Source organism: Antechinus flavipes, chromosome 4 (genome assembly GCF_016432865.1).
Source record: "Antechinus flavipes isolate AdamAnt ecotype Samford, QLD, Australia chromosome 4, AdamAnt_v2, whole genome shotgun sequence".
Taxonomy (NCBI): domain Eukaryota; kingdom Metazoa; phylum Chordata; class Mammalia; order Dasyuromorphia; family Dasyuridae; genus Antechinus; species Antechinus flavipes.
Genome location: NC_067401.1, coordinates 383,090,759 through 383,216,796, shown reverse-complemented (window position 1 = coordinate 383,216,796; position 126,038 = coordinate 383,090,759). Strand labels below are relative to the sequence as shown.

Sequence of the window (126,038 nt, the reverse complement as noted above, 5' to 3'; positions counted from 1 at the left end):
TCAAAGGGTTGTTGGAAGGATCAAATGAGATAATATCTGTAAAACACTTAGCATAGTCCCTGGTTCGTAGTAGATACAATGTTTCTTTCCTTGCTTCTTTCCTTCCTTCCTTCCTCCCTTTCTTTCTTCCATCCTTCTTAATTGTAATGATCCCCCAAACAGGCTTTTAATCATTCATTTATTCCAAAAACATCTATTAAGCTCTTTCCCATTTGTTAATAAACTCTTTCTCATCTGATTCTTCATAACATAGTCGTGACCCTGATTTCTCAAGTCTTTGATAGTGGAGGGCAAGTTCTCTGGGGATAGGGGGGAAAAGAGGGGCAGAAGGAAAAGAGATAGAGACAAAGAGGCAGGAAAGATTCTTAGAAATTGTATTGAGTATAGAAAGATTTCAAGTGGGGAGCTGGAATCTGAGTCAGATCTTGAAGAACAGCTGAGGCTGGATAAAGAATAACTGATATTTGTGTAGCATCTTTAATGTGCTGCCAGATTTTACATATATTATCTCATTTAAGTCTCTTCACAACACTGGCAAGTAGATTCTTTAGATATTATTAACCCCACTTTAGAAATGGGGAAAATGAGGTTCAGCAAGGTCAAATAATTAGACATATCATAATTGCACACCTTCTAAGAATCAGAGGTAGTATTTGAACCCAATTCTTCCTAACTTCCTATCCAACTTTTATTTGTTACTTCCCTCACCACTCTCATTTCTTCTGACCAGATATAGAGGAAGGAGAAATACATTCCAGGCAGGTTAGTAAAAGGTATAAGATCATGAAACATGCATTTTTCATGTTTGTAGCAGCCCTTTTTATAGTGTCAGGGAACTGGAAATTATGTGGGTGCCCATCAGTTGGGAAATGGCTGAATTGGTTATGGTATATGAATGTTATGGAATATTATTGTTCTATAAGAAATGATCAGCAGGATGATTTCAGGGAGGCTTGGAGAGACTTATATGAACTGATGCTAAGTGAAGTGAGCGAAAACAGGAGATCATTGTATACAGTAACAGCAAGATTATGTGTTGATCGACTATAATAGATTTTGCTCTTCTCAGCAATAGAGTGATCCAAAATAATTTCAATAGACTTGGGATAGAAAATGCTATCCAGAAAGATAAATATGGAGACTGAATGTGGATCAAAACAGTATTTTCACCTGGTTTGTTTATTTGGTTTTTCTTTGTGTGTTTTTTCCCTTTCATCTGATTTTTTTTGAGCAATATGAAAAATATGGAAATCTGTTTTAAAGTATTGAACACGTGTAACCTATATCAGATTGCTTGCTGTCTTGGGGAGGAAGGAGCTAAGCAAGGGAGGGAGGAAAAAAATTGAAATACAAAATCTTGTAAAAATGAATGTTGAACACTATCTTTACATGCATTTGGAAAAATAAAATACTCCTGAAAAAAGTGTGTTTTTTATCCACTAAAGAAAAGCATCACTTGTTTCCCATTATAGAGAACCTCAGAGGATGAGAAAGAACAGTGAAATCCTCCCAGACCTAAAAATAAGCTGAATTCTCAACCAGTAAAGCAATATTTTATTCAAGCATCTTACACTAACTACAAAATCAAGGAAGATGGACTTAAAACAATTTATGGAATTATGCTAGACATAAGGAAGGATTTTCTGATAGTTTGGATTGTTAATCTCTAGAGTCTATGAATTATTTTCTGGAGCGCTTTAATCATAAGTGTGACAATAGAATGGATGGTGGATACGATAAATTGCATTTAAGCCCTGCCTCTGCTACTTAATGCCTGTATCACCTTGGTCAAGTCCTTTCACCTTTATAGATTTGTTTCCTTATTGGGTTTGGGGTTTGTAATGTTTGTTTTAAGGCATTAGAGTAGTGTAGGTAACTTGCCCAAGTTCACATAAGTCCTCCTGAATTCAGAGCCAGTGCTCTATCTACCTATCTACTGCCTTCTTTTTTCTCTCCTCCAATTTTGTTATTTATAAAATGAAAGGATGTGACTAGATCGAAGATTTTTAACCTACTTCACAAATTGTCTATGGATCGATTTCAGAGTTCATTTTCCATGTATTCAGATGGGAAAAATATTTTCAGAATTGTTTTCCATATAAATGTATTTCATTATAATTGAGTTCCTTTATAATCCTTTGTATTTAATTTTGTGCACACACACAAAAAAAAAAACATTATCCTGAGAAGGAATCCATTACAGGAAAACGTTAACTCCCAGATAGTGTAATGCCAGAGAAACTGAGGCAGGAGAGAGATTAGAGAATTTTTAATAGTTTATTAATGGGAGAGTATAAATTGACTGGACAGGACTCTCATCTCAAATTATCCAGTCAGACAGAGATAAAGATATACTGGGACCAAGGAATCCATGTTGATCCCAGGGCTGGAGGAGACTGTCATCTCAAAGAATCCAGCGTCCAGCATCCAGCATCCAGCCGCCAGCCTCCAGCAATGAATGGAGGAACCCCAACTTCTTAAATACCTTTTCTCTAAACAAAGGAAGGGGTGAGAAGTGTCAGAAAACTTCTGTCAGGATGGGGAGGCCATAAATCCTAAAAACCCAGAGACAGGATGTCTGAATACACAGAAATAAAAATATCAGTGAGGTATCTTGGAATATTTTAAAGGGATATTGTAAATTCTTGAGGACAGAAAAGAGTCAAGAGTTCTACTCTCTTGTTTATCTTGCTAACAATTTATAACCTTAAAGCAAATAATCCTCAGAAAGACCAAAGGGGGTGTTTTACAGCTTAGGGGATTGAGACAGAACAGTTAAGGAAACTGAGACAAGGGAAACTAGTGCAGGGAAACTGAATCAGGACAGTTAAAGAGAACTGTAGCATAACAACAGGATAGCCTTTGAAGTCCTTCCACTTTTAGGTCTATTTTCCTATTTTTCTATGGTCAAATGGCATCTAAATTTCTTGAGATCTAAATCTTTGTTCTTATGTTTTCTTCAGTCTGGATGCTTTCAATAAAAAAATTAAAAAATAAAAACAAAAACAAAACTGGCAATGTTCTTATCAGTTCTGGTATTCAAAGAGAAGACAAGTAAATACCCATTCTTACACTTATCCTCCTTTGTGTCCAACTGCATTAATGAATGATATTCATAATTTTGATTTTTTTAAATTGCATACAGATTATATTCCTGTTTCATTTGTTTTTATATTTTATGATAATTTCTATATCAAGTTTTATTAAATTGGAGGATATTTATTCACAAAACTCAGCTTTTAAATGCACTCTAGTTAATTATGCATCAAAAATCATTGCACTACTGCTGATGAATATTTCATCAGTGGCATTCTTGGCTGTCAAGATGCAAAGTAGTAGAAGAAAGCTACAATCAATTAAAGGGAATTTACAAAATTCTGTCCTGGGAAAATGCCTGGTCAGACTCAAGAGAAGAGTAGGACATTTTGAGAGACATCTATCCCAAAGGATCCATGAAAAATATTGGATGCAAAAAGATGGCACCAATTCAATTCCTTTTATACAGATCAGATACATCTGTTTCTATAGTTAGAATGTCATTTTAGCCTTTTCTGCAGTTGAGCAATACTATGATACTTAAATAGACACCCAGTTTTGTTTTGTTTAATTCTGTACTTTGAATTATTTAGTATTTGTATTTTAAATTCAAAGATTTTTGTCATTTTATATCTCTAAAAGTAAAATATTGGGTACTGGGCAACAATAGTCTGGTGAGGGATCTTGAAATTGAAGATGAGAGAGTTGCTTAGGTTTATTTCACTTAGACATAAAAAAGTTTTCCAACTACAAATTATGGAGCAGCCATTCTGACTTGTCTATCACTTTTCCGGCTTTTGTTCTTCTTTCTTTTTTATTTAATATTTTCCCTCAATTACATATCAAAACAATCTATAATATTTGTTTAAAAAAACAACTGAATTTCAAATCCTCTCTCCCTGCCCCCTCATTTATTTTGATAATAGCTTTTAATTTTCAAAATACATGCAAAAATAGTTTTCAACTTTGCAAAACCTTGTGTTCCAAGTTTTTCTCCCTCCTTTCTCCCCACTCCTTCCCCCAGATAGCAATTAATCCAATATAGGTTAAATGTGTGCAGTTCTTCTAAACATATTTTCATATTTATCATGCTGCAGAAGAAAAATCAGATCAAAAGGGGCAAAAAGAGAGAGTTGGGTAGTAGTATCTCAGAATTGTCTTAATTTGCATTTCTTTGACCAATAGTGATTTAGAGCATTTTTTCATAAGACTAGAAATGGCTTTAATTTCTTCATCTGAATATTGTCTGTTCATATCCCTTGACCATTTATCAATTGGAATATAGCTTGTGTTATCATAAATTTGAGTAAGAACCTCTGGAAGTAAACATTTTTTCCCAGTTTTATGCTTCCCTTCGAATCTTTACTGCTCCCTCATTTAGAAGACAAGCAATATACACATGTGCAATTATGCAAGATGCATTTTCATATTACTTTTGTTCCAAAAAAAAAAAAAAAAAAACAGGAAAAAAAACACATAAATACAAAAAGGTTTCCCCCAAAAGGGAAAACAATATGTTCTGATCTGCATTCATAGTCCATCAATTCTTTCTCTGGAGGTGGATAGCATTTTTCATTAAAAGTCCTTCAGAAATTGAATGGATGCCCATCAATTGGAGAATGGCTGCGTAAACTGTGGTATATGAATGTTATGGAATATTATTGTTCTGTAAGAAATGACCAGCAGGATGAATACAGAGAAGCTTGGAGAGACTTACATGAACTGTTTGTTGCTAAATGAAATGAGCAGAACCAGGAGATCATTATACACTTCAACAACAATAACTATATGAGGATCAATTCTGATGGAAATGGCTAACTTCAGCAATGAGAGGATCCAAATCTGTTCCAATTGATCAGTGATGAACAGAACCAGCTACACCCAGTGAAAGAACACTGGGAAATAAGTGTGGACCACAACATAGCATTTACACTCTTTCTGTTGTTGTTTGCTTTCATTTTGTTTTTCTTCCCAGATTATTTTTACTTTCTTTCTAAATCTGATTTTTCTTGTGCAACAAGATAAACGTATAAATATGTATACATATATTGTATTTAACATATACTTTAACATGTTTAACATGTATGGGACTGCCTGCCATCTAGGGAAGGGGTGGAGAGAAAGAGGGGGAAAGTTGGAACAGAAGTTTTTGCAAGGGTCAATGTTGAAAAATTACCCATGCATATGTTTTGTCAATAAAATACTATAAAAAAGAAAGTCCTTCAGAATTGTCTTGACACATTGTATTACAGAAAATAGCTAAGTCACTCACAGTTGGTCAATATACAATATTTCTGCTGTTGTGGACAAAGTTCTCCTGGTTCTTCTCATTTCACTTTGCATCAGTTCATGTAAGTCTTTCCAGGTTTTTTCTGAAAGTATCCTGCTTGTCTTTTCTTATATTCCATCACAATTATATTCCACAACTTGCTCAGCCATTCCCCAATTTTTAATTGGGGGCTTCCCCTTGATTTCCAATTCTACTACCACTAAAAGAGCTACTTATATATATTTTTTACATATAGGTACTTTTTTTAAAAAATCTATTTGGGATATAGACCTATTATTGCTGGGTCAAAGGGTATGCATAGTTTTATAGCCCCTTCTTTTGACCTTCTATGTAACAATGCTTAGACACAGTGTAATACCAGAGAAAGTGAGGCAAGATAGAAATTAGAGAGGGCTTTTAATATTTTATTAGTGGAAGTTTGTACTGGAGGCAAAATAGAATCCATGTTGACCCAGCTGGCTGAATTGGACTCTTGTCTCAAAGCATTCAGCAACAAGCAAGGAATTCCAGAGACTCGGAAACAAAGGCAAGGTGAATACAGCACTGGTGAGCAGGAACTCCAGGAAGGACCATAAATTCAGTTCTGACATTTGGAGGTAAAGAGGAAGCATCATAAATTCTAGTAAGTGAAGAAGCTAGAGACATTAAGTCTGACCCAGAAGGATATGCCCAAACATTTGAGATAAGCCTTCTGAAGTTTTATGACTCTTTAAAATGCTAGAGTGGCCAGAGCTCCCATCCCTAATTATCTGAGTTCTAATGGCCAAAAAGGGGGGGTTGTCACCAGGGAAACTGAGGCAGAACAATTCAGGGAATCTGAGGCATAACAATAAATCACATAAAATGAGATGAGTCACTAGACTATAAGCAAGCTTATTTTGCTCAGTGCTTCCTGTGTTCCTAGATCACAACTAGGAACTGTGTATGAATATGAGACTTTTTCCAGAAAAAAATTACATAGCCAAGTATGACACCATTCTTAGAGGGAAAGAAAATAATCATGAAATCAATTTTTATTTCATCAGAAAGCAATTTAGTGAGACACAAACTCTTCCAGTGCTAGAGTTTGTTGATAAAAATAAACTCCAGGTATAATCATAGGCCCACTTATTCAGATAATTGCACTGCATGTCCTGAATAGAAGCTATATAGCAACATCTTTTTAACAAATAATTTTTATATGTTTGATTTTAATATTGCTTAAATGTCTCTCATATCCCTCTTCTTTTCCCCTTACAGAGAAACATGTCTTATAATTAAAATGGTTTTTTTTTTTTTTTAAGAAAGAAAAAGAGAAAGAAGAGGAAAAAATTCAGTAAACACAATTAACACATCAAACACATGGAATTAAACACAATGTTTCACATTGTGACTGAACTTCTGTAGAAATTGAAGGACTGTTTTTCCCTATCTCTTCCTTGGATCTAATCTTGGTTTTTATTATTTCATAAAGTTTTTTGATTGTTTCATGGTGGTTGTTATTTTTCATTTACAGTGTTGCAGTCAATATAAAGTTTTCTTAGCTCTGCTTACTTCCATTTGTATCAATTTGTATAAATCTATGCTCTGTACTCTTTATTGCAGTTTACAACACTGTAATATTTTTATCATATTTATTACATTATTACATTTATGTACCACAATTTGTTTATTTATTCTTCACTCAGTGAAGTGAAGTGAACCAATAGCCACTAAATGAGCAACTATTTTGTTTCTAATTCTTTGTTACAATAAAAAGTGCCACTAAAAATGTTTTGATATATGTGAATCCTTTCTTTGGGAAATTGTTATGCCACAGTTCTCTTTAACTGTCCTGACTCAGTTTCCCTGTACAAGTTTCCCTTGTCTCAGTTTCTTTAACTGTTCTGTCTCAATCCCCTAAATTATAAACCCCCCTGTGGGCCACTAAGACTGAGGACCATTTGCTCTAAGGTTATAAATTGTTAGCAAGATAAACAACAGAGTAGACCTCCTGACTCTTTTCTGTCCCCAAGAATTTACAATATCCCTCTAAAATATTCCAAGATACCTCATTGATATCTTTATTTCTGTGTATTCAGACATCCTGTCTCTGGGTTTTTAGGATTTATGGCCATCCCCCATCCTGACAGAAGTTTTCCAACGCTTTTCACCCCTTCCTTTGTATAGAGAAAAGGTATTTAAGAAGTTGGGGTTCCTCCATTCATTGCTGGAGACTGGCAGCTGGATGCTGGATGCTGGATGCTGGATGCTGGATGCTGGATTCTTTGAGATGACAGTCTCCTCCAGCCCTGGGACCAACATGGATTCCTTGGTCCCAGTATATCTTTATCTCTGTCTGACTGGATAATTTGAGACGAGAGTCCTGTCCAGTCAATTATACTCTCCCATTAATAAACTATTAAAAACTCTCTAATCTCTCTCCTGCCTCAGTTTCTCCAGCATTACAAAATGACCTTTCCAGAGTATATACCTCACTGGAATCTCTAGGTCAAAGGTATGGACATTTTGGCAATGTTGAAGATGTGGAGAGATAGGCACACTAATGCATTTTTAGCTGTCATTAATAGACACACCCATTCTGTCAGTCAATGAGTCAATCAATAGTCAACAAGCAATTTATTAAGTGCCTATTGTGTACTTAACATTACACTAATAGCAATACAAAGAGAAGCAAAAGACAGTTCCAGCTCTCAAGAAGTTATAGTCTTCTTGCTTGTTATGCATGTTAATTAGCTCTAATTTATCCAAATAACTCTTGTTTAAACCAACTTATTTTCAAGTTGCTTCTTGAGAGCAGGAACTGTCTTTTGCTTCTCTTTGTATTACTATTAGTGTAATGTTAAGCAACTTGTGTTGAAAATAAGTTGATTTAAACAAGAGTTATTTGGATAAATTAGAGCTAATTAACATGCATAAGGGATAGCCAGTGTAAATGTCCATTGCTGAATTGAGGGATGAAATGCCTGGTTCAAGAAACAGAAAGAAGGCCAGTGTCACTGAACCATAGAAGATGAAAGGAAGAGGGGCAAAGTATAAGGATATTGGAAAGATAGGAGGAGACCAGATTTAAAAGAGCTTTAAAAACCAAACAGAAGATATTCTAGAGGTGATCGGAAGCCAATGAAGTTTATTGAATGGGGGACTGGGAGAAGAAGAGGGGCAGAGAACATGGTCACACCTGTACTTCCAGACAACCAATTTGATAACTGAGTAGAAAATGGACTAGAGTGGGGAGAGACTTGACTAATCAGCAACCTATATAGCAATAGTCCATGTGGGAGGTTTGCATCAGGATGGTGGCAGTGTCAGAGTAAAGAAGGAGGCAAGAGATGTTATAAAGGTAAACTCCACCAGATTTGGCAATAGATTTGATATTGGAGGTGAGGGAGAATGAGGAATCAAGACCAAAATCCTAGCATGGAAGACTGAATGACCTGGAGAAGAATAATAGGCCTGAAAGTATTCAGGAAATACAGAAATAGGGAGGATTCTCAGAGAAAAATAATGAGTTCCGTTTTGAATATATTGAGTTTAAGATGTCTACAAAACATTTAGTTTGAGATATCTGCATATTAAAAATAAATAAATGCTTTATTGATGTCTTTTTTCTTTTACACAGTTATTTCCCAATGACACCCTACTGCCACCAACAATAGTCCCCTTCCCCATAACAGTTGAGCAAAACAAATACACTGGCCACATCTGGCAGCATTTTCCTCATTTCACAACAATAATCCATCACCAATCAAATGTGTAGAAAGGAAGGAGGTCTACTGAGATCTGTCCTCTGAAGCTGAAATTAGTTTACAATACTGATCAGAATTCTAGGGTGTTTTGAAGTTCTGGAGTTCTTTCCATATAGTTTTTCTTGACATTAAGGCCACTGTGTCAATTGTTCTGCTAATTCTGCTTTGAGCTACATTCATTCAAATAAGTCAATTCTTCCCAAGTTTCTTTGAATTCTTATAATTGTTTCTGACCTCTCAATAATATTCTATTATATTCACATTCATCAATTTCTTCACATACTTTCTAGATTATGGATACTCTTCGTGTTTCCAGATTTTTGTTATCATACACACACACACACACACACACACACACACACACACACAAAAACTACTGCTCTGGGGGATCTGATACTAAAGGAATTTAGGCTGAATGCTTCAGCTAAACTCAAAGCCTTGAAAAGTATGGGTCCTGATGTGAGTTCAGCAGAAAGTGGCACTCTCGGCCTTGGACTTGAACTTAGTGTGAAAAACGATAAATAGAAACTGAGTTAAATTATGTTTTATTCCAGTCTCCTCCCCAGGAATTGAAATGGTATAAGGGGTACAGAAGGAGAGGAAGAAATATGCTCTATATATTCTTTTTTCTTTTGGGGGGAGACAATTGTTTAAAAAAATACTTGCCCAGAGACACAGAACTGGAGTCTGAGGTCATATATGAAACTTGGAGGGTGTGTCTTCTAGGCCAGTGCTATATGTACCTCACTACCTAGTTACCCCAAGAGGAATAGATTCAAAGTGTTGGAGAGAAATGTAAGTTTGTTTTTGCTATATTTTTATACTTTTGCAAGAACCAACAAAAAAGTGCTATTATAAATAATGAGTGGGACAGCAACTCTTACCCAAAATTAAAATCAGAGATTCTCAAGGTAAAAAGCAAAAAGAGATTTGTTAGAATCTCATGAGAAAGGGCAACTTCCAGCAGACAGGTTTAGTAGAGGACTGCAAAGTGCAAACTGAAAAACACAAGATTATATAGCTGCCACCATCACCATTCCCTCCCTCCCTCCCTCACCCATCCCTATCGCCTGCTTTTGACCTTTTCTGTCATTGACTGGTGAGTTTTAATTTATCCAGAAACTAAATATTGGCCCCAGAAAATGCTCTACCTATTAGGTACTTAAATGCTAATGAAAAGTTGGAGGGTGGAACAAGAGGGAATATTTGTTTATCTAAGATAATCAAACACCTGCAGCTTTTAGCTGTAGCTCAACTTGTTATTACAAAGTCTCAAGTCATAATTAGGGCATAAGTCAAGGTCAAATTCTTATAAAAGGTCTTCACTCAATTTATCCCCATTCAATCCCTCCTCTTTATTTATTACCCTTTGAACACCTCTCTCACCATTCTTGATACATTTCCTCAACCATCTTGTTCTCATTCTCCACACTCTCTGAACCTGGTTTGTCCTTTTTTCTCTACTGGGGTCTACCCTCATTCTTTTAATACTCCAAGTCTAACTGGACCGCCCCCTCCAGATCGTTCAATCCTTACTATCCTGACCAGTGATATCTGTGCTACCCTTGTGATAAGCTATATCACACAGGGAAGGCAAGACAGGGAGTAGTATGACTCCACTTATCCAAGGAGATGGGTTTTAAATTCAACATTACACAAATCATTTTACTTTAAGATGTACAATAACCAATCTATATCAAAATATGTTTAGGTATTAACCATGTTCAAAGGGAAAAAGATCTAGACCAAATTCACATAGAATATAAAATATACTATCCTAATTTCACATTAAAGAATCCTATCACAATTAACATTAATAATTTCTTCATCCTAAAACATGTTAATCCAACTTCCTCCAATCGAGAAATCGCCATAACTTTTCTGGAAACATAAATAACAGATACAACACCAATGTTGTTAAAATTCTTCTAAGCACAATTAATCTCCCTTATCATCAAAACATTCCTAATTCCAAAGTCAATTTTCGAGGTTATAAATTGTCTGTAACAATCCATTCTTGAAGTTCCTTTACAAATCCTTTCACCTGGTGTTTTCAGCCTCTAGACTGCAGTCTCATCATCTGTAATTTCTTGTAAGGTCTTTCCCACTTGGCTTCTTCCAGAATTTAGTAAGCACCCATTCTCCTGGAATGGCAAACTCCAAAGATATTGTCTGGGCCAGCAATTCTTGCTTCCTAAGGACTAAAAGGGATGAAAACACTGCCAGTATATAATTCCTTAAAAATTTATCCTTTGTTTCAATAGAGGATCTTTTCCTTTTTCCTCCTGTGTGGAAAGGTGAAGAACTTACAGATTAAGCACATATTGATCAGAGACTGTGAACTAAAGTAGATCAGGCCTATAGGCCCCAGTCCCATGATTTTAGATGAGACCTGGACTGCATTCCATTGTCCAAAGAAGGAATTAAGTGGCTGAAGCTGTATATCACCTTTTTCACTACATTCCACTGACCAAATAGGGAGATAAAGGTTTATGTAACCCATCACAGCTTGTAAAGGGTGGGATTTTGGGGGTTCTTTGTCTGAAATGTATAAAAGTTGTAAGCATCTTCAAGTGAATGACTCTCCTCCTGTGGGTATCTTTGCTGTCCTTTCGGGCCCACAGGCCAGGACGGTCCGCTTCTCGAGATTCTAATAAATTCCTTCTGTACATCATTTGGAGTGACTCCTGAGTAGTCAGTTTGGGTAGGTGCAATTGCCCCAAACACTCCCAAATAAAACAAACCAATTTCATATGGGGTAAGTTCCAGATTGCTTCTGAGAACAGTTCTAATTCTTTAACAAAGCAATAGGTAAACATTTGGTAATCAAGTTAATAATGTTTTTGAGAATCTGATTCATTCTTTTCACTTTCCCTGACAAGGACAGATGTCTAGATATATGGAATTGCCACTCAAATTTGCAATCCCTCCACATTATTTCTTATAAAACCTTAGAAGTAAAATAAATTCCTTTATTAAAATCAATAGTCTCTACTAATCCATGCTTAGGTACAATTTGTTCCAATGTTATTCCACTAACTCCTCTTAAGGCAGCAGAGCTCAAGGAAAAGCTTCTACCCATCCTCTCAAATAATCCACTATAATCAGTAAATATCTCAGTTTTTCCACTGCTGCCATTTCAGTAAAACCTAACTTGAATATTATGGAGCCAGTCCCTCTGGAGGGATACCTCCTCAATACCTTCTTATTTGTTTTTAGACATATTACACACTTTTCAGATACAATTTGTTTTGCAATTACACATATCCCTCTACGTCAAATCTTGCTTTTATTTCTTTGTTTGCAAGACAAACCTTAAGATTCAGAATGTAGGTAATATCTAAATAACTTTGGATTAGATTTCACAAAATTTATACCACATATCCAGCAGGGTTGACAAAATGGTAAAGCACAGCTCATACAACTTTTAAAAAAACTTCTACTCAAATCAAATACAGATTTAAACTTCTGGTAACAATATTTCAATATTAGTACACAATGTTTCTAAAATCTTTTACAAGAATAAACAAGTTCACAATTTTAGCATGCCCTAGTTTATAGTAATTATCTCATACAACTTTATAATCAGAATTCCAATTTAAACACATACAGCCTCAGAATTTAATGTGGCAGAAAACTGCCCTTTCAAGTCAGGGCTTTAAGAAATTATTGGACTTTAGGACCTTAGGAGAAAGGGTCAGAGAAATTTGGACCCAGATATCTGGCCCAGATCTGTGGCCCAGTGACAACCTCACCCTCCATGCCAGAAATGCTGGGGGACTATGTCGAAAATGTTGGGGCACCAACGCAAACCCTAGAAGAATCCATGCCGGCAAGGGATGCCAGCTTAGTCAGGATACATTTCATAAGCTTCTCCAAGGGAGAGAAGCTTGGAAAATCACAGAGAAGGCTTTTTTTTTCCTTTTGCAGTTTTTCTGCAAGCCTCAGAAGGCTTTTAGTCATATAAATTAGACCTACTTAAAAATACGATAGACTAACTTAGCTAATAAAGAGACAATCCCAAGCAACTTAATGATGAATCTCAAAGTCCCCAGAATCTGTTCAAATGTTTTAGCAGTTCTATAACTTTATTTCTGCAGACCCAAATTGGCCAGTTCCAGGTTCACAGAAATGTCAGGTTTTTTGTTTTTGTTTTTGTTTTTGTTTTTGTTTTTTGATATGGCAGTTAAAAACTTTCCCTATCTCAGAACTAGTCTTTCCTCTCTCTAGCTAAAAGCTATTTGCATAAGTCCAATTATGCACAAAATAAGTGCTTTTAAATCTCAAATAGCCAGATTTTTTCCTTTGTAATTAAGCTGATTGAGAGAAACAGAAGACAAGACACTGTCCACCCCCCCCTCCCACACACACACAGACACCCCTACCCTCCATAAAAACTGCTTTTCTAAATCAATTAAGCTCCAGGTTCTCAGCCCCACCTTGGGGTGGAAGCCTGGAGGAGAGTTCTACAGCCAAAACTTTAGAAGCCAGCTGGCTGGGTTCTGAAGGCTCCTTTGATGTTACACTCAGCTTTCAGGGATGCACAGTTCCTCCAAGGGAGCTGGGCACCTACCCAAATAAAACAATAGTACTTAATCTCTCTACATTTTGATACTTCATCCCAATTCTTCCTAAAGGGCTATCTTCTCAGGACATTAGATAGGTTTTTAGAGTCAGCTACCTTAGATTGTTCCTTTCCCAAGATTCAGTATCTTGTCCTCTTTGATAGAGGACTCCATCCAATCTTACCCAAGAAAAATGGGAGACCTTTACAGACTCTAAGCACTTAAAGTTTCCCAATATCAAAGGGAAATTGGAACCTTTTATGGACTTTAGCCATTTCAATTCTCCCAATCCCAAAACCAGCCACCCAAGCGGCTCACCAGTTCTTGGTAAAGGGAAAGTCCTCATATAGACTCTACTCACTATCTATCCCCCTCCCCCCAACAGTTTTTTATCCTACCTGGATTATGCATAATTTACTTAACTGATTCCAAACTTTTCTCAGCTGGATTATCTTTTGAGCCAAATTAATCGTTTATCTTTGCTACTCTCTATTTTGCTTTCTCTGAGTGTCTCTTTTTGGGAATTTATCTGATCGGAGCTGGAGTTCCTGAGCCCAGTCCAAGGACCATCAGAGAACTCTCCAGAGGGCACCTGCCCAAGGATTCAGTATGGGACAGACACTTTATGAATGGAAAATATCCCAGAATGAGCCCCCAAAACTGTATGGGACAATAACTCTTGTCCAAAATTAAAGTCAGAGACTCTCAGGGTGAAAAGCAAAAAAGAAATTTATTACGATCTCATGAGAAAAGGCAACTCCCAACAGACAAGGTGTCAGTAGAGAAGTGCACAGTGCAAATTGCAAAACACAAAATTATATAGACCCTAACCAGAAGCCCCCCCCCATCTCCCTACCCCCACCCTCGCTTTTGACCTTTTCTCTCATCAATTGGCCAGTTCTAATTTATCCAGAAATTAAATATTGACCCTAGAACATACTTTACCTATTAGATACTTAAATGTTAATGAAAAGTTGGGGGGAGGGAGCAGGAGGGAAACGTTTGTTTATCTAAGAATTGAATATCTGAAAGTTTTAGCTATAGCTCAACTTGTTATTGCAAAATCTCAAGTCACAATAGAGCACAGGTCAAGACCACATTCTTATGAGAGGTCTTCACTCAGGTTATCCCATTTAATATGTGCCCTTTTCCTTTATTTTTGAACTCTGTGGCTGTGGGGTAGATTTTTTTTTTTTTTTGTGATGTTGCTGGGTCAAAGTTATTTGACAAAATTCAGTGACTACCTACAGAGTTCCAGATTATTTTCCAGAACTGGTGGACTAGTTCACAGCTTTAATATCAGAATATGCTTTCCAACATCTTTACAATTAAAGGTTCTGATAAAGGCCTCATTTCCAAAATATATAGAGAACTGACTCAAATTTATAAAAAATCAAGCCATTCTCCAATTGATAAATGGTCAAAGGATACGAACAGACAATTTTCAGATGAAGAAATTGAAACTATTACCACTCACATGAAAGAGTGTTCCAAATCACTATTGATCAGAGAAATGCAAATTAAGACAACTCTGCGATATCACTACACACCTGTCAGATTGGCTAAGATGACAGGAAAAAATAATGATGAATGTTGGAGGGGATGCGGGAAAACGGGGACACTGATGCATTGTTGGTGGAGTTGTGAACGAATCCAGCCATTCTGGAGAGCGATCTGGAATTATGCCCAAAAAGTTATCAAACTGTGCATACCCTTTGATCCAGCAGTGTTTCTATTGGGCTTATACCCCAAAGAGATACTAAAAAAGGGAAGGGGACCTGTATGTGCCAAAATGTTTGTAGCAGCCCTGTTTGTAGTGGCTAGAAACTGGAAAATGAATGGATGCCATCAATTGGAGAATGGCTGGGTAAATTGTGGTATATGAATGTTATGGAATATTATTGCTCTGTAAGGAATGACCAGCAGGATGAATACAGAGAGGCTTGGAGAGACCTACATGGACTGATGCTAAGTGAGATGAGCAGAACCAGGAGATCATTATACACTTCGACAACGATATTGTATGAGGATGTATTCTGATGGAAGTGGATTTCTCTGACAAAGAGACTTAACTGAGTTTCATTGGAGAAATGATGGACAGAAACAGCTACACCCAAAGAAGGAATACTGGGAAATGAATGTGAACTATTTGCATTTTTGATTTTCTTCCCGAGTTATTTTTACCTTCTGAATCCAATTCTCCCTGTGCAACAAGAGAACTGTTCGGTTCTGCAAATATGTATTGTATCTAGGATATACTGCAACATATTTAACATATATAGGACTGCTTGCCATCCTGGGCGGGGGGGGGGGGGAGGGAGGGAGGGGAAAAAACGAAACATAAGTGATTGCAAGGGATAATGTCGTGTAAAAATTATCCTGGCATGGATTCTGTCAATACAAAGTTATTATTAAATAAAATAAAATTTAAAAAAAAAAAAAAGAATATGCTTTCCAGTAGCCTTTCCAAAACTTATCACTTTTACCTTCTATCATCTTTGCTCACAAGAATTTGTCTTGTATTACTATCCTTATATATAATTGTTAATATTATATAACTTCATATTGAAAGTCTTGTATCTTAGAGCACAATGTGATTAAAAAAAAAAAAAAGGATAGGATTTGGAATCAAGAGACCTGATTTGAGTTTCAGCTTTGTTACTTACTAGTTAAGGAAAATTCACTTTAACTCTCCAAGTCTCTTTTTCTTCTGTAAAATAGAAATAAAAATACTTGTAGAACCTATTTCACAGAGTTGCTATGAAAATCAAATAATATAATATATGTAAGCAAGATAGAAATTTGCTGCAGCATGTTGGAAGTACTGTATAAGACAAGTATATGTTGATTTTTTTTTTTTAATGAAAACAGCCCTTTGTCTTATCATCACTCTGAGTAGGATTCCCTTGTGCCCTTTGGCTATGTGATAATCCCTAAAAATGATTTCTGATGGAAGCATTCATACTCTAGAAGGAGATCTCACATGTGATGGTATGATTCTGTTTTCCCAGGAGAGGCTGTTTGATATTATTGTTTTTCCTCTCTCTTTTAAATCACAAGATCAGCAGTGCCTTTTGTTGTTGTTGATTTTTTTTAATTGACATATTTTTTCTAGTATATAGGGTAGTTTTCCATTCTCTTACTAGGAATAAAATTAGGAGGAGCCAGGCTGGAAGACATAAGGAGAGCCATGGAAATTCTATGTTGGTTGATAAATGAGATTTAGGATCCAATTTTCCATCTATTCAGCAAATTGTATACATAGCAGGATATAGTTCATTAAAAAAGGAAAGCTATCAGGGCAGCTAGGTGGTGCAGTAGATAGAGCACCAGTCCTGAAGTCCGGAGGACCTGAGCTCAAATCTGGCCTCAGACATTTAACATTTTTCTAGCTGTGTGACCCTGAGCAAGCAATTTAATTTGAACTGCTTATGGGGGGGAGGGGAAAGGAAGCTGTAACCAGAAGACCTAGAAACTGTTTTTATTTTTGGAATGACCCTTAGCTGATAGGAAGATGGAGTGAAAGGGCAGAAAAGTCATACTAGAAGACTGACCCAGTAATAGTCTGAAGAGAGGTATTAGTGGAATTGGGAAAGGGAGGAAAAAGAGAAATTTGTAGCTTAAGGATTCAGAGGTTCATCTTTATGCTACTATAGAAATGCTTTTGATATGGCTTAGTAGATAAATAGTAAAAAAAAAAAAAAAATTTAGGAAATTCAAGGAAAAATGTTCTTCATTGCAGATAAAAGATAAATCCTCATAATGTGATAAAATTATTTTGTTTTAATCCAGACCTCTTCATATATCTAGAGAGCTGTGTTCAGTTTAAGGCACTATATTTTGAAAAGATATTTATTGAAGGCAATCCCAATAGACTTTGGATAGAAAATGCCATCTGCATCCAGAAACAGAACTATGGAGATTGAATGTAAATCAACACATGTTATGTTCACTTCTTTTTTCTGTTTGTTTGTTTGGTTTTTTTCTCCCATGGTTTTTCCCTTTGTTGTGATTTTTCTCTCCCAATATGGTTCAGAAAGCAAGGTGTACTAAAAATTTTTTTAAAAGAATATTTATACAGTGGAGAATATCCAGAAGAAAGTGACCACAATTGTGAAGGAAATTTAGAAATCATGACCTTACAAGGATTGGTTGAAGAAATTGGTGACAGAGAAGATATTGGGGGGGGGGGGGAGGAAGGGAGACCATAATAACTGCCTTTCAATATTTGAAAGGTTATCATAGGGAGGAAATACCATTTTTGATGGGCCCTAGAAGGCAGAACTAGGGGTAACAGCAGAAGTTGCAAGAACAAATTTGACTTGTTAAAAGGAGAATTAACAATTAGAGTTATCTAAAAACTCTAATTGCCTGTCTTAGGAAGTAGTAGATTTCCCCTGCCATTAGCCATCTTCAAACAAAAGCTAGATAGAAGACCACTTTAATCCACCCTTTTGTTGAGAATATTAAAGAATAGATTTTTATTCAAATGGGGGTTAGGCTAGGTGGTCTGGGAAGAATTTTCCAACTCTACAGAATCTATGATTATTAGAAATATGCAAATGCCTCCTACCTGAATAAAACTAATAGTTCACATTTCCATTGTGCTTTCAGATTTACAAAGCTCTCTCTTCATAACTCTTTTTTGCAGATTAGTTAGCTAACTTATTAAGATGACATACCTTGTAAGTCAGGCTTTGCCACCAGGGCTCCTGAGTCCAAAACACTTTTCACTCTAACAAAGTCTCTTAAATTGTGAGTCAAGACCCCCCATATGGCAGAGGTGGGGAACTTTTTTTCTGCCAGGGACCATTTGGATGTTTAAAGTATCATTCAAAGGCCATACAAAATTATCAACTTAAAAAATCAGCCTACTGTATTTAACCAAACATTTAAATAACTCACCTCAACGGGATGGCTGGAATTGCGATTGCTTTGGCAGGGCCAGACTAAATGATTTCACAGGCCTAATAAACTGGACGTTCCTCATTCCTGTCATATGGGGTCTCATAACTGAATGTGTGAGTTGTGAAATTGTGATTTATTATCAGCAAATGTTTGGTTTTATATATCTATCTTATATACCTATATATCCAGAGTCATGTAAAAATTTCTCAGCTTAAAAGGGGTCACAAATGGAAAAAATTTAGGAAGCCCTGCACTATAACCACACAGTTTAATAATGAAAACTTTCATAACTATTTCATTCCAGATGAAGGTCTTTCCCTCCTCTGGACTGAAAGAAATATACACACATATACTAATATACATATGTATATACATTTAACTATGTATATAAAGTTATCCTTTCCACGTTGTCGGTTAGGGCTTAAATTATAGCTTTTTATTTACAAGATATATGCATGGGTAATTGGAAGACCTTTTGTTCCAATTTTTCCCCTCCTTCCTCCCACCCTCTCCCCCAGGTGGCTGATTGACCAATACATATTAAATATGTTAAAGTATAAGTTAAATACAATATATGTATACATATCCATACAATTACTTTGCTGTACAAAAAGAATCAGACTTTGAAATAATGCAAATTAGCCTGTGAAGGAAATCAAAAATGCAGGTGGACAAAAATAGAGAGATTGGGAATTCTATGAAGTGGTTCATACTCATTTCCCAGAGTTCTTTCGCTGGGTGTAGCTGGTTCAATTCATTACTGCTCTATTGGAACTGATTTGGTTCATCTCATTGTTGAAGAGGGCCACATCCATCAGAATTGATCATCATGTAGTCTTGTTGTTGAAGTATATAATCATCTCCTGGTCCTACTCATTTCATTCAGCATCAGTTCATGTAAGTGGTATAGTACCATCTTAATCTGGAAAATCACATAAAATTTTTTGGCCTTCCCTTTGTACTTAAGAAGTTTGAATTTGGTATTAAAACATAAAATATATTGATATTATGCACTACTATACATATATTTTATGTATTTCTGAGTACCTAATTTTTTCTATATCATCTGCTGCTTCTGCAAAACTCCAAAATTCACATTTAATATTTTATTCTCATCCATGATGGGGAAAGTCACTATGGAGAAAGTTGCAATATGAAATATGCAATAACTATACATATATCTTATTCATTTGAAACATTGTGTACCATTTTGTGGGGTTTCTCAGACAAAAATCATAGGATTTAGATAGAACTAAAAAGGACATTAGAAATATAGCCTTAAATTGTAAAAGAAGAAGAAGAAGAAGAAGAAGAAGAAACATAGCCCTACTTACTTATTTTGTAGAAGAGGAAATTGAGCCCTAGAGAAATTCAGTGATTTGCCCAACATCCAATGGATTGTAAGCCACGAAGAGTAGTTAAAACTCTGATCATCAGATGTCAAATACACTGTTCCTTCCATATACCAACTTTTCAAACAACTATATATAATAAAGACATTGAAAGGATCTGTAATTTTGTTTACATGGGAAATTCTCTCTTTTTTGGTCTTTTAAATTTTTAATTTATTTTTATTTTTTTTAACACATGTTGCTTTATGAATCATGTTGGGAGAGCAGATAAAAGGGAAAAACCATGGAAGAGATTAAAAAAAAAAAAAAACAACAACAACAATACTGCATGTGTTGATTTACATTCAGGATCCTCAGTTCTTTTTCTAGATCTAGACAGATGGCATTTTCTATCCAAAAATCTATTGGGATTGCTTTGAATTACTGAATCACTGAGAACCAAGTCTTTCATGTTGATTACAGCACATTCTTGTTGTCATTGTGTACAATGTACTTCTGGTTCTGCTTATTTCACTCAGCATCAATTCATATAAATCTTTCCAGGTCTTTCTAAAACCAGCTTGTTCATTATTTTTTTTTACAGAACAATTGTATTCCATTACTTTCATATCCCACAACTTGTTCGGCCATTCCCCACTTGACGGGATCTATTCGTTTTCCAATTCTTTGATAATGGGAAATTCTCAGTGTGGGAACTCTACCCAAAACAGATTGCAAGCCATTTATGACTAAGTAGCAGATAGAAGGAAATTGGTTTTATTCAGAGAGGGATACCATAAAACCTGCTGAAACTAAAGGAAGAAAGAATGGATTAAGACAAGAAGAGGTTTTGAGATTTAGAGTAGAGGAGATAAAGAAAGCATGACTTTAGTCCATGAAATAGCCCAGGCAATAAAATTCAAGACAGCTATAGTAATTCATAATTTAGAAATCATGTATTTCTAACCAGCCTAGCCTAGATGGTCTGCATGGCCGGGATGGACCTCCAGTAAAATCCTGTCATGGTTCCATGCCCAACTGAAGTAGGGACAGCCTTACAAGCATTCTTGTTCAGCCTTGTAGGCACATTTTGACATTAAAGAGTGACTAAACTTTATAGGACAAAAGATACAATGGCAGATGTTTAACACAGTTTATAGGTCAGGGTAATGGAACAGATTCCCCTCATTGTTGAGCAAGCACTTTGAAGTGCAAAACACCTCTTTTAATCTAGCTGAGCAGACCTTTCTCTGTGGAGCCCCAGGCCCTTTAACCAAAAACTGAGGGAGAGGAGGGGAGGCCAGTCCTTTGTCCATATCTGTGAGTTGACTGCTATAGAAGCAAGCGCTTGATGAAACTCCTTCTACCAATGCAGCTAGGCAGTTTAGAATTTTAAAGATTTGCCAAAGATATTGAAATGTTTGATGACTTGCCCGTAGTCACATAAGTAATATGTATCAGAAACAAAAGATGAATCTAGGTTTTCCTGATTTCTGGACCAGCCCACTATTATACTATTATTGTTACAATATTTTTATTATGCTCTGCTCCTTCTCCTCCTCTTCTTCCTCCTTCTCCCCGTTCTTATTATACTAGCCATTCCGATTATTATTTCTCAAAATACTATCTAAATATAAGCTATTATTGAGCATCAGGCTAATTTTCCATGTATTTTTATATAAATTTTTCAATGTATAGATCTAAAAATACCAGGGAGAGCTAATTGGTAGAACCAGTCACAGATTAGTCAGATATAAAATGCCAAAGATAAACAAGTTATGTCTTCCTCTGAAGAGGAATGATCCTTGGTTGTTTTTTTTTTTTTTTTAAGTAGCATTTTCATCTTTAAGTAACTAGATTGTCTAAAGGTTTGTATGGATTCCTATAACAACGCATGAAGATACAATATAGCCATTTTACCAGGCCTGGGGATGATTCTAGGCATCACAGTACAATCAGAGTTTAAGTTTATGTTACACAGAACCCTTCTGTTCTTTGAGTTTGCTTGTTTCTGTGCCTTTGCTGCCATTGCTGGGAGAGAAGAAAAGTTTCCAGCACCAAGAATATATGTCAGCTACCTGCCTGTAAAACAGAAATTTTCTGCTAACTTGATCTTTTGTAGCTCATTCCAAAAGCTGAGCTTCAATCAGTAAGTAACATTGGAACCATCTGGGTTGGCTGTGATAATAGGTCGTACAGTGTGGAAACAGACATTCCTCTGAATAGCCACTCTGTCTTTAAGTCCTTGTTAAATAGAACATGGTGTATTGACTTTGGTAGATCTTTGATCGATAAATTTAGATGTAAAGATAAGGAGAACAAAGAATGAAGGAAAATATCCCCATTTAAAGACTTATTCAGGTTCAGGGCTGCTTAGTGACCCTGGAGACAAAAGTTTCAGCTGAGTTGGGGAGTTCAAAGCTAGATTACAAGAGGCTGAGTGGAAAGGGAGGAAAATGGAAGCAGTAGGGAGGAAAGGTGACTCTTTCTAGATGTTTGGCTGTGAAAAGAAAGACAGAAGTGAAGAGCAGTATGAGGAGACAGCAGGGTCACTCTCAGAAAAGGAAAATGATGAAAAAATATAGTCTACATTGGAAAACACACAATTCCACTTTTGACTTCCACTCATTACTGACAAAAGTTTCTTTCTATTCATCTGAAGAAGTCGTTACACTTAAAGGAAATACAATTTTTAAATGAGGATAATATTTTGAATATTGTTTGGGAGTGGGAGGTGATAAAAAGAAATAATACCATTCAAGCTTATTAGTTATCCCACACAGCTATCTATGACAGTGGGAAACAGAAGTAACAGAATGATGCAAACAGTTCTATGAATTCTTCTCCCTCCTTTTTCCCCTCTATGTTGCCTCTTCTTTCCTAGTAGCCTATGAAAAGCTTATAATTAGGTGGTGGGATTATGACATCAGCAAGGATTCGGCCAATCTGCCAGAAGGTAATTTGCATGAGACACTCCTTCTAGTTCAAATGTAACCCAGTTACCTTGAGGAGAGCTGAGAGTGGAAATAAAATTCTCCCAATGAAAAAATGGAGAGGGAGGAGAATCACATAACAGAAGCTATTAGCATTGATACTGTTTTCAGTGATGGCATGATCAAAGTGTTATAATCCAGGTCTTTTAAAGTGTTTTCTACCTTCAAAGCACTCTAGCAAGTTAACTTATGTAATAACTACTTAACCATTTGATCTTTGAAAAAAAAAATTTAATGTTAATTATTGCATATGGGGTAGCAAGGTAGAGTGATGGATAGTGCCAAGCCTGGAGCCAGAAAGACTCATTTTTCCAAGTTCAAATTTGAATTCAGATACTAACTATGTGATCCTGGACAAGTCACTTAAACCTTCCTCATCAGAAAATGATGAACTGGAGAAGAAAATGACAAACCAATCCAGTATCTTTGCTGAGAAAATCCCAGACAGCCTCACGAAGAATCAGACACAAACGAAAAATGACTAAACAACAATAACTGCAGAGTACAAAACTGAATCCTACTTAGATAATCTTTAAGTCCCTCATGACTTTCTCTTAATTTTCAGGTTAAAAAGAAAGGAGACTTTTTATTCCTAAGACTTGAATAATCCTTTTAGGAAAATATTTTTATTTTGCATTTATTTATTTGTAGACTATAGGACAGAATCAGCTATAATTAAAATTGGGTATTTATCAAAGCGAATTAATTAGTGCCTTCCCTACTATGGGACTCTAAAACTGATTTTTTTTTCTTATTTAAGAGCTTGCTCATTTACCAAATTTAATAAATTCCAGGAGGATCCTCTTGCATTACACTAAATTCACTGGAACCCATCACAAAGAATAAAGCAACTCATCCCAGTGGGATAATTCTGCCATTCTCTTGTATCCAATAGGGTGCTCCGGTTTCTCTGCTGGAGACCTGGACTGAAGTATCTTAATTATACAAGTTTCATTCACCCATGCACCAGAATTATCTAAGATAAAAATAGATGTGATAAAAGAGAAAGGAGAATATTGTTGTGTAGAGGTAGTCATATTCCTATCAGTTTGAGAATGGAAATTTCTATCAATGTCAACAAGAATTTTAAAGGTGTTAAGTACATAATATATATCGAGTGTTGTGCTGCTCCTGGATAAATAAGAAAAATTTGATAAGATGTGATTCTTGGGCTGGTCGAATTTAAAGTACAGCCAGAGTATAGACACATATACAAATAAATATAATGCACAGTGATACATGAAAAGTAAAAAAAGCAGTAATAAAATCAAATTCCACTTGAGGGTCAGATGAAGAGCTGGATAAGATTTCCACAGACTGGGGTGGGGGTGAGGGGCGCTTTGTGAGTATAGACAAGGGATTGAGCAAAATCATGGAGACAGAGGGCATACCATGGGATTATGTATGTGAGAGAACAAGTAGTCCAATTTGATTGAAGTGTAAACTGTGTGAAGTGAAGTAGTATAAGCTAAAGCTTTAAATGTTGGCTCTTGCCACTTTTTTTCAGCAAGCAATATGGTTTGGTTTTGAACAGAGGAGTGACATGATCAGATGTATGCAAAAAAAGAAGGTTAAATTTGCAGTATATGAAGGAGATATAATAATACAGTGAGAGCTTGAATTTTTTTCAGTAGTCAAAAAGGAATCATTAAAAGGTTCTGAAAAGATTGATATGATTTATATGTGCAAAAAAAAGATTTGTCTGACAACATATGAAAGGAGGTATTATAATATTTCAGAAATTATTAAGTGATATTGTTTTAGGGCAGTGAAAGGGATGACACATATAAGAGATTTGGAAATGACAGAATCAAGAGGACTTGACCATTGGAGATTAGGAGATTAAGAAATCTCCAGTCAGAAGCTATAAGAAACAGAACAATGTTGGGGCAGGGGAAGTGAATATTTTTGTTCTGTTTTTATCTTAAATATCAAATCAGAACCTATACTTACTTTTACCCCAAGAAAATTAGAACAAAATAGAAATATCAAATTTTTGATTATCTAAGGTAAGCTCGGTCCCATTTACCAGGGATACTCAAAAGTCTACTCTGAATAAAAATTTACCATCAGCTTCAAATAGATGGCTATAGGTCACATATGTCTTTACAGACTTTCTATCCAAACGTCTCTGACTGTAGATGACCTTGACCACTAGACTGAAATGTGCAGGCCATTTGATAGTAGGTGACAACGCTTTATGCCATAAGGTTGAGTATCATTCATTATTTTGAATTACCAACCCATACTGACCTAGAGTGGTTGATGTTGTTGTTACTGTTTTTCACTGACTTGAATCTTGAGTCAGGCTAAGATAGACAGTAAATTGAAAATTTAATTGTTCCTCTGAGTAGGAAAGATTAATTTGAGTACATACAAAAAAGTACCAAAAATGATATCTTTTCTTTGTATGGATTTGAATCCATATGCAAACATCTTTTCTGTGTATGTGATCATTCTAGAATCAATGCACTCAGTTGTGATTTCTGCAGGAACTTGATGTTTATCTAACTGATTTGACATTTGTACTTTTTGCACTCTTCCAGAGGAAATGGCTTGTCTAGCAACCTGACAACAAGGAATTTCTCTCACTGGTTTTGTGAGTTATCCAAGTTTGCTACTAGTCTATGTGGCACATGCTGTCATGGTGGCTGACTCTAATTTTGTATTTACTCATCTGTCCTATGCACACATTGTTTCCTCCAAGCAGAGTGGAGACAAGACAGTTTTCTTTTATTTCCTCTCCCCTTTCCTTCCTTCTTTTTTTTTTTTTTCATTCCTTTAATATCCCTATCACAATGCCAGGTGTTGAACAATAGCCAGCATGATTAATAAATATTTGATGATTTGAATTGAATCCACATGTTGCTGTACAGGGTACTCCCTCCAGTTATTATCATCTTCTGAGAGGAAGATGATTCCATACTCACCACTGCAACAGAATCACTCTCTGTATGACCCTAGAGGACTCCAGTTTGGATAACCCATTGGGTTTGGCAGAGACAAATTTCTTCTTCCAGCTTACAAAGGTGGAGTGACATGACAGATCAGATATATGCATAAAAGGAAGATTAATTTTGTAGTATATGAAGATGTGTTGTAATAATATAGTGAGAGCTTGAATTTTTTTCAGTAAGCAAGAAGGAATCATTGAAAGGTTTTGAAAAGATTGACATGATATATATGCGCAGTAAAAAGGTTTATCTGACAACATATGAAGGGAAATATTGCAATAATTCAGAGATTATTAGGTGAAAATCCAGAATCTGTTTTAGGGCAGTAGCAGTAGGAACTGAGAGGGATGACATGTACAAGAGATTTGGGGAAGACAGAACCAATAGGACTTGGCCACTGGAAATTAGGAAGAAGGGGGAAAAAAACATAATGTCAACATTTCAGATAAGGAATACTATCAGAAGCAGGACAATGATATAGGTTGAGGCAGGAAAAGTAAATAACTTTGGTTTTGTTTTATCTTAAATATCAAATCAGAACCTGCACTTGCTTTTTTCCCAAAGAAAATTAGAACAAAATAGTAATGTGAAATTTTCTATTCTCTAAAGTATTCTCACATTACAAATAGGCATTAGCCATTTGTCAGGTCGTCTCGATTTTAAATGACTGAAACCTCGATAAATTTCGGGACAAGTTAAGGGTTCACCCACAGGTGAGTGGCTGTTCTCAAAGCCAGGAATTCACTCGACTTTGAACGGTTCTGTTTGGGTTGCCGGGATGCCTCCCAGGACTCCCCATCCAGCATGAGGCAGAGGATGTAGATAGTGCTGGCCTTCAACCCTCTCCAGGTCTCCAGCCTAAAGCTTGGTATCAGTGGCTTAAGTGGTCTAATTTGCAAAGTGGTGATAGTGAGGGGCGGAGGGAAGGGGGGCAGATGTAGCAAACACAAGTGTATGAATGGGAGAAGGTCCCAAGTGATTTCCTCGCTGCGGGGTGGGAGAAGTAGGGTCGCTCTCCTGAGGAGATGAGGGGCACACACAGTCGCTCCCCGCCACCTTCCCTTCCGAGCTCCCCGCATTGCTATAACCCAGCAGCATCGCCCTCCGGCCCACTCCGGGGGGAAATGCACAGTGCAACCAACCCTCCAACGTGCCTGGGAGACGCCCCCTCGCCCTGCCGCCCGGTTATTGGCCGCGCGTCTATGTCACTCGACGTCCTAGTTTGCCATCCCTTCCTGGGCAGAGGAAGACGGGCGGGGTAGGTTGTGCGCGCCTCTCTCCAGCTCTGGCAGCTGTGCCTTTGCAGCAGGCTCGGGGAGGGTAGTGAGAGAGAGGGCGGGGGAAGAGGGAAAGGAAGCGGGAGCTGGGCACTCTGCGGGCGAGGCGCTGGCCGCTCCATGCGGGGAGGGACGCAGCCGGGCAGGCCAGGGCTGGGGGGCTGCGGCCGGCGCCGAGGGCAGCCAAGGAGGACCTGCCCGGCTGGCTGCCCCACGCCATGCCCCACCTCGCCCAGGCGAGGCAGCGGGCGGGGAAGGATGCGCCGCCGTCCACTGCAGTTTGCAGCCCAGCTTTCCCTCTTGCAGCCCATACCCTGAAGCAGAAAGTTTGGGGACTGGGGTCTTCCATCCTTCTTCCCCTCCAATGACTTTGCCCAAGGACTTCTGCTGCCCAGTCCTTACCGTGACCTGGCATCTGGTACCCAGATCAGAATGAATTGTTCCAGGCAGTTACCAAGGTTCCCCTACTCTTTCAGCACCCCCTTCTTTTTCCTTTAAATTTCAATTTTTCATCTTTTGGTTTTTTTTTTTTAATTCGCTGCTCCTTTTCTGGGTGGGAAGGAAAGAGAACAGTTCTCCCTTAAGAAGGCAGCGCTGAAAGGGATAGATCCCCAAACCGACCCATATTCACCATGAAGAGGTGCAAGTCTGATGAACTGCAGCAACAGCGGGAGGAGGATGGAGCCGGGCTGGAAGATGCTGCTTGCCACCTGCCGGGCCCGGACTTGAAACCTGGAGAGGTCATGAGTGCAAATCCTGCCGTGGCTCCAGCGACTCCAGATGTGGGTGTTGCCATGGCCCCCAACCCTGGTCCTCGAAGCAAGCCTCCGGATTTAAAGGTGAGCCTAACATCTCCTTCGTGCCCTCAGGTCAACTAGTAACTGGAGCCAAAGGTGCAAGGAAAATTGAGATTAGGGGTCAGAGAGTTTGCGCTTCTTATTTGGAATCATAAATCATTACATATTAAGAGTTGGAAGGGGCTTTTTGGGAATCATGTAATACGACTTCATTTTACAGATGAGGAAACTGAGGCCTGGAAAAGGAAAATTATTTGCCTAAGGGCCCTACCATACAGCTTAGGCATCAAGCCTCAGCTTTGTTTCCCTGGCTAAATATCAGACATTCTAGTGACTCACCCAGAGAGGAGGATTCCTGACATCATGTGTGAAATACTTTTAGCTCCTTAGCAGCAAATGATCTGGAGAAATTAAAACTGTTAACATTGTCAAATTATCTCTTTGGGGGCTGAGAGAAGAGGGGAGAGGAAAAGAGATATGATTTGGGAATTGTAATTAAAGATCAGCAGTCTAGCCTTTGAGCTCTTCTTCTTCTTTTTTGAATGACTTTGGTGGGGAAGAGAATCCCTGGAGCTCAGTTTGCCCACCTGTGAAATGGGAAAAAGGAATATGTTGCCATTAGGTGGAGCCAGAGGCTAAGCTGGTGCTTGGAGATCCCTGGATGGGAATGGGCAACAGACAGGTGGCGCAAGTAATACTTGGGCTGTTTCAGGGACTCGTTTCAATTTGAACACATGCTGAGTGAGGAGCCCAGAATTGGAACTAAAGGGAAGCTATGTATACAACTAGCTTTAGGCCTGAAGTCCTCGAGACTGTTCTTCTAGTACTGAGTATTTATAATACTGTGGGTAACAGCAATGATCAGTAATAACGTACCTTTATGAAAGAGTGCCCTCAGCGATTACAGGCACTGTCTTGTTCTCATCTTACTGAGGGATGTTGGGTCCTGGAAGAACTTCAGCATTGTGGAGACTGATGCATCAGGGAGATAGCTTCTCTCACGGGGGTGCAGGGCCTGGGCTAGGAAAGAAGAGAGGAATCAGTTACTTTAAATAAAGCCTGTAACCTATGGCAGCAGCCACTAAGGAGCTCTCCAGCAAAACCCAATGACACTCCTTATCTTGTGTGAGCCGACTCAAGTCAGGAGTAGAGGTGAGTATGTTTAGAAGTCAGTTATCTTCCTGTATGTTACCTGTTTGCTTTTCTTTGGGGGGCCAGAAAGGGGGAACAAAAAGGCTACTTAATTCCATGTTGAATTAACTATTAAAAAAAAAAAAAAGAAAAACCTGATTGTTGTCAGCAGGAGGAATGGAGGGCAAACTGCAGACAAGACCCCCTTAGGATTTGGGGTATGTTTTTTGGAACATGTTTGATCCATCTTTCATCTTAGTGATCTGAGAACAGCTATATCCCAAAGTAGGATAGGTTTTAAATGGGAATGCTAGGATAATGTCACGATCCAAGGGAAGTTAGAACCCTTCCTGTATATCCCAGTAACCTTTTGCTCTTTTAATCCTAGTAAATAAATAGCATTCTAAAATGTCATTTTATTGACAGTATGAGTAAGGTAAATACCATCTCACAACTCCAGCCAAAAGAACCTTGCCCACTCTGCTTTCACAGACTTCCTTTCCCCAATGTTTACAGAGAACCCTGTTTCATTGCTGACAGTAAGAAAGCTTCTTATATCCCTGAGACAGTTTGGAAATATCCACTGGCCTACAGGCACATAGTAAAGACTGCTAATTTCATTCATTTTATTCTGGGGGGTTATCTTCCTGACAAAGAGTGAACTGGTAACAGTGTGTGGGCAGTCTAATATTTTGTACTCATCAACAAGGCAGTCTTATGGCGACTTGTACCTCTTCTATCCACCCACATCTTCTCTAGCTCTCTGGCTATTACTTTGCCATCCTCTCTAGTGGCAGATGCAGCAGCAGCTCTCTTCTTAGTATTAGCTGCAGTACTCCCTAGAACAAGAATTTGTTTTGGGTGTAGAATAGAGGATGGGGAGAGGGGGTGGGAATCACTCAGGAAAAATACTACTGAGGTTGGACCCAGCAGCTCGGATTTGAGCTGTGAACAAGCGAGATAAGACTCAAGCACTGCTTGCCCAGTGGAATCAAGAGAGGCAAATAGATGATGCCTTTTCCTGTTTATCTCTGACCCTGTCATCACAACATGTTTACAGTTCTGTGCAATGACTGGACTTGGAAGTGGAGCTGCTGATTTCTTACCTAACTCTATTTTTATTTACTGTGTGGCATCTTGGGCATGTTACAACTTTTCTGGTCCTTTTGGCCCTGGGAAAAAGGGGCAAGGAATCCTGATGAACTAGATTAAATCATTGGAAGCATTGTGCCCAAATTTGTTTCCCTGAAATAAGGCTGAAGTGGTAAGACAGGGCTGGGAGGTGTTTCAGACCCAATGATGAGAATTTCTTTTTTTTTTTAATCTTCTCATGTGCTTTTTGTAAATCCAGACCAACAGTTTGAGCTTTCTTCAAACTTTTTTGATGAGCATCTATGCCTCTACTTCATTTTTCTCCCAGTGACACAGCTCTGAATTGTGATCAGTTTGCAAATATCTTCCAAAAGATGCTAAAAAGTCACGGCTAAGGCTTTTGTCAAAGGGATTTGGATAATGTTCCACTTGAGTTTTCTCCTAACTCTAAGCTCTGCAGACATTTGGTGGCCTAGCAGAAGGTTTCTTCAATTAGTGACAGGATGATGAAGTGGAATGATGCTCTGGACTTAAATTCAGCTTTGGGCTCCTTGATGTGTAATCTAAATTAAATCACTTAATTCTTCTGACTCTCAGTTTCCTTCTCTGTCAAATGAGGATAGTAAAACCTGCCCTGTATCCCCCATATTTGTTTTAAGAGTCAAATGTACCCTATGCAGAGTTTTTTTTTTGCAAGCCTTAAAACACTCTATAAATGTTAGCTGCTGTTATTTTCTTTTGGTTCTGTTATTTTGCATCCCTAAATTTCTCATTCTGTTATCATTCAATTCTGATGGGAAAGACTCCAATCTGTGATTGTGGGTGAGGGAAAAAGTCAAGCAACAATTTTAAGAGTACTGATATGAAGGGAAAGGAATAAACACTTATATCTCACAAATCTTACAAATATTATCTTATTTGATCCTCATAACAATCATGAGAAATAGACATTATAATTATTCCCAATTTAAATTTGAGAGAACTGAGGCAAACAGGCTAAATGAACTGTCCAGGATCACACAGCTTGAACGTGTCTGAGGCCAGATTTGAAAGTAGGAATTAATGACTTTAGGTCCAGTCCCTATTTCCTCTAATACCTAGATCTTCAATACCATCTGATGATGTAAATGGATACCTCACTGATGTGGAACTTATATGCAAATATTTCAGGGTTTTTGGTAGTTATTTCATGCTCAGGGTGTCCCAGAATTCTTAGTGCAGTTTTAAGCCTAAAACTAAACTAACTGGAACTGTATTAAAATGTAATTGGGAAATGTTCCATAAAACATATATCTATACCTACTCATATATAAAAATATGTGTGTATGTGTGTGTATATTTTTCTATATACATACACACATATCTCTATCTATATATATTGTGATTAATGTGAATTTCTGGTTTGGTCCCCATATCTATTTGACATTACTGGTCTAGGACATCACAGGGAGGTTTGGCAGAGCCCAAAATACACCTGCAAACTCCGGCAGAAAAGAAAGCTTTGTCCCAGTGAGATCAAAGTTTGGCTCTTTTTTTTTCCTTTCTATCTCCTCCCCCCGCCCCCATCCTTAGCAGTCTAAGTGATGAGAAACAGAAACACACTTGGGGCACATGGGCCTGTTTAAAAATACAGTTGTGATAGACGTTTCTGAAGTTTGTGGCAGAGTGACTAATGCCACAGTGGATGCAAGAGAGAGAGCTTGTTCTTTTCTGAAACATTTTAGAGGTGCTCGGCTAGGGTCCCACAAAGTAAATACCACATTTTCCCAAAGGAGAGAAAGAGAGAGAGTCAACTGTATTCTGGGCTGTACTATCCAAAAGCCATCCCTCTGGCAGGAATACAGAATGTCCCAAAAGTTTTGATGTGATTATAATCTTTAATAGCTTAAAAGTTCACTAAGATTTTTGGAACTAAGATTTGTGATATTCTTCCCAGAAAAAGAAAGCTTTTTGAAATATATTCCTGTTTATGGATGAAAATTTTTTCAATGGCAAATTTTCATGTTTTTTGTTCAATTACTTGTAAAAAAATTTTTAAACCTTTGTTTTTTAAAATTTTGAGTTCCAAATTCTCTCTGTCTCTCCCCTCCCCGCTCCTTGAGAAGACAAACAATTTGATATAGATTATACATGTGCAGTCGTGCAAAACATATTTTATGGATGAATTTAAACTCCAGTCTCAGCCTACCCACTGAGCCTGTGTTTCAATATGTTGTCTTTTTTTCCTTCCATCCATATTAATATTGTCTTCATTGGAGTTTTTCCTTGGCTCAGAGTAGAGAACAGAAAATATGATAAGGAGCAGCAAATTTCGGGGAATTCCTAATGAGATCTTGTAGGCTCTTTATCCTTGCTTGATCACAAGCCCTGTCCACGAGCCTAAGTGTTTTAGCACTCGTTACGTTGTCTAGTGAAGACATCCTTAAAGAACTTTGGGCCCAGATTATATTTCTAGCTTTGTTCCTGATTTATTTTGTGATTTTGAATATATCTTTTAATCTCTGTGGCTTTCAGTTGCTTCATCTATAAAATGGGAAAGATACTGCTATACAATTCAGATGGTTAGAGTAGAAAACAGAGAGAATGATTTTGGGGTCTCAAGAAAAAGTTTATGGAAATCTGAGGTTTGGGACTTAATGATCATAAGAGTTCAGAAATGAAACTTTAGATATTATGTACTCTAGTTCCTTCAGTCTATAAATGAGGAAACTGAGGCACAGTGATAAAGTGACTTTCCCATTGTCATGCCACTAATTCTTGGGAAGATCCAGGACTATAAATCAGGTTTCCTGATGCTTTCCTTCTTTATTATGCATCAATTCTGTCTCTGTTCATTATTCATTCTGACAGGTACAAGTAGATGATACCAAATAAAGTTGTGTGTGTGTGTGTGTGTGTATGCACGCGTGCATGCACCGGGCTTCTTTGTGGCAACAAAATATGGATCTGTGTGAGATTATGTGGTAGAAAAGCATTTTGCAATTGTAAAGTGATACATAAATGTAAGTAGCTATTGTTATTATGATTATTATTATTAGCATCTTCATGTCCTGGAAAAACCTTTGATACTAGTCTTGTTGCAGGACTTAAGACAAAAATTTTATTGGCTTTAGTCATTCGGAAACTCAGAGCTCCTGAACTCAAACAGTCCACCTGTCTCAGCCCCCCAACATCAGGAACTGCTTGAGTTGAGACACTGAGTCCTGAGGAGCAAAGGGCCAGCAGACTGCCTGGGAATCTGACAGATCTGATAGAAACAGGATCCATTAGTATTGGGATAGGGCTTGTGAGGTATTGCAGCATTTCCACCCTGGGCAAGATAGAAAAACCCAGTCTCAAAATCAGAACAAAAGAAAAACAAAAACACAAGAGAAAGAGAAAGGGAGAAAATGGCTGAGGGGAAAGGAAAGATAGAAGATTGGGGAAGAAAGAGAGAAAAAGGAGGGGAGAGAGAGAGAGAGAGAGAGAGAGAGAGAGAGAGAGAAAGAGAGAGAGAGACAGGGACACAGAGACACAGAGACACAGAGACAGACAGAGACACAGAGACAGACAGAGAGAAAAGAGAGGAGAGCCAGAGACAGGAATAGACAGAAACAGAGTGAAAGAGAGAGAGACACACAGAAAGAGGAATTATCTTTCTAAAAAATTGGGGAAGGGGGTGGTGGTGGTCATTATTCCCAAACAAGTGAATTTTATCATGCTTGGCCAAAATCGTGATTCTGGCATTCTTTTAACAGTCTTGCAAATATCTAGTTGCCAGAGGCTAGTTACATGACAGCATTTGTGGGCAGCTAGATGGTGCAGTGGATAGAGCACTAGCCCTGAATCCAGGAGGACCTGAGTTAAAATCCAGTCCCAGACACTTAACACTCCCTAGTTGTGTGGCCCTGGGCAAAATTTCTTAACCCAGTTGCCTCAAAACCAAACAAAAAGATAACTACATTAGTGCTGCCAGAGCCAAGTGGACTTGTAGTTAAGTGAATAGAGTCCTGGAAATCTGGGCTCAGATATTTACTAGCTATGTGACTCTCAGTAAGTCTAAGTTTTCTCATCTGCTAAATGAAAAAAATTGATATAAGAATCAAATGAGTAACATTTGTATAGTGCTTAGCATAGTACTAGTCATATATTAGCTATGTTCTTAATTAAAATACCTCTCAATCTAATTCTAATCCTGGAAACTAGATATCTGTAAGACTGCTAAAGAAAATACAGAAATACCATTCTGGCCAAGCACACCTGTTTGCTGCATCCTAAAAATGACTTGTGAGGGACATCCAACTCCCCGTGTTGTCAGTTCATGTCCCCTTTTCTGTGTGGTAAAAATTGTCAAGATTATGTATTTCATTCTGTCTAGATCTTCTAGGCAGGCTAGTCAAGCAATTCAGTTATCTATTCAATTTAAGGGGACCATTCTTCATAGTCAAGGTGTGCTTACTCATTCACAGGAAGACCACAAGGAACATAATATGTCATAGAAGAGGGCACTGGACTTGGAGTTAAAAGATCTGAGTTTGGGTCATAGTTCTACTATTTAATAGCTGTTTGATCAAGGACAAAATATCTTATCTCTCAATTTCTTCATCAGTAAAATGGGGAAAGGGGTAGGAAGTTGACTTGAATTGCCCCCCTCATGAGGTAATTATGAGGAAAGCATTTTACAAGTTGCTGTATAAAATGCGATCTATTAGTACGAGCAGCAACAAGAAGAATCAGGTTGAATGAGTTAATGTTGGGAAAGCCTATTTAAAATGAAGTGTTCTATGCTAATGCTGTGTGCATTTGGGTTCTGAATTAATTGGTTTGATGGCATGTTGCCTTCCAGTGTGCTCAGTATTTACAGAATTACCATCTCTTAGTTTGTTCCTAATTGCGTTTTAACTGTCAGCCCCATTGATGGGAATATCTTTCTTAGTGAGAAATTGAAATAGCCAGTTTGGTCTCAATTTTGGATTGGAATTTAAAAGAAGAATTGGCACAGCAGTTTTTCCGTGGCCTTAGAAGCCAGCTCAGAAACATCTCTATTTTCCTCTCTCCACTTAAGAATGGCATTTCTCCTTTTGAAATCCCCGAAGTTTAAGGAGGAGAATTTTTGGAATATTGCCATTGACCCCATTGGACTTGTTCTTACAGCATCTGAGTGATCCAGGCCCTCACGAGGCTGAAGTTTTTGAAACAAGATTGGTGAATGATGACAGGTGGTTTTTGTTGTTGTCATTTGGGTATTTTGTTTAGGAAAAAAATATTTGTAACTTGGCTGGATCAAAACTTTCTTCGGTCATTTGGTTTGAAACAAAACTAGAGAGGAGGTTGTGTCCTATACTCTGGAGAACAGCACTGGGTTTAAAGAACATGACCTCCCTCACCTTTTTCTCTTAGCCAGTTTACAAAAACAGTAAACAAGACTTAGCTCTTTCCTCTGTGAGCTCTCCTTCCAAACCAACTCCATCTCATTAATTTGCTGCTAGAAGAGAATTGTTACCGAGAAGCACAAGTGACTTCTCAGTCTCCAGATGAGAAAGGCTGAGTTGGGGCAAGAGAAGAAGGAGCTCCTTTGCTCAATGATGGATTTAGTTGAGGACATAAAAAAGGGCTTTCCTGGTTGAGAGCTATTGAGAACTGGAAGGGGAAGTTAAATAAATGATATAGATTGAAATAGGTAAAAACGCAAATGAATGATGAAATGTAACAAGATATGACAGAGGAGGAGCATGGTACTCTTTATGTAGTAGGAGCACAGAGAAGGGAAAGAGTAATTTAGGTTGAGGTAGTCAAGGAAGGGGGCAACCAGGTGGTGCAGTGGATAGAACACCTGTATAGAGTGTCTAGCCTGGAGTCAGGCAGACCCGAATTCAAAACTATTAAGATACTTAATAGCTATGTCACCCTAGATAACCCTTTTTGCCTCAGTTTCCTCATATGTAAAGTGAGTGGGAAAAGGAAATGACAAACCACTCCAGTATGTTGGCCCAGAAAACTCCAAATCAAGAAAAGCCAAGAACAATCTGAATGAACAAATCAAAGAAGGCTTCACAGAAGGTGAGATTTGAGTAGGATCTTGAAGTCTGGATTTCAGTCTGACTGGTATATACCAATGGCAATTTGGCTCTCGAAACTAGACAACACTTTGGAGATTAACAACTTAAGGGCCATGAACCTATTTTAAATGTGTGTGTGTGTATATACACATACATACATGCACACACATGTATATGTGTATATGTGTGTATGTGTATATATACATATATGTAACTTGATTCATGAACTTGTTTTAAATGTGTGTGTGTGATATATACTTTGATAACTATATTTCAATATAATTGGCTTTCTTTTTAATCCTCTGCATTTTACACATTTAAGAACATGATTCTGAAAAGGGTCCATAGAGTTTACCAAACTGCCAAAGAGGGATCCATAATACACACAGAAAGGTTCAGAAGTCTTCATTTAGTTCAGCCCTTTCATTTTACAGATTAGGAAACAGAGAAAGAGCCACAATATTCGAGTTGGATTTTAGTCTTCTGACTTTCAGGCTGCCCAAAATTCTTTCCTTGACAACATTGGGGAAAAATCACATGCCCTTCCTTGAGCTGAGATTTATTTGTTAATATCAACTTGAAAACGAGAACAATAAAGAGTCTGGAAACCTTGCATGATGCTATTTCCAGTAAAGACCATGAGATCCCAAACTCCCATGCTTCTTTTCCCTTCCCTTCATTGTCCTCATCATGAGTTCTAAACCTGGGATAATGGCTCCCCTTACACCTCCTTTGTGGGAAGCTTCTTCAAGTCAAACCCAGGCTTTCTCAATTCACTTTGTACCCTGAGAGTGGGTTTTTACGATGAATAGCTCTGTTTCCATAGAGACCCTATAAATAGAGGAAAATTTCAATCCTTATTTCTCCAAATGAAGATTCACTGTATAATGTGGGGACTTCGGCTTTATGTGACTCAAGATGACCTAGTCACCCCATCTTACCCCCTCAGGAATGAATGACAAGGTTAAGCCCACTTGGGGGAAAAGGGTCAATGACAATGGAGAGGGTAAATGCGCATTAACTAAGGGATTAAAAAAATTCTTCTAGTTTCTCTTAAAAATATCAAAACCATAGGAACTTTTAGGAATGAGCTGCTGTGTCTGAGTATTTCTGAGGCCAATGGAACAAAAGGCTGAGATTTTTATTTTTGGCATGGGGCAGTCTGGTTTCCAAAAGGAAGATAGCCCCCGTGGCTCTGTCTGTAAGTTTCTCTTTCCCAATCCCTCTTTTTCCCAATTGCTAATACTTTCCTACTCTTAGTTTATTTTGTATCTATTTTACATATGTATAAATAATAAATATTTAGTAAGTATCTGCCAAACACCAGGTTTTGCATATAGTGCTTTTTTTTACTAATATTATTTCATTTGATCCTCACAATAATCCTAAGAAGTGTTATTATTATAGTAGTCATTTCACAAATAGGATAAATGACTTGTACAGGATCACACAGCTGCTAAGTATCTTTGCCCAAATTTGAATTCAGGTCTTTCTGACTCCAGATCTGGTGCTCTATCCATGCTATCAGCTGCCTCAATAGGAAGGACATTGGGATTTGTTATCAGAGGACCTGGTTTCTGACCTTGGTGCTGGCTGTCTAGGTCACTTCAAGCAGAAAAACATTTTTCCACTAAACCTCGTTTTCTCATCTGTAAAGTAAAAGCATGGAATAATTTGTCATTTAGATACCTTTGAATCTAAATCTGTGATGCTATGACATGATATACTGTATCTCCTAGCAAAATATAAACTTTTTATGGACAGAAATTGATTTTACTTTCACCTTTTTGTTCCCAGCATTGAGTTCTGTGCTGAGAATACAATAGATTTTCCCCCCTGAGGCAATTGGGGTTAAGTGACTTGCCCAGGGTCACACAACCATGAACTATTTAGTATCTGAGATAAGATTTGAACTCAGGTCCTCCTGACTTAAGGGCTGGTGCTCTATCTACTGTCTCACCTAGCTGCCCTCTACAATAGATTCTTAATAAATGCATGTTGATTCAGTAAGAAAAACACTTGCATTATAAAAACCCAGAGACCTCAGAATCTTCTTTCAGAGAATTCCAGAAATCATTTGGCCTATCTTACCTTTTCTTACTCCAGGGAGTGACAACTCCAGACAGATAGAAATCTGGGGTGAAACAGGTTAAATTTTAGGGGAAGGAAATAGTTAGCTTATTTCCTATATTATACCATAATAATTCTATATTATATTGCTGTATACAACAACTTCTTTAACAGGAAGTTCCACTTTCTTCCTGGTTTCGTTTAAAGAAGTAAGCACTTTTACTCTTCTGTTCTCAGGGTGTAGTCTCTATGACCTCCCTGGGCCTGTATTTTCAGGGACCATCTGCTCTACTTTCCCAACATGTGCTGTCACTTGGCCATTTCAAAGTTTGAAGTTGGTTTTTTTTTTCACCTGTAAAAGAAGGTTGTTTTTTTTTTTTTTTTTTAAGACTTTATGGAAAAGCAAGTGACATTTCTTTTCTGGAGTGTTCTAGTTAGAACAGATGTTGCTTTGTCATGCGTTGGTTGCTGAGTTCCCCAGAACAAGTCACCATGGTTTTTCTTACTTTTAAAACTTGTAGCTGGATTGAGGTAGATATGTATATATGCTTTTCTTCAAAAAAAACAAAACTCTATTTGAATTTGTCCAGTTCTCCGATCTAGTAGGAAGTGCTGCAGTCATTCCAAAAAACACCAACATATTACCCCAGCACCAGTGACCATTAGCTCAAGGTAAAACTACCACCAACAATCAATTCTTCCAAAAATCAGTTCTTCTGAGGGACCATGTTCTTCTTGTTGTTCAGTCATGTCTGACTCTTTGTGACCCTATTTGGGATTTTCTTGGTAAAGATACTAAAGTGTTTTGTTAATTCTTTCTCCAGCTCATTTTACAAATGAAGAACTGAGGCAAACTGGGTGATGCGACTTGTACAGGGTCACACAGATGAGGGTTTCTGACTATCTAGTGCATTGTATCTCTGTACTATGATGCCACCAAGGGCCTAGCTTAGACCAAAGTTAGTTCTTGCTTAAGGCATCCTAACGATTTCTTTATTAATGCATTAATCTTTGTCACTTTCTATTTAATCATCTTGTACTCTTTACCCTCAACCTTTTCTTGAAACAAATAGGCAAGTAATATAAATCAATATATAAATGAATTTGAATATCAGTCATGTTTGAATCCATAACCTCTGTGCTAAAAAGTGAGAGACATGTTTTGCTGTCATCAGCCTTTTGAAGTCTTTAGGGGTTTTTCCTTTATATATCTTTATCATATATCATATAAGTTATTCTTCTGGTTCTGCTTACCTTGCTCTGTGTCAGTTCAAATGCTTCTGAATTCTCCATAGTCATAATTTTTACCATACCATAATATTCCATTCCATTCACATGCCATAATCCATTTGGTCATTCTGCAATTGACAGCCTGTTGCTTTGTTTCCAGTCCTTTAGGCTATAAAAAGTGTTGCTATAAATATTTTTTAATATATGAGACTGTTCCTTCTGCTATTAACCTTGTTGGGATATATGACTAAGTAGTGGTTTTTCTGGGTCATAGAACAAGTATATTTCAGTGGCTTTTTTGTTTTTTTAGTATAAATCCACATTTTTTTCTGGAACAGTTAAACCAATTTTTAACCCCATTAAAAGTACATTTTGGTGCCTATTTTCCTACAGTCCCTCCTTAATATATTCACTAGGCCTCTATTAAACACTAGTTATATACAGAATCGATATTTGAGGTTGGGGTGCAGAGCATTATATAATGATAAACATGACCCTTGATATCAAGGACCTAAGAACCTATTTGGGGAATAAAACATAATAATAACTGAAATTTACATGGCAATATAAAAATTTTCAATCTCTTTATATATATATTTTTTCTCATCTGAACCTCATAGACATTCTGGGGCTTTAAATATTATTATCCCCATTTTATAGATGAAACTGAGGTCCACAGATATGGAAAACTTTGACCACAATTACACATTTAGTAAGTGTCAGAGGGCAGCAAGGTAATAGAGTGGATTGAATGCTAGGATTGGAGTCAGGAAGTTAGAATGTGCTAAGAACCTACTTATCTAATGAAAAGCAAAGAGGGGTGCTCAGGGTCACATAGATAGGAAGAAACATGGTTTCATTTCGTATCCCCAGCTCATGACTGCCCCTTGATTTTTCTTACTCGTTTCAAGTGGGTTTCCACAAACCCCTCAGAGTGTGAGTAGTGGAAGAAGCTTTGGGGGTCCTGCTTGCTAAAATGGCTGTAATCTAGAGTACTTAGTATAGGAAAACTTGAACTGAGAGAACCAAGGGGAATGCTTAAAGTTATAGTGTGGGACAGTCAGGACTCCTGTACTCTGACCTTGATTCCATTCCCTGAGAGACTACCAAATGACCATTGCTATCAATAGTCAGAATAGAATTGTACTTATCTGCTCTTGGTTATATTGTGATCAGTAGAAAAGAAATTGGACTGGGAATTAGATAACCTAGGAGGTGCTATGTATCTTTGGACAAGTTGTTTAATTTAGATCTTTTTTTTTTTTCTGCCAGGCAACTAGAGTTGTGACTTGCTCAGGGTCACGCAGCTATTAAGTGTTAAGTGTATGAGGCTGGGTTTGAACTCAGGTCCTCCTGATTCCAGGGCTGATGCTCTGTCCACTGCACCATCTGGCTGCCCCCAAGCTGTTAACTTCTCTTTGTCTCAGTTTCTTCATCAAGAGAATGAAGAGAATATCTCCTGCATCCTAATCCTTGGGGAGTAAAGGCAATAGGATACATTGCACCACAAACTATCCTTTTTATTATTATTGATATTGTCATTTGGTGGCTATGAATTTTAGACTCCAAAGCATTATGCAGGTAATGGTGGGTAATGTTTTCCACTCATCAGAATTGGGAGGAAAAGATTGAGGATTTTCTTGTGAGAAAAGTGTGGACAACATTGATCTGGTAATATCCATGTATGAAATGGCTGCCTTTTTTTTAGCTGAGAGCATGTTTCAGAAGAACCATAGTGTTTAAAAAAAAAAAAAGGTAGTGGCAGGTTTGGAACCTAGAGGTAAGGAGGGAAATCGATGAGAATGGAACAAGGAAGTAACTGCTACAAACTTTAAAAGTCGTATGACTATCTTACAGAAGCAACAAGTCAAATTCTATAACCAGATATCTTTGGGAACAGGTCTTCTATCACAAAACTTCTTAACTAAGTTGTGGTTGTAACCTCATATGAGTTCTTATAACCAAATGTGGAAGTTGTGAGATTATGATTTTTAATCAATAAATGATCTGTATATCTACATACCCAAAATTGCATAAAAATTTCTCAGATGAAATCCTGCTCTTTTAGGGTGAACCTAAAGAAAGAGGTTAATAGAATTATAGACTTAAGAGTTTGAGGAGGTCTTATAGGTCAAAGGTGAATTAGAAGATTCTTCTTTGCTCCAGATTGCCTACTTGTATAAAAATCTTTGTAAATATTTGCTTTCCTTCTGTAGAGTTGTAGAAAATAACAAGTCTAGAAAGTTAAAAAAAATCCATCAATAAATACTTATTGAGTGTCTGTGGCACAGTGGAAAGAATCCTAGGTCAAGAGTTAAAAGATCTGGCCTGAACTCAACATGTGCAAAAATGTTTGTAGCAACCCTTTTTGTAATGTCAGGGAATTGGAAATTGAGTGGATGCCTCTCCGTTGGGAAATGGCTGAATAAGATGTGGGATATCAAGATAATGGAATATTATTATTCTATAAGAAATATTGAGCATGATAATTTCAGAAAAGCCTGGAAAGACTTAAATGAACTGATGCTAAATGAAATGAGTAGAACCAAGAGAACATTGTACACAGCAACAAGATTGTACGATGATCATTTGTGATAGACTTGGTTCATTTTCATCTTTTTTGGTGGTGGTGTGTGCTTGTTTTTTCCTTCTCATGTTTTTTCCTGTTTTGATCTGATTTTTTGCACAGTATAATGAATATTGAAATATCTTTAGAAGACTTGCACATGTTTAATTTCAAGTGGATTGCTTGTTGTCTGGGGGAGGAAAGAGGGTAAAGGGAGGGAGAAAAACTTGGAGCATGAGGTTTTATAAAGATGAATGTTGAAAACTATCTTTGCATGATTTGGAAAAATAAAAAGCTATCATGAAAAAAAAAATCTGACCTGAGTCACATTCTACTACTCAGAACATTTGGTCACTCTGAGACATTGAGCAATTGTTTATCTTCTTGGAGTCTCAGTTTTCTGATCAATAAAATGTGAATAATAATGCTTAGGCTATGTCCTTGGAAGTTTTGGTGTGAAATACTTAATAAATGCTTTTGAGTTCAGGGTCAAATGAGATAATATAGGTGAAAGTGTTATGCTCTTGCATAAGAGTTCCAAGAGAGAGATGCTAGAGAAAAAGAAATCAGAGATCTTTAGAGTTCACTGTCTAGTCTGAGGAAAGTGGGACTCACATATAGGAAAATATTTAGATATTAGAAAAAGCAACATGCAAATTATTAGACCACATAGTAAATGTACAAGTATGAGAGGCAGGATGGCTTGATATAATAAGTAGAAAGCTGGTCTCATAGCAGGAAGACCTGACTTCCAATCCTCTTCTCTGATATACAGATATACTTGGTTCAGGACCCTGGACAAATTGTCCAAGATTAGAAACATCTAATTTGCATTGGGAGAGGAAGTTCCTCATCTGGTATTTCCTATTACAAAGAAATCATGAGTCTCATCCAAAACATCAACAGCTAGCACACTGTCCTAGGTAACCTCTTATTGATCCCAAGCTACTTCCAGCAATTCACTGGTGATCTCAGAATGTTTTCAGTAATTCCACATCGTAAGTATTCAGTGATCTTAGACTTCTCATTGGTACAGCTCCCCTTCTCTTTAGATACCAATTCTACTCCCTTGATATGACATAGCTGCAAACCATGACACATGATTTCTGAAAAAAGAAAATGATAGATACTTCAGAAGGATGAAGGAAAGATGATGCTTGGGGATTCTTGGCCAAAATGCCATCCTGAACAGAGACAAGCCAATTAGATTCTCCTCACTTTCTCCAATAACCTGAAAATCACACCAGGCCAAATAATGATCAAAAAATTCAATGAAAAACTACAATAAGTGATTTCTTCCATCTCAGGATTGCTTAAGAGGGCAGCCAGAAGCCACTGGCCCATTGGCTGTAGGAAAGAGGGCCACCAGCTCAGGCAAATCAACTTCTCAGGGCTACAGAGGTGAACTACACATGGACCCTAAGAGGCTTTATGGGTCTTGACAAGAGTGGAGAAAACACCAGGGTGGTGGGAAACTCACAATGGAGTAGCTTGTATCAATCAGGGAGGCATATTATCACTCAGGATAGGTTGCCCCAGGGTCAGGGTTTTTGAGATCCTTAACTGACTTGAGATGTCATAAAAGTCTTTATAGATCCAGAGCTCTGAACTTCAAAAATCCAAGGATCCCTCAAGGATGTGAGGGGAGATAAGGGATTCAGAACAAAACCAAGCACTGAGACTACCTCACCCACTCAAAACCACAGAATGGGGAAGAGCCTGCACCTATTACAAAGTCCCAATTCATAAACCAAGGCTGGAGAGATAAAGAAACTCATGAGTACACCAACCACTATGAAGAATGATTATAGATCCAAACATGGCCAGAATCCAATTTATAAGGACAGAGTAATGCCATAGTAACTGTGAGCGGAGGCTCAAAAGCAAAATAGATTTTCTACAAGCATTACATAAATACCTGCAAGAAATTAATTAAAAAGTAGGAGGGAGGGTTCCCATCAGATGAGGAATATGCTGAACAAATTGTGTTATGTAAATGTAAGGGAATATTATGATTCCATGATAAGAAATGATGAAAGAGAGTATTTCAGAGAATCCTGGAAAGTATGAACTGATGTAGAGTGAGATGAGCAGAATCAGGAGAGCAATGTATACAATAATAACATTGTAAAGAAAAACAACTCTAAAAGGCTTAAGAATTTTGATCAAAGCAATTACCAACTAGAGGACCTATGATGAAGCAAATTACTATCCTTCTATTAGAAAGCTGATAGGTTCAAGATGCAGAAAGAGATATACATTTTTTGGACCTGGATACTATGTGGATTTGTTTTGTTTAGTTACTCTTATCTGTTCAAAGAAGTGGGTTTTTTCTCCTATTTTTAATTGAAGAGGAGATTGAAAATTATTCTTTGCCCTTTGTTTTCATTGAAGCCCATGACATCAGGGAGGTGATGCCATGACATGCAATTGAATTGGGTTTAAATGAAGAGCTGTGCAAAATCACCAACCTCACTCTCTCCTGCAGAGCCATTTCCAGAGCCATCTTGGTCCAGTGGCCAGATATAGATTGAGATGACTGAAAATGGTTCTGGATTCAGTGGAAGATCTTGACCTTATTAAGCTAAGGTCTTTAAAAGCTCTCAGTTTGAGGCAACATTACACACACACACACACACACACACGGGCAACGAGAGAGAGAGAGAGAGAGAGAGAGAGAGAGAGAGAGAGAGAGAACCATTGAAATGTTTTTTTTTTTTATAATGCATAGAAGAGAGCAGAAGGTTGTCCAGAAGGAAGCTCAGATAAGTAGAACAGTTTTAAAAGTTATGTATGAAATTTGTTATATAGTTTTAAAAAGTAGTATAAAATGGAAACTCATGGTTTGGTATACAATTCTTTTTTGTGTGTTGAACTAAAATATGGAATAATATGGAAATACTCATGGAGGGTTGAGTTCAGAATTTAAAAAAATGCATAAGCAGGCTACATCTTACTACAATGGATGGATTATAGCTAACAAATCACATAATATAGGTAATGAGGGATAACAGCTGGACAACCTGAGTGATACATTGGTACTCTTGAAATTTCAAAAACAAGAGGAAGAGCTCAAACACAATGAGTGAATCCTCTATGGAGGTTTGCATAAATGAGAAATGTGGCTATAGTTCTGATCATTGTCAATGAAAGTAATAAGCAAACAAGCAGAGTAGTAGCATATAAACTCAGTAGCAGTTCATCTTTCTAAAATACTTGAAGATTTCAAAGTGCAAACTAAGCATGATTTTTCTGGATTTCTCATAATAGTCCTATGATCTATTTTACAGAGAAAGAAAGTGAGTCTCACAAGTTAAATAGCATTAATAATATGAAAATACATTTCTGAGATGAGCTTTGAATGTAGGCCTTCCTGACTCCAAGATTAAAACTCTATCTACTATATACTAAAGCACAATAATTCAAAGAATAAATGCTAAGAAATGAGGAAAGGAATGGAATCAATTGAGAGTATATGAGGCTACTATTGGACATGACTTACTGTTTCTTATAGCCAGCAGCAAACTTGGTTCAAGATATGTTATAGTTCCTTGGTTAAGATTATTCAGAGGGGATAAGAGCACATTCTTTCCCTACTTAGTATTAAATTCTTTTCCAGTTCCTCTTTCTGCTAATCATTCCAGACCATGTGGAAACCATACATTAATTCTTATTTCAGCCTCTATAACGTATCTTGCACCATACTTTACTCCCCACTCATATGGTCTTCACTCTAATTCAGGTCTTTACCTCTCCCTTGGGCTACTGGAGTAGCCTCCCAACAGGTTTGTCTGCCTAAAGTCTCTATACTTCAGTCTATTTTCCACACAGCTGCAAATGTGCTTTTTTTTTTTTGGAGGCAATTGGGGTTGTGACTTGCCGAGGGTCAAACAGTAGGTTTTTTTCTAAGTGTAGATCTAACTGTCACTCCTCTGTTCACTGAACCACAGTGGCTCCCATATAAGATAAGATAAGGTAAAAGATAATATGATATAATATATAATTTTATATTTTATTATATCCATGTAACACATTATATGGATATAATAAAAGATAAAATTGCAAAAGATAAAATTATATTATTTATTTATTGTTATATATTTATATATAATATATGTATTATATATTATATAATATATTATTTTAAAATATAACATAAATAAATCATGTTATACTTTGTTATATTATGTTATCAGATATAAATTCTCTTCAGCACTTAAAAACTCTTTATACCTGGCCCTATATTACTTAGTCTTTTAATCTCTTCATGTATCTTGAAGTCCAAAGCTTCTTAAACTGTAAGTCACAGCCCCATATGGGGAGGAGGGTTCATGAAAAATTTGGCAACAATAAAAGGCTTCTGAATGTTCTACTTCTTTCAATATCAAATATTCCACTAAAATAATTTATGTAAAAATAAACAAGCACATTCATCTCCTTAGTATGCAAATTTGCTTTAATCTTTAATAAATGGTAAATTATGTGTACCAAGCAGTCATTTTAAAATAAATTTCTTTATGATTTATTATAAGCAAATGTTTGATTTGTTTTTTTATTTTGTATTTTATATACCTATATGCTTATACACCTACATACTTAGGGTCATGTAAAAATTTCTTCTACAGAAAGGGGTTTTGAGTGGAAAAAGTTTAAGAAGCTCTACTATACCCCAACCAAACTACCTTTCTCTTATCTCTACTTTTGTACTGGGTATCCCCTGTCAAAATACATTCCTTCTTCAGTAATGCCTCTAAGAACATTCAACTTCTTTCCAGGCTTAACTCTTTTTACAGGAAGTTTTTCCATATTACTCCCTCCCCCTCAATACTCCTTACCCAGCTACTGGTTGTCTTTCCTGTAAAATTATCTTGACACTTGTCTTGTATCTTCCTCTCTATGCATATGTTATTTCCTGTTGCAGGGACTTATTTGTCTATCCCTAGACCTCAGTACAATGTTTAGTCTCTAATTTTGTGCTTAATAAATATTTACTTGTAGATTGGCTGATTAAGCTCTGAGTCTACATTCTATTTCTTTGAAGGAGGGGCTCTTTTTTAGATTCCCCTCCTATGCCTTTACTGCCAGAGTCATGCAATTGTATGATGAAGGATCAACTGAGCTATTGTTTCACTGCATTCTTGGCTTCAAGATAGATTTGTTTCAATGATACCTTTTGTTTAGTATTCCTTCAAATATCATTTTCTGATAAACTGTGCTACCCTGGCCCAAAACATTCTTTTGGAACAAAAACCATCGACTAAAACTGACTCATATAATGACTATGTTTGACAATGTATACAATATTTTGTACTTTTAGTTTCTCACCTTCTGCTGAGGAAAAGGAGTATAATTCATCTGTTTCCTGGGACCAAGATTGTTCATTGCATGAAATCTGAAGTCATCTATATGAGTGATTTTTAAAATTTTTTTATTTTCCCCAGTTACATATAAAAACAACTTTGGGGTGGCTATTATACATATACATTCGTTTTTTTACATATTTCCATATGAATCATGTTGGGAGAGAAAAATCAGAACAAAAGGGAAAAACCATGAGAGAAAAAATAGGAGAAAAAGAAAAAAAAAGTGAACACAGCATGTATTGATTTATATAGTTCTCTTTCTGGATGTGGATGGCATTTTCTATCCAAAATTTATTGGGATTGTATGGCTGATTTTTTTTTACAAGACAGAATTTATATGTCCACATTCATTCAAGATCTAAATATGGTAGCTACTGTGGGCATTGTGAAGATGATTAAGGAATAATCATTCTTTTTCCAGGAACTTTTAATTTCATAAGCAAGATCAGATGTGTGTAATAAAACTTCTGTTTTAAGGCATAAGGTGATAAGGGCCATAAGATGCTATTGGAGAATAAATTTGAGTTGAAAGAGGCCTTGGAGATTATTTAGTTTAACTCCCTCATTTATAGAACAGAAACGTGAGACTTAGAAATGCTAAGTGGTTTGCCAAAGATCATACAGGTGGCAATGGCAGGACTGGGATTGGAAAGAGAATCTTTTAACTCCAAATCTCACATTCTTTCTGTTGTGCCATACTCCTAAAAAGTGCTTTGTGAGTGCAAAATAGGGAGAGAACAGGTCAGAGAGAGATAGGAGGCTGGTCAGGGAAGTCAGAGAGAAGGGAGAACCTGCTATTTAAAACCATCAGCAAGCATCATATGTAATGAGGATAAACTAGAACCATTCCCAAGATTAGGGGTGAAACAAGGTTGCCCACTATCAGCATTGCTATTCAGTATTGTATTAGAAATGCTAGCCTTGACAATAAGGGAAGAAAAAGAGATTAAAGGAGTAGGGGAAATCTGGATCTAACCATGAAGGCTAGATAGAATTTGAGTTTGGTTGTAATGGGGATCCAAGGAACTAAAGGAAGAAGTTATCCAGGCAGAAAAAATATTTTAAGCAAAAGCAGGAAAATGCAGTATATTTGGGGGATGGTATATAGTCCTACTTGAAGAATATCTAAAGAGGAATAACATGGAAAGCTCATTTGGGGCTAAAGAAAGTCTTTGAATAGAGTATGGACTATGGAATATCAGTCTTCAGAGTAGTCCCCTTGGAAGACTGTAACAGTTAACAGTTAGTGTATGTACACACAGATACCCACACCCACACCCACTTTAAAGATATGTGCTTAGATAGATACATATTTGCATGTATATGTATATGTGTGTATAATGTATCTACCAATGCATATATATGTAGCCATGAAATGAAGGGTCACTGAGTTTTTTTTTGTGTCTTGCTACATTTCTGATTTCAAGACTGATTAATTTTCTTTGCATATATTTTGAAAATAAAAAAACTATTTATAAGAAATTCTGATTAATTTCATTGCTTTTTTTTGCTTTGTATACCTTCATATATAATTTTCTAACATACATACATATGCATGTGTACATTATACATACATGCATATATGTATATATAGATGTATGTATACATCTATCTATCTGCCTTTAAAGGGATGGAGTGGATAGAGGGCCAGGCCTGAAGTCAGGAAGACTCATCTCCCTGAATTAAAATCTGGCCTCATAAGCTTACTATAGTTATATGACCCTGGGCAAGTCACTTGACCATGTTTGCCTCACTTTCCTCATCTGCAAAAGAAGCTGGAGAAGGAATTGACAAACTACTCCAGTATCTTTGCCAAGAAAACCCAAATGGCTGAAGATGACTGAATAACAACAACAAATGTCTTTAAAGTTTATAGAGTACTTCATGCATATATATTATCCCCCCCCCTTTTACAAATGAGAAAACAGAGGATCAGAGTAAATAAATTATTTGTGCAGAGTCATAGTTATAAAGTGTCTGAATTGAGATTTGAACCCAGAGTTTTCTAACATTTAAATTCAGCCCTAGCCACTAATCCACAGCAAAAATACGAAACTTTCCAGTTTGGCACCATTGCCCCAAACATTCAGTTTCCTTAGAATCATACTGAGCGACATGAGAAAAGAAGTCCTGTACCATATTCTGCTCACAAAGTCCCTATTTTCCAGGTTGGTTCTATGTCTTGCTCACTAGAATTGGCTATGAATGACTTTGGGTTGTTTCCCAAAACTAAAACCATTCTCAAAGAATGACTATCACCACTGAAGATATATTTGGGGGAAAGGGTTAGGGGAGAAGAATCAAATCCCCTACCCCCACTAAATTAAGAAAAGATCATGGAAGTGTTTTAAAATGCCCAGAAGAGAACAGAAACACTAGAAATAATCACAGAGAAGCAGAGCAGCTCTGACACTTACATGGTGAATTATAATTATAAAGCAGGATCTTCAAAGTTGAGATTCAAAGTTTCATATATGATCTGCTCAACTGGGGATATGGAAATACTTATTTAATTTGTTGTTTATTTCATGAACATAAAGAAATAATCCCTCACAAAAGAACTAAAATAATGAAGCATAGTCTCACTAAATTGCTATTATTAATAATAGAGAGAAAGGGGATAATTTTGTACCTTTAATAAATACAATTTTAAAATCTTCTTAAGGGATAGGGGTAGGAATATCCTTGCTTTATCTCTTTACTTATTACTTTACATATATTATAATGATTCTTCTTTGCAAATATGTTGGGTCTTGGCTTCAAATACATGTTTCTAGTCATAGTTATGCCCATTCTTTTACATATGTATTTTTCCTTTCTTTTTAATAATAGCTTTTTACTTTCAAAATGTATGCAAAGATAATTTTCAATATTCATCCTTGCAAAACCTTTGTGTCCTGGGACAGCTAGATGGCACAGTGGATAGAGAACCAGCCTACTATCCTTTGAACCACATTCAGTCTTCATAATTCTCTCTCTGGATGCATATAGTTCTTTCTCTCACAAGTCAATTGGAATTGCCTTGAATCATCTTGTTGATAAGATTGAAGTCCATCACAACTGATCATCACACAGTTTTGCTAATTACTGTATACAATGTTCTAATTCTGCTCACTTTATTGTACATTGGTTTATCTAAATCTATCTGAGCTTTTCTGAAATCGGCCTATTCATCATGTCTTATAGATAGAACATTAATATTCTATTGCCTTCATACCATAACTTATTTAGCTATTCCCCAATAGGGTATCCACTCATTTTCCATTGAACCCTAATTCTGCCATTTGTTGTGTGACCTTGAGCAAGTCAGTTACTCTCTCTGATCCCCACTTTCCTTATTTGTTCAATTTGTTAAATGAGGGAGTTAGACTACACGACTTCCACTTCTAATTCTGTAATCCTTTATTCAGAAAAATGTGCTACAGGCAGACCTAAAAGCTTTTCCAAAAAATGTTTGAAGTATTGTAAGCACAGTTGGGATGACCAAAATAGTTTTCTAAGGGTATAGTTTAAAAGAAAGAACATTTTCCTGGATGAGTGCTGGATTGTGTTTATTATTTTATGGTCATACTCAGCTTAGTGTGTTTGAAGTACTTGAAAGTTTGCAAAGTACTTTATGATAAATAGTACACAAAACACATTTTATAACAATGTTAATACTTGAAATTTTTCAAAGAACTTGATATACATCTCATTTTAGCCTTTTAACAACTCCATGGGATAAAAACTGCAGAGATTATTATTCCTATTTTTATAGAGGAGGGAACCAAGGATCAGAAGTTAAAGGATTTGCCCATGGTTATAGTGCTAGTAAGCATCAGAGGAGACATTTAAACATAGATTTTACTGATATCGTATCCATTACACCTGCTGCCTCTTTATTCATTCTGCAACCATAATCCGTTTGACAAAAAGAGTTGGAATTGCCAAGTGTCTCTGGTTTTAAATAAAACTATTCTGAAAGCACCAGGGATTTGATTTTTAATCTGGCAGCTGTTTCTCAAGATGGAAAAGGTCCTATTATCCTTCTACCCTGAAAGGGCTAATGCTGCTTCTAAAAGTGTCAAATTTAGAACTTCATAACAATAGTTTCAATCAAATGTTAGAAATTGAAGGAATCTATAAGGTCATATAGCTCAATGCCTTCATTTTACAGGTTCAGATCCAGTCTCGGATTCTGAGCAAATCCCTTCCCCTGTCTGCCTCAGTTTCCTCTTCTGTAAGATGTGGATAATACATTGAAGAGTTGTTGCAAGGATCAAGTGATACATTTATGAAGCATTTTGAAGACCTTAAGACACTATTAAATGTTGGCTATTGTAAATATTATTACAAGTAAGACAACTGAATCCTGGAAAAAATGAAATACCTTGCTTAGAGCAACACAGGTAGTACATAGCATAAGTAGGGTTCAAATTCAGTTCTTTTGGTTAAAAATCCAGCTCATACTCTTCTCTTTTCTATTATCCTGTACTGTTAATGGTTTTGAAAGTAGTTTCACTTTATGTGTTTTTCAGTATCTAAGTTGATTCACTCCCAGTGAGGAGGCAAAAATTATTGTTTCACTGGAAATTGAGTGGATGCCTGTCAACTAGGGAATGACTGAGTAAGTTATAGTACATGAATGAATGGAATGGAATATTATTGTTATCTAAGAAATAATTAGGGGGGCAGCTAGGTGGCACAGTGGATAGAGCAGCAGCTCTGAAGTCAGGAGGACCTGAGTTCAAATCTGCTGACCTCAGACACTTAACACTTCTAGCTGTGTGACCCTGGGCAAGTCACTTAACCCCAATTGCCTCAGCAAAAATAATAATAATAATGAGAAGGCTGCTTTCAGAAAAGCCTAGAAAGACTTACATGAACTGATGCTGAATGAAGCAAGCAGAACCAAGAGAACACTGTTCATAGTAACCAGATTATGTTATGATCAACTATGATGTTCTTGGCTCTCAGTAATACACTTAATCAAGGCAGTTTCAATAGACTTGGGATGAAAATGCCATCTGAATCCAGAGAGAGAACTATGGAGACTGAATATGGACTGAAGTACAATATTTTCACCCCTTTTTTTGTTTGTTTGTTTTCTCTCTCATGCTTTTTTCCCTTTTGATCTGATTTTTTTCCTGCACAACTTGATAACTACGGGAATATGTTTAAAGGAATTGCACATATTTAACCTTAGAGGAAAAAAAGAATTGTTGTTTCAGTTTATGGAGGAAATAGAATTATACAGAGGTTAAATGTCTCAGCTCACACAAATAATAGAGTAACTGGAATTAGAATCTAGACTGTCTGATTCTTGATACTATGCTTCATGCTGGTGAGGCTAGGAAGAACCTGGCTGAGCAAATAAAACTTGCTAATAAAAGTCATATATTCCATGGGAAATAGTGAGCCATCCTATATAATTAAAGTAGCATGATGTTCAGTATCCCTGAACCTGTCATTTCCCTCTACACTCTCTTAGTATGCCATGTGGTAGCCATGGGAGTGAATCTCGGGGGCATGCAGTGGGTAGTGCATGACATCTTTCCAAATAGTGATGTTTGTAAATAGAAACTTATCCATGGGGACCTTTGAATTTGGAGATGTTGTTAGTGACTGGGATCTCACATGGATCCAAAAGACCTGTTAAGTCATGGTGGGAAGATGTATTCTGATGGCTTTTGTCTTTTGTCTTTTCTCCTTAAGAAAATCCAGCAGCTTTCTGAGGGATCCATGTTTGGCCACGGTCTGAAGCATCTGTTCCACAGTCGAAGGCGGTCCCGGGAACGGGAGCAGCAGCAGCAGCAGCAGCAAACATCTCAGGACTCCCAGCAGCAGCAGCACGGCATGTCAGACCATGACTCCCCGGACGAGAAAGAGCGCTCCCCAGAGATGCACCGTGTCTCCTACGCCATGTCCCTGCACGACCTGCCTGCTCGGCCCACTGCCTTCAACCGTGTATTGCAGCAGATCCGCTCCCGCCCCTCCATTAAGAGGGGGGCCAGTCTACACAGCAGCAGCGGGGGCAGTGGAGGGGGTGGTGGTGGCAGTAGCAGCAGCCGCAGAACCAAGAGCAGCTCCCTGGAGCCCCAGCGGGGCAGTCCTCACCTGCTGCGCAAGGCCCCCCAAGACAGCAGCCTGACAGCCATCTTGCACCAACACCAGTGTCGACCCCGGTCTTCTTCCACCACTGACACTGCTCTGCTGTTGGCAGAAAGCAGCAATACCTATTTCTTGGCTGAAGAGTCCGAGGGCCTTTCTGATAAGGTGAGATACGGATTGGGTGGGAGGTAAGAAGCAGTGGAGGAAGGGAGTCAAGAAGGTTCTATAAGAGAGGAGATGGAAAGAGCCTGTCCTGAGCTAAGGAACCTCTCTGCTTCAGTTCATAACAAAGCTGCTATTGAGAGACAAGTATCATCTGCATTGATGGAAGGAATCAGTGGAATAAATGATCCCAAACAGGGGATAATAAAAAGTAATAATTTATATATGTTGATGATTTTGCATTGATCTGTCTTCCTATTTACATTTTGCCTTGGTTGATGACAAAGTTGCTTTGCTGTCCTTGAATGACTAGCTGATGAGGAGGAGGAAATAGCTGTGAAGGGTGCTGATTGGCAGTGTTGCGCATTTGAAGGAGTCCCAGATTGAGAGTTAGGATATCTGGACTCTAGTCTCGACTCTACCATTTATAACCCTGACCTTGTACACACTATTTGATTGATTTAGTTCAATTCAATAGGCATTCGTTAAATGCTTACTAGCTGCTGTTAGGCACTAAAGATATAGAGATGAAAAATGATACGCTTCCTGGTCTCGGGATGTTTACAAACCAATAGTGGGGATATGACCTGAACACAAGTAAGTGTGATACAAAGTTCAAAATGCTAGGCAAAGAATAAATCCAGACAGAATACTGTAAGAAAATTTGAGGAGGGAGAGATCATTTTCAGCTGATCAAGAAAGGCTTTGTGGATCAAGTGGCATCTGAACTGGACCATGACGAAAGAAAAGGAATTCAGCCACGGAGGAAGTGGATTCTAGACATGAAGGATAGTCTGTGTGAATGCACAAAGACTGGAGAAAAGGCAAGTTTAGAGAAAAGCTAGTAATTCTAATTGATTGGTTTGTAGAATGTGAGAAGGGGAATAATGTGAAATAAGGATAGCTAGATGACAGCTATCTTGTGGAAAGTTTTAAATACCATGCTAAAAAGTTATTTGATCCTAGAGGTCATAGGGAACCAGTGAAGAGTTTGGAGCAGGAATGACATGGTCAGATCTGTGTCTCAGGAACATTATTTTGGCAGCTGTTTAGTGGAGGAAGACACTGAAGGAGGCAGAGAGACCTGTTATGCAGGAAGCTTTTTCATTAATCTAGGTCAGAGGTGATGAGGACATAAAAAAAAAGGTGTTAGTGCCATGAATGAGAAGGAAGATAGAGATGTAAAATGCTTTTGAATCTCAATTTTCCCTTCTACCAAAGGGGGTTGTTTGTATCTGAACTGACTACATCACAGTACTGTGGTAAGACCTCATGGATATATTATACTTTAGTATAATCTTGTTTTGCAAATTGTAGAACCTACTCTTTATTGACTCGAGCTTTTCTAGAAACTCCAAGAATTATCCTGGTCCTGGGTTCCTCAGATCAAGGCTCTCTGATAGATAGATCACTATCTGCCAGTAGATCTCAAAGCCTAGTGTGGGCAACTACCAAGCCCGCTACTCTTTAGCTTGTGGGGAAGAGAACATATCTGGCAGTCAGCCCCATCCTCCAAAATGGCACTTGGAAACCACTATTCTGTGCTCTTCCGTTGGGAGAAAATCAAAAGTAGTTGTCTCAGAAAAAGTTAATGCCAAAAAGAAAAAAAAAGAAGAAGAAAAAGTTAATGCCAGCTAAAACTGGCACAAGATAATAGAATCATAATGTTTCAACACAAATACAGTTCTATTTTCTAGGCTGCCATAATTTCTATCCTTTATGATACTTTGGTTCAATCCTATTTTGCAGACTATAGAACTCATCACTATAGGCTCCTGAGCTGTTCTAAAAACTCCATGGATGATTCTGGCTCTTGATACTTCAGATCAGGGCTCTCTAATTGGTAAATGCCTATCGGCTAGTAGATCTCAAAGCACATTCGGGTAACCACCAATCCCACTACTCTTTAGCTTGTCAGGAAGAGAGTATATCTGACAGTCAACCCCATCCTCCAAAACTTTGAGTTCATGTCACTTGGATACCACAGTTCTCTGCTCTCCCCTTGGGGGGTGGGGAATTAAAAGTAGGTCTCTCAGAAAAAGTTAATGATCTTTATTCAAAACGATAGGAGGTGAATGAATCCACTGAAATTGTTATGATCCAGAGCAGGTAAGGTAGTGAATGCTAAAATATCAGAGCTTAATGAATGTCTGGGCCTGTTTATATGTATTGGTTGCTGTTGTTTTTTAAGTACAAATAAGAAACTCTATCATTACTTCTATTTTGTAATAAAAGATTTTGTACCTCATCATTCTTGAAAGTGACAGAATTTGGAAAAATTGCCAGACAAGCAAAGGTCAATGGAAGGCAGAGGGTAAGGGGAGAATGGGAGTTGTTGATTCTGGCAATACAAGGATGGGATGATAGGGTTCTTCGTGACAGGTTGGACATACTAGTTGTTTGGTAAGCTGACCCGCCAGGCTCCTCCATCTGTGGTCTCATTTTATCTGCACATTATTCCTGAGAGATCGAGACAGGGAGGGAGGATTCAAATGAAGGCTCAGTGGCATCCAGTGACTTGTTGATCAGATCACATAGCCTGTCCTTATAGCTTGGACTCTTGAATTTTTAAGGTCTTATTTAAGATAGTAACAGTTATTTTTATTTTGCATCTGTGAGTCACTTTTAGTTTTTAACATATATGACCTGAATTGATTTTCATGGTAGCCATGAAAAGTAGATAGGTTAGGAATTATTATCACTGATTAGTTTTAAAAACATTAAGTAATAACAAGAGCCAGCATTTTGAAATTTGCCAAGTGCTTTATATATGTTATTTTATTTTATCTTCATAATAGCTCTGAGAGGTAGGTGCTTATCTTACTTATAGATGAGGAAGCTGAGACAGAGAGATTAAACATAAAAAATGTTTTTTATTGAATTAAGTAACTTATTCAGGGGTCACGCAGTTGGTTCGTAACTAGGAAGAATTTGAACCCATATAATGAAAGTGTTGAATAGAATGTTCTTCCAGATCACTTCAATTTCTAGTATTTGGTTGAAATAACTATTATGAGGTTCACGAGTTATTTTTACCTTCTGAATCCAATTCTCCCTGTGCAACAGGAGAACTGTTCGGTTCTGCAAATATATATTGTATCTAGGATATACTGCAACATATCTAACATATATAGGACTGCTTGCCATCTTGGGGAGGGGGTGGAGGGAGGGAGGGGAAAAATCGAAACATAAGCGAGTGCAAGGGATAATGTTGTAAAAAATTACCCTGGCATGGGTTCTGTCAATATAAAGTTATTATTAAATAAAATAAAATTATTATGAGGTTCTAAGTTTGACCTTTGTGGATATAGCATTAATCTTTTCAAGGTAGTAGGGCCCTGGGATATTTTGCACCTTGAGAGCTAGAAACAGTTACCAGCTTAAAAGTCCCTGAAGCTTTCAGAGTGGCGAGCTCTGTGTAGTGTGCCACTGAGTCAGCAACTTCACTGTTTATCTAAGATCACCCATCTAGAGGGACAGCCAGGACTAGGACCTAACTTTGTGGTCTTTTCATTAGACCTGACTGTGATTTGAGTTGCTTTTTTAGTCAATGAGAATTTACTATGTGCCAGACAGCATGCTAAAAGTTAAGGATACAAAGAAAGGCAAAAATTCTGCCCCAACCCTCAAGGACCTTGAGTTCCAGTGGTAAAGACAACATGCAAACAAGTACGTACATAAGAGATAGCTACAGTGTAAACTGGAAGTAATCTCAGAGGGAGGGGACACTGAGGAAGGTTTCCAACAGAAGGCAGGATATAAGGGGAGTCATGAAGAAAGCCAGAGAAGCCAAGAGGCAGGGATGAGTTGGTAGAGCCTTCTGGGTGTGGGAGACACCCAGAGAAAAGAAATAGCTAAAAGATGGAGGGTCTTGGCTGAGGAAGGGCATGGAGGCTAGGGTCGCTGGACCCTAGAATAAAGCATCCATCCATTTCCTCATCATAGATACTAATGACTGATCCTCTTGGCTCCTCTTTCCTTAAGCTTTTCCAGCCTTTGGAGCTTTTCCTTCAGGAGTGAGAAGTAGGAATTTCAAGGAGTTAAGACTGAATTTGAAGTCAGAAAACCTGGGTTCAAATCCTGTTATTTTAACTACCTTTAACTAGGAAGTCACTTGCATCTTCTGGGCCTCATATACAATGAGGAAGTTAGACTAGATGATCGTGGTGGTACTCTGATCCTGTATTCCCACCTAGAATAACGACTAGAAGATGGGACCAGGGAGGAGAGGAAACATGGTTTGCTGTGAGCAGCTGGTTTCCCTCAGGCACAGAGGACACTTGGTTAATGTGAGAAGCCATGGTGGTGGTGGTTTAATCCCTGTAGTCTCTATGCCTGAATAGAAAGTATTCTTCTCTCTCGTAAATAGAGAGCTGCACATGCTCTCTCCAGTCTCCAGGCTATTACTAGCATCTATTTTTAATTCATAAGCTTCCCCCGCTCCCTACACCCTTTGCCATTGTTTCAAGCTCACCAGCTGGCTTCCTGACCAGAGACGGCCCAGCTGGAATGCTACATTGCCAAGTGCCGCCATGACAGCTAACATTTGCTCCTTGGCTACACCCAACCTCCATTCCCCACCCCAAAAAGGCAAGAGACCCTGAGCCAGAAAAAGATAAGTCAGAATTTGAGAGACAAGTTCCATAGAGTCTCCTAGATTCTCCATGGGCTAAGAAGTCTAGATAAAACATAGATTCTCCTCAATCTACGTCTACTTTAATGGCACCAAAAAGGCCTTTAAAAGGCCAAACTAACCTCACATACCCATCCAAGAGACTTCTTAAAAATCCTGGTAGGAATGAATGGTTTGGAAAATGGAGCTTATTTCTACCTCCATCTCAGATGTAGACAAATAAGTACATTCCCAGTTGTTGCTAAATAGCTGTATTCTTGGGAGAAATATAGGCTCTGACTCATCCTAACCTGGCCACCACTCTTCCCCTGGGAAACATTTGTAAGGCCCATTGTAAAGCTCTTCTTCATTCCTCTTCTGTCCTTCTGTAGTTGAAATATACTCTCACTCCCTTTCTTCCCTTCTTCCTGGTCTTTGCCTGTTGTTGAGTCAGAGCTTTTCACTGGTAGGTGGTGGTGGTTGTGGGGGGGGGGGGGTTATTGGCTGTTGCTATATCTCATGCTGAGGGCTTCTCTGCTTGAGCCTCAGAAGGCTCACACAGCAGGATCCAAGTTCAGAAGCTTGAGTTTGTGTCCTGTCTTTCTCTTGTCTATCAAGTGTAACCTCGAACTACCCTCTAACCCTTGGTTTGCCCCTCTGTGAAATATGAACTACTCCATCCTGGGACTGGAGTGAAGATGAATGAAATTCCATGGGTAGAATGCTGGTAGCTTGGGGGGGAGGGGGAGAGAAATTCCTGGTAGTTTTAGGGAATACAAATCCAAGGCATTCTGGAAAACCTCGTGGGCAGAATTGATGCTGTGGGGCTGACCGACCAGCACACAAATTGCACCATCTCCTTTGAAGCCCTAGTGTTGAAAAGGAATGGAGATCACTGTCGGTCTTAAGGGACTAGGCAGGAGAGGGTGGAGCTTGCCTAGGATACTCTGACTGGGCTTTTTCTAACATCCACACCAGAGTGTTATCTCCAGGACCCATACCGGAGGCTGTAGGGAGTCAATAAATCAGTAAATAGAGGGAAGACCTCAAATTCCCTGGTCTCTTAATTTCCTCTTCCGATTTTAGCAACTGATTGAGATTTTCTCACTGCATAAACAAACACCCGTGTTAACCACGAGGGACAGCTAGTGAGGGACAGGCCCCCAGTTGAAGGCCCTTGCCAAGAAAAAGGCTAAGATCTTGGCAAGGGCTGAGGGATTCCTGCTTGTTTATGTGTCTAGAGCTCAATGAATGGGGGAAGGGTGAAATTGCCTTTTCTGAGAGTTGTTTTTGAACATCTCCCTCCTCTGTTTGGGATGAAGAGGAAGGGAATTGGGGAAAAATCAGTGGTTACAGTGCCACCAACCAGGCCATATTGTCATCTGAAGCATCCAATGCTAAAAAGCCGAGTTACTTATTAAGTAACTTAAGTAGGCACCTGCCTATTTAGCCTACTGAGAACTGAGAGAACAAAGGAATTTGGGCTATAATCAGGACCTCCTGGCCTAGGTCCATATGGGAACCGAGCTGTTCCCTTACAGTACACATGTTCACATATACACATGCACTATACTGTAGTATAACCGTGTAATTACTTTTGTGTTCATCACAAATACACACATACATATCCACACCTCCTCTTCGATATGCTAGAGGACAAGTTCCTTCCTCCTTCCTGTCCTATGCTTAATGGATAATCTGCTTTTGCACTCTGGAACCCTTTGGTTTCTTCAGGCAGAACCAGGAGAGCAACATCCAGCATCGCCCAGTAGGCAACCTTCCTTGGCAGGGCCTGCTCCTACTAGTGAGGGAGGAGCAGTTTCTTTGATCTGCCAGGAATCCTTATTCATTAGTGATTAAAAGCTCCTCGGAATCCCAGAGGCCTTTAGGCTCCAACACAGCATTCTGCCCTTTGGAGAATCAAATGGTGATCACAGTCAAGAGATTCCTTAAATCTAAATAGTACTCTTCATTCTTCAGTTGAAGATTGTATCAGAAGAGGTCTTAGAAAGTGGGAAGCTGCCCCTTCCCCAAATAGATAAGTTTGAGGATCATAAATAGCTCTTCTGGCTTTCTTGAAGTTATTCTTGCCTTATAAGGATAACCTGTTTTTAATTCACTTCCAGACCTGGATTCAATTCCTGCATCTGACATCCTAACAAGTACTCAGTTCTTTAGGCAACTCATTAAGGCTATGAAAACTATGAAGATGTCATGAATAGACAGAGTTTCATTGTCCAGGAAGTTCTCTATATTAGTGAAATCACACGTCCATTTTCTATTCCTACTGTCCAGTCTCGTGCGGATGCAGGCTTCCTGTGAATAAGGCTGCATTCCTCTCTTCCCATGCCATTCCTGATTCTGCCCCCTATCATTCTGGATTCTTTTTAGAAGACTTCTTTCCTGTCACCCATTCCAATATCCTGTCAAATGAGATTTGTGAAGTACTTAGCACAATACCTAGCACATAGTACACATAGTAGCATATAATAGGTGCTTAAATGCTCTTTCTTTCTCATTTCTCTCCTACTTTCCTTTGTTCCTTCTTTTCCTTTGTTATTTTCTTCATTTTTTATTTCCTTCCTTCCTCCTTATTTCATCCCCGCCTTCCTTATTTCCTTCCCTCTTCCTTATTTTCTAGTCTTTTCCTTCCTTCTTTGTTTCCTTCCTTCCTTCTTCATTCCTCCTTTCTTCCTTCTTTTGTTCCTTTTTTCTTTCCTGACTTCCTCCTTTCTTTCTTTTTCCTTTCTTCTTATCCCTTCTTCAAGTATGGTTCAGAGGAGGTATAGAGGGAGAAACTTGGGGCACAGTGAATCTCTAAGTAAATTTTTCCTAGGGATCTGGCCTGGATGAGTTTTGATCCAGGGCTCTTCCTTCCTGATTTTTAGCTCGAGTCAATGATTCTTCAAAGAGACTATTTTGGCAGTAGAGATTTGGAGGTGAAGCTAGTTCAAACACAAAGGAAAGCTGCTGAATTAATTCTTTAGTCTCCTCTCCAGGGTTCCATCCAATTCAGCTCTGGCTCCCTCACTCTCCCCCTAACTCTTGCCTGGGAGGAAGGCTTACTGGAGGCTCAGGTGTCAAACCTCTCTGTGCCAGAGCCAATAGCAGACAGAAATGAAGGAGCTCTGTGGCATTGGGTTTCAGACCGAGAGGAGCCTCATCTGGCAGGGTAGGTGGGGGCTGAGGGAGTTAGCTCCGTACTCCTAGTCACCGAGGCAAATTATTCCTCTCTGGATCCAGCCACATCCCTGAGAAGTGAAATGTGATCCTGGATCTTTCTGTAGCCTGATGAGGCAATGGAAATACAGTACTATGAACCTGATCCCTGATCCACCTCCACCCCAATTTGTATAAACTATGTTTGAACTTTTTCTATTTATACTTGGAGGGGAAAAGCGACTTGAAACAGAAACAAAGATGGACATAATATACATAAGTCCTTCTAGTCCCCTGGGAAATGAAAGAATCCCCTAAGCTTCATTGAAGGGTGGTGAGCTAAGCTTCCAAGGATAGTAGGCCCTCAGAAAATCCACAGTAGAGAGATGGGGACTTGGCAAGGAGTGAGTGATTTCTAGGGGGTTGCTGCCATTAGTTTTGCAGTTGTTAGAGTTTTTAGCATCCTTGACAACCTGACCAAGACACTCCTTGTTTCTTCAGTCCCCTTTGACCTCCCTGTCAATCTATCCATTAGAGGGATGTGAATGAGGGTACATTGAGTCTCCACCCTCCTCTCTGTATAACCCACAGCCTGGACCCCCTCCCCCAAATCAAGGGCTGCTTTCATTCACATCTGGTGAATAATTTAGTGAGTCTCATAGCTGAAAGTAAAATCAGATCCAAGGCGATATTGTGATGAGGAGGCCTCCTTAGGGCTGCTGGAAAGGTGAACCCTGTCCTAGAAAGAATTGTCTGTAACATTAACTCCATTACATAAGGTTTCTCTATAGCCTGAGAAAGACGGTTTCAGTCCTGCACATAATCTGGGCTCTGTGCCTTTCTGTTAACCCCTTGGGGGATGGATGGCATTGTGACTATATCCCCTGCCCAGACTCTCAGACTTGCCAGACAAGCCCCATTGATAGTGTTCCCAGCACAAAGATAGCATGTGATAAAAAAGCAAAGATGCTGGATTGTAAAGGTCATCTTGTTCAGCCCCCTGTCTCCAGACAGGAGTGTTCTACATAATCCCAAGAAAAGGATATTGAGAGAAAGATTTTTCTCTTTTCTTAAAGATCTCCAGGGAAAGAAAGCTGGCTTCCTCCCCAAATCCTTGGCTTTTTACCAGCCCATCTTTTGCTGTGGCAGTTGCCATGAATGCGAAGTACGTGAAACCAAGGATCTTTTCCCCTTGCCTGGCACAAATTTTGCTTTGCCTCTGCTAACTCAAGTGAGTGACTGTTTCTATGGAACAGTCTCTGGTACCGTGTCAGTGTTACACCCACCCACCTTCCACCTACATACTTACTCGAGAAGGACTTCCACACACAGAATTCTGCCCAAGGCACATTAGTATATACAATTCTCCCTGTATGCCTGTAGTCAGAAGCTGCACAGTATAGAGCTTCCCTACCACCTTATGCTTTGAGCCTGTCTGTGTTGGGTCATTTTTGAAAAGGGCTCCCTGTCTATTCTCAGGAAACCTTGGTACCCTTGTTGTCCTAATTTACTCTGAAGGAAATATGATTCCACGCTGGATCTCCTTTGGGGGTGGAGGGGAAAGAGAGGTTCAAATTTACTAATCTGTATACATGTTAAATTCTCTTGGGCCCCTATTTTGTTCCTTCAGAATAAAAACCATTTTGTTTCTCTTTGTGTCTTTCGTGCCTAGCATAGAGCCATGTATATAGCGAATGTTTGCTAAGTTAAATGGCACAGAGAAAACACAATGGCTCTAGAGTCAGAGTACTTCATTCAAATTCTGCCTCAGCATTCCTGCTTGTCATATCATATCTCTGGACCTCAGTTTTCTCCTCTGTAGAATGAGGATGAGGGCCTTTGAGATCTCTTTCAGCTAGGTCTTCTCTGAGTTTCCACATAGGCAGATCTGGCTGGAGCCAGATGTAGGAAAGAGAGATGGTAATGAATAGTGACTTATGTGGACCAGCCAGATAGAGAGAGAAGAGAGTTAAAGGCAAACCATTAAAAAAAAAAAAAAGATTAATCTCTTTGTCATATGTAAACACAGAAAACACAAACTCCTCACAAAATTGTTTCCCTGAAACAATTATGCAAAAATCACCTGAGAAGAGTTACTTGCCATTGATACTACCTATCATTTTCCACTTTTCTTTGTTACATTTGTCCATAGAAAGAAAGGATGTTCACTTTCACTTTTATTATCTGAATCCCCAGCTTTTGAAGGAGGAATCTTGGGTGGCAGATTTCTCTGCTATAGTCCAGACTCCCGGAGCTCCAGGCTGTCCTGTTCTCAACCACTAAATTTAGCATCTTTGGATGCCATTTGCTCCTACAGCCTGTGTTTCCTTCTTTCCCCTCCCCCCTCCTGACAAAGACTTGGGTGTTGCTATATTGTTGAAAACAAGAAAGAAAAAGGAAGGGAAAAACAGACAAGAAATGGGAGGATGAAGGGAGGGAGAGAAGAGAGGAAAGGATGAAAAGGACACCAAAGTCAAAATGGAAGAAAATGAGGCAGATAATATGCTCGTACTGCTGGAGCTGTTAGGAACCTCAGCCATCTAGTCCAGCCCTTTCATTTTATAGATGAGGAAACTGAGACCCAAAGAGGGATCTGCCTCAAATCATACAGAGGTGGAGGGAAGGCTTAAAGAGAAGCGCAGGATGAGTGCAGGATTAACAAAATAAGGAAAAATGGAAAAGCAACAAAGATGATAGAAACCAGGAAATTCTTGTGGAGAATGACAATATTGCTAGGAAGATACAATCAAATATATATGAATATGAATATATATAGAATATATGTATTATATGTGTATGGTATGTATACATACATATGTGTACATATATGTATGTATATAAACATTTTGTAAGACTTTTATTAAATGCCTTCTATGTGCAAAATACTATACTAAGGAAGGTTATAATTTCTTTTTTTATTATAACTTTTTATTGACAGAACCCATGCCAGGGTAATTTTTTACATTATTCCTTGCACTCACTTCTGTTCTGACTTTTCCCCTCCCTCCTTCCACCCCTCCCCTATGGTAGGCAGTCTTATGCATGTTAAGTATGTTATAGTATATCCTACATACAATATATGTGTGCAGAACTGTACAGTTCTCCTGTTGCACAGGAAGAATTGGATTCAGAAGGTAAAAATAACCTGGGAAGAAAAACAAAAATGCAAGTAGTCCACATTCATTTCCCAGTGTTCCTTCTCTGGGTGTAGCTGATTCTGTCCATCATTGATCAATTGGAACTGAATTAAATAGGAAGGTTATAATTTCATACAGTTTAGAGCTGAGGAACCAATAGAATATCACCATCTTGGATAATTGTTTTGATTTACTTTCTCCTCAATATCCAGAGCCTAACAATTTTTTGAATAAAGCAGGTAGGCTTTTAAAGACTGAATTAAATCTATTCCAGCCCCCTCATTTTCTAGATAGGAAACTGCAACTAATACAAGATGAAATAATATGTCCAGGGTCATATATGCACTAAAGTAGCAGAAATGAAACTCAAATCCAAGTCTTCTGAATCAGTTTCTCTGTGCCACTGCTTCATCTCAGGGATATCTCAGATCTCAGAATCTCTCCAAGGTCTAATCTGAGGTTTATTTTATTTATTATAACCCGTATATTTTGTTAGTTCTAATTTTCAGGTGAGATGTGTGGAAACTGCAGTTCCTTCCCACAGTCAGTGTAAAAGAAAGAAGACCTAATTTATTAAAATTCAGTTACATCAGGCATTTAGGTGATGCAGTGGATAACCAGCCCTGAAATCAGGAGAATCTGAGTTCAAATCTGGTCTCAGCACTTAACACTTCCTAGCTGTGTGATCCTGGGCAAGTCACCCCAATTGCCTCAGCAAAAACAACAACAACAACAACAACAAAAACAGTTTCTCTTAGATACTGCAATGTTGTGGAGATCATGTGCTTTACCTGAGCCATTCCAAAGGAGAGGCAGATTTCCTTTCCAGGTTCAGACCTCCCCCCCCCAAATTGGGATTTGCAGGATTGTTAGAATTTCTGGTAAACAGCATGCAGAACTACATTTATTCTATACCTCATCTTTCCCAAACCAGCTCCTTGGATTTTTGTTTCTGTCATTTTTTTCCCCTTTCATTGCTGTTAAAATCACATTTCTGACTCCTCTGACTCATCCAGCTAGAATCTAGGTGGATGCCTATTGTATCCTTCCCCTCTCCCAGCAAAAGAAAAAGTTCTGTAGATGGAGTCTAAGGACAGCTTAAACTTAACTTGTTATCAACCAGCAAACATTTATATCTTTTTTTAGTGGTTGGAGAATCCCATGACTTACAGAGAGTGTATCACTTAATCGAGTCACCAGACCTTCTCTTCGAGGTGCTGTCTCACCTACTTTCCTATCAGCCTCCAGGGAAAAATGTTTATCTTATGTAGACTTGTGTTTTTTCTTTTCAATTTTTCTTCTTTTAATTTTTTTTCAATTAACAAACGTTCTCCCACAGGAAAAAAGAAAAAGAAAATTTTTATATGAATATACATTGTCAAAACAAATTCTCACATTGGCTATATCTGAAAATGTGTGCCTCTTCCAGCATCTTGAGTTCATTAATGCTCTGTCAAGAGATGGGCAGATGGCTTCATTATTAGTCCTCTGGGATTTATAGTTGGTCATTGCATTGATCAGAATTCTCAAGACTCAGAGTTATTCATTTTACTATTGCCTTTGAGTCTACAGGGAAGAAACTGATGGGAATGGCTTTGTTCTACCGGCTTTGAACCTTTGATATTTCTTTCGTTCTTCATTTATCCATCCATTCAACAGAGGTTTATTGAAGACCTGTTGTATGGCATCAGTATCCAGGCACTAGGTTCAGAAAGTAGAACTTCCCTGTTCCGCATTTCTCTACCCAACATATACAGAATCCCCAACTTATTCAGGAGCCAGAAATTCTGACGCCTTGTATTTTAGATCTTTCTCTGCATCTGAAAAAAATAATTACTTTAAAGCTTGTAAAATTCTTTAACATACATGACCTTATTTAATACTTAAAACAGTCTTGCGAGGTAGGCTCTATAATTATCCATGAAGGATGAAGGAATGGAATTCAGAGAAGTTAAGTGACTTTCCCCCATAGCTAGTTGGCTATCTATCAGTCAGAGGAAGAAGCTGGGTCTCAGTTTCTCCTGATTCCAAGTCCAAAAACAGAGGGGAGAAATATCAGGCTAGGAAAGCTTTTCTCTCTTCTATCAGACTGTCTGCCAGTCATTACCCTTTCTCTTCCTTTTTAGCAGATGGTGATTTTTCTCTCCCACCTGCTGCTGGGTAAATGTGCTGAGCAGAAAGTCTTCCCTAGGCTGGAAATGAGACCTCCAAACAGGACTGATGGCAAGACCCTAGGAGTGGCTGGAAAAAAATCCACAGGACATTTATGACTAATGTGCTGTAGGCTAGACTTGATGCTTAAGAAGCCTAAAGATCAAAGAACAGCTAGATGCTAGATGGCTAGTGGATAAGAGTACCAGCCCTGAAATCAGGAGGACCTGAGTTCGGTCTCAAACATTAGCTGTGTGATCGTAGGCAAATCATTTGACTCCACTTACCTTAGGGGGGAAAAAAAGAATCCTAGTCCTTGTCATAATCTTAAAGATCTCTGACTACAGAGATTTCTTGGGCTCATTCAGCTCTTCTATCATTTTCCAAAGCAGTTGGCTCCTTTTATTTACAAAGAAAGGTTAAAGGTAGCAATTGTGCAGGGTCTGAAAAAACAGGATGTAGGGGTTGGGGGCTGGGGAGGATGTTGTTCCTCTCTGACTTCCCTTTTAATCAGGAAGTTAGGTAGTACGATGGGCAGCCCATTGGACTGAGAGTCAGGGGGATCTGAGGTTAAATCCAGTTTCAGACACTTACTAGCTGTGTCGTCCTGAATAGACACTGGATGTGACTCCGAGTAAGTCTGCCTTCATTTCCTTAATTGTAAAATGGGGATAATAACAGCACCGATTTCTCAGTAAGAATCAAATGAGATGTTATTTATAAAGAGTTTAGCACAATATCTGGCAGATAGTAGGTGCTACCTAGTGCTTATTCCCTTCTCCTTACCCCAAGACCTCTTTGAAGTCTTCCCTGGTCCCTACTATTTGTAATGATCCCTTTCTTTCTGACCTTCACATAGCACTTTTTTAGGACCGATCTAATTTTCATGTTACTGTTTATCACAGTGATCTGTATATTTCACATACACACACACACGCACACACACACACACACACACACACACACACACACACACACTAAACTATAAGCTCCCGAAGGCCCAGCATCTTTGTCTTACCTAAACTTTGCCGTCTTCAGCACTTCACACTTAATAAATATTGATTAAATTGAATTTATGGCATGTCAAGGAAACATTTCCTAACATGTATATAGAAAATCCAAAAGCAGAACTTTTAGCTAAAGGTTCCTAATCTGAGACCCTAGCTTGGGAGTTCATATATAGATTTCACGGGGGGTCTCTGAATTTGGATGGGAAAAAATATATTTTATTATAATATAATTGATTTTTTGATAATCTTATATAGTTTATTTTATGCATTTAAAAACATCACTCTTGGACTTGGTTCTTTTCAACAATGATCTTTTCGGATCAATTCCAATAGACTTGTGATAGAGAAAGCCATCCATTTCCAAAGAGAGGATTATGGGGACCGAATGGGAATCACAACATAGTATTTTCACCTTTTGTTGTTGTTGATTTCTTGATTTTTTATTTTTTCTCATTTTTTTCCTTTTTTTGTGCAGCATGATAAATGTAGAAATATGTTTAGAAGAATTACATTTTTAACCTATATCAGATTACTTATTATCTAGGGGAGGAGGGAGATGGAGAGGCAGGAAGAAAAAAATAGAACACAAGATTTTGAAGGTTGAATATTGAAAACTATCTTTGCATGTATTTTGAAAGTAAAAAGCTATTATTAAAAATTAAAAAGAAAAAATCATCACTTTGAGAAGGGAATCCACAAGCTCACCAAAACCGTAACATCAAAAAGGTTAAGAACCCCTGGATTAGATGAGCTCTAAAGTTCTAAGATCATCTCCAAATCGCATGAAGATATAGTCTACTACATAATAGATCCTGAATAAGTGCTTTTTGATTACCATCGTAGACTGCCTTCTGGACATTTCTTTTGTCATCTTTCCTGCAATTGATGTCTTCCATTACGTATTTCTTTTTCTATATTTATTTCTTTTCTTTCTAATTCATTTGTGAAGGTAGGGACCATGTGTTTTTTTTTTTTTTTTTTTGTAGCTCCCACAGCATTCTGGCTCAGGGCATGGCACACAGGAAATGTTCAGTTAGTGAACCAGTTGATTTAAGTTAACTTACTGTAGTCATTGCTTTTCTTGAGTATTTCCATATAAATAACTATTTTGTAAATGAATTTGGAGCATACATCTAACCTAGGGATCCTTAATCCTTTTTGGAACCCTTTTTCAGATTCATGTTTTAATAGTAAAATATAATAATAAAATAAAACATGTAATAATACAAAGGAAATCAGTTATAGTGAAATAAAGATGGATTTTTTTTCTCATTCAACTTTACACACGTCTTGAAATTCATCTGCAGCCTCTGGGTTAAGATGCAAGACATTTTTCTGAGATCTGGGAATTCTTTTCTCCTCTATCCCTTATTTCTGCTCTCCCCCTGCTGCCTAGCTCTAGCCTCTGCTTCTTCTTTATAAATTCAGGGTGTACAAACTAACTTTAACCCAGCTCCTTGACCTCAGATACCCCCAGTCATCATCAATGACAAATATTTATTAGTTTTTTTTTTAGAGCTTATGACTCATATGTCCAGGTCATCATGGGCTCAGGGTGATCTCTTTGGGTTTTCCCATGCACTCTATATCCCCACCCTATTTTTTTTTTTTTTTTGCATCAGGGAACCCAGAGATACCAACCAGCAGCTCTTATCTCCCTTCTCCTTCTTGAGCTGCCGGATACTGACAGTCAACGTGATCTTGTGACTCTCTGTATTTAAGGCCTGAGTCCCTGTCCGGGACCTCAAGTGCAGAATTGGATGACGGTGTGACCTGGTGGATCTGTTGTGGGAAGTTCATTACAGAGGCCTGGAAACCCCAGCTTACCAACCCCCCTGCTACTTTCTTCCTTTGACTGGCTTCACTCCATTCTGTGGACTCCTGGCCCCCTCTACTGGCTACTTAGAGACTCTTCTGCTGACTGGAAACGTCCCCATGAAGTCCCAGGAGGCAAAGAAAATTGTATGTTGGCCTTCTTTGATTTTTCTCTGAAGCTGCTTTTTGGGACAGATAGGGCCTGGTACAGGTTAGGGAAAGCTAATCTCTTAAGAGAAGGTAAAGGGAAGCTGTGATTCCAGCCTCAACCTAGTATGAAGTCAGTGTCTATCAGGAGACCTGAGTTCTACTTCATTAATTGTGTGAACTTGTGCAAATAGATCGACTTCTCTGGAACTTGGTTAATCTAGTTGTAAGAGAAGGAGTTTAGGCTAGCTGCTCTCTGAAGTTTCAGCTTTCACATTCTCTAATTAAGAGAAATCTTGGGGTCTAAAAAATTGGGTAGACCAGGTGGCCAGCTGTCTTCCCAAAGTCTTGATTTTAGTTGGACACTTTGGGGCCAAACTGATTTATTTGCTGGAGGCAGTTGGAAGTCACTTAAGTGCCTCAGATTCCTCTCCTATAAAAGGTAGGGATTAGACTAAAAGACTTTTTTTCAGTTTTAAACTGATGATCCTGTGATTTGAAAATTATCCCATGGCTCCTAAGCATAATACAAAGTATGTTTATATTCAGTATGGCTAAGAAACAATCCGTAACTTCAAAGACTTGACAGTTGAGTCAGAATAAGACATAGAAAATGAGGTCAGAAAAAAGATTTCAGTTCATTTCCTACTTCTGATGCTTATAATCGGGTAAAGCTAGATGTCATGACTTCTCGGTGTTCCAGAACTTTTATTTCCTTCATCTGTCCTGCTGATTTTTTTATGTTCCCACTGTCATCATCTTAGGACAGGTCCTTATAACCTAGATTAGCGGCTCTTAAAAGTATAGTCTAGAGAGTTTTGGGAGTCCCTGAGATCCCTACAAGATCAAAACTATTTCTATAATAATAAGCCAGATATAATAAATAATAAATAACCAGAAGAAGATTATATAGTTTGAAGGGCAGGTGAGGTCTGCCTCGGTAAGAAAATTTCTTCACTAAGAGTTCTCTATGAAATCACATATATGGTCCAAAAAAGATATCCCACAATAGGTAGCTATAACATACAAGATTATGGGAGTTAACCAAAAAAAGGGGGAGGGTGGAGAGAGAAGGAGGAAGAGAGGGAGAATAGGTGATGGGAAGAAAGGTCTTTGCCAGAATGAGGAAAGGCTTTCTTTAGGAGATAGCATATGAGCTGAGCTTTAAAAGACAGAGAGGAATTTAGCAGGTAAAGAGGGAGAAGTCACAGGAAACATCTAGAAAAGAAGGAGAGAGACAGGAGAAATGAATTTGCCGTGAAGTTGAGGGAGGAAGAAGGAGAGAGTGATTCTGGGTAACTGGAGCATAAAGTGCTTGGAGGAGAATAATGTGAAGTGAGACTAGAAAGGTAAGAGGGTCTTATATTGTGGGGGAGCAGATCTGTGATCTCAGAGTGAGAAAGATGTGTCTGACAGCAGTGGCGAAGGCAGATCCAGAGCTGGTGGAGAGTGGGAGCAGGAATAATTCTTACAAAATTATTTCAATAGTCTCGGTCAGCATTTCTCAAGCTTTTTAGTTTTAGGAGCCTCTTTATTCTTAAAAATTATTGAAGACTACCTATGGATAGTTTTATTTAAACGGCTCATCAATGATCAGCTAATAATTTGGAAATAAAAATGTGTTAATATTATTATAAAAATAGTTTTGATTTTATAAAAATCTCAGGGACTCACAGGGCTCCTTGGACTACACTTTTAAGAGCTGCTGATCTGGGATATAAAGCCTGTGCTAGGATGATAGCAGTGGGATTATAAACGAGCCAGGAGGACAACTGTAGGAGATAAAACTGTAGACAGCCTTTAAAGTCTTGAGGCCATGTGATATATAGTAGGAAGAATACTAGTTTAGTCAGAAAACCTGAATGCAAATCTAGCCTCTAATGCTCACTACTTGTATTACCTTAGGGAAGTCCCATAACCTCCTGAGACCTGTTTCCTCCAAAAAGTAATTTCCTATAAAATGAAAGGCTTATGCAGAGGTTCTTAACTTGGGGACTATGTACTTGCTTTTAAAAATATTTTGATAATTTTATTTTAGTGTAATTGGTTTCTTTCACAATCCTCTGAACTTATTTTATGTATTGAAAAACATCCTGAGAAAGGGTTCCTAAGTTCCACTAGTCTGCCAGAGGAGTTCATTGCACAGAACAGGATAAAAACTCAGAGCCCAGATGATCCAGCCCAGGGTCTATTCCATCTTCTTATATGGAGTAATCTCTTTGAGGGTAGGGAGTGTTCCTTCTTTTGTATTGGTGTTCCTAGCCTCTAACAGTGGTCAGGATATAATAAATGCTTCTGGGTTGATTGATGTTGTGCTTTGTGCAGAGGAAATCACAGGTGTGTGAATATATGTCAGTCAGGTTATGTAGGGGTTTGGGTGCAAATATACACATGTTCCTGTAACTAACAGTGTGCTACTGTATCATAAATAATGAGTATATATATATATATACTCATATATATGTATGTATGTGGAGATATATAGGGCTGGTTTTACATGTGTGTATATGTGTGTGCATGTATGTAGAAGTATATAGGGCTGGTTTTCCGTGTGTGCGCGCATGTGTGTGGAGATATATAGGGCTGGTTTTACATGTGTGTATTGTGCATGTATGTAGAAGGATATTGGACTGGTTTTACATGTATGTGTGCACATATGTGGAGATATAGGGCTGGTTTTACATGTGTGTATGTGTGTGCATGTATGTAGAAGTATATAGGGCTGGTTTTTTACGTGTGTGTGTGTGCTGTTAATTGGAAGAGAGAATTGTGTCTGTGAGGGGAATCTATACAAGGCAATAGCTTTACTGCTCCCACCTGAGTCAGAAGTGGCTGATTGTCATATCTGCTGTGCTGGCTGAGTCCCAAGGCTAACTAGCTGGGAGTAGGGATCGGGACAACCCTCCTAGGAGGATCCCCTCCACAGAGCTAGGTCCAACTCCCGATGATCCCTCCTTGGTGACCTGCCAGGAGGCTGCCAGATGGGAATACACAGTACTACCAGTGCTGGGGGAGGGGTTGGGGGAGGGATGGGAAGGCTTTCAGAGCAATCCGTCCCTAATCCCCCAGGGCTGGTACTCAGATGAGACAACCACAGGACGTATCAGAACGCCCTGCTGTGCTTGCTAGAAGACCCCTTTTTCTCAAGGCAAGGCTGGCGCTTCCCAGGGACATTGATATCGTGAGCCTGACCCAGTCCACAGAGAGCTGGGGGGTCACAGAGCCTGAGATCCCATCACCAGTGTGGCTTTGGGAGATGGTACATGGGCAGGTGAGGTCCTCGGTATGTTGGAGGAGAGAGGCATTCTTAGCCCATGTAAATAGGGAGGCGGGAGGGGTATGTGGAGAGGAGGCAACTCAGATTCTCTGTGGACTAATCCATCTTAGGGATGCGTGTGTGTGTGTGTGTGTGTGTGTGTGTGTGTGTGTGTGTGTGTGTGTAAAAAGGGAGTCAACAGGTTTTTTTTTTATCCTGTTGCCCCAGGAGAATCTCAGTTGTAGCCCCATTTTCTCTCCTTGAAGGTGATAGGAGATAATGGAAATAAGAAGGGTGTTTGACCTGCCTAAATATTTCCTGGATGTGAGGTCCAGATGGACTAGGAGAGAACTAGAGAGGTAAGATCAGAAACTTAGGCTGAGAAGGCTAAAAATGGAGTCCAAGAGGAGATCTGAAAAAGGACGTAGTGTAGGGACTAGGCGAATAGGAAAAAATGGATAAGAATCTTGACTTAGAGGAAATATGAGGGTTAAAAAATATGCTGGCAGGATTGATGAAGGAAGTAGTTTGGTACATGTAGTATGAGCTTAATAAATATTGATTGACTATTAACTATCTTGAAATGACCAGATTCTCCCGGTGAGGGCTGAGGTTCTGTAAAGTACACAGAGATCCCTTGCTTGGATGAGTTATGGTGTGGGAGCCTTGTGGAAAGACTAGGTAATCCTCTCCCCGTCTATGAGATTATGTGACCAACAACACAAAAGATTTTCCCAGAATATATCCAATATGTCTTGGGCTGGAGAAATGAATGATTATAATATTTATTAGAGAAGATGCCTTGTCAGTCAGATAGATAGGGGCTGGAGATGTGACTCCCTCGCGGAGGGTGAGGTGTTTATCCGTTGCGAGGCTGGATAAACTTCACAGTCAGTCAGTCAGCCAACAAGCATTTATGAAATACCTACTGTGTTCCAGGAACTGTGAGCACAAAAGACAGAACCTACACTCAAGGGGCTCATGGTTCTTAACTTCATGCTTTTAAAGGATAAGGGAATGGAGAATGGAAGAGTCCCACGATGGACTGATGGAGATTGGTGGGGGCATTTCAGGACAGCCGAACAGAGCCTTGTTCAGAAGAGAGATTAGTTCAGCAAATTCCTGGGGTGGGGAGAGGAAGTGGAGTCCACACGGCAGCAGCTGAGTTGGGGTTCAGGTGACTATTAAGAGAGCAGATTCTTCTTGAAGCTGATGATTGGACTTGGAGCTCAGACAGAAAAGAGCCCTGCTCTTTCTTGAATCAAATAAATGGAGAGAAGTAAGCCTGGCCATGGCCTAGAATTAGCAAGAAATGACGAGAGATTATCAGAGCCAAGGGGAAGCCATGGGAAGAAGGGCGAAACAGAGAGTGCCCAGAAAAGACTAATTCATGCTTGAAATATGGGCCAAATTCGTTAAATAATGTGAACCTGAACCTTTCACGGTGCTTTACACAGACAGGCATGGAATGATTTCATTTGTTGCTTTGCCTCTGATGCAGGTTGTCTTTTGGTCTTCGTGTACCTGAACAGAAAGAAACTTAACAAAGCTAATTCATATATATTTTGCTTTAAAATGTTGAGGCACTTTAGCCAACTCCCACGGGTGCATTAGATGTTTTGGGGGGTAGATATGGGGCCAGATAAATAAAAGGAAAAAAAGCTCTGAGTCTTAGGTTGGGGCTCTCCTCATTTTCCAAGGACTTGGAGATACTTGGACTCCAAAATATTTGAACTCAGGGAGATGCCCTAGTGAAGCAGCCTGCTCCGAGGCACAGACTTTGGAGGGGAAATCTTGGGAATTTGTAATGGTAAAAATAACTAGGACCCAAGACACAGAATAAAACATGCATTTTTAGACAGCTTTTGTGGGAATTAATTTTGCTTGACTATGCATATTTGTTAAAAGGCTTTGTTTTTCTCTACCACCGCCTTGCAACTCCCACCCTCAACCCAATGCAGGATGGTGGGAAGGCAAAGATAGGATAGGGCAGCTAGAAAAAGAAATAAAATGGTCTTTGAGGAATCTTTTTTTTTTTTTAATGTAGGATTGTCCAAAGGAAGCACAGTCAAGAAGGAGAGTTTTGAAATCTATTGTTTGGATAGATTGTTTATACTGAAAGGTTGTATAGATGGTTGTATAGACTTTATGTGTTGAAAGCTATTGTAATGGAGGTTGAAATTATTATTAATTACTTAAAAAAGAAAAACAAGCTATGCAGAAAAATGAAATGCGCTGTTTCCTGTACAGATCTTTTTATCTTCTACTATGTATAGGAAGATGCCCATTTTATTTAGGGTAAAGTTCAGAATAAAAATAAATTTTCAAAAAGAAAGCATCCTAGGGCTTCAGCCAGCTGCAAGTCTTTTCCTTGAGGGCTCCATTCATCTAACATTTTGCTGTAGGAAGGGAGTGTCTTGCCTTAAGCCTGTCTAAACAGCTGATTCCTAAATGCAACTCTGGGAGGAAAGCTTCTTAAGCTTCTACTACTGCCTAGCTGGGTGGGTCAGTTCCTGCCTTCTAATCCCAGCAGTCTGCAGTAAAGGGTCTGGGAACACTTTTGAGTCAAGGTTTCAGAAGTATCGGGCTGTGGGGTTTAGTACTGTACAGCAAACTAGCAGGTATGCCGAGATTGGATGTCTGTTCCCTCTTCCCTCGACTAGGAGAAGGCTGGGAGCCTGGGTCCTCTTCTGACTTCAGAACCAGGTCCCAGAAAATATTTGCCCAGTGTCGATCAGCAAAGATGTCAGTTGGTACTGGAATTAACAGACTACTTCTTCCCCTTTCTCCCAGCTCTTCCTATGGAGCCATCATTCGGGATTATTAAGGGATGAATGATTTCTAAGGTCTCTACCTTTTTTTTTTTCCTTTCAGTCCTTGGTATGATGCAGAAATAATCAGATTTTGAAGTCACTTCATGTGGAATTGGGTCCATGCTCCAGGTCTCTTACTAGCTATGTGATTGATCTGAGTCTTAGTTTCCCCCATGAGAAAATTTCTTTACACTTCCTTACAGGATTATTTTGAAAGGATGTTAAAATTATCATTGTAGACTGCTATGATTGTTTATTTTGCTAACCTTCATCTCCCTATGAAAAGAGGAATAATAGAGAAATAGCATCTTTCAAAGTGCTTTCATAGCTCATAAAATTTTCCTATCACCCTGTAAAGGAAGCAGGGGAGTTAGTATTCCCATTTTAAAGAAGAGGAAATAGTTTTGGAAATGTTATGACTTTCCTAAGGTCACACAGTGAGCAAAATGTTGGGTTTAGGGAGGATGGCAGTTAACAGTAGAGGTTTTTAATCTTCTTTGAGCCACAGACCTCATGGGCAATCTGATGAAGTTTATGAAACTCTTCTCAAAACCATATATTTAAATGCATAAAGTAGAATTTTGTGGTTGAGTCATTTTTCCATTATATCCATCACTTTGTGACCCCATTTAGGGTTTCCTTCACAAAGATACTAAAGTGGTTTGCTATTTCCTTCTTAAGATCATTTTACAGATAAAGTAACTGAGGTAATCAGGGTAAAGTGACTTACAGCTAGTAAGTGTCTGAAGTCAGATTTGAACTCAGGATAATGAGTCTTCCTGACTCCAAGTCCTAAACAGGATTCTAAAATAGACTCATAGGAGTACTGAAATATAGTTATCCAAAGATATTTTAAAATTTTTTATTTTTATAATCGTTTAAAAAATTTTTCCAAATTTATGCAAAGATAGTTTGCAGTGTTCACCTTTGCAAAACCTTGTATTCCAAATTGTTCTCCCTCTATACATCCTTCCTTGCACTAGACAGCAAGCAATCCAATTTAGGCTAAACACATGCAATTCTTCTAAACATTTCCATTATTCATTTCCATATTCATTATTCAATGAAAAAAAAAATCAGATCAAAAGAAAAAAAAAAGAGAAAGAAAAAACCAAGCAAACAAACAACAGCAATAACAACAAAAAGGTAAAAATCCTATGTCCAAAGATTTTATATAACACAAACAAGTTTATAGACACTTACTTAAGAAATTATGATGATGATGAGCTCCACTGAGACATGGGTACTAATAATAATTAGAATTTTATAGCACCTTAAAGTCTACAAAGCACTTTATATATGTTGTCACATTTAGTCAGGGTCACAACAATCCTGTGAGGTAGGTGTCATTAGTATTCCCATTTTACAGATGAATAAACTGAGATTGAGGGAGATTACATGATTTGCACAGCTAGAAAGTGTCTGAGGCAGGATTTGAACTCATGTCTCATCTTGCCTCTAAGTCTAGCACCCCAGCCTAATTTTTTTTCAGGTGAGATCAGTTAAGTTGTCAGGTGACTGGCACTGAGAGGGTGAAAGCTTTGCTTTGCCAGTATTTGCCCTTTCTACCAGACCTCAGGATCATAAAAGATGAGCTGAGAAGTTCCTTTTGATCTGAATCTCCCAGAATAATTCCAGCTGGAACCCTGGACCTTGAAAGAAGTCTCTGGCTTGGACCTGTCTTTCTTGGCCCATCCCCAGCTCTCCAGGAATATCCTGCAGACTCAGAGCAGCAGAGTCTACAGCAGACTCCAAGCCCTGGGAGACACAGCTGGGGGGGGGGGGTGCAAAGTCAGTCTTAGCAGGACAAAAGAACGCCCCAAGGTTTTTCTTCTTGGTCTCAGAGTTGCTTTGGAGGGAAGCTGTTCAGTTCCTATTAATACTCAAGGTGCTGTCTGCCCAGCCTTCGGTGCAGGTGGTTAAGGCTTCCTGATATACAGCCTCATAGCAAGAATTCTGACTCTGGGTTCAGATCTCAGGTCTGCGACTTGCCAATTGTGTGATCTGAAGGAAATCATTTCCCCTTTCTGATCCTGTTTCCCCATCTCTAAGATCAGGGCAGGGTCAAACTGGATGATCTTTAAGATCCTTCCTGATCAGTAGGAGAGCTGCCATCCGTGAGGTTTCATTGTCAGGAGGACAATAGTCCAGGTAGTGTCCATTGTCTGCCATTGTATAGCTGCTTTGCTCTGAGCATGTGAAATCTTTTTTCTTAATTATTTTTTCAATTGTGAACTAGAAAACTTAAACAAAAATCAGGTGTTTTCATATACAAAGAAGTCTGATTTTTCATGACCTCATGGATCTATTCCATGTAGCTTGTTTTCAAAATATTAACAAGAAATGAGAAAGGAATAAGACTTTTAGATTATACAGAAGCCTCACATCTCTATCCTCCTTTGATACCTTCTTTGAAAATTTATAAAAGGAACCAGGAAGTGATGAATATGACAAATACTGAATAACATCACAAAAAATAAAATTATTATATCTGAAAATACATGTATTATGTATATGTATATATTAAATTTATTTTTATATTATGTATTTATATAAAAAGTTATATATTATATAAACATATAAATTTATTAAATTTAATGGTGGTAACAACATTGCTCTGCTTCTGTTTTCCCTTCTTTCCTCTGTGTATTTTTTTTTTGTTTTTGTGTTGTTTTTTTGTAGGCATTTGGGATTAAGTGACTTGCCCAGGGTCACACAACTAGTAAATGTTAAGTGTCTGAGGCTGGATTTGCTCTTGGGTCCTCCTGACTTCAGAGCTTAGATACTCTATCTACTATGTACTAGCTGCCTCTCCTCTTTGTATTTTAAAAAAAATTTCAATGATGTTCTTTTCTTCTTCTTTTTTTGATGTCATTAAGTGATCCTACCAATTGTCACCCCAAATAAAAGTTCTACCTTGTAATAACTAAACATAGTCAAGTCAAACAAATTGCATTATATTGACTGTATCTGAGAATGGCTCATCCTTCACTACTCTCTAGCAAGGGATAGGAGGCTTGCTTCAAAAAGTCTCCTGGAGCTGTGGTTGGTCATTACATTGGTCAGAATTTATTTTCATTATTTTTGTTTCAATCAATGTTCTTGAGTGTTTCAAAGTTGTCATCCTTCAAAATGTTGGGTCATTGTAAAAATGGTTCTGCTGGTTCTGCAACCATCATCTCTCATCAGTTCATACAAGCTTGATGGGCATCTTAGTGTCTAGAATGCGCTACAAAGGATGGCTTGTCAACTGGATGGGGCTAGGTTAATGTCAGAAAATAGACCACAGCTTAGGAGGCAGGGGCTGGAGGAGCAGGAGTGAGCTTCTGAAAGGGCTGGGTATGCAGATCTAACTGTTCCTAACAGGCAGAGTGCCTCCTCTGTTTTCTTAGTGCTTCTGGGAAGGAACCCTATCCTTAAAAGGAGTCAGGGGGTACAGTGGATAGAATCTGGGCTTAAACTCAGGAAGATCTGAGTTCAAAATCTATCTCCTAGTAGAATAAACCAGGGCACATTATTTAACCTCTTAGACTTAGTTTCCTCGTCTTAAAAACAAGAGGGTTGGATTCTGTGGTATCTTAGGTTCTTTTCAGCACTGAATGTATTGGATAGTCACCTATTTTCATAGATGATCTGCACTGGGAAGATCACAGCCCCCCTTAGAAAAGAGCATGTAGAAGAAGGCTGCTCCACCTTGTGATGTTAGAGAATTTCTTGAGCCTCAGATGGATTATTATTAATTTATTTAATTTCAAGCAAATATTGGTTGAATTCCTACTGTGTGCAAGGCTTGGTCCTAGAGCACTATGACTAGACACCACTCAAATCATGTTCATTCCTCCAATAGCTCAGTCCTTCACCTTTATGGAGACCATCAGTCCAAAGGATACCATTAAGCTTCCCAGAAGCCCGCTTCAGGTGTCATGGTTAGAGGAAGGCACAGGGGCTGGGAGAAGAGCCTTGTCAGATTTATAAATTAGGAACACTTGAAAGGAACATTTTCTCTCTAAACAAAGACCGTAAGCAGGAGTGTGGTGGTAAATAAGTTCTCATGGTGGATAGGAAGTAGGATAAAAAAAAAAATGATCTGTCATCCAGATGGCTTTCTTCTGTCAGCAGCCAGACATTGGATTGAGGTACCCAAGAGTTTGGCTCTAGGACTTTCCTGGGTTAGCAGGTGGGAGTTGTCCAACAAGGGCATTGCTTATTCTGCGTCTCCCAGGGGCCTGATCATTATCACTTGTGCAATAGCACTTGGATTGGACTGGGGAAGAGGGAAGGAGTGCTGATCAAGGGGAGTGCACAGTATCAATAGAGACAATTCCAGATATGGGGGCTGACAGCTGGGTACAGGCATTTGGTGGGATTTATTTCCAAGATTCATGCAGAGAGCTGAGCTGCCTATTGGGTGTATGTGTGCTAATTAGAGGAGGTAGAAGAGGATGATTTTGCAAATGTGTGTGCCCAGGTGTCTGTGGCAATAGGGGAGGTGGGGAGGTTCACTTCCAAAATCCCGGTGGTCATTTATAAAGCATCAGAGGGGCCTGGGAGCTCCTAATCTTGAACGTATATTAGGGATTTGAATTGGAAAATGTTTGTTGCTCATGTTTCTTCCAGCTCCTGTATGATAGAATCTCTAATTTATAATTATTATCATTATTACTTGAGCACTTTGCTCAGCTAGTGAAAATATTATTATCCTCATTTTACAGATGAGGAGACTGAACTTAGAAAAGTGGTGTGACTTGTCCAAGATCACATAGATGATGAATAGTGTCTGGTCCAGAACTCAGTTCTCTCAATTCTTTCCCAATCTTGTATACTTGGCTCCTGCCCAGTCTAGTGACCTTTTCTCTGTATCACATTGGCTTTGGGGAGAGGGCTGCTCAAAACCATCAGCCATCAAAGTGCAGTTTTTATTTCTCTAGAGTTGTCTTTATTATGGAAGCTCTTCCTCTCCCCACCCCCCAACAAGGTTTCAGCTTTGCCAAATACTTGTCTTTCTCCTCTCACTGCCTCACTGACTTATTTCGTCACCCTTTCCATCTGTCTCTTTTCCTCTTCGTATTTTCTCAACTCTTGCTTTGTCTTAGTGTGGAGCTCATTGCTTTCCTCTACATCTTTCTTTGTTTCCCTCTGTCTCCTCCCTTCGTTTTTCTATTCTCCTTCTTTGTTTTCTTCCTTTCTTTCCTTATCCTTTCCTCTCCCTCTTTTTTCTTTTTTTTCTTTTCCTTTCCTTCTACTCTTTCCTTATCATCCTCTACAGTTCTTTTCCCTTCCTCCCCTTCTTTCTTCTCCCCACTTTTCCTTCGCCCTATTCCTTGTGTCTTTTCCCTTCCTCATTCCCTCCCCCTTTCCCTTGTTTTTTTCCTCCCTACCCCCACTCTTTCCCTTCTCATTCCTCTCTCCCTCTCCTCCATCTCCCCCCTTCCTGTGTCTGCGACTGAAAAGTTTAGAAACAATTGCCTAGTGCTGTCCTCAGCCCAGCCTCCCTCCCTCTTGCCCATCCTGGGAGAGGAGCTGTTGGCAGTGCTACAAGGCTTGCAGCTGAACACTGGCTTGTTCACATTCTCTTCGAGCTTAGCCAGGCACAGCCAGTGGTTCTCTGGACTCCCTCTGGGATGGAGGTAGGAGACCCTGAGCAGAGGGGTGGGCTTCTGGTTAGAGTATCAGCAATCTTCCTCGTTCCCTAGAACCCTAAAATGTTCCCTCTTCCAGATTCTTAAGTTCAGGTAGTCCTTTTGCCTTGAGTATGGAAGAGAGATCAATGCCTGGGTCTGTGGAAGACTGGAACCCTTGAGCTTCGAGAATAACTTAGCCCTGGGTAAGGAAGCTAGGACAGGCTCTGTATCTGTGTTTCTAAAGCTTCTTTCCCTGCTTCCTGCTCACCAGTGTGCTCAGTATAGCAGTGACTAATGGAATTAGTGACATATTGCCTCAGAGCTCCTGATGGGCATGGGTGGAACTGTGTGCACCTGGGAAGGGTTGGAGTGGATGGTGGGGGAGGATCTGTCAGCTTCTGTGATTTTTTTTTAATTTAGGACTCTCCCCTCCTACTCACCAAAGGTACGGCTGTCACCCCATATGCCTAGGCCACCAGGCAGTGAATAGAGGGCTGAACTTGGAATCAGGCAGACCAGAGTTCCAATCATGCCTCAGATACTAGATGAGTGACTCTGAGCGAGTCACTTAAATCTCTCTTTCCTTAGTTTCCCCATCTGTAAAATGGAGTTGATAATAACAGTACTCACTTCCCAGAGTTCAAATGAGGTAACTATATAAAGCCCTTTGCAAACCCTAAAAGCTAAAAAATGTTAGCTATTGTTGTTGTTGTTATATTACTAATGGTTATCTTCTAACTGGGAGACCCTCCCTTTAGCAGGGATGGAGGAGTTGCTCAGCTGTCACTCTCCCCTTTTTGCAGTTGCTGTGTCACCTAACATATTGGCAGGATACAGTTCTTCTGGCTTCTATAGAACGTTTCCCCTCCCCTATCTCTCCCTCATGAAAGCCCAATATGGTTGTGTCCTAGAACACCCCAAAGATGGCTACAGGATGGCATCTAGGGAGGCAGCCAGGGAGAGGGCCACTGAGGGATCCTTCTGGACCAGTCACTTCGCTGCTTACAGGCCAGTTTAGGATCGGATGATTGGGGATTTCTGATGCTACTAAGAGTTACAGGAAGGTTTTAAAGAAAGAAACAGGAGAATTGAGTTCTTATTCTGTATTGACTACTTTTATCAATTGATGAATCAAGTAATAAGCACTTATTAAGCATCTGTTATGTGCTGGGCTGTGTGCCAAGCTTGGGGTGCAAAAAAGAGGCAAAAGAGTCCTTGCCCTAATGATACTGCTTTAATGATTACTCATTAATTAGCAATGCTTCTAATAGCTATTGGATTTTAAGCAAGCTCTTTAATCTTTTTGAGATTCAGTTTTTATGTCTATAAAATTAGGTTGGATTGAACTCCAAGGTCAGTCACAATCATAACATTCTATAATTCTAGTAAGGGAGGAAAGATGATAGGGAAGGACATTAGCTCAGAAGACAAAAGACCTATGTCCAAATCCCGTCTCTAACACTTAATTCCCAGTATGACTGTAAACAAATCTCTTACCCCACCTCCAGCCTCAGTTTTCTCCTTTGTAAGATGAGTGGTAGTGGACAAAACCAGAATAGTTTACATAGTAGCACAATATTGATAAAGACAACCAACTGTGGAAAAACTTAGGAACTCTTGAAGCATTTTTTCCTCTTTTTTTTTTTTTAAATATGGCTGATATGGATTTTCATTTTGCATGCCTTCATATTTGCAATGTCTTTTGTATTTCTTGCCTTTTCAGTGGTTGGGGAAGGGAGGGAAATGGAAATAAAATCTTTTTTTTTTTTTTTTTTTGAGGGAGAGAGAAGAGAGTTGATAGAGACCTTCTGAGATCTTGCTCTAGATCTTTGGTCTTAGTATAAATACTCTTCCCTAATGAGAGCAAAAGGAAGAAGGTTAGAAAGTGAAGGTGGAGTTGAATGCCTTTATTTTTTCTTGTTTTATATCAGATGTGTAAAAGGAAATTGCAGAAGAAGGCTAAACCCATTACATAACTTGGAAAATGGAAAGAGTATTGAGTGTGAATTCCGGCTTTGCCATTTATTAACCTTGGACAACGCCCTGATATTTACATCTCTAAGTATCTGTTTTCTCCTCTTTAAAGTCAGGAAATTGGGACTAATTGACTTTTAGGGACCCTTCCAGCCTTCCATTCTCAGATAAATAAGCTCATAAGAGCTAAGAAGCCCAACAGATAGAACCAGGTTCAGAAGTCAAAGGCTCCAGCCAGCAATAATAGTCTAGTTCCTGGAGCAGATGGGGATAATTTTTTTCCACCTTTGGGGTTTTTGGATCAAGGATAGTTTTGGGTCTCCCCCCTCCCAGCTCCCAGGCCAGCTGTTCCTTCCTCTGCTTCCAGGGCACTTAGAATAGCAACTCAAGAACAAAATGCTGACTATGGCAGTGGGCAATCATGATGCTTGTAGGAGTTTTTCATGCCACTTTCTATGTCCACATTGAAATCCTCCCCCAAGGGAAATAGCTGCATGAGTAGGGGCTCTTTTGTGAATGAAGACCTTAAGGGCACCAGGCACAGCAGCAGCAGTCGCAAATCAGTGCTGGGGAGGAGGTGAGGTTTTAGCTTTGTCCTAAAATACAGTTGGTTGCCTGAATCAGAGTTGGTGGCATTGACTGTGGTTTGGGGGCAATCTCCTTTTTTTTGTACCCATCCTGGGTCCGATTGCTAACCTTCCTGGGGCTTGGTTGTCCCCCTGGGAAAGAAAAGGCTGCACAGAAAATCAGATTGGTGACTCAAGGCTTTCCTTTGAGTTCCAGTCATCTACCAATCAATCAGATCAATCAATAAATATATATTAAGCCCATCTACTATGTGCTAGGAATTCTGCTAATTGCTGGGGATACAAAAAAGAGGCAAAAGAACCCCTGCCCCCAAGGAGCTTACCATCTCATTACTGTGGCTTGTATAGCTTTTAACCCTTCTGTTCCTTCAGCCTAGCTGCTGAGAGCAGCTTCTGTCTGACCCATAAATAGGAAAGGAAGACACTGCATTGTTAGGGTGGACATGGGCCAAACTTGGAGCCCTGTTTTTTGTTAATGAACATACTCTCATTGCAATTATCAGGCACTAGCGCAAGACAGATTGTCACTTGGTCTTCACAGCAACCCTGTGAGCTCTGAAGGACTTCTCCCCCATTTTCAAGACAATGAAAACTGAGGACCTGACATTATTAAGTGGCTTGCTCAAGGTTAGTTACTTGGCAAGGCCAGGTCTCCTAATTATAGGACGAGGGAAAGAACACAGAACTAGGTGTTGGAAAACACCAACTCTACCAAGCGCAAGATGCTTTGCCCTCAAGAACCTATGCTTCCTTATTAGTGAAATAGGGAGTTAACCCAAGGTTCCTTTCAGCTCTAAAATTCAGTGATTAAAATGGATTAGTGAATGAAAGGAAACAAGTATTTATATATCACCTACTATGTGCTTTACAAATGTTATCTCATACTGTATGTGGATGACAGCATGGTATTTTTACCTTTTTTTTTGTCTTTTTCTTTCTCATTTTCCCCCTTTTTGATCTGATTTTTCTTTCACAGCATGATAAATATGGAAATATGTTTAGAAGAATTGCACATGTTTAACCTATATTGGATTACTTGCTGTCTAGGGGATGGGAGGGAAGGAGGGAGAAAAATTTGGAACATAAGGTTTTGCAAGGGTTAATGTTGAAAACTATCTTTGCATGTATTTAGAAAAATAAAAAAAGCTATTATTAAAAAAAATATCAAAAAAACAAATGTTATCTCATTTGATCCTCACAACAAACCAGGGAGTTAGGTGCTATTATCATATCCATTTTACAGATGAGGAAACTGAGGCAGACAGCAGTCCATGATCATACAACTACTAAGTACCTGAGCTCAAATCTTCCAAACTCCAGCTCCACTGTATTACTTATCTGCTCACTAGAAAGGGAAAAGAGTTATTGTTGAGAATATTAAGAGCTGACATTTATATAGCATTGTGTATGGCTTTAAATAATGGATATGATATGGATAAGATCTAATTTATTTTCTTGTTTTTCACTTGTAAATATATATGTATATACATATGTGTGTCTATGTATACATGTATCTTTATATGTATATGTTGTTTCCTCAGAAACAATGTAAGCAGCTAGGTGACAGAGTAAGCAGTTAGGGCTCTGGGCTTACAGTGAGGAAGATCTGATTCTGCCGAAAATCCTTTCTGTGTGATTCTAGGCAAGTCATTTAACATCTGTTAGCAAAAAAATGGGGTACTAATAACATTTCACAGGGTGATGGTGAGGATCAAATGGAATAATATTTGTAAAGTACTTTGGAATCTAATAATGCTACATAAATGCTAGCTATTGATTTATTCTTGTTATGTGGATTTATTAATGCCAAAGATTATATGTTTCCCAACCTAAATAAAAGACTTAAAAAAAAAAAAAAAGAACATAAGCTCTTAACACAGTGCCTGGCACATAACAGCTGTTTAGCAAATACTTATCCATTAATGACCAGTCTCAAAACAGCCATGTGAGAAAGGTAGGATAAATTGGTATTAACCCCATTTTATAGAGGTGAAAGACAGCTAGCATAAATAGCTAGACTTGGAGTCAGGAAGACTTCTCTTTCTATGTTCAAATTTGACCTCAGATACTTACAGGCTGTGTGACATAACTCTCCTGTAAATTGAATTGGAGAAGGAAATGGCAAAAAACAGTCTCTTGTTTCAAATGGAATCACAAAGAGTTGGACACAGTTGAAAATGACTGAATGACAACATAGAGGTGAAGCTTTTCCAAAGCCACTATTTGAACTCAGATCTTTTCATTTGAAATTAAAGGGACTAAGGAAAAATTCTGTCTCCTGCTAATGAGCAACCTGAGATTCTGAGGAGCAAAGATTATAATATATATAAAGAGAGAGAGACTTTCATATATATACATATATATTTATGAATAAATGTACAAAAGTATGAATGTATATGCATGAAAATATACATAGAAGAGAGTATGAGAAAGAGCAAAGACCAAAAGAAATAGTTTGAAAGAAAAGGCTTGGACTTAGGGTCTTTTTAGAGAGAATTAGTGACCTGAACAAGGTAGAGCAGAAAGTTAATGGCAAATTCATCAAAGGCTAAAGGGATCAGGACTAGAAAAGCCCATTGATTTCCAGCCTTGGAATTTCTGAGGTCTTTCATCTCAGGACATTGACAAAGCCAAGCTGTCCAATAATTTACACCTTGGTGGAAATCAGGTCTAGTGGCTTCTGCATTTAATTGGAATGGATCTATTTCCTGTCACAGGGTGTGAAATGGGGCTTTTCTTAGCTTTCACCCCATTATCTCGTTCACTTTATTCCCTCCCCCCAACACAAACACAAAGAAGAACGCAGCTGACATGGCAATATACGTAGGGTGTGCTGTGCATAAAAATACCCAAGTTGAGCCATTTCCTTCTGCTTCCGTTGTTGCTTGTGATAAGATACACCGGATCCTCCTAACAGGCTGAGCCTAGAAGTTTGGTATCATTCTGAAAAGTCTCCTGGTTTTTCTGTTCTTTGTGTCTTTTGGGTGGTGGTATTTTTTTCCTCCTTTTCTTGCGTTCTTTTTTTTTCTATGCTTTTTCCATCTGCCTGTGATTTTCCCCCGTCTCTTTTTCTTGCCTTTTTCTTTGTTCTCTTGCCTTGTGGCTGAGTGACACTGGTGTTCTGTGTAGAACTCTGCTGTTTCTGGGAGGGGAGAGGAACAGTGTCTGTCATTTCTCCTCAATTCAACTGCCTCCCTTGGGAAGCTGACTCCTTCAGGTCCTCAGAATGGTCAGGAACCTCTCACCTGGCTTATCCTACTTGACCTGTGAGTCACTCCTTTCAGCTTTGGTTCTTGGTGGGTTTTAGCCAACTGGCTAGGTGTCTGTCTGAAGTCTTCCCAAAGCCTAGGGGAAAGAGGGAGGGGTTTGGATACTCCCACCACCATGAAGCGGAAGATATTGGTGACTCCCCATGAAAGATGGAAGGTAACATCATCCATACTCCAGAGTGCTTCAGGGGTCACATACAGAGCCAGCAGCTGGGAGCCTGGTAGGGACAGAAGGAGGCTGAGTCTGGGGAGGGCAGGACTTTCCTGTGGATATTGGAGTGGAGGATTGGATTAAGTTCGACATCATCTTTATAATTCTCCAACAAAGAACTTATTTAATATAAGTACCAAGATGAAGGATGTTTGTCTTTCCCCCAGAAGTTTCAGTGCATATTTTATTTAAAGGTGGGGAAATCAAGGTCCCAAAAGACCATGTGTCGTTTGTTTTGCTTGATTATGCATTGTTGATGAACGAGTTAGGTGTTTTTTCCCCCTTTTCCTTATGTGAGATGTGGGTTGGAAAGTGAGGGAGGAATAGAGATTTGATAACAAAAGGAAGGAAGGAAAAAGGAAGAAAGAAAAAAGAGAAAGGAAGAAAAGAAAGAAAAAAGAAAGAGAAAAGAAAGAAAGAAAAAAGAGAAAGAGGGGGGGAAGGGTGGGAGGAAGGAAGAAAGGAAGGAAGAAAAAGAAAGAAGGAAAGAAGAAAAAAAAGGGCATTTTAAAAAACATAGCGAAGAGAATAAAAGGAAACCAGGAAGAAGGAATAAGTAGGACAGCTTTGAAAACTATAGGCTAAACTTGTTATGTCGTTTAAAAGTATATACTTTGAAAAAATGGAGTCTTTGTTATAAGAGATGGATTTCTGGAGAGGAGAGGAAGAAGGATATAAGGGGAAATTGTAAGAACAATAACAACAAAAAATCAGTAAAAAGTTTATTGTAGGATGGCAAAGTGAGAAGCAGCCAAATGGTACAATGGATGGAACATCAGCCCTAGAATTCAAGAGAACCTGAGTTCAAATGTGGCCTCAGATATTTGACATTTACTAGCTGTGTGATCCTGGACAAGTCATTTAACCCCAATTGCCTCGCATCATAGTGATCTGCAGTTTTAGATACAATCTATTTTCCTGCCACATATTTTCACATGGAAATGTCTATTTTATTTGTTGTTTGGTAAATTCAGAATAAAAATAAAATTAAAGGAGCAGCTAGGTGTGCAGTGGATAGAGCACCAGCCCTCAAGTCAGGAGGACCTGAGTTCAAATATAATCTCAGACACTTAATGCTTCCTAACTGTGTGACCCTGGGCAAGTCACTTAGCCCCAATTGCCTTGGGGGAAAAAAACCAAAATAATAATAATTAATAAGTTAAATTAAAAAGACAAAAACACAAAAGGACCAATTAAGTGAAAGTCACATAGTTTTCTTAAGAAACAGAACCAAGAATCAATCCCATCATCCCCAGTCTATTTCACTACTCTCTTTCCTTTTTTTTCCTGTCATCTCCAGGCAGAAAAGGGTGACCTCATCACTCTTCCCGGGGGCCCCGGCCATGGTGAGTCAGACGGCCCCATCAGCCTGGATGTCCCTGAAGGGACCCCAGATCCCCACCGGACCAAGGCCGCCATTGAACACCTGCACCAGAAGATTCTCAAGATCACCGAGCAGATCAAGATCGAGCAGGAGGCCCGGGATGACAATGTGGCCGAGTATCTGAAGCTGGCCAACAATGCAGACAAGCAGCAGGTGTCTCGCATCAAGCAGGTGTTCGAGAAGAAGAACCAGAAGTCAGCCCAGACCATCGCCCAGCTGCACAAGAAGCTCGAGCACTACCACCGGAGGCTGAAGGAGATCGAGCAGAACGGACCCTCGCGGCAGCCCAAAGATGTGCTCAGGGACATGCAGCAGGGCCTGAAAGATGTGGGCGCCAACATGCGGGCGGGCATCAGCGGCTTTGGGGGCGGCGTGGTGGAGGGCGTGAAGGGAAGCCTCTCGGGGCTCTCCCAGGTGACCCACACGGCCGTGGTGTCCAAGCCCCGGGAGTTCGCGAGCCTCATCCGCAACAAGTTTGGCAGCGCGGACAACATCGCCCACCTGAAGGACCCGCTCGAGGACGGGCACCCAGAGGAGGCAGCCAGGGCTTTGAGCGGCAGTGCGACCCTGGTGTCCAGTCCCAAGTACGGAAGTGACGATGAGTGTTCCAGCGCCAGTGCCAGCTCAGCTGGAGCGGGCAGTAACTCCGGGGCTGGGGCTGGTGGGGGGCTGGGGAGCCCCAAGTCCAACACCCTGTACAGTCACCCCAACAACCTGGATACTCTTCTGGAAGAGCTGCGGGAGATCAAGGAGGGCCAGTCCCACATGGAGGACTCCATGGAGGACCTGAAAGCTCAGCTGCAGCGAGACTACACTTACATGACCCAGTGCCTACAGGAGGAGCGCTATAGGTGAGAGACTCCAAGATCACTCTGGTTCTTCCTGCAAACTTGGATTCTTTCTTCTCTCTTCATACTTAACCCTTAACTCTCCCTCTGTGAGGTGAGAATGGAAGAGGGATCTAGGAAGATCGTGGAATGCTTTAGGGCTACCTAAAAGCATAAGGGTATATTAGGATGATCCTAGGTGATTTTATACACACATAGATATCCTAATATACCCTTATGCTTTTATATATATATATATAGTGTGTGTGTGTTTATGTATATATGTATATGATGTGTGTCTTTGTGTACATACATACACATATATCACACACGCATACATACATACATATACACATATCTATATATGTGTACAAACACTGTGTGTACACATGTGTGTATATATGTAGGAAGGAAGGAAGTGGATTAGCAGACAGAGCTCTGGGCCTGGAGTCAGGAAGACCTGAGTTCAAATATGCCTTCAAGTATTTATTAGCTGTGTGGCTCTGGACGGGTCATAGAACCCTGTTTGCCTTAAATCACTGGAGAAGGACAGGGCAACTCACTCCATACTGGAGTCTGCCAAGAAAATCCTATGGATATTGTTCCACAGAATCATGAAGAATCAGCTATAACTGAACAACAATATGTGGGTATACATGCACTTATATACCATATGTATACATACAAACATACATAAAATATCTACATTTTTATCATAGTCTACATACCTGCATATTTTATGTATGTCTGTGTACAGCAAGATAAAGCAGTAAGATTGTGAGCCTAAGAATCAGGAGGCCTTAGTTCTATCCCCAGGTCTACCACTAAATAGCTATAGGACATAAGTAAATGACATCATCTCCCTGAACCTCAGTTTACCCATCTGTATAACAAGGAGACTGGATTTGATGGTCTTTGGGCTTCCTTCCAGCTTTGACCTTTTCCGATTTTATGAGCTGGAGGGATGAGGAAAGGTAGCGGCAGTATCGTGGAAAAAATAGTGGATTGGAAGTCAGGAGTTCAGGGTTCTAGTCCCAGCTGGACCTTTAAACAGCTGAGTAACCTTAGACAAATTACTTTCCCTCCATGGGCCTCACTTTCCTACTCTGTAAACCAAGGGGATGGATTTGTTGACCTCTAAAGGATCTGGGGGCTCTTAAATTCTACAAGTCTATGACTATCCTTAAAATAACAAGCACAGCTTGGCCAAGCAAGCAAAAGGCCCTTGGACATTACAGGGAGAGGAAAATGAAGAATAGAACCAGTCTAAGTTAGCATTTCTGATACCAAGCCAAAGCCAACTGGGGCTTCTTTTTCTCCCCTAAATAGGAGGAGGGGTGATAAAGTTAGTAGTGGAGATGGCGTCATTGTTGTTGTCATAGTGATAATTCATGTTTCATTTGGCATTCGATGCTTTTCAAAGCCATTTCCTCTCAACCAGTCAATCAAGAAATATTTATTAAGTTCTTACTGTGTGTTCAGAACCCTGGGTTAAGTGCCGAAGTTACAAAGGAAGGCAGAAAGTCAGCAGAGACAATGTGTAAGCGGCTAGAGACAAACAAGCTATTGACAGGATGCATTAGTGATGAGTAGCAAAAGGGAGGCAATAGAATTATGAATTTAAACAAGTCTTCTATGAACATTGCACTATTAATACATGCTGTATGATAGTTGTATGATATATAGTAGAGATAAGAACTCACTAGTTCATAGAGCTCTCAACCAGGAATCAGAAAAACCTGAGTTTGAATCCTGCCTCAGACAATTATGTCATCCTGGGCAAGTCCTTGGACCTCTGAATGCCTCAGTTTCCCCATATAAAATGAGAATAATCATAGTACCTACTTCCCAGGGTCGCAGTGAGGATAAAATGAGATATTTGTAAATTGCTTTTTATTGTTAGCTATTGTTATCACTATTATTAGTTGTGAGAACCAAATGAGTTACTATAGGTAAAGTACTTTGCAAACCTTAAAGCCATGATAAAAGCTAGCTATTAGTATTATGTAAATATGTTGTTATTATTCTATAAGGTCTGTGCCTGCCTCTCAGATCCTGTTGTCCCTAACACTCTCCTGATTAGCATGCATACCAGTTTAAAAAAATATATATTTCCATATTAGTCATGTTGTAAAAGAAAAGTCAGGACAAAAGGGAAAAGCAATGAGAGGAAAAAAAAGCAACCAAAAAAAAAAAAAAAAAAGGTAAATACAGTATTACCATTTGTTGCCTTTCTCGTTGGTTATCTTTTTATATAAGTTATCTTGTCTCCTCAGCTAGATTATAATCTTCCATAGATTTCCCCTTTGTGTTTATATTCTTCCCTTTCCCTCCCCTTTTGTTGCTCATGGAATGTTTTGTTAAACATGAATGAATGAATGAATGAATGAATGAATGAAAAACTAGACAGGGAAAGAGGGGGAGGCATTGGATGGATCTCTAGTAGCAGTTGGACTGTCACTCCCTTCCTCCACCAGGTATGAGCGCCTAGAGGAGCAGTTGAACGACCTGACAGAGCTACACCAGAACGAGATGACCAATCTGAAGCAGGAGCTGGCCAGCATGGAGGAAAAAGTGGCTTACCAGTCCTATGAGAGGGCTCGAGACATCCAGGTATGTAGGGGTTGGACTGTGTCAAGCCAAGTCAGGCCAGGGATGGTCCTGAGAATGGCTTTTTCCTCCTGTCAGGACTCGTGATAACAGCAGGGTAGACCTATTTTCTTTGTTGAGTTGGGGAAGACAGGAGAATAGAAAGAAATAAAAGAAAGAAAATGCAAGAAAGAAAAAAAGAAAAAACCCCACCAATATTGGTGAGCTAGAATGAGGGATAGACCCCTGGACACAGTAAGAGCTAGACAAGTGCATCATCTCCGGGCAGTCTGTATCATTGCCTTGCAAATAGATACTGGCCCTTGCCAAGCCGCATCCTCAGCCTTGCCACAAGGAGCTTCTGGGGTGATTGTAGAGCTCTTCTGATTAGCACTGGATCAATTTACTCCCTTCACAAGCCCTCATTTCTTAGACTCTTATGCTCACATTCATAACTGGAACAGCCCAGATCAAAGTTGTAAGCACAGTATTAATAGTCAGGAGACATAGTCCCAGCTCTGCCATTAACTTGCTGTGTGATCCTCACCAAGCTATTTCTCCTCACTGGGCAGGTGTTTTCTCATCTCTCAAATGAATGAATTCTCTCTAAAATCCCTTGCAGCTCTTGGTTAATGTTAATCTCCATGTTTTGAGACCTTATACATTTTAATCTTTCCAATGTGGGGCTCCAGCCACGATCTGTCCCCTTCCCCATATGTTACAAGTGGGCTTAGAATGGTAGAGCAGGCTTCCCGGGCAGATGGGTCTCCTTCCTCACCCTGGTCCTCTTGCCCACTCCAGGAGGCTGTGGAGTCCTGCTTGACGAGGGTCACCAAGCTGGAGCTCCAGCAGCAGCAGCAGCAGGTGGTCCAGCTGGAGGGCGTTGAGAACGCCAACGCGCGGGCGCTGCTGGGCAAATTCATCAACGTGATCCTGGCGCTGATGGCCGTGCTGCTGGTGTTCGTCTCCACCATCGCCAACTTCATCACGCCTCTCATGAAGACGCGTCTCCGTATCGCCAGCACTGCCCTCCTCGTCCTCGTCCTCTTCCTCCTCTGGAAACACTGGGACTCCCTCAGCTACCTGCTAGAGCACGTCCTACTGCCCAGTTGAATCACCAGCCGGAGCACTTCCCCAACTCCCAGGCAGCTTCTGTTCTAGTGGGGAGACCTGGCCCCCCTGGACTTTTTCGTGTGTTTGGTTCAGGCTCTCCCCCCAGATTCCTGCACTCTGTTTTCCTTCCTTTTCCTTGTGTTTCATTCATATCTGATGATGTTTCCTCCCTCCCAAGGGAAAACGGGTAGTTCGGAAGCTGACCGCTTCCCTCCCTCAGCACAGATATGGGAACCATAACAGAGTGGAGAAGAAAACCAGGGGTTATATTTATTTGATTACTTAAAAGACATTCGAGGTCTTCCTGCTGACCTACAGATGGCCCTTTGGGGCTCAAGAGTCATGGAAAGAGGGAGGAAGGAGAGGTCTCTGCTCTGAGCCCCTTGGGAGAGAATTCACCCTGCAGACCTCTCTCCAGTTTGAGCTCAGGACAGAGATGGACAAGCAGACCAAATGGGAGAGAGGAAGAAGTTCACAGACCCCTGAGGTCTAGGAGAGGCCATTGGAGGAGAGAGGTCTTTGAAGGGCCAGAAAGTGGTCCCTGGGGCCCCAGATGTGTGCAGGGCAAAAGGGGACTGAGAGGAGCTGGTTCCCAAGCCTGGCTCAGCCCTGTCTGCTGCAGAGCTGAACCCTGTGATGCACAGGATACGGACCGCACTTGGGAATTGTGTGTGGTTGGGTTTTGTTTGTTTGTTTTTTGTTTGTCCTTTTCATGCTGTCATCAACATTTTCAGAAAAATACAGCATTCCCATCCACTTACCCGGGGGCCCCAACCCTCAGATCTGGGGTTCCTGCAAGTATTGTCGATTTATTTATTTATTTATTTATGGCTGAATTTCCTCTTTCCATCCTGAATTCCAGGGACTCCTCCCCCAAGTATCTTTTCCTCCTCTTCTTTCCCTGGAACCGGGGTCTTACCCTGGGAATTTCCATCTGGGTAGCAGTAGCACTTTCATACAATTTGCCTTCTGGATCACTGAGTCCAAATTGGGAGCAAAGTTACCAACACCTACCCCCTTTCTTCTGTGGGAGCAGCTCCCTAGATGGGGCAGAAAGAGTCACGTCTCGGCCTCCATTTTTTATGTCTATTTATTATTTGTATATGTGTGTATGCGTGTGTGTGTACTTTTTTTTAAATCACCGGAGTGTTGTGTATGGTTGCTGTTCACAGTTCATGCCTTCCCATTGGCGCTTCCAGGAGAAAAGGGGGTTCCTGGGAGAATGAGCAATAGAATCTCCCAGTGTCGGGTGAACCCTGTCCACTTGGAACTTAACTGGGGATTTCAAGAGAAATAAAGAACCTCCCTGAATTCTCAAACCCATATTGTGTTGTCTGAGTTGATTGTAAAGGAGGTGTCTATGAAAGCCACTGTCCTATGTTCCCTTGCACCCTTCCCTGCCAATAGCTCTAGTAAAATGGATGGAATCCTCAGGAAAATATGACTATACTATCACTACTGATAAAGATGAAGATGAGAAGAACAGTTAATCTTTGCAAAGTGCTTTTCCTCCCAATAACCCAGTGAGATCAGTAGTCTGAATAGAATTATCTCCATTTTACAGATAAGGAACTGAGGGTCAGACAAGTTAGTGGCGAGCCCCTCATCACACTGGCAAATATCAGAACTGGTGATTCGAATTCGAGTCTAACTCAAAATCATGTATTCCTTCCACAATTTAACATTGTCTCTATGCAGACAGCTGCCAGTAATTTTCCTGGGCCTCGATTTCCTCATCTAAAAAATGGGAATAATGATACTTTTACTACCTATCTCACAAGGTAATAAGAAAATTGCTTTGAGAATATTAATAGTTGAAAGTTTCTGAGGCTATATTTGTCTCAGTACTTCATGAGCTGAAGCCTAGGGCTACATTCACTGTGTCATCAGTTTCCATGAACAGTTGAATATAATCTTAAGCTCTATTAAATTTAAAACAGAAGAAATTATAAATACATATAGAGTAGGAATTCTTTGCCTTCAGGGCAAATGACTTTAGCCCATGGTATTAAACTATTAGACATTCAAAAGATGTCCTATCAGCAAGTTTTGGGCAGATGGTACTTTAAATATCATAAACACTTATAATTTATTGCCTGCTTCTAGGTGACAATCTGGTATTAAGAACTATGACACAGCCAGACAATGTTTTCCAAATCCAGTAGGAGAAATCAGTAAAGAGATCAGTAAAGAGATTATCCTACATACCAAAAAGAAAAAAAGGAATGACAAGTAAATGTTTTATCAAACTTTGCTAACATGGATTAAGTGACATTCACTCAAATTGAACTTAGTAAAGTCCTTTCTACCCTTCACCTTTCCCTTTAAGATAAATTTTCTCCAGAGGATTCTCATCACAGAGGGGACTGACTATTGTCTTTAAAATTAAAAATTGGAAGATGCATTGGGAAGGTGTAAAATCACAATCACTTGAGAAACTTTAAAAAAATAACAACCCAATAAAAATTGGGCCTTTGTTCTGGAATAAAAAAGGAGAATATTAATTGTGAGTTACTGTCATTGCTATTATTCAAGTGATTAATTATTATTTTCTCAAGAATTCAACTTATTTACTAACTGGGGTTAGATTGACGGTCCCCAAGTCCCCTTCTGTCCCTAGATCTAAGTATGACCTGTGCACAAAGTATCTATCTGGTGATATCATCTGGAATCATAGGGCTTCCAGAAATTAGTGTTATCAAAGAAATAGTCTATCCCATATATATATATATTTTTTTTCTATCCTTTTCCATCCTCTTCCATCTGGGAAAATATTTTTGGAATAAGAGAATTTGAGAAAAGGGAGCAATCAGTTGATGAAAGGGGAAAGGCCCTCACAGTCATACCCAGATGTGGCCACAAGAGGGAAACAAAGTCCCAACTTTTCCTGGGGATACTGAAAGTCTTCCTTCTCAGTCTTCCTTACATATATCTCAGCTCTGCCTAAAGAGGGAGCATTTCTTTGGCTCCATTAGCCCCACTTGTTCATTGCCTTCATTGCTTTGTGGACCAGTTGGTCAGAGCCCTTTCCTTTTAGGAGTCTGAGCCTTGAACAGGGAGGCCCTGCTATCTGCTAATGATATTTCAGCTCCTGCTCCTCTCTACACCTTAACATGCCTCTGTACCCAGAAAAGCCATCTTTGCATTCCACCAGGAAACCCACAACAGACTCGGAGCTCTCTTCTGGAAGATGGGACTGTTTGCTGTGGGAGAAGGGGAAAATGGAACCTGCCTGCCCCATTGTGGCAAAAAATAATGGCATATAGTAGTCAAACTCAAATAGAAACAGATTCCTGCATATTGACACAGAAAACCATAAATTAACATTATCTATGTTTATTGTATTTTTATTTATTTTGTTAAACATTTCCCAACTACATGTTAAAGTTCAAAGAGTTTTGTGGGCCATTTGTGACCAGAAGGTGGGGAATCTGACACCTTTGAGGAAAGGTAGGTTTCTTAACTTGGGGTCCACAATTTTTTAATGTTGCTAATTATAGTTCAATAACATAGGTTCTTTTATAATTTCTATATTTTATTTTAATAATAGTTTTTTATTTTCAAAATATATGCAAAGATAGTTTTCAACATTCACCTTTGCAAAACCTTGTGTTCTAGATTTTTTCCCCTTCCCTTCCCCCAGACAGCAAGTAATATGCTAATATTATGTTAAATATAAATGTTATATAAAATATATGTTAAACTTGTGTATTTCTATACATATTTTCACAAAATCATGCTGCACAAGAGAAATCAGTCAAAAAGAAAAAAAATGAGAAAGAAAAGAAAATGCAAGCAAACAACAACCAAAAAGTGAAAATAAAATGTTGTGATCCACAATCAGTTCCTATAGTCTCCTTTCTGGATGCAGATGGCTTTCTCCATGACAAATCTATTGGAATTAGTTTGAATCACCTCCATTGTTGAAAAGAGCCATCTCCATCATTATCACATATCCTTGTTACTGGGTGCAGCATTTTCCTAGTTCTATTCATTTCACTTAGTATCAGTTCATGCAAGTCTCTGCAGGCCTTTCTGATATATTTTATTATATGCATTTAAAAACATCACTTTGAAAAGGGGTCCTAGGTATACTGCAACATATCCAACATTTAAAGGACTGCTTGCCATCTAGGGGAGGGGGCGGAGGGAGGGAAGGAGGGGAAAAAAATCGGAACAAAAACGAGTGTCAATATAAAGTAATTATTAAATAAAAATTAAATTAAAAAAAAAAAAGAAAAGAAAAGGGGTCCTAGGCTTCTCTAGATTTCCTGAGGTCTCCAACATATAGACATACAAAAGATTAAACACTTTGTTCTATGGGAAAGGATATTGAATTAGGAAGTTGGGAAACCTGACTCTCAGATTCACTTAGTTCTAGTCTCATTATTAGTATAATATAAAATAAATTTTTTTTCTAGCCTTTTGATCTTGAAGTCAGGGAATCTAGATTTGAATGGAAAGGATGGGATATAGAGAGAATGAGAACAATCTCATTGAACTGTGATAATTTCACACTGAATGATCCTGGATAAATCCCAGGTACCAGTTTCTCCTCCATGGAAGGAAGCTACTACTGTTTGCCCTACAAACTATAACAACAAATATTTATTCTGTGTGCTATGCACAGTGCTAGTTAGAGAGAGAGAGAGAGAGAGAGAGAGAGAGAGACATTTAGATTAAAAACTGCCCAAAATTTAGATTAAAATTTTCCTCAGAATCAAGGAGTTTACCCTTTAGGAAAGGAATTAAGTAATTGTTAATGCTCAGTAATATGGTAACATGTCCAAATTGTTTTCTTAGATGAAATGTCAGCTCCCTGAGGAAAGGGCAGTTTTATTTCTTTCTGATTTTGTATCCTCAGTATCTGTCACAGTATGTAGCACATAGTAGGTTCTTTAAAGATGCTTGTTGAACTAATTAAAGTACCCCCAGTGTAGGCTTTTTTAAAATGCTTGTTGGGGAAGCTAGTTGGTGCAGTGGATAAAGCATCAGCCCTGAAGTCAGGAGGACCTGAGTTCAAATGTGACCTTAGATACCTTCCTTGCTGTATGACCCTGGGCAAGTCATTTAATCCCAATTGCCTCAGCATAAAAAAAAAAAAAATAATGCTTGTTGATTGATTGATTGAAGTATCTCAGAGAGATACAAAACCAAATGCTGAGAGAGTCCTGAAGGAAAAGATTGTTACTAATTAGGGAAAATCACTACCTGTCTTGAAGCTTTTGAGGGAATTGCCTAAACTTTGGAGTGCTCTATCATTATAATAACTCATATTTCCATGGTTTCTTAAGGTCTATAAAAGTTCTCTTCGAAAAAGACACCTCTGTATTAGGGGTATTAGGCACCCCTAATATTCCCATTAAATAGTTGAAGCAATAGAGGCTGAGAAGGGAGGAACCTTGCTTGAGTCCCTTGCTCAGTAAATGAGGGTCAAAGCTTATTTTGGGCTATCCAATTATTTAAATGCTGGAGTTCTGATCTTCTGGCTCCAAGCTTTGTGTTCTATTGCACTGCCTCTTTCAAATGAGAGTGTTGGATTTTAGATGGTCCCTCTCCCCTTTTTGATACTGGATGATTCTTGTCTGCCTCAGCAGTGCACCTCCTCCGCCTCTCTCCCCTCCCCTAAGGAGACAGGAGTAAGCAGGGAGCCCACATTCTTGGACCCTGGTGGGGGGTGGCTGTTTTTCTGCCACAGACATTTTACACATTCCTCTTCAAGATCAGGAGGTTTTTGCTCATTGACTCTCAAAAACAATTCCCTTGCTGCTGTCCCAGCTACTGGGGAGGAAGGGAAGGAGGAAAGGACAGGGGGTCAGTGTCTCCTCAGCAAATCTGGAATTAACCGAGCATACACCTAGCACAGGGGAAATCTCCAGACTGGGCCAGGCTTCAGAGCTACTGACCACTTTGGGCCTGGAATTGTCCATTTCTAGTCAACTAATGCCTGAGCTGGGAGTTGGGACTCCTTGGTTCAGCCTGCTACATATTGGTTTGAAAGAAATTCCTGCCTTATTTCTTATTACCTCGGTGACATTAAGCAAATCTCTTTCTTTAGCTGGGCCTCAGTTTACTCTTTTGTAAAATGAGAAGACTGATCTACAGCAGAGACTCAACCCTTCTTGTGGTACAGACCCCTTTTGGCAGTCTGATGAACTAGTGTGAGACACCCATAATTGAGGAAATACATTTCACTCAGAGGTTAATGAAAATAAATTTTTCCCATCCAAGTTCATGAACCTTCTCAAATATATCCACGGACCTCAGAATAAGAACCAGTGTTCTAGATAAACTCTAAAGTATTTTTTACTCTAAGTCATACTCTTTTCTTTTCTTTTCTTTTTTTGACCATATTCTCTCTTGTGTTATTTCAATTCAGTTATTTGCCTAGTTTGGGCCTTGCTGAACTTTTATAAAATAGCTTGGATGGCCCCATGCCTATCTTCTTTCCACCTTTAAAGTGGGGAAGGTTGAATTTGGGTCATTAGGGCTTGGGGATGCCTCCATTAGGGCGAAGAGAAAGCTGACCACTCAGTAAGATCTGGCTCCTCCCTGGAGCTTCTGTCCCTTCAAGCCTCTGACCCTTGCACGTAGCAGAGATACAACCTCTCTTGGGAGGGGCCATGGCACTGATCCAGGCTGGCACACAATAGGCCTTAGTCCATCTCTGGGGTGGGGATGGGTGAGAGAGCTTTTTGCCCAGGGCCATCTCTTCATCTTACTGTTGGGCATTAAATAGGCAGGTGTCCAAAGCCTAGGGCAGACTCCTGTGGCACGAAGGGCCTGTTAGAGCATGGTTATGATGCCTATGGGGAATTAGGGTACTCCCCCACCCTCTTGTTTGGAGAAAGTGAATTCCAGCGTGTGGGGCTTTTACAATTAGTGTAACCCAGTAGTGTCACACTCAAACAGAAACTGGGCCATTAAACTATACATATGGATCTCTGCCAATAGCATATTGACTTAGAAAACCAGGTGATCATCTATGTTTTATTACATTTTTTTTACTTACTTTGTTAAATATTTCCCACTTGCATTTTGGTTTGGTTCAGAAATGGTGTGGGAAAGAGCAGCTAGGTGGCTCAGTGGATAGAGCACCAGCCCTGAAGTCAGGAGGAGCCGAGTTCAAATTTGGTCTCAGACACTTAACACTTCCTAACTGTGTGACTCTGGGCAAGTCACTTAACCCCAATTGCCTCCGCAAAAAAGAAAAGAAGAAGAAGAAGAAATGATGTGGGACCTATATGATGTGTTTCACATCTATGACAAGTGAAAGATCAAATGACTAAGGAAAGGTTTGAGCTTCTGAGCATATTGATTTATTAAGCATTGTATACTAATTGTTTAACAAACTGACAGACACCCTCAGCTTATGGCTGAATCCCAAATACAAGGCGAGAGAGACTTTCATGCATTAAAAACAACTCATCAAATAAGACCAATTACTTAAAAGGAAACAATGCAACATTAGGCAATTTGACTTCTAATTGGAGGAAAGATTAGGAACTTTCCAAATTGGGAGGAGGAAAGAGAATAGACACTATTCCCTGAATTCAGAAAATGAAGGGTCCCTCCAAGTCTTTGTAAATAATCAAAGGAACATGGAAACAATACTGGTTGATTAGTTTAGGGTCAGATTTCAGGGGAGCTTGAGAAGTAAACTTGTAAGAAATTGCTTCGGCTTTTGGATCGGATTGGTTTTCTGGTCAGCATAGTCTAGGTCTTTGGTTAAGGCATCTCTGAGCAGCAGGTAGAGGTGATTCAGCTTCCCAGCCCCACAGAGCTAGATTCAAACAAAATAATTAGGTTTTCTTCCAATTCTCAGAATTAAATAAAGTTTTCTCACAGGATAGAAATTGAAGACCCATAATTGAATAGAAAAGAAACTGAGCTAGCTCCAGACTGAGTCAGAAGATGGAGTCAGTGTGACTTACCCAATTCCCATTAACCATTTGCTATTCCAATTCCCCTCAGTTCCCTCACACCTCTGCAGTATAACCCATAACAGTTTAGGAAAAGGAGAGATTAGGGGCACCATGGATGTAATTTAGATGTCTAATGTACAAAGCATTGAGGATTCAACCAGGACACCCAGGCTTGAATCCAGGCTCTCAAAATCCCAGGAGATTGAGATTTGGAAGGGACATCAGTGACCATCTAGTCCAACCTGTACTTGAATGGATTCTTACTAGCTGTGTAGCTTTTTACAGATTATTTCATCTCTGAGACTCAGTTTTTTTAGTCAGTGAAATGGTGATAACACAATGTAATTCAACAACCATTGAAAAATTGCTTTGTTAGGTAGTGCTGTGGACAGAATGCTGGTCCTGAGTTAGAAAAATTCATCTTTTTGAGTTCAAATCTAGGCATTTACTAGGTGTGTGATTCTGGGCAAGTCACTTATTCCAGTTTGCCTCCGTTTCCTCATCTGTAAAATGAACTTAAGAAAGAAATGGTAAACCATTCCAATTTTTTTGTCAAGAAAGGTCACAAAAATGAGGTTCATAATTGAACCAACTAGACCCCAACAATGGATTAGACTAGGAATACACAGAGGGGAAATACTTTTTACTCTTAAGGAACTTGCATTTCTTTTGGGATACTTTTACATGTATCCATACAAATGGATACATACATAATCACTTGAGGAGAAAGCACTGACAACTGGTGGGATCAGGGTTGGCTGGTGAAGGAGGCAGCTCCAAATTGAGCACTCTGAGAGGCAGAAGTGAGGAGGGAGGGAATGTATTCCAGTCAGCTATGTAGGGTGAAAAGGGAAGGAGACAGCCTGTGTGAAGGTACAAAGGTGGAGGTGGAATGCTGAGTTCAGAGAAGCAAGTAGTCCTGCTTGACTGGAAAGTTGAGTATGAGAAGGAAATAGTGTGAAATAAGGCTACAAGTATAGAAATGGAACGGATTTCAGAGGCCATCTAGTCCAATTCACCCAGTTGTAGATGAGTAAACTGAAGCCCAGGGACTTATCCAAGGTAGTAGGATTTGAATGAGAGCCTCCAATTCCAGAGCCAGACTTCTTTAAATGACAAGCTATTGAGTTTATATTTTATTTCAGAGGGGAAGAGTTTATATTTTATTTCAAAAGCACTCAAGGCTTTTGGGCAAAGGAATTGCATAGTTAGACCCACATCTCAGCAATGTAATGCTTTTATTACCCACCTAACAAGACTGTTGTGAAGAAAGTCAGAGAAATAACTATGGTTAATATCTTCTCCACCCTCAGATTTCTCAGGACCATGAGAGAGTATTGAAGAATAATGGGATTAGAGAATGGAAAGCTAAGGAGACCACTTGAAGGAATCTTCCAGCTACAGCTTCATCACTTTACAGTAAAAACATCACTGACTCGGGGATCTTAGTGAGTTGTTGGGGACAATAAGAAATCAATTGACTTGCCCAAAATCATACAACCAGTATGGGTCAGAGACAAGACTCATTATAAGGCCTTAAGCCACGTTACCTCTAGCACTTCAAGGTTTACAAAGTGCTTTCCTCCTGACAAACAATTCTCTAGGTACAAGTATTATTTATTATTCCTATTTTACAAATGAAGAAACTGAGACCCAGGGAAAGAAAGAAAGGATTTGCCCATAATCATACTCCTAATGTATCAGAGCCTAAGACCTGCCAAGTACAATGAGATATTTCCCCTCTGAGCCACCAGTGAATCCTGGGGTAAAGAAGAGGCTGTTCTAGTTCATTCATCTTATATAAGATAGCATTTCATCTTCCTTTCCACCATCCTTTCCCAAAGGAATAGGGAAAGCCCTGATACTTAGTGTGCTGTCTGCCCTCCTAAACACACAGTGGAAGAAGCTGTTTCAGTTCTGATCCAGCCTCACCTGGTCCCTGGTCTAGAGAAGACCTCAGTAGCACTGCTTGGTATCAGGTTGATACCAGAGCCACTAGTAGTGAAAATTAGGATAGGATGAAGTTTCTGGGTATTCTTTGGCAATGTTCAGGGCCCTTAATAACTCACATTTATCTGAAATTTTAGCATTTACAAACCTCTTTATTTACAGAATCATAGAATCTGAGAGTTGGAAGGGACCTCCATGACCATCTACTTCAGTCCATACAAGGTGGAACCTCTGTGAACTGATCCAATCATTCTGGAGAGCAATTTGGAATTATGCCCAGAAGGCTATAGAACTATGCATACTCTTTGACCCAGCAGTGCCATTACTGAGTCTACATCCCAAGGAAATTATAAAAGAAAGAAAAGGACCCACATGTGCAAAAATGTTTGTGTGGTTCTTTTTGTGGTAGCAAAGAATGGAAAATAAGTAGATGCCCATCAACTGGGGAATGGCTGAATAAGTTATGGATAATGGAATATTATTGTTCTGTAAAAAATGATGAACAAGGTGATTATAGAAAGGCCTGGAAAGATTTACATGAACTGATGCTGAGTGAAAACAAGCAGAAGTAGAAATACATTGTACACAACAACAACAAGAATGTGCTATGATCAACTGTGAAAACTTGGTTCTTCTCAGTGGTTCAGTGATCTAAAACAATCCCAATAGACTTTGGACAGGAAATGCCATCTGCATACAGAAAAAGAATTAAGGAGACTAAATGTAAATCAACATATGCTGTATTTACTTCTTTTTTCTGTTTTTTGGATTTTTTTTTTTTATCTCTCCCTTTGTTTTTCCCTTTTGCTCTGATTTTTCTCTTCCAACATGATTCATAAAGCTATGTGTGTTCAAAGTAAACAGATTTAAAAAACAAAAAAGAGGAATCTCCAGTATATGATGAATGAGTTTTCATTCTCTGTGTTTGAAGATCTTCAAGGAAGGGAGGCCCCTTATTTTCTGAGTCATCTCATTCCAGTTTTGGACTTAAAATATCTGAGGTAAGGAGTAAAAATGTCACCCCTATTTGACATATGAAGAAAATGAGGTTCCAAATGGAGAAGTGATTTTGTCTTACTAGTACTAGTTGGGTGTCCTTATATTGGACTCGGCCCCAGCCCTGATTGGGGAGTGGGGAGCCCTTGAGGATGCTCTCAGATTCTCCTGAGAGCAAAGAGAAAGTGTCCTTACTTACAATAGGAGAAACAGGTCCTGTCAAACATTAACTAGATCCACCAGGAAAGGAGTACAAGATGAGGGAGGAGGGGAAAGGAGGGCAGCTTTGATGTCAATATGAAGAAAGAACCCACTTGGCCTGTTTGAAGTGGTACTTGGGGTGTGAGAGGATAAGAGAAGGAATGGAAGCTACAAACTTGTCCCAGCACATCCTGAGGCTGATAGGAGGGTCTGAGTCATAAGGTTACAGGGCCACAGATATAGGATGAGGAGCTGCAATTATCAGTAACCTTCCCACATCCTGGGCCCACAAAAATGGCCTTGCTCCTGGCAAACTTCAGAATTTCTTAGTTGGGAGGGGATTTGAATCACTTAATCCAACTTGAACCAGCATGTCCTCCATGGAACCCTCCAGTAAATGGGTATCCAACTTCTGCAGAAAGACCTTTAATGATAGGTAGAATTCTATTTCATTTTGGGGAAGCTGGGATTTCCAGCTTTTTCGTGGATATGTTTTGCTTTTATTTATTTATTTATTTTTTGTTTAGTTGTTTAGTCACGTCTAGCTCTTTGTGACCCCATTTGGGATTTTTTTGGGCAAAGGTTCTAGAGTAGTTTGCCATTTCATTCTCTTGCTCATTTTACAGATGAGGAAACTGAGGCAAACAGGGTTAGGTGACTTGTCCACAGTCTCACAGATAGTAAATGACCAGATTTAAATTCAGATCCTCCTGATTTAAGGGCTAATACTCAAGGGCCTAAGGAGTGTCACTGCACCGCCTATCACCATCATTTCCAAATATAAATCTTCCTCCTGTTCTCTCCAGAGAGGCATCCTTTGGAACAAAGATAAAAAAGAAAGAGAGATCAGTCAGATTGACAGTACAAGCACTATTCTACAATCATAGATTCCCGCCTCTGCAAAGAAGAGGGAGAAGGTGGGATAGCTCCATTGTTAATATTTCCGTGGAACAAAGACAAAAAAAGAAAAGCAAAGGCACCCAATATATCATTTGAGTATATGAAGTATTCCACAACCACAGATTCTCAGCTCTGCAAAGCGAGAAAGGTGGATAACTCTATTTGTTTAGATTTTCCTGAACAGAAACTCAATCTGCCTCTTTGCCACTTAAACCCATTTCTCTGAGTTCTGCCTTAGGTGAACAGGCTGAACAAATATATTTGAAGATCACTATCATGTTCCCCCTGAAACTTGTTTCCTTTAGAGTTAAACATCTCCAGTTCTTTCAATGGGTTCTTGAAAATCATGAGCTTTATTCCCCTCTCTACTCCGGCCATCCTCCTCCAGGGGTCCTCTGGTTTGGCAACATCCTTCCTAAAAAGTGGCACATGCTACTCCTGATGTCTTCCGACCTGGGCAGAGTGCAATAGGATTGTCTCCTCTCTGATTCTTGGTAGCATTCCTGACCTCTGACTCTGAGCATCTCCTAGTTGCATGAAGTACTTTGAGACAGAGTACAGCAGGATTATCTCTTCTCTGATCCAGTTCCTTAGTAGTATCCCTAATCTCTGGCTTTCAAATGTTTAGTTGTTTTCAGTCACGTCCTATCTTCATGACCCCGTTTGGAATTTTCTTGGCAGAAATGGTTTGCCATTTCCTTCTTCAGTTCATTTTACAGATGAGGAAACTGAGGCCAGCAGAGTTAGGTGACTTGCCCAGGATCACACAGTTATTAAGTGTTTAAGGCCAGATTTAAACTCAGGAAGAGGAGTCTCCTTGATTCCAGGACAAGTACTCTAACCAATATTTACTGTTCAAATAAAGTACTCTAGAACTGGAAGGAAACTTAAGAGCTCATCTGATTGATTATCTTGTCCAATTCTCCCATTTCACAGATGAGCCAATCTAGGTTCAGAGAGGTTCTGTGATGTGCTCAGCATAAACAGGTAGCAAGTAGCACAACAGGAATCTGAATCAGGATCCTCTGCTCTTTCTCCTACCACACAATCCTCATCTTGGACATTCCCTTTCCCTTAGCCCTAGCCTCATTCAACCCAGCTCAGACATCATTTTTCTTTGTTGTTAGACTCAGAAAAGAAGAAATCCCACAATTCTGATCCCTAGGTCACAAGAGCCCTAGCTGCTTTAGCTGCCACTCTCATACAAATGGAAAAGACTGCAAGGTCACTTTTTGCCTCCAGCAAAGCTATTAATTGAGGCATGTGAACTTTAAAAAAAAAAAAAAAAGTTTTGATAAACTCCATATATTTTATTATGTGCATTTAAAAAGACATTAATTTGAAAATAAGTCCTTACTTTTTTGTTTTTTACCACACTGCCAAAGGGGATGATAGAACAATAAACATTTATTAGCCTCTTACTATGGAACAGCTAGATGGCACAGTGGATAAAGCACATGTAGTTAGGAGGATCTGAGTTCAAATCCAGCTACAGAGAGTTATTAGCTGTGTGATCTTGAGCAAGTCATTTGACCCCAATTGCCTCCCCCCCAAAACAAAACAAAACAAAACAAAACAACAACAACAACAACCAAAAAAAAAAAAACCTTACTATCTATCTGACACTGTGCTAAGAGCTGGGGATACAAAAAAAGGCAAAAGCAGTCATGTCTTCAAGAATCATGTTCTAATCAAGAGACAATATGCAAGTAACTATGCACACAACAGTTAAAGATGGTGTACATGGAAGGAAATCTTGAAAGGAAGGTACAGCAGGGAGAGAGGATGTGAAATAGGAAAGGGCTTCTTAAAGGTGATGGATTTGAGCTGAATTTTAGAGAAAGCCAGGGTGGAAGCCAAAAGGCAGAGGGGAGGAGGAAGAGCATTTCTGGTCCAGAGCAGAAACCAATGAAATAGCAGCGTTGAGAGATAGTATCGAGTCCAAGAAAGAGCAAGGGAAGCCAGTGTCTCTGGATGGTGGAGTATATGGAAGTACTAAAGTGTAAGAGATTTGGATGGGTAGGAAGGGGCCGGATTGTGAAGGACTTTAAAGTACAAACAAAGGATTTTACATTTGACCTTGGAGGTGATCGGTGGATGTAGGGATCCACTAGAATTTTGAGTAGGGGTATGAGGGTGAGTGACATGATCAGATCTTGAAAGGGTGAAAATTGCTGCCCTAGAGAATTAAATGACCCAAGTTTTAATCTCTCCTCACATACTCCAAAATTTCTATCCCTTTTCATTCCTGTTTCATAGGTTTAGAGCTGGGAAATCCTCAGGGGCCAGCTAGTCTCCCTTCCATTTTGGAGATGAGATAATTGAGGACTATTGAAGTTAAAGCACCTTAGCTAAGGTCACTCTGGTAGGGAATAGAAGAGCCAGCCCTTTACCTGTGACTCCTTACCTAGAATTTTAAGCATGTGGGCAGTAACTAAGAATCAGAAATAAGTCTTTTCTTTTCTGCTATATCAGAGCCATTTCCAAGGAGCAACAGCAAACATGAAGCTAATCTGCTCAGGACTCAGGGTGCTTCTTCCTACTATCTGGACCTATAATCTTCTCTCTCCACTAATCATCTGGGATCCTCCAAGAGCCTCCAGGGCCTCTTCCTCATTAGTTAGGACCTTGGACCTCTGATCCTTGGTTCTTCTAGAACTCTCTCCCAGAGACCTCAATATGGTCATTTTTTCCCCAAGAAGCAAAAAAAAAAAACCAAAAACATGTATTCAGAATTAGGAGACCTGCATTTAAGTCGTGGTTCTTCTAATGTCCCTTTGGGTGAGAGAAGTATTAGACAAACTATCTTCTCTCTGAATATGATTTCTAAAGTGAAGACATTAGATCAGATGGCCTCTCTTAGGTGCTTTCTAGAGCTCAGACACTCCATTATTGCACAGATATTTGTACAGGGGATTAGCTTTTGGAACTAGTATATGCATTTTTTAAAAAGTGATCTTGAAGGTTGTCATCAGAGAAATATATGATGATAAAGCAATGTGGATCTGTCATATGGAAAGCAAAAAGGATGGATATCCTGTGTACTCTACTGGTATCCATATAATGTCAGGAAATTTAATAATATCCGATATTTTATATGGCACTTCAGCCACTATAACAAGTAGATGTCTTAAAATCAGCAAGTGGGCCATGATCTTGCCTTAGATACTTAAGATAAGAATTAATTAACCATTCTTAGTTTTTTCCCCCCCATCTGTAAAATGAGAATGATATTAGTACCTACCTCCAACAGTTGCCATGAGGACCAAATAAGAATATATGTATGTATATGTATAAATATGTGTAAAATATTACTTTATAGCACCATATAAATTCTAGTTACTATTACCATTCTTAAGAACTCTAGAAGAAGAACCTACTCGTTTGGGTAGACCCTTCTCTTGTGGAAAATCTATGGGAAGAGAGAGGCAAGAGTCCTTCAGAATGTTATAACAATAAAGACATTTCCAATTCACTTTGTCGTTTTTTTTCTTCTCTGGATGCAAACGTTAATGAAACTTCAATAAACATTGAGTAATCTTTGCACAGCTCTGTGTCAGCCAGCAGGGGATGCAGATGTGAGGAGCATCAGGGTGGTATGGTGGGAAGATCATTGGATCCACAGGAGTCAGGTGATATAGATTAGAATTTCACTTCTTCTAGTTATTTTGTGTGTGACTCTGGGCAAGCCACAAGCTCTGTAGTTCTCAGGGTCCTCAGCTGTAAAATGAAAAGGTTGGACTAGATGGTCTAGGAGCCCCTTTCCAGAAGCCTGTGACATGACACAAGATTCTACCCTCAAGATGTCACCATCAGAGAAGGGTCTGCTTTCAGGAATTAATGTCCTTATCTGAACCCTCTCCTCACTGCACTATCCAATTGTCTCTGCTCTGAAGACACTGGGAAACACAGCTGTGATGGAAGAGAGGGGAGGTTCACTAAGGGGCTAGGAGAAGGCTGTGTCATAGGCCAAAGAGTCAGAAATGGGGCACTTTCCTGGGCTCAAAGAAACTTGATGGGTATGTGTGTATTAGGGCTGTGGTGCCAGAGAAATGAGAGGTGGGAAGAATTCAGGGACCCAGACCATTTTAGATTTTGAATTGGAAAAGATCTTAGAAATCACCTTTTCTAGCTTTCTCATTTTATAAATGAGGAAACTGAGTCTGTTTTATTAGACAGCACCTTCCCTGGCAATTTGGCAACGTTAACTTTCATTAATGATTTCTCATCTCTGAGAAGCAATTTTCTCTGCTGAAAACATAAACAGTGACCCTGAGTTCCTGAGAGCCTCGGATTCTAGAATTATTTCTTTTGGGTCTGTAGAGAGAAGGAATTCTGCAGGCACACTAAGGGTGGAGCAAGTAAGGGCATTAACTTGAAATTGCTAACAAACCCACATCAGCAATTAGTACCCATTTTGAGGCTGGGATTTTAATGAATCCATTAAAGTCAGGGTGTCCATTTAAGGTTCAGGATGAGAATTCTTCTCCACTCTACCCACCTCCACATATTCCCAGCTGGCTATCGGCCAAGATGCCCTCCCAGCCATGTCCTACCAGTATAGGTCTGGGAGCCAGCCGTGATTGTTTCCCTGCATCCCAGGCTGAAAGGCTGCTCCTGGGAATGCTTAGCCCTCTTTAGGAAGGGGGGCTCACCTGGCCTCAGCCCGGAGCAGAGGGGAGACTAGTGTGCGCGTGACCCTGAGTTACCCCACGTTCCTTCCCTATAAGGAAGCAAGGTTGGAGACTTGGCTCTCTTGCTGGGCAAGAGCTCCTTTCTAAAAGGAAGGGTGGGGTGTGGGGAATGGGGGGGGGGGAGATCCTGGGGAGGTGTGTTCCTGCATGCTCATAGTCTCATCATCACTTTTGCAAGGGAGCCTGTCAGAACAATTTATGGTGCCAGATAGTACAGGGTGGAGCAAAGCCCTCAACAAAGACAGCAAATCGTCGAGATGCTGGGCCACCAGACTGGGTTCTGTTATTGCTGCTTTTCTCGCTAACCTCCTTAGAAAAGTGCAAACACGGCCGCCCCTGCCCCTTCTGTGAGCTCTCCCAGGGAGCTGCATCCCGCTGTCGACAAGGGAGCGCCTTGGCCGGCCCCTGGGGCTTTGAGGACCAGGATGGAGAACCTGCTTCCACTCGCCTAGCTGACCACAGGCTCCAACACTTGCCAAATGAGAGCCAGGGAGTAGACAGTAGCCCTGACTGAGTCACGGCTGAGACAGACATCCCCACCCCCAGCTCCTGCCAGCGGGCTGGGTGGGGAGGATGGCTGTGGCTCTTGCCCTTCCTCTCAGGCAGGTAATTCATCTTCCATTGCTGTTGGCTTTCTCCCTCGCTCCTCCAGGGCTCCATATGTTGTTAAGTGCGGACTTTGGGGATCACAGACTTAGAACTGGAAGAGACCTTTAGAAACTATCTAATAAACCCCCCTTCTATATCAGAGAAGCAAACTGAGGCCCAGAAAGATGAAATGATTTAAAACAAGTATTAAGTAGTAAAGAGCACCCAAGTCAATACTGGTTCAGTAGCCTTTCCACTGGCCCATGCTACCTGCTGTTTCCAGCATAAGATCACAGAACTTAATAAGCTTAATCTATTTCAAGATGGCATGTGCTGACATGGCCTAGCCTGGTGGCAGGTCTGGGCAGGGAATGAGATCTAGGTGGGGCACCTAGGGAGGCTTTGTTAGAAAGGGCTAGAAGAAAGTCAGGGGAGCCAGGAGTGGATTGGACCTCAGCAGATCCTTCCAACGGCTTCCTTTACTTAGTCATCTCCTGTGGGGAAACCAACCCAGAAAGGGGCCACTGAGACATCACTGAGCATAATTTCTTCATTTTTTTTTTTACAAAATAAATTTTATTTATAGGCAAGATTTATTTTCAAATATATTTCTCCTCTCTCTCTTACCTTACTCAAAAGGCCATACCTTACAACAATAAAGCTTTAAAAAATAAAGAAAAATTTTAAAAGGGGGGAGGAGAAGCAGTCTAGCAAAACTAACCAGTACATTAATGGCAGTTGTAAGTATAGGCCAGGATAGTCTTTTACCGTGGAAAAGAAAAAAGGGAGGAACATTTATTTCTTTTCTTCCTTTTGGTCCTTATAATTACAAAATGTTGAGGTTTAGGCATTTTCATTTCTATAGATAGGTGATTGCAATTATTGTAAATACTGTTTTCCCGGCTTGGCTTGCTTTACATCAATTCATAAGAGCCTATCCATGTTATTTTTCATATTCATTTATTCTTCACATTCATTCTTTTTTTGGGCGGCTTGATGGTACAGTAGATAGAACACTGGGCTTCTAATTAGGAAGATTCCTCTTTCCAAGCTCAAATCCAGCCTCAGATACTTATTAGCTATGGGAACCCAAGCAAGTCACTTAACCCTGTTTGCCTCAGTTCCTCATCTGTAAAATGAGCTGAAGAAGAACATGGCAAATCACACAGTAATTTTATCAAGAAAACCCCAAATCAGATCATAAAGAGTCAGACATGATTGAACAACAACAATCTTTGCTTAACAATATTCCATTACATTCTCATGCTACAGAGCCCGATTGATGGGCACCTACTTTATTTTCAGCCAACCCCCTTTCCTTATTTTAAAGATGAGAAAACAGACCTGGAGAGGTTCTATGACCTGCCAATAAGTAATAGAGCCAAGAGTCACCAGACTCTTGCTAATTCAACCCATTTTTCCATTATTCTAACTTTGCCCTCCCAGCCATATCCTAACAGTATAAATGTCTGGGAGCCAGCCATGGTTGTTTCCCTGCATCCCAGGCTGTTCCTGCCTTTAAGAAGAGGGACTCATCTGCCCTCAGGCCAGGGGCACAGGGGAGCCTATTATCTCTTCCACAATGTTCCCATTTCTCTTAGGTGAGTAGTTTTTGAATGATTGGAGAGCTAAAGCCCTTTCATTCAGAACCACAGATTTGAAAAGTTTCTAAAAATTAGATATTATGTCTAATCTTCAATATCCTTCTCTCCAACTCACTTAGCCAGAAGGGCCAGACAAAAGGAAGGCGTCCTACCCAACTATGCCAGGCTAGATGGACTGTTGTCTAGTTGGACCAGACATCATCCTGCCCGGCTCGTCTCCAGAGCATGAATCTCCTCTACAGCATCCTGATTTTGTTTAAATGTCTCCAGTGACAAAGCAGTGAGTCACAGACATTTTTCTCATCTTCTCCGAGGCCACCAGGGACAGGCTGAAAGCTGTTGATCTGGTCCTAATAATAACAGCTGACATTTATATACTACTGTTCTGTACTCGATCTCATTTGGGTTTCACAATCACATCATGAGGTGGGAGCTGTAGGTATTATCCTGTTACTATGGATGAGGAAAGAGATGAAGTGATTTGTCTTTGATCTTATAATCAGGAAGTGTCACAGACAAGATTCCAATACATTTCTTCTGACTCAGTTGTGATCTATCCACTATGCTACACCTTGATTCTGGCATAGTGGAAAGAATACTGGATCTGGAGACAGAAGACTTAAAAAGACTCCATTCTACTATTTTTTATTTGTGTAACCTTGGACAAGTCACTTAAATTATCTGAGCCTTCTTCTTCTGGAAAAATAAAGGTTTGGGACTATATAATCCCAATCCTAAATCTCTGTGGTCCCTTCCAGCTCAAAATCTAGAAAATTATGAAACTTCATTTACTATCCCAGCTCAAGACTCCTCATCATCATCCAAGTACAATGGGCAACATACCCAAGGAGTTGGAAGGGAGTAATGGAGACTGAAGCCTTGGATACTCTGCTCAGCACCCTGGTCTTCCTGAGCTCTCACGAACTCCTCAAACGAGGAATTTCAGACTTGACCCCTATGAAGAGAGAAGTGACCTTGAGAATGGGTAGCTTTTCAGGAGAATAATCCTTAGACTGAGGATTCCCTCACTTAAATTAAACAGTCAATAGAGACTGAAAAGGAGGAAAATCCAGGAGAAACGAGAATGGATCATTCCAATAGCCTGCCTTTCCCTTGGGCTCATGGCTACTAGGTCTCAGCCTGGACCCTTACTCCTTGCTTAAATTTACTGAACTATGATTTGCTGGTTGTGCTTTAACTTTAAAATTCCTTATTCTGTTGGAATTGTCCTGGCAGACTCAGTTTTTGGGATTATTTTTTAGAAACAACCAGAAATTGGATACTTGTCTTGCAACTGGTGGTCTCTGATCTGTTTCTCCACTCCTGTTACCCCAGGTCCTTAATTAGTATTTTAGCATACTTAAAAGGATCTTGTAGTTGATGTCAGGCCTCTAAAAGTTTGGGGTTTCCCTGTGCTTCCCAACTGCAGAGGGCCTGACATGATTGAAATAAGGAACTTTATGTATGGCAGATTAACTCTGGGATTATTAGGGAGAGACTTGACCTTGCCATAAGTTCTTGCATTATTGTAGCTTTATTTTGATTTTTATTTGGTCTATTTACTTCTATTTACTTATCCCACTGTGCCCAAAGGATAGTGAGTGAGAAGCTGTGGTTCTTCTAACAGATTGCTTCCTGTTTTGGGGAGGAGGGAGGGAGAAAAATCTGGAAGTCAAAATCTTACAAAAATGAAGGTTGAAAACTATCTTTATGTGTCTTTGGGGAAAAAATAAAATACTATTAAATGAGAAGCTGTGGTTCTTTCTGAGATACTCAGTTTGGTGAGGGAAAAGGCCGGACTGCTTTCTGAGGCTTTGGGGAGGGGTTAGCAACTGTACCATAGCCTATATCCTGATCATGATGGGTGTAGATGGGTGCAGAGGAGGGGTCTTAGGACCAATGGAGCAGAGACAAGATGGGGAGAACAGGTGTTTCCTCTATAGAATGTGACCTACAGAAAACAAACCAAAAAAAAAATCGTTTATTTGCATGTAATTCACTCATTTCTTCATATAAATGCTTCAGTTTCCTTTTTTCTATTGTTAAATTACCACTGTATTTTTGCCCTCCTGAATATTATCTTTTCTCATGCTTTCCTTCTTTTCTTCTCCTTTCTCTATCTTCCTCCCATCACAGTCAGAGGAGCAGAGATCAAATCTCAGCTCTTCCACTTTTAATCTGCGTGACCTCAGGCAAATCAGACAACTTCTGTAAAATGAAAAGCTTGGTCTAGATGATCTTTATGGCCCCTTCCGTGCTAAATCTATAATTCTAAGAGCCTCACACTGAAATATAGAACAGAGGCTATGAGAAGGGAAAGGAAACATAGATCCAGCTTCCAAAGATAGGCAAATGGGACCATCTGTGTCACTTGGTCCATATGAAGTGGCTCCTGAAATAACTCATTATGATAAGCATGAGCAGCCTGAGATAGGTATTGCAGTTAAGACATCTGCCCCTGTCTGGCCCTTCTGGGTCAATTAAATTGTAGAGAAAGATACCGAGGGTTAGGTGCCTTAGTCCTTTTTATCTGGCATTTTCTCTCTGACTTAAGGACTATAAACTTAAAAGCTTCAATGTCTCCGTTAAACAAGTAATTTTATATGATTGTGATGGAATGCTACAAGAAATGATGAGGGGGAAGGTTTCAGAAAAACCCAGAAGACTTAAATGAACTGGTGCATATTAGAAAGAGTAAAACCAAGAGATAATATACATAGTAACAGAAATATTATAAAGATGATCACTTATGAAAGACTTAGCTAGTGACTCTGATCAATACAATGATCTAAGACAATTCCAAAGGACCCATGATGAAAAAGTCTATCTTATATCCAGAGAGAGAACTGTGAACTCTGAGTACAAAGTGAATATATATATATATATATATTTTTTTTTTACTTTATAAAATTTACATATGTAATAGATAACAGTGCTTGCTTTTTCAATGGGTGAGTGGGAGTTGAGGGAGAGAATTTGAAACTCAGCAAACGCTGATTGCCTCACTCCCCCATCCAAAAAAAGAGTAAGTTATTTACCTCTCTGAACCTGTTTTCTCATCTCTAAAATGAGTATAAAAAGGACATTTCCTCCTTCCTAGGGTTGCTGTGAGGCAGGGGCTCAAATGAAATTTGATTAACATTTAAAAAATATTAAAAACAATAAATTTGAAGAAAAGGCCTCTAGGAAGAGTCCCAAACCTCTTATGGCTAATCTGTCCACTGTTCAATACCTCACTGCTTTCTTTTGGTTTTATTTTAGGGTCAATAGCGTTAAAAAGGCAAATTTTTTAAGCCTGGGCTCCAGTAACAAGCAAATTGGCAGATAGATTCAGGAATCAAGTATCATGCCACCAATGGCATCATTTCCCCCAAGCCTGGGCCCTAATCTTACTTTATAATAATGTCTAAACTTCTGCCATGGAGTGCTAGGTGATACAGTAGATAGAATGTCTGGCCTGGATATAGAAAGATCTGAAAGATCTGAGTTCAAATGTGGCCCCAGACATTTGACATTTAGAATCTGTATGTCACTTAATCCAATTTACCTGTTTTCTCATCTGTGAAAATAAGTTGTAGAAGAAAATGGCAAGCTACTCCAATATCTTTACCAAGAAAAGTCCAAATGGGGTCCTGAAGAGGGACGAGATCAAAAAATGACTGAACACAGACTTCTGCCCATTTTACTCCACTTCTACAGGAGCTTTATCTCTATTAGCAAGCATCAAACTATGTAATGTAGGCTGTCAAGGAATAATCAAAGATAGAGATTATCTTCTCTCAAACAAGTATAAGCTCCTTGGGGACAGGACTTTTGTAATCAGAGATGGTGGCCTAAAATTTGAAGAATTTTTTGTTCTCTGTCCTTAGCCTTCTTCTATTAGTTTCCCACTTCTAGAATGGAAGCTCCTTGGGGACAGGGACTGGCTATTAATGAGGAGTGGAGATTCTTGTCATGAAACTTCTGTATCATCCAATTGATGGGGAATCAGGGGAGGGACTTGTGCTTCAGGATAGGAATATAAATAGATAAAATGCTGTCTTTGGAGTTTCAAAGGTGTGTCTATTAAATTAGGCACCCATACTTGCAAGAATGTAAAATAAATCTTTCCTGCATTCATCAGTGAGTCTGTTCTCAGTTAGTTCTTAGTAAGATATTTTGTTTCTTACTGGAGACACAATATAGTGCAGTGGAAAAAGTACTGGACCTGGGAGTCCTGGATTCAAATCCTGCCTCAGACAATAACTGCAAAACTAAGTCTTTTAGGGGCAGCTAGATGGTACAGTGGATAGAGCCCTAGCCCTAGAATTAGGAGGACCTGAGTTCAGTCTTAACAGTTCCTAGCTGTGTGACTTTGTGCAAGCCATTTAACGTTGATTGCCTCACTCCCCCATCCAAAAAAAGAGTAAGTTATTTACCTCTCTGAACCTGAGTATAATAAGGACACTTCCTCCTTCCTAGGGTTGCTGTGAGGCAGGGACTCAAATGAAATTTGATTTATTTCAAAAAGCTTTTATTAAGGGTACTATGTGTGAGGTGCTGGAAGTTTCTGTTCTTAGGCAAAAGAACTAGAGAAAAAAAACTTTCCTTAATAGAGGAAAACATATACAGAGATAAAAATAAATACAAAATATAGATAGCCAACAAGCATTTATTAATCCCTTACAAAGGGCCAGGAATTACAAGAATAAAAATACAAGCAAATTAGTCAATTCCTGCCCTCAATGAGTTTATATTCTAATGGAGAAATGCCATACATTACATTCTAAAAGGGAAAGTTGAATGGGGAAGATGGAGAGGGCCAGTTCCTGTCCTGGGGCATGATGAAGGGATTCAAAGTATGACCAGGCAAGAAATAAAGGGATTGCAACCCTGAGAACCTATTTTAAATGCAGGTTCTGGGAGGAGCCCCAAGATAGAGAATAAGCATTTTTGGACCTCCCAGGGTATGCAAGATTGTGTTAAGTGTTCTATTTTTTGTTTTTAACAAATATTATATCATTTGACCCTAGCGTACTTCTGAGGTATGAATTCCTTGGTTTAAGTGATTTACCAGGATTAAGTTTTCTGGTATATGATGGAGGAAATGCAAAGTAATTTTAAAGGTGGGTGGGTGGAAGTGGAGACTGACAATTGGGAAACAGGAAAGGCCTCTTAATTGGAACTGTTACTTGAGGTAATATATGTAAAGGGATTTGCAAATCGGAAATAGTTGTTTTTTTTTTTTTAATAAATGTGAGCTATTATTACAATAATCCTTAATTTACAAGGTAAGAAAATTAGGCCCCACTGAAATTATGACTTGCATGAGATCAGTCACAAGGCTAGTAGAGCTCAGTTTCAGAACCCAGGGCTTCTGACTTCCTAAATTTGTTTTCTCTCCATAAAATCACATTGTTCCTTAAAAGTGCAATATCAGAGCAGTTAGGTGGTGCAGTGGATAGAGCACCAGCCCTGAAGTCAGGAGGATCTGAGTTCAAATGTGACCTCAGTCACTTAACACTTCCTAGCTGTGTGACCCTGGGCAAGTTACTTAACCCCAGTTTCCTCGAGTGGGGGGGGGGGGGGGAGTGCAACATCCCTCTTCCCTAGAAATCTAACCTATTGTCACACCCACATTTGCTGTAACCTTCATGTGACTTTATCCAGAGCCCTCTCACTTCTCTGTTCTGTCCTATACTATGCTTATCCTCTCTAGCCCCTGCAAGGACCGAGTCAGACAAATTATTTTTAGTTGATATATGGGGAAGGAGGGCCATATGACTTCATTCTGCTGAGAATTTGACGTTCTCCAGGGACCACAAGTTCAAGCCTGCCTCCCCTGCTCCCAGTCATCCACCAGACCATATTTCCTGTTTTAAATAATCATAACATGGTTTGACATGACTCTTGACATGACTCTTCATTCTTAGGTCCTTGTTTCCCTTCCTGGGTGCTTAGAGGCTACCCTTTTCCTATAGGAGGGAACTAAAACTCAAACAGGGGAAGAGATCCAATTAACAGCTCTTAGAATCACAGACTCTTAGAGGTGGAAGGGACAGTGATGGTCTTCTCATTTAACCTTTTCCCTCACACATAAATTCCTCTATAGATAACTAGATAAAACTTAGTTTAGACAGAGATTCTCAATCTTGGGTCTGATGGATTTGGAAAGCATTATAAAAATCACCCAAGCCTTGAATGTAGAAAACACTAATGTGATGGTAGGATTATACACACTGAACTAGAAGACGTTATTGAATCCATTTGTCCCATTTTATAGGTTAAAAAAAAAAAACTGAGAACCAGAGAAATTAAAGTCATAGGGAGGAAGAGCAGAGAGCAGGGATGAAAACAGAGCTCTTTTCATTATACTATACTGTGATTTTTCTAATAAAATTAGAATGTCAGAGTTTAAAGGTCAACTAGGACAATTTGTATGTAACCAGACATCCCTGCCACCTGAAGATCCAGACGCAGACTCACTACCCCCTAAAACAATTGTGATTCAAGGGGGACCCCACAAGATTGGGTTTCCAGTCCAGGTTGCCTTAAGGTTATTGCTACATTCTCCCTAGAAGCTATAACATATCAATTTCACTCTAATTTCTGGATGTTCTTCTTAATTTACTAGAAATTAGCCTCTCTGTAACTGCTACCCATCACTCTTAATTGTGCCCTGTGGGGCCACAGAAAAAGTCAAGGTCCTTTTCTACCTGTTTGTTGTTTAGTTGTTTCATTTGTCCGAGTCATTTCATGTGGTTTGCTATTTGCTTTTCAGTAGATTAAGGCAAGTAGAGGTTAAATGAGGTCACATAGCTGGTAAGGGAATAAGGTCAGGATTTGAATTTAGGTCTTCCTGACTCCAGCAATTGGAGCAGGTTTGAAATTGTGGGCCTATGTATACATATATTGGATTTAACATATTTTAACATATTTAACATGTATGGGACTACCTGCCATTTGGGGGAGGGGGTGGAGGGAAGGAGGGGAAAAGTTGGAACAGAAGGTTTTGCAAGGGTCAGTGTTGAAAAATTACCATGCATATGTTTTATAAATAAAAAGCTATAATAAAATAAAATAAAAAAAAATTGTGAGTCCTGGAAAATTCGAGATATGGTCCCTTTTTCCTGTACACTAGACTAAAAATTATCTGATTCAGTTCTTGGAAGGGCTAAAGAGCAGAGGCTTATCTTGGGATAAAGCAGAGAAAAGTGAAAGAGCTCTGGGTGACTTCCTGCTTTCCAATCCACTGTACTACCAAGCTGTGCCAATCCTTCTTAAGAGGTCCTGAATGGTGGGTGTGGTAGGCAGGGAGAAACTGAAGTATTGATAAAAATTAAATTGTTCCCTGGGACAGGGAGGAAGAAGGCTTTGCTAGAGATAAGTTTTGATACAGATAAGTTTAGTTTCTTGTTCCCACCCTCTGTGGAGATAATCTAGTTATGTCAAGTTCCTGAGGTTAAATTTTCCCTTAAGACAATTTAGGACCCGGTTTTGGTTCTGCCCTCCTTTTGCTCAGTCAGCTTCCCAACTCCATGGTGTTTTTCCCCCTTACCCTTTCCCATGTCATGTGGTATCTCTCCCAACTCCTCTATGTTTCTTGACTCCATTTCTCCTTATAAGCTAACTCTTCTGGGGTACTAAGTCCTTTTCAGGATTTAGCCTGCCAGCTAAATATGTTCCCCAAACTCATGGGGTGCTTCCTTTCTACTGGGGAATTGTGAGTTCCACTAAGGAACTTGTTTTTCATATGCTCTCCCACTCTATTTCATGTTTATCATTCCTGATGTCTACTGTATCCGATCATTTTGTCTGTAACCTCTTCCCTAAATAAACCTGCTTTTTGCCAAAGACAATGACCATTGTGAATTCTTCACATGATCTGACCCCAACACTTAGTGCCCACTATCGTCTGGTATCTACATCAGCCACACCATTTCTACCTGGAAATCCTTCAGATTGTTAAAGACAGTTGCTCCCATATCCCCCCATTCTCATCTCCAAGCTAAACACTCCCAGGTCCTTTAATTTTTCTGCACCATCCCAGTGGCCCTTTTGGGTCCATACCATGCCTAAAATGTGGGGCACAAAACAACCTAATACTTCCATGCAGTCTAAATAAGTCAAAGTAAATCTCTACTATGACCTTTTTTTTCCTGATCACTGTGCTTCTTATGTTAATGGAGCTTAGGATCCTATTAATTTTGAGAGTTGCTATGTTGTGCCACAATTCCCTTTTGATATCCTAACCTAGTTTCCCCATTGTCCTATCTGCCTTAGGTTATATAACCTTTCCCTCTTAATGTTTGATGAGATAAAGATCTACCCAGTTGCAATGCCCCAAAACCCCAGGCTATAATCATTCCCTCTTAAATGATTGATGAGATAAAGGTTTTATATCTTTAGGTTATAGTCATTCCTTTTTAATGCTTGACAGGATAAAGGTTTATCCATTTTAGATGTCATTAGAATACCTCTCCAGTACCTGCCTCCATTGTGGCATCCTAGGTGACATTAGGTTATCCCCATCCAGGTACCTCCCCCATTATGTCATTGTTCTTGTTATCCTATAAAAAAGCTTGCTGTCTGATACTTAGGGCTGGATTCTTTGAGATGATAGTCTCGTCCAGCCCTGGGACCAAGATCCATTTGGTCCCAGTATCTCTCCATTTAATAAACTATTAAATTAGTCTCTAACCTCTGTTTTGCTCAGTTTCTCTGGCATTACATTTTGGAGCTCCCCCAGCGAGATATCGGGAAATGAGAATGGGATTAGGAGTTAGAGACATTTCAAGTCTCCATTTTGGGCCTGGAAGACAGTTGGGGATCTGGGTTTTCTCTTTCTTGGAAAGGCTAGCCCTCTGGATTCTTCCAGAGGCTCCAGGAAGAGAGCAATTCACTAACTGAGGCCACTCCCAATAGTGGACACTTCTGATTCGGCCAGGAGAAAGTAAGTCCAATCTGATTTGTTTTTGTTTGTCTGTGTTAGCACTTGGATTCTCTTATTCAGGACGCTGGATACCCTCTGGTTTTGTGTCTCCTAGACACCTGGTCTGATACTTGCTTGTGCTAACATCTGGGTTCTCAGAATAACAGGACACCGACAGGTGTTAAAATTCTGAGAAGTAGTGTCATAATGGATGTGGTTGATTCTACCTGAGTGTCTCCTAAGACACATCTGGTTCAGTGTGCCAGTTGGCACAACTCTGGGCATTCCAGAGTATAAACCTGGGTGTTTTTTAAAGATGTCTTTTAAGTCTTTTAAAGATGGCTTAGCCTTGATTAAGTGTTGAACCGGACGAAGTTGTCATTACTGGGGTGTCTTTAAGACACCATTTGGCTTGATTCTTGATTAGTGTTGAACAGGACGCAGTTGTTACTATTGGGGTGTCCTTTCAAGACGCCACTGACTTGGTTTTATGTCAGTGTCCTACTGAATGTTGTAATTGTGCAATCTAAGTGTGATCAGGGTTCTGTATGTCTTGTATGTTATTGCCTGTTTTGTGGCTTAAGATTTAAAAAAAAAAACTGTTAAAAAGATATTAGGAGTTCTAGTGGTATACGGTATAAGGTCACTTTATCATGGGAAAATCTGTCTCAAAATCAAAAATTCCACTAGATCATCTCCTTAAACATTTTTCTGAGACATTTAAACACCATGATTATGGGATTATGGGATATATTATGGGGAAAGGGATAAATTAAAACTGTTTTGCCAAAAAGTGTGGCCTTCCTTTGGGTAGAATGGTATGATAAAGAAATAGCGCGAGCAGTGCACCAGATAGTTACTGGTGAACCTGGCCCTCCAGATCAGTATCCCTATATTGACATCTGGCTACAAGTTATTTCTTACCCTCCTTCCTGGCTAAGGGCAGTTTTTAAATTGTGGGAAATAAATTTTACTGTTGCCTATGCAGGCTAGAATTGATTATCTTTAAGTATAAGATTGTAAAAGAACAATAGCTTGTTAAAGAAGTTCTGTTAACTTGCCTGAAAGGGGTCATGTGCCTCTAATTAGGTAAAGTATGTAGCAAAAAGAATCTGACTTTTCTGAAAGCTTCAACTTTGGCCAAGTTGGAACTTAGGAGGAGTCCATTTGGAATAATGGCCACATGGGGCCAGAAGGAGAGAAAGAAACTATGCTGTTTTATTATTTGAAATGAGATAGGAAAAGCAGTTTTATATTATTGGGAATTTAAAGCTGTTTGTTACCGATATTATAACATTGTAAATTATGCTTTAAATTTAGCTCTGCTGGACATGTGGGTTTTATGGAATTCCTCTTCCCCCCCCACCTCCATCCACTGATTTCTGCTACTTTAAATGTTGGGTGGGGTAGGGATCTTTTGTAAAGATTTAAACTCACCCTCCACTGCTATTACTTCAGTTATTAGAGCATTTAGTTAGCCTGGAGTTTGACTCTCCCCTTTCCCCCCACCCCATCTCTTTGGAGGTGGAGTGGGGGGAAGGGCAGTCACATGGAATCCTCTCCTGTTCCCCCCCCCTAAACTGTTCCAGACATTTTTTTTTTATCAAGTTATAGCTACCTGGTTCTTGGCTAAAAGCAGCAAACCAATTTGTATAAATACGAGGTTATGGCAAATATCTATTTAGGATTTGTTATTGAAGGTAAAATTTCTTGAGTTTGTAGTTAATATGTCACTGCATTTTTTTTTTCCTCCTGTAACTGATTTCTATAATCAGAGCAATGGTCAATAAGAAATTGTTAATGCAATTTAATTATGTCATACTGTTTCCAATCTGGTTATCTGTAATCGTTATATCCTAAATACTTGAGCAAATAAGTATTTAGTCTGGTCATCTATTGGTTACTAGATATTGTGTCTGGATATTCAAGTTTTTTTAAGGTTTATAACTAATGAGAGGTCACATCTTGTGTGTTCTAACTTTCCTTTGTTAGATTTGTTTTTATTTCTAGATTTGATCAAATTACAGATATATTGGCTTGCTTCTGGGACCTAGATCAAGCTTTGATTGTCAGCATGCCACACTACACCCATCCCCTTCCCTGGACTGAGCATCTCTGCCCATTTTCAGCAGGAATCAGCTTTTGAGAATCATCGCCCCTTTTTCTGATGTAATTTGGACTGATATGGTGGAGTGGGAAAGTGGTTGAATTATTAGAATTTTAACTGTATTACTGTGTGTTTTAAGACTTGGGATGGAAATTGTTAAATTTGTGTAACTATTGCTGTTATGTTTGAGGGATTTTTAGTCTGTTGTGCATATGCATATGTATATGATTTATATGTGGGATGGTTATTTGATAATTCCTTTCTGGAAAATAAAAAAAAGGGAGGAAGAAATAGGAAATTGGGGAAACTGGTATATTTTCTTAGGTACTTCTGTCCTACCCCCTACCTTATTAGTTAAGATTTAATTGGAAGTCCTTTAAACAGTCCTTTTCATTTTTTACTCCTTGCTTAAATTTACTGAACTATGATTTGCTGGTTGTGCTTTAACTTTAAAATTCCTTATTCTGTTGGAATTGTCCTGGCAGACTCAGTTTTTGGGATTATTTTTTAGAAACAACCAGAAATTGGATACCTGTCTTGCTACTGGTGGTCTCTGATCTGTTTCTCCACTCCTGTTACCCCAGGTCCTTAATTAGTATTTTAGCATACTTAAAAGGATCTTGTAGTTGATGTCAGGCCTCTAAAAGTTTGGGGTTTCCCTGTGCTTCCCAACTGCAGAGGGCCTGACATGATTGAAATAAGGAACTTTATGTATGGCAGATTAACTCTGGGATTATCAGGGAGAGACTTGACCTTGCCATAAGTTCTTGCATTATTGTAGCTTTATTTTGATTTTTATTTGGTCTATTTACTTCACATAGAGTTGTTCAAAATTATGGTGCTAAGACCTTTTAGAGGAGGGTAATTCAAAGATTTGAATAGTTAGAGGAGAGAGAGTGTGGAATGTTGTGCCATAGTTCCCTTTTGATGTCCTGACCTAGTTTCTCCATTGTCCTATCTGCCTCAGGTTATAACCTTTCCCTCTTAATGTTTGATGAGATAAAGATCTACCTCAGTTGTTTTGCCCCAAAACCCCAGGCTATAATCATTCCCTCTTAAATGATTGATGAGATAAAGGTTTTATACCTTTAGGTTATAGTCATTCCTTCTTAATGCTTGACAAGATAAAGGTTTATGCATTTTAGACATCATTAGAATATCAGTAACCTCTCCAGTACCTCCCTCCAGTGTGTCATCCTAGGTGCCTCCCCCCCATTAGGTTATCCCCATCCAGGTACCTCCCCCATTATGTCATTGTTCTTGTTATCCTATAAAAAAGCTTGCTGTCTGATACTTAGGGCTGGATTCTTTGAGATGATAGTCTCCTCCAGCCCTGGGACCAAAATCCATTTGGTCCCAGTATTATCTCTCCGTTTAATAAACTATTAAATTGGTGTCTAACCTCTGTCTGGCTCAGTTTCTCCGGCATTACAGCTATTATTTAAATATGGATTGCAACTGAAGTCTTCAATTCATGAAAATTGCCAGATTTTTTTTCTTATAGGAATTGATGTCTTATTTTATCTCTCTGTCCTCTAACCCAGGGGGTAAATTTTTTGGACCTCTATGTGGAACTTTGCATTTATATTTATTAAATTTCATCTCATTGGTTAGTTTGTTGATTATCTACCAAGACAATCCCAGTTCCATTAGACAGTATATTTACTGTCATTTGCAAATTTGACAAGCACAAAGTCCATATGTTCATCCATATCACTGATTTGAACAGAACAGAATCCTGAGGCATTACATTAGTGATGGCATCCATTTCTATTTATTTATGCATCAAAAAATCTGGAATTAGAGCCATGTGAGTATTCCCTTCGCTAGTACAGATAATTATTTATTCATATATATATACCATATAATTTGAATTTTACTCAGGTTCTCCTAGATCAATCAGTTAATTAGCATTTATTAAGCCCCATCTATGTACTAGAAGCAGGTCAGTGGCACAATAAATAGAGTTCTGGAATTAGGAAGACTCATCTTTCTGAGTTCAAATATGGCCCCCAAAATTTAGAACATATGTAACTAGGCAAATCATTTAACCTCGTTTGCCTCAGTTTTATATCTGTAAAATGAGCTGGAAAAGGAAATGTCAAGTCATTCCAGTATCTTTGCCAAGAAATCTCCAAATGTGTTCACAAAGAGAATATAATTGAAATGAATGAACAATAACTATGTACTAGACACATGTACTTTATACTTGTCTTTATCTTCCACAGACTGGAAGATCCTCGAGAATAAATTAGCTAGATTTTGTCTATGTATCCCCAGAATATAATCTTGTATCTCTATTTGTTTGTGCTACATATGTTTCTTTGCTATTTTCCTTTGGGGAGGATATCTTATCTGCTTTCTTCTCTCAAGACTAATCAAGTCAACTAGTTTTTATTAAGTAACAGGTACTGTTTTAATCATTGATTCAAAGAAAAGCCAAAAGCAATACCTATACTTGAGTGCATCACAGTCATTAAGGGAAAAACAATATGCAAAGAACTATGTACAAAAAAAAAAGAAACTGACAGGATAAGTTGGAGAGAGCCTCAGAAAGGAGGCTCTAAAATTAAGGACTGGCAAAGGTTTCTAGCAGAAGATAGGACTGAGACTTAAAGGAAGCTTGAGGGAAAGCCAGTAAAAATGCTCCAAATAATAGAAAAGTCAGCATAGGATCAAAGAGTAGAGAGAAGTGATGTATAAGAAGTCTGGAGAGGTAGGCCAGGTTATGGAGATCTTTAAAAGACAGAGGATTTTACATTTGATCTTGGAGGTAATAGGGAGACAATGGAGTTTAAAAATAGATCCATAATCTTAACAAAATCCTGTTTATTGCATGGACCTATCTAGTTTAGCTTTATGAAGA

At 39.2% G+C, this 126,038-nt stretch overlaps 1 protein-coding gene and 1 long non-coding RNA gene across 4 annotated transcripts; one reads left to right on the top strand and one right to left on the bottom strand.

Annotated features, from left to right (window-relative positions):
* The first annotated feature begins 25,872 nt into the window (after positions 1 to 25,872).
* TMCC2 (transmembrane and coiled-coil domain family 2) lies at positions 25,873 to 94,619 on the top strand. 2 transcript variants are annotated; one of them, XM_051998540.1, is made up of 5 exons: positions 25,873 to 27,921; positions 53,064 to 53,624; positions 88,684 to 89,618; positions 92,072 to 92,207; positions 92,985 to 94,619. In XM_051998540.1, the coding sequence occupies exons 1-5, from the start codon at positions 27,715 to 27,717 to the stop codon at positions 93,294 to 93,296; spliced, it is 2,151 nt and encodes a 716-aa protein (XP_051854500.1). In that variant the 5' UTR covers positions 25,873 to 27,714; the 3' UTR covers positions 93,297 to 94,619. The 2 variants fall into 2 exon arrangements, with proteins under 2 accessions (XP_051854500.1, XP_051854501.1); XM_051998541.1 differs by lacking the exons at positions 25,873 to 27,921; positions 53,064 to 53,624 and adding an exon at positions 69,428 to 69,652.
* On the bottom strand, positions 27,838 to 29,913 carry LOC127562657 (uncharacterized). Of its 2 annotated transcripts, none has more exons than XR_007953745.1 (3): positions 29,166 to 29,913; positions 28,219 to 28,899; positions 27,838 to 27,963 (listed from the first exon to the last, which is right to left on the bottom strand). It is a non-coding gene; the product is annotated as an uncharacterized LOC127562657 (long non-coding RNA). The 2 variants fall into 2 exon arrangements; XR_007953744.1 differs by having other exon boundaries at positions 27,838 to 28,466; positions 28,756 to 28,899; positions 29,166 to 29,911.
* Positions 94,620 to 126,038: the final 31,419 nt, after the last annotated feature.

What these genes read in the sequence shown, in the direction of transcription:
- TMCC2 (XM_051998540.1), top strand. Translation starts at nt 27,715, where the DNA reads ATGAAGAGGTGCAAGTCTGATGAACTGCAGCAACAGCGGGAGGAGGAT. An exon ending in GCAAGCCTCCGGATTTAAAG is followed by an intron (nt 27,922 to 53,063) that starts GTGAGCCTAACA and finishes TTTCTCCTTAAG; the next exon opens with AAAATCCAGCAGCTTTCTGA. An exon ending in AGAGGGCTCGAGACATCCAG is followed by an intron (nt 92,208 to 92,984) that starts GTATGTAGGGGT and finishes TGCCCACTCCAG; the next exon opens with GAGGCTGTGGAGTCCTGCTT.